This window comes from Mustela putorius, unplaced genomic scaffold (assembly GCF_011764305.1).
Source record: "Mustela putorius furo isolate JIRA1106 unplaced genomic scaffold, ASM1176430v1.1 tig00000129_pilon_pilon_pilon, whole genome shotgun sequence".
Taxonomy (NCBI): Eukaryota; Metazoa; Chordata; class Mammalia; order Carnivora; family Mustelidae; genus Mustela; species Mustela putorius.
This window is the reverse complement of record NW_025421290.1, coordinates 5,652,333-5,767,124: the sequence shown is the minus strand read 5'-3', so window position 1 is coordinate 5,767,124 and position 114,792 is coordinate 5,652,333. Positions and strand designations below refer to the sequence as shown.

The following is a 114,792-nucleotide window of genomic DNA, read 5'->3' as shown; positions in this document are numbered from 1 at the left end:
GGGATTCAAAGGTGAATTCTACCAAATGAGAAGAGTTAATACCCATTCTTCTCAAACTACTCCAAAAAATGAAAGAGGAAGGAAAGCATCCATATTCATTCTATAAATGAATTATGCTGATTTTAAAACCAGATGAAGTCACACACAAAAAAGAAAACTAAAGGCCAGCATATCTGATGAACATAGATGCAAAAATTCTAAACAAAATATCAGCAAGGCGGGACGCCTGGGTGGCTCAGTTTGTTAAGCTGCTGCCTTCCACTCAGGTCATGATCCCAGAGTCCTGGGATTGAGTCCCACATTGGGCTCCTTGCTCGGCAGGGAGCTTGCTTCTCTCTCTGCCTCTGCCTGCCACTCTGCCTGCTTGTGCGTGCTCTCTCTCTCTGACAAATAAACAAATCAGATCTTAAAAAAAAAAAAATTAGCAAGCCAAATCCAGTAATACAATTAAAAAATCATTTATCATGATCAAATGGGTTTCTTTCTGGGATTCAATGTTTATTCAATATTCATAAATCAAATCAGCATAGCACATCACACCAACAAGAGAAAGGATAAAAACCATATGATCATTTCAAAAGATGCAGAAAAAGCACTTTACATAGTACAATATCCATTCATGGTTAAAAAAAAAAACCCTCAACAAAGTACACTTAGAGGGAGTATACCTCAACATAATAAAAGCTATATATGAAAAATCTCAGCTAACATCATACTCAATGGCGAAAAACTGGGAGATTTTCCCTTAAAATTAGGAACAAGATAAGGATGTCCTCTCATTTTTTTTTATTTTATTTTTTTTAAAGATTTTATTTATTTATTTGTAAGAGAGAGAGAGTGAGAGTGAGCACAGGCAGACAGAGTGGAAGGCAGAGTCAGAGGGAGAAGCAGGCTCCCTGCGGAGCAAGGAGCCCGATGCGGGACTCGATCCCAGGACGCTGGGATCATGACCTGAGCCGAAGGCAGCTGCTTAACCAACTGAGCCACCCAGGCGTCCCTCATTTTTATTCAACATATTTCAACATAGTACTGGAAGTCCTAGCCACACCAATCAGACTAGAAAGAAGAAATAAAAGTCATCCAGAATTTGGTGAGGAAGAAGTCAAACTTTCACTATTTGTAGATGACATGATACTATACATAGAAAATTCTAAAGATTCCACCAAAAAACTACTAGCACTGACAAATGGATTCAGTAAATTCACAGGATATAAAAATCAATATACCAAAAAACTTTGTATTTCTTTACACCAATAATTAAGCAGCAGAAAGAGAAATTAAGAAAATAGACCCATTTATAATTGAACCAAAATAATACCTAATAAACTTAACCAAGGAGTTGAAAGACCCGTACTCTGAGGACTACAAAACACTGATGAAAGAAATTGAAGATGACAACAAATGGGAAGATATTTCATACTCATACATTGGAAGAACAAGTATTGTTAAAATGTTCACAGTACCCAAAGCAACCTACAGATTTAATACCATCCCCATCAAAATACCAACAACATTTTTCACAGAACTGACAAATAATCCTAATACTTGTCTGTAACCACAGTAGACCCCAAATAGCAAAAGCAATCTTGAAAATGAAGAACAAAACTGGAGGTATCATAATCTCAGATTTCAAGCTATACTACATAGCTGTAGTTATCAAAACTATGGTACTGGCACCAAAAAAAGACTCATAGATCTATGGAACAGAGAGCCCAGAAATAAGTCCACAATTACATGGGTAATTAATCTACCACAAAGGAGGCAAAATATGCAATTAGAAAAAGTTAGTCTCTTCAACAAATAGTGGTGGGAAACCTGGACAGCCACATGCAAAAGAATGAAACAGGACCGCTTTCTTACACCATAAACAAAAATAAACTCAAAATGGATCAAGGACCTAAATGTGAGACCTGAAACCATAAGAATCCTAAAAAAGAACACAGGCAGTAATTTCTCTGGCTGGATCAGGATCCTTTTAGATAGATCTCCTGAGGCAAGTTGAACAAAAGCAAAAGTAAACTATTTAGACTACATCAAAATAAGAAGCTTCCACGAAGCAAAAGAAACAATCAACAAAACAAAAAACCTACTGAATGAGAGAAGATATTTGCAAATGCAATATCCATAAGGAGTTAGCATTCAAAATATATGAAGAAGTTCTACAATTCAACACCAAAAATTAATTCAATTCAAAAATGGGCAGAAGACACGAATAGACATTTCTCCAAAGACGACATACATATGGCCAACACACACATGGAAAGATGCTCAGCATTACTCATTGTTGGGGGAATACAGATCAAAAGTACAACAAGCTATTACCTCACACCTGTCAGAATGACTAAAATAAAAAATGTAAGAAACAAATGTTGGCGAGGATACGGAGAAAAAGGAACCCTCTTGCACTGTTGGTGAGAATGCAAACTGGTATAGCCACTGTGGAAAATAGTATGTATGGAGATTCCTCAAAAAAATTAAAAATAGAATTACCATATGATCCAGTAATTTCACTACTGAGTATTTATTTACCCAAAGGATTAAAAAAACACTAATTTGAGAAGATACACATGTGTTTTTAAAAATTTACATGCATGCATATGTTTAAAAAAATTTTTTTTAATTTATTTGACAGAGAGAGACACAGCAAGAGAGGGAACACAAGCAGGGAGGTGGGAGAGGGAGAAGCAGGCTTCCCACTGAGTAGGGAGCCCAAAGTGGGGCTCAATCCCAGGACCCTGGGATCATGACCTGAGCTGAAGGCAGATGCTTAACGACTGAGCCACCCAGGTGCCCCTGAGCGTATATGTTTACTGTAGTTTATTTATAATAGCCAAAATATGGAAGCAACCCAAGTGCCCATCAATAGATGAGTAGATAAAGATGTCCCATATACATATATAAATATAATGGAATGTTACTCAGCCATAATAAAGAATGAAATCTTGCCATTTGCAACAACAGGGATGGATCTAGAGGGTGTAATACTTGGTCAAATAAGTCAAAGACAAATCCCATAGGACCTCATTCATACATGGAATTTCAAGAAAACAGATTTAAAAAGAGACAAACAAAAAAACCCCAAAAAACAAAAAACAAAACCCATACTCTTAAATATAGAGTACAAACTAGTGGTTACCAGAAGGGAGATGGGTGGGAGGATGGGCAAAATAGGTGAAGGTTAAGAATATACTTATGATGAGCATTGAGTAATGTATAGAATTGCTGAATCATGATTTTGTACATATGAAACTTCTATAATACTATATGTTAAAATTATACTGTAATTAAAAATACTTTTTAAAATTTTTTTCAGTGTTCCAAGATTCATTGTGTATGAAGACATTAAAAAATTAAAACTAGAACTATTATACCTGGCAATTCCACTTATAGGTATTTATCTGAAGAAAATGAAAACACTGGGTCAAAAAGATATCTGCACCCCCATGTTCCCGGGAGCACTATTTAATAATTGCTAAGACATGAATCAACTTCTAAAGTGTCCATCAAGGATGAATGCTTAAGGAAAATGTGGTGTGTGTATGTATCACGGAATATTATTTAGCCAGAACAAAAAAGTAGAAGATAATCTTGCCATTTGTGACAACATGTATAGATAGATGCTGAGGACATTACACTAAGTGAAGTAAGTCAAGACAAATACCATATGGTCTCATTTTATGTGGAATCTAAAAAACAACAACAGAAAAAAACTAAACTCATAGAAAGAGTAGATTGGTGGTTACCAGGGGTGTGTAGTGCAGGTGGAGGAATGGGTGAATGTCGTCAAAGCTTACTCATTTCAGTTATAAGAGGAGCATATTCTGGGGATGCAACACACAGCATGGTGACTATAGTTAATACTGTGTTATATATTTGAAAATCACTAAGTGAAAAAACCTTAAGAGTCCTCACCTCCCCCCACACACACACATACTGTAACTACATAAGGTGATAGATGTGTTAACTAAAATTATGTTGCTCATTTCAAAATATATTCATATATCAAATAATCAAGTTGTACATCTTAAACTTAACAAAGTTACATGTCAATTATCCCTCAATAAAGTGGGTGGGGGAGATAGGCAGACAAACTATAGTTATTCAGACTATGGTATCTGGACAGTTCCTTGAAAATGAAGGAAGTGAGCCTACAATTTTAAACAATAACAATAACAAATAAACTATATATGTTGTCAGTGGCCAAATTTAAGCTTTCAAGAGAAAGAATTCTGAAAAAACTTATACCTGCCATGGTGATTTTGATAGCCTCCCAATATGTAAAGATTTCTTGGGTTAAATTAGTGGTGATATTTATTAACATGATTTCAAGATATTATATCATGATATGTATCAGAAAAAGAAGACATGTACAACTTGTAACCAATATTTGATCAATGCATGAAGTTAAAAAATTTTGTCAAGAGGCACCTGGTTATGCATTTGACTCTTGATTTTGGCTCATGTCATGATCTCAGGGCAGTGACACTGAGCCCTGTGTTGCGCTCCACACTGGGAGTGGAACCCACTTAAGATTCTCTCGCTCTCTCTCCTTCTGCCCCTGCACTACCCCACCCAGCTCGTGTATTTCACACAAACACACACACACACACACACATATTTTGCTAAGATAAAAGATCCGAAGTCCAGGACAGACAGTAGATACTAATGTAAGAGAGCTCCCAGAAGTTCATTGGTTTCTGATTCCACATTACAACTTACTATTTGAGAAACTACTATTTGTTGAATATGCTTTAGTATCAGTGATTAATATCCACAGTTATCTGAAAAAGATACTAAAGTATTCCCTTGCTTTCCTACTACTTTGTATGTGAGGCCAGGTATTCTTCATATAACTTCAACCACAACAATGCATACATACAACAGATTGAATCCAGAAATAGAGGAGAAAATTCAGCTCTTGTGTATTAACCCAGACTCTAAAGAGATTTCTTTCTTTATTTATTTTTTTAAGTAGGCTCCATGCCCAATGTGGGGCTTGAACTCATGACCCCGAGATAAAGAGCTACATGTTCTACTGACTGAGCCAGCCAGGAACCCCTGAAGAGATTTCTTTATAGCTCTTTTCACCAAATATTTTTGTTTTGAAAATATGGTCATTTTCCACAAAAATATGTTATTTGTGTTAACATATAATGGCCTTATTATAAAATACTTTAAAATTTTTCTCAATTTCAATTCTAACATGGTCATTAATGTCGACTGATAGATATAATCCATATAAGCAAAATCTCTTTGAGGTCTTCAATAATTATTAAGAGTTGGACTCCTGAGACCAAAAAGTTTGAGAACCATTACTATATATTATTTACAGTTAGCCTACAGACAAATGTAATTTTGTCAACCTTGGTGTTATTTGATCCCTTTCTCACCAAAAGAATACATATTTCTGGTATCCTAAACCATTGGTTTTAAATCCATATCCCATTCATTTTTCCAGAACTAGAGAAAAAGATCTATTACATAAAGAGGAACAGAAGTAAAGATGACAACAATTTTTTGTTTTCACCAGAAGTGAAGAACACAAGCAATGTATTGGAATAACATCTGTGAAGTACTAAAAGAAATAAAGGGGTGCCTGGGTGGCTCAGTCAGTTAAGCGTCTGCCTTCAGCTCAGGTCATGATCCCAGGGTCCTGGGATCCAGCCCTGAGTCAGGCTCCCTGCTCAGTGGAGTGCCTGCTTCCCCCTCTTCTTCTGGCTTGGTATCTCTGTCTCTCTCTCAAATAAAATACATCTAAAAAAAATAAAGTAAAGAAGATGAAGAATCTAGCCTCAAATTCCTTACCCAGTGAAAAAATAAAAACAAAAATTTGTTTAAAAATATCAAAGGTCCTTGGGACGCCTGGGTGGCTCAGATGGTTGGGCATCTGCCTTCAGCTCAGCTTGTGATCTCCAGGTCCTGAGCCCATGTCAAGTTCCTGGCTGAACAGGAAGTCTGTTTCTCCTTCTCTCTCCCTCTGCCTTTCACCCACTCATGCTCTATCTCTCCATCTCAAATGAATAAATAAAATCTTAGAAAAAGAAAAGTCAAAGGACATTTTCAGACATAAACAAGCTGTAATGTTGTATCAATGGTAGACCTACATTACTAGAAATATTAAAGGAAAAATTTATATAGGTAAAGTTAATTATACCCATTGAAAATCTGGATCTAAACAACAGCAACAAAAAAATGAAGAATACTAGAAATTCTAGCTACACTGGCCAATGTATTATTTTTCTCTTAAGCTGTAACAAATTACCACAAATCTAAGGGCTTAAACAATTTAGTTCTGTGAGTCAGAAGTGTAACACAGGTCCTACTGAGCGAACATTAAGATACTGTCAGCACCGTACTCCTTTCTGCATTCTCTGGGAAAAACCATTTCTTTCCCTTCTCTAACTTCTAGAGATCACCTACATTTTTTTGGCTCATGACCCTTGTCATCTTCAAAACAAGTGATGCTGGATTTCTCTGACCCTTTTTCCATAGTTGCAGATCCCTCTGAATACGGCTGGGAAAAGTCCCTCTGCCCTTTATAAAGGGCCCATATGATTAAATTGGACCCACCTGAACAATCCAAGATACTCTCCCCATCTCAATATCCTTAACCTTATCATGCCTGTGGAGTCCCTTTTGCCATGTAAAGGGACATACTCACAAATTCTGGGGATTAGGATATAGACATCTCTGGGGTTCTATTTGCCTACTGCAGATGCAGAGGACTTAAGCATTATCAGCAAACCTGAACTGACATTCACAGGACATTCTACCTAACAGCAGCAGAATACACATATTTTTCAAGTGCACATGAAACATTTACCAAAGAGACAATGTTTTGGTCTGTAAAACAAGCCTCAATACATTTAAACAGATTTAAGTCATATGAAGTAAATTCTCTTTTAAAGGACTTTTACTAAGTATGATATGCTCTCAAACTCAACAATATAAATCAACCCAATGAAAATTGACATATTTGAACAGGCACCAAATAAGATGGTAAAGAGGCACATGAAAAAATGTCATCATCATTAGTTTATTAGAGAAAGACAAAGATCACTAGCAGATAGCACTACATACCTATTAGAAGGGTTAAGGAAAAATGAACAGAACAAGGGGGCATGACAATGTGGAGCAGCTAGAACTTTCATGAACACTGATGGTGAGACTGTAAAATGGTACAACTACTTTGGGAAACAGTTTGATAGTTTCTTACAAAGTTAAAAATATATCCATCATATCACCCAGACATTGGGTTAAATCGCTAGGTATTTAAGAGAAATGAAAACACATGTTCACATAAAGGCATGTACGTGAATGTTCACAGCAGCTTTACCTATAATGGCCCCAAACTGAAAACAATGTTCATCAATAGATAAAGGACTGAACAAATTGTGGTTATGTTCAAACCATAAACTACTAGCCCAGTGAAAAGGATTAAGTTATTGTACACATGAAGACATGGGTGAATCTCAAAATATGTGTTTTGAGTAAAAGAAACCAGAGTACAAGGAGAACATACTGTATAACTTCATTTATACAAACTTCAAGTACCTGAAATCTCATCTACAGTAACAAAGCAGATTAGGTGGAAAGTTGTGGGAAGGAGCCGAAAGGTGGAGTACAAAAGGGGACAAGGAAGCTTTGGGGGGTGGGCGGATAGCTTCATTATTTTTATTATAGTGATGGTTTCTTAGGTTTTAGGTGTCAAAACTTACCAAATGATATACTTTAAACACATACATTTTACTGTATGTCAATTTACCTCAAAGCCATACAGAAAAAAACAAAGGGGTAACAACAGAAACATGTGTTAGAACACAGGTGGAAAGAGAACAAGGAAGAATGTGTTAATCATGATCTACATCCAGGTGTCTCCATATTAATCGGCATAGTAAGATATTTCTATTTCTTTAATTTTTTTCCCATTGCTTCTCTCATTTTGGTAACAGAATAGTATAACAGGTCTGCTAAGTTAGTCCTTTTAGCATGAGATATAAGGGATTCCTGATATATTTATTCCTACTACTTGCTTTCCTTTTTTTCTTAACTCCCAAACACATGAGAGGATACACCCAACTTCAGAGGTCTCAATTAAAACTTATGCAGTTCTTTGGAAAAAATTCAAGTCCAATTTTTCCTCGGTACCCTCTTACTCTACTGAAATCCATCATATTGTTAATATACACTTTTGTGGACCTATCAGGGTCCGGAGACTTCATGAGATGAAGAGAGGCAGAGGACATATTTTGTAGCCTACGAAGGTTTCCAGGCTACTTATATGAAAAAAGACATGAACATAAGCAAATGGAGATTAAAGAGACACAGTCTCACACAATGCTGACAGGAAATTCAGTGATCAGAACCTTGAACTGTGCAAACTGTGTGCATTAGTTTCCTATTGACAGATCACCACAAATTTAGTGCCAGGAAACAAAATAAATTTATTACTCACAGTTAGAAGTGCATCAACAATGCAATACATCAGAGAAATACAGTATTTGAATGTAACTACTGCATGTTCTCAACAGAAGTTAATGGGATTCCAAGGCCTTGTTGTAATACATTAATTATAAAGAAGCAATCTGGTATTTTTATGCCCTTTATTCTATCCTTTTCTACTGATTTCTGAGACATTCCCTTTACCCCTCTTCCATATCTCATAGTTTATTTTTGCCAGATTCCATGTCTTCTGACATGCTGCCTTTGCATTCCTTAACTTTTTCAATTCCATCCCTTCCACTCTACTCCAACTACTGGCTAATGTTTCACAACTGGTAACATCATTCAAAACTTACAAAATTCCCCTCTGACTACAACCACCTGTTCATCCCTCCTATTTCTTCACTCCACTGAATCTGCTCTTTGTCTACCTTGTTATTTCTAATTCCTCAATCCTGATGAGTATGAGGTAAATAGCATCACCAGCCAAAGGCAAAGGATCCTGATTCTTAATATCCTGTTTAGACCTGTCCTGACTAAATGCATCTGGATTAAGTTTTGAAAGATACTAAACTCTTTAAGTAAACAATTTTAAAGGTGTATTAATATGAGAAAATGCAAGACAAATTCTGATTTCTTTAAATTTCTTAATTCCCACAATTGTTTAGGCTTTTCTGTATTAAAATGTGTTTAATGCTAACCACCTGTTCATTTTCAACTACTTCAATCCCCATTTTCAATTTTAAAAAAAATTTATTTATTTTAGAGAGAGTAGGCAAACACGAGCAGCAGTGGCAGATAGAGACTCTCTGCACTCAGCATGGAGCACAGAGCCCAACATGGGGCTCAATCCCATGGCCCCAAAATCATGATCCTAGCTGAAACCAAGAGTCACATGCCTAACTGACTGTGCCACCCAGGCAACCCCCCCACAACTTAAAATTTTTGACAAATCTCTTGCTTTGTTGGATCTCACATTCATGTAGGTCCTTTTCAGAAGGGTCATGCTGCTATATACCCACAAGTTTTTCATGTTTCTTTGCCCTTTTTTTCTGAAACTTCAGCTTTTATCATCTTAATTTGTTCCAAATTGTACATGTTTCTTAAATTCCACCTTTTCCTAGGAACTTCCTCCTAGAGTTCTCTTAATTCTAATTCCAATCTGGATTGAATTCCAGTTGTCCAATTGTGATACATAGACTTAAATTCATTACTCTCTTGGGTTAGAGTCATTACTTCTTTAAACCTTACTTTTCTCTTTTTGTTTTGCTTGTTTGGTGTGTGAGAGTTATTCTCTCATTTTGTTAGAACATACCTGCTGGTAACTTACTAGGATAGGATATATGGGAAGTATGCTTTCTGAGTTCCTTCATGCCCCAAAATATCTTAACTCTTCTTTTACTTTCGAGTGACACTTTGGGTGGATATGGTATAAACTAAAACTGATATTCCTCCATTTATTTGAAGGTATTGTTCCATTGTTTTATAGTAGTCTTTGTTGATGATGAAAAATCTGATGCTAGTCTGATTCTCATTCCTCTATAATTAATTAATTAAGTTCCCATAAAACATAAAATGAAATAAAGCATTTGAGGCAGAAAAACCCTGAACAGGGAGAGTAGGCCCCAGGCTGGAGTAAGAGATGGTAGTATTAAAGACTAGTGAAATCCCCAATAGCTACTGAAGACAGATGAATATTTTGTCTCAATTTCCTTTTGGGACTTCCGGACATCATCTTTATAGGAGGACTCTAGCTCAGAATGGTGTAGCTACAGCAAAAGAGAAATAGTGGTGTGGCTTATTTAGGCAAATGGAGTAGAAATGGGGTTTCTAAGTATCCCTTGGCTCCTATGAAGTGAGGAAAGGATGCAGGTGTTTCCACATTAGGTACATGTCAATAGTCACCACCTTCCCAGTAATGATAGCCCTGGGCAAACTTTCAATGAGTTCTCAAAAAACAAACAAACAAACAAACAAACAACTTACTGTAGGCCAGGAAAAAGTTGTTAATTATAAAAAAAAAACAGTTAAAAATAAAACTAAAAGTGGATGAATATAAGACCCAATTTTGGAAGAAGAAAGCTGCTAGGGCTAGAGAGGCAAAGATACAGAAAGGGCTGCAAAAACATACAACTGAAGTCAAAGGCTATCGTTGCCAAGCTACAAGACTCATTTTGGCTATCTGTCAATGTTTCAGAGGACCTCTAAATCTGGGCAATAACAGTATACAGGAACAAGAGCTAACCTTAGGGACAGACCTTAACTATTTTTTATCAGACTTATACTAAACCTTGACATTACTGGGGTGGCTGGAGGGGAACTCATCAGACACTAAGAGTTTGGGAACTCAACTCGTTGCCAATATTAAGCATTTATATGTTCAGAACTGTATAAATATCACACATCCTTATCCTTCATAGGGAACAATTAAAGCTTCTGCTTCAAAGGTAAGAACAAAACTTTGGAGGCTTAGAGAGCCCTAGACCCTCACATAGTTATTAGTTCCTCCTATTCAGATTTAGCTTATCTTGTTATATGACCAAGAAGAATGGGTTAGAGAGTAGAAGCTCCTCTTCTCCACCCCTTTATTTTTGAAGCTCCATATATAGTGCTTACTTCCATTTGGTCCTTTCTTAAACAATCCCTTATCACATAGTTTACTCTTTCAAATTATACACTTCTAACAAGACAAAGTAAAAATAGCATAAGAAATTTGGCTCTTGGGGCGCCTGGGTGGCTCAGTGGGTTAAGCCGCTGCCTTCGGCTCAGGTCATGATCTCAGGGTCCTGGGATCGAGTCCCGCATCGGGCTCTCTGCTGAGCAGGGAGCCTGCTTCCTCCTCTCTCTCTCTCTGCCTGCCTCTCTGCCTACTTGTGATCTCTCTCTGTCAAATAAATAAATAAAATCTTTAAAAAAAAAAAAAGAAATTTGGCTCTTTTTGAAAGTAGTGATTAGGCTGAAATTTTATTTTTATGCTAATGATGATTATATATAATGCCAATATTGTAACTTTTTCTTTGTTTTTTAGTGAAAACAATAAATACAAATATTTTTAAAGAAGATGCCCATTGTCCTACTAGGGCAACTCTTAATTTTTGTATATGTCCTTCTGCCTATGTGGCACAAAACTATAGGACTGAAAGACACTTTGAAAATCAGCTAGTCCAATTCTTACATTTTCATTTCTTAAAAGATTTTATTTATTTATTTGAGAGAGAGAGAGAACAAGCAGGGGGCAGGGGCAGAGGGAAGGGAGAAGCAGACTCTCCACTGAGCAGGGTGCCTAATGTGGGGCTCCATCCCAGCATGCCGGGATCATGACCTGAGCCAACGGCAGACACCCAACCGACTGGGCCACCCAGGTGGCCACCCAATTCCTCCATTTTCAGATGAGAAACCTAAGACCCACAGAGCCATGAAATTAGCCAAGAATCACACCTTATCACTTTCTATAAAAGAAATTTTAATCCTAAATTAATAAAAAATAGTTGTTAAGACATAAGTAACTCCCTAATTGATTTTCTTCACTGAGAAAGCAACTGCAAGGGGAAATATCTCTATTAAGTAATATAGTATCAGTCTTATCAAAAGCAATGTCTGGATAACTATAGCTGCAAAGTCTGGATTCTTTTTTTTTTAATATTTTATTTATTTGTTTGACAGAGATCACAAGTAGGCAGAGAGGCAGGCAGAGAGAGAGGGGGAAGCAGGCTCCCTGCTGAGCAGAAAGCCCGATGCAGGGCTCACTCCCAGGACCCTGAGATGAGATCCTGACCTGAGCCGAAAGCAGAGGCTCTAACCCACTGAGCCACCCAGGCACTCCATGTCTGGATTCTTTAATAAAAGCTCCAGAAGTCCAGGAACTCCTAGAAAACATGTGAATTCAAAGTCTCTGGATTTAGGGATTTGTATTCAAAACTTACATACTGCTATGCATTGTTACTGCTGAGACTGTCCGCAGATTGTGGATTCTGGAATGCACCCTTCTTGATATGATGGCAAATTATAACTCTTAAAAAGAGCACCTAATTGAGGCTTTCTCTGTGCTGTAATTCAAAGAATTGAAATAGCACTGAAAAGGGGAGTACTTAGTAGGGGACGTGGACAGCTTTCAGAACAACTGCATTAGAAAAGGGCTGGATTCACATTAGTGGGATTCTTACAGTGCCACAGCAGAAAAAGGAGCAACATGGGAACAGAAAACTCCAGTTCTGTCACTAGTCTGCCACTAACCGGGAGTATAATTTGAGGCAAAACACTTAATTTTTCCAGTTTTGTTCCCATATCAATAAAATGAGGTTAGCCTAGCTGATCTCAGAATTCTTTTCCAGCTATACGATTCTGATTCTTTCTCCCATGGATGTAAGCTAGCCTATATTTCAGTCTTTGGGAAAATCCCAGTGTTGAAGAGCTGGCTTTATTAACAAAGTCCTAATACCCTTTCATTTTCTTATCCTTCTGAAGTAAGTCCTGGACAGAAACCTGAGACTTTGAGTGCCCCCCTTCCCTGCTTCATCTCCCGCCTCTGTACCCTATCTATAACAAAACCCCATTGTCTCCTCCACTCCTTCTCCATCCACAAAACCAATACCGCAGTACTGGGCCTTCTTATGTGAGCCACAGGAACAAGTCACTGCTTCTCTCATGTTCTTCTCGATGTATAATTTGCTTTCAACTGGGTGTTCTGTTCTATCATTAAAGATTTATATACCTACAGGAGCGATCCTTGATTTCTCTCTTTCTCTCACACTTCATATTCAATCTGCTGGTAAATCCTGTTGGCTCTGTCTCTAAGATACGCCCAAAATATGAGCACTTCTCATTCTCTCTTCTGCTATTATCTTGGTCCAAGCCAGCAATAGTTTGACTGATCTTCCTACTTTCACTCTCTCTTCCAATCTATTATCAAGACAGCATCCAAAGTGATATTATAACATTGTTAGATCATGCCACTCCTCTGCTCAAAGTGAAATTCTTTGCAATAACCCACAAGGCTCTCGATGCTCTAGCCATTGTTACCTAACATATTTCCCACTACCCTGCTCTTCTACTCCAGCCACATAGACTTTCTTCCCAGTCCTTCAGTTTACCAAGTAACTCCATTACCTTCTTCTCATGAGCCTTCTCTAGTCATTCTGTCACACTGCCTAAAATCACCGCCTTCTGTTTCTTATTTTAGCCACAGAATGTATTACTTATTTTCCTTCTTTGTTTCTCTTCCCCATGAGAGTAGGCATTCTTGTCCGTTTTGTTTATTGCTATGATCAAAGCATCTAGAAGAGTGCCTAGCATAGTGGATGCTCAATAGTATTTGTTGGATATTGAATTAATTGTGAGAAACTCTATACCAAGGGAACATCATACAAAGATGGAGACAGACACTAAGCATCTCATTTGTTCACAGCAAAACAAATCTTACGTAGTTAAAAAAAAAAAATCCTTGCTTAATTGTTTTACATCTGTTTTAACACGTTTTCGATCTCAGGGAAAGCATTCTCCATTATCAAAGCCTTAATCTGTTTACTAGGGAATGGAGCCCCTTATTTTCCGAATGTTATTGGGAACATTTGGCAGCTCCTCTAAGTTATACAGAAGAAACTAAGTTCTGTTTTAAATTAAAAAATTTCATGTCTTTACCTTTAGTGCTCAAAAGCCTAAAAAACTCTGACTATAATATTAAATTCCAAGAGGTAACACATGGCTATTCAATGTAACAATGAGAGGGATGACGAGATACTATGGTAACTTCGAATTTATCAAAGGAAGAGGTAGTAGAAACTCCATATTGCTTTCCCCCTCTGTTTTACCTTTATCAGAGAGACGCACCCTGGCACACAGGAGATGATCGATTTATACGTATTTAATTTGTACCGGACAGATTAATGTTTTCAAGAAAAAGAAGCATCTTGAGTTATTTGTCTCCGCACTAGCCTGCGGGTTGTGGTCCTTCACTCTGCTCGCATTCAGCGTTATCAGGGACCTGAGTTTACCAGTCCAAGAAACTCCGGGAGGGACGTCCTCACTCAAGGAATGACGACGGGAACGCCTCTCCGGGGGGGCGTCGTCCGCTCCCTCAAGGTCCCGGGGAAACATATGTGGGTAGAAGGGGCTCCACTTCCAGAGCGCGCGACGGCCTCCCGCACTTAGTCGGGCCGACTTGGCCCATCGTCCTCCCCCGACCACCAAGACGCGCTTCTCCTCCGAGGAGACAGAGCGGCCGGCCCGTTAGCTGACAGCGCCGCCCGGCGACCCGCAGCCCTAGCCGCGCCCGGGAGCTGGAGTGGGGGAGGGGCGGCGGCGGCGCTCGCGCAGCGTCGAGTTTCCCAGAATTCCCAGCGGTCGCGGGGAAAGTTTACGGGACGTAGGCGGCGGCGGCGGCGGCGGCAGCGGCGGTAGCGGTTACTAGGCGGCCCTCGGCGGACCATGGCCCTGGCCGGGCATTTCTGGCCTCAGCTCACGGAGTTCTCCGGCAGCATCGCGGAGCGAGTATCTTTCCGGGAAGGAACTGACAAGCGACTGAGCTGTGGCCGGCGCGCTTAGCGCCCCGAACATGCAGCAGTCCCTGCGGGCGACCCCGGGCTGCGGAGAGGAGGAGGCGGCGGCGGCGGCGGCGGCTCGGGAGGGAAGGAGGCGGCGGCGCCGGCGGAGGTGGCGGCGGGACCGGCCGGCGCCCTTTGCGGAGCCCTAAAGAGGCTGCTTAACGCGGCCTGGGGCCTCGTCGACAAGGATGCTGTCCCGAAAGAAAACCAAAAACGAAGTGTCCAAGCCCGCCGAGGTGCAGGGCAAGTACGTGAAGAAAGAGACGTCGCCTCTGCTCCGGAGTGAGTGTCGGGCGGGGCGTACCCACACCTGGCCCGAGCGGCTGCGGGGAGCCTGGCGGGCGCGCGACGCGGCTCCCCGCGGCTTTTCTTTCCTGTTGGTCTCTGTGAAGAGTGTATTGTGCCCGAAGTGGTGGTCATTGTTTGAAAGCCGACGAAGCGTAAGAAACTTAAGAGTAGTCCTTCCCCCGTGGGCCTCCCTGAAAATAACAAACTTTCCCGTTCTCCTCGCCCCGGGGCGGAGTGTTGTTTCATTTTGAGTACTAGAAGAGGTTCTTTCGGAAACTCTTCAATTGCTGATTCCCTGATGCTACAAGAGGTGGAAGTGATCTGACTGGGGCCCACTTCTTCCTCTTCTAGATACTTAGAGATACGCCTTGTGTTTGCAAACATTTCGGGTGTCACCCGTCCGTGCAGGAAGTTGTGCGAACTCGGGTAGAATTCCTTAGCCCTTTCGCTGATGATTGTAGACGTGAGGAGGTGGTGACAGTTGACCGTCCCTTTTGTGGCCGCTCTCCAAAGCCTCATCAACAGTCTCAGGTCTTAGAAAAGCGAAAATCATGTGTGTTTGGGCGTTTAAGTGAGAATTGCTTCAAATACCACCTTCCTTCCCGGACTCCGCCCCCCCCCCCCCAAAAAAAAGGCGAAGTACGCAAAAATTTCTATCGTACTTCAGGAGAAATTGCCAAAAAAGTTTTTTTTTTTTTTTAACTTTAATAGTTTCTCGCTGCCTCCCCGCCACACTTTTCAGTTTAAGCATTTGACTCTGCTTGTGTTTTTAGAACATTTGTGAGGTAAGGAACTAATATTTAGATGTTCATACTGCATAGCGGGCACTTTGTGTAAGTGCCCTTCTTGGAAGCTCCTACAAACCTTTTGACTTAAGCATTACTTCATTCTGTAATTGGGAAAGCTGTTCATAGAGGTTCCTAGTATTTACCCAGGATCACACAGAAAGGTGTTAAGAGCATGTTTTTTAAATAATAACTGCATCATCAGCCTTAGAGATTTATCCTTGTATTTTCAGTGCTTTCTTATAGAACAACAAGATAGATCAGTGGGTACATCAGTAATTAGCATATTAATTTTTATTTTTTAAGTTTATTTACGTCATCTCTACACCCAGTGTGGGACTTGAACTCACGACCCTGAGATCAGTAGCCCCTCATTCTTCCCACTGAACCAGCCAGGCACCCCCTGAAAGTTGATTTCTTTTTTAAAAAGATTTATTTATTTATTTGGGAGAGAGAGAGTGAGCCTGAGCAAGGGGAGGGGTGGCGGGAGAGGGAGAGCAACAGACTCTGCTGAGTGCTGAACAGAGACTTGATCTCAGTACTCTGAGATCAGGACTGAACTCAGGAGTCAGAGGCTTAACTGACTGAGCCACACAGGTGCCCCCTGAGAATTGATTTTTTTTATACCTTTTTTTATAAGCTTATTTTTCACATATGCTCTTGGGTTTTCAGCTAAATTTATGATAGCTTGCAGTTTGCTGCAAATAAACTTTATTAAACATTACTTAAAATCATGAAATATGTTAGCTATATATTATTATTTTTTTAAAGATTTATTTATTTATTTATTTGAGACAGGGAGAGAGTGAGTGCCAGTGAGCTCATGTTGGGGCAGAGGCAGAGGGAAGGGGGAGAGAGAATCTCAAGCCGACTCCCTGGTGAGCACAGAGCCCATGGTGGGGCTTGATCTCACAGCCTGTGAGATCATGACCTGAGCCAAAATCAAGAGTCCCATGCTTAACTGACTGAGCCACCCAGGCACCCCATGTAAGTCATACTTCACAGCGAATTTATTTCTTATTAACTTATTCTTATTAATAAATTTATTCTTATTAATTCCTGTCTCATTAGCTTTTGAACCTTATTAATATCAGTGCTATCTAATATTGTGTACTTAATAAATGAATAAAAGTTTCCAAATCTAATTTTTTTCAGGTTACGAAGTTATTTGCTTTGTAACCTGGCATGTCTAAGCCACTTAAGTTCTGTATTCAGAAGTACTATATCCTGAAGGCCATTGTTCCACTGTTATCTTCTGTTTTGAATTATAATTACTTGTTCTTAAGGGAGTGGTAGTTTCAGGTTTGGCATATTTTGAACTGATTGAACATTTGTGTACCTCTTTGAAATGAGATTTTTTTATTTTTTAATTTTCATACCTAAGCTTTTTTACTTTCCAGCATTTGATTATGTACTGGTATTACATAATTCTGAGGGGAAATCAGATTATTTTAAAGTCTTTTTAAAGGAATCCACTTTTACATGTTTGGGAATAGCATTATGTTCTATTTTATATTTGAAATTGTGTTTGCTTGTAAAAGGATTTTTGGGAATTTTGAAAATGAAGTGAAATCAGCAAAAAAAAATCTTAATTTTGTTAGGTTGTTTCTTATTTTTACACATTTATTCATGAGTATTTCATTAACCATAATTAAGCTTACTGACATTTCATCATGTTATATATAGTGTTATGCAGAATACATTTGATTCTGACTGAGTTTACACATACCACATTCGTGCAAATTATAAAATCATTTGCACGGGAAGGTATTAATTAGCCTTAATTCTAAAATACCCAGGTACTATCATAAATTAGAATTTTAAATTGTGTTTGCTCAAGTCCATTGAAATTTTGCATTGGGGGGTAATAGATATAAATGAACAACTTTTGAAAAAGGTAATTATTACCTACCGACGTGGTTATTTTACTCTTTGTTTTTTATTTTATTGTAGATCTCATGCCTTCATTTATTCGGCATGGTCCAACAATTCCAAGACGAACTGATATCTGTCTGCCAGATTCAAGTCCTAATGCCTTTTCAGCTTCTGGAGATGGAATAGTTTCAAGAAATCAGAGTTTTCTTAGAACTCCAATTCAAAGAACACCTCATGAAATAATGAGAAGAGAAAGCAACAGATTGTCTGCACCTTCTTATCTTGCCCGGAGTCTAGCAGATGTCCCTAGGGAGTATGGCTCTTCTCAGTCATTTTTAACAGAAGTTAATTTTGCTGTTGAAAATGGAGACTCTGGTTCCCGATATTATTATTCAGATAATTATTTTGATGGTCAGAGAAGGCGCCCACTTGGAGATCGTGCACATGAAGACTATAGATATTATGAATACAACCATGATCTCTTCCAAAGAATGCCACAGAATCAGGGGAGACATGCTTCAGGTAACTTAAAATTACAAATCCTACATTAGTTTAGATTTATTAACAATTAAAAAGGTGCTTTTTTTCTGGATTTTCTTGGGAACCACGCACACACTCCCAGAAAAATACTTTTCCATTTTGCCGGTTTTGCTAAGCAAGCTTACAAATAATTAGTAATCTATGCTGAGTGAAAGAATTTTGTGTCCATTTATTTTATTAACTCATTTTATAAAAATTTAGTATTCACCCAAAGATTATCTAGACTGTTAACCTTGAAAACCCAGAGAATTTAATGTCTACAGTTGGATTGAATCTAGGTTTAGTTTTGGTAAGATGGGAAGGTTAGGGTTTCAAAGAACCTGGACTTATACCAGAGAAAGGAAAGGTGGATAGGAAGAATTGGGCGTGGCAAAAAATACCATGGGGCAACTGCTTCATTCCTCAGCTACAGCCTACACTGTTTCTCTTAACAAAACTGTTTGCCTAGGTCAATAATTATTTCCCAGGTTTGTCAAAAAGACTCAAATGGAAGTCTGTCCTTTTGTTCTTTTAGTAATAAAAATATTAGCCATATAATTTTATTATTTATATTTTATTTTTTCTTAAAGATTTTATTTATTTATTTGACACAGATCACAAGTAGGCAGAGAGGCAGGCAGAGAGAGAGGAGGAAGCAGACTCCCCACTGAGCAGAGAGCCCGATGCGGGGCTCCATCCTAGGACCCTAGGATCAGGACCCTGGGATCAGACCCGAGCCGAAGGCAGAGGCCTCAACCCACTGAGCCACCCAGGCGCCCCTGGCCATATGATTTTTTAAAATCTGTTTGCCATATTTGCTAACTTGGGAATACTTGTATAAGGAGCAGAAGAGACAGGAGAAATGGATAGTTCTACTTTAATCCCGGAGTATTGGATTACACTAGATAAACTGAAGCAAGCTGAAACTTAAACTTTTTTATCTAATTGTTTTTTTCCTGATTAAGTTGCAGGCTTTAAATCTTGGTAGGATAAGAATAAATATACTTTACTTTTTAACCCATGAAACTTAAAACAAGGTGCCTTAAAAACAGTTTGGAGGAGTGCCTGGGTTGCTCAAAGTGTTTTGGCTTGGGTCAGGATCTCAGGGTCAGGAGATGAAGCCCAGCATCAGGCTCCATGCTGGCTGTGGAGCCCGCTTAACTTTCTCTTTTTCTCCCTCCCTCCCCTCCCTCTCTCAAAACAACAACAAACAAACAAACAGTTTGGAGCAGGAGTGTAAAAAACATTCATTTAGTATTTTGGGTGAGTAGGGGGCAGAAGAAGAGGGAGAGAGAATCTTAAGTAGGCTCCATGTCCATCGTGTCCTGACCTAGGGCTTAACTGACTGAGCCACCCATTTTCTCTGACATTTTTGGCATCTGCTTTCTGGTATCTTGTTTGGGGAACAAAACCAATAGATGCACAGTAATCACAGAACACTGTTATTGACAGTAAGTGCAATAGGGAGTCAGAGGAGAGATCAGGGTAGGCTAGAATATTTAAGAATGATTCGTGAAAGAGGTAGGACTTGCTTTGAGCTTGGACTTTAGATTAATGGGGCAGAGAAAAGGCATTTAAATAAGGAATTTGGAATAGGCCAATGAAAACAGAGTGAACGTGTAAATCGAAGGAACTATGTAGTTCTACTAATATGAAGAAAGAAGATATGAGGTAGAATGGAGATTTGTGGTCCAGCTACAATCTGAAGGATTTAAACAGTTTGGAGTCAAACAGAAGCCATTGCAGATTTCAAAGACAAGTCATTTTATGAAGGCAGTATTTGAAGATTATTGGTTGTACTCAGGATAGATTGCTAGAGAAAAGATGACTTTTCGGGTACCAGTGGTATTGGAGAGGAAAGGAGAAAATGAAAATTATGGAGAAGTAAATCAGAAGTTTGGAAAATTGAGGAATAATGAAGAATAGTTGGTAAAAGCATCTTATTTTATGAAAGCTGACATTGGAATCTCTTTGGGTCATAAAAGAGGAAAGGTTTTCTAGGCATAGAGAAATGAGCATGGATGAGTGTCCTTTTTTTTTTTTTTTAAACTTTTTTTTTCCCTTAAGTAATCTTTACGGAGTGGGGCTCGAACTCATAATGCTGAGATCAAGAGTCACATGCTCCACGGACTGAGCCAGCCAGGCACCCCAGAGCCTTTTTGTTTTTAAAGAGTGTCTAGGTTAAGGGATTAAACAGTTGCATACTGGCTATTTATAGTGTTTATTTTGGCTATTTATAATATTAAATAGTTTTAAACCTCAGAAATGATTTGTTAGCCAACCAAAATAGTAAGTTTTTAAAAATCATTTTTTAGAGTAATAACTGCTTGCTGTAGAAAATTTGCAAAAAACAGAAAAGTTAAGGGAAAGTGCCCATCAGGCCAGAGATTCATCGTATATGTTATTTCCTTCATCTTTTTAATGGCATACTCTGTACAGTTTTATATCCCTGCTTTTTACTTGAATGAGTTTTTTAATGTTATATGCTACTTATGAGTTCCATTGACTTAATAATCTTCCATTTGGTGTATTGGTGGTTATTATTTTAAATGCTTATGAGGACCCAACTCAGGCTGCAAACATTTAGAAAGAGAAGTGGGACACATCTGTATTGATGGGACTTGGCCTCAAATGGGAAATGAGAGATAAGGAAGAGAGAAGATTCAGATAGACATTTGCCTGTGTAAATGGTTGACTAAGCGAATGAATCCAGAGATTTCAAGTCTGGAGTCTTCAGACAGTTTTGGTGGCTGACAAGTAGCAGGAATAAAAGATTAACACAGCTTACCATAAATACAGATTGTTCTTCACACTTACTTTTATCATGTATATTTATATTTCAGGTATCACTGATAACTCATAACACTTTTTTGCCTAAATGAAAGTATGAGGAATTGATAATGCCAAGTTAAAATATTGTTTTAAAAATTCTGGTTCACAAAGTATCATTGAGGAAATACTGCTAGAACTGAATTCCTACCGATCCTCTCTTAGAGGCAGTCTGACACTTTTTATAAGTTTAGTGATAGACTTCAAAACTTTCCAATCATGAGTTAGGGATAAATAAAATACAAGTTAATTGGATACTTTTTCAAATTAAGTCATTTTAAAGAAAGATTTGCATTTATTAGAGTGGTAATATGCTTGAGAAATTTCACTTAATAGAATTACATCAGAGCATAAGATTTAATGTTTTACCTTTTAGAAAAAAACAGTTCTTTGAAGGAATCCGTTAAATGTCAGGGAATGATTAATAACCAATAACTAACCAAGCAGAAAAGCCTATCAGCTGTCTTTTCCAGAAGGAAAAAAATCTGCATATGAAACAATAGCTGGAAGTTTCTTGAATTCATCTTGAAAAAATTTGAAACTTACCATATTTTCAAGATTAATGCTGAAGAGAATTCAAGGAATTACAGGGAATGAGAAGGAGAAAGTAAATTTGTGGGAGGGTAAAGATGTGCCATAGATTTATTTTCACAACTTTTAAATTTTGATTATTGTTACTAAGGTAGTAAACATTAAGAATATATGAAAGAAAATAGTTTGGTAATGATTTAATGCAAGTGGTATATCCTGCCAGTTACATAGACTTAAGTAACTGGCAGGATATACCACTTGCATTAAATCATAACCAAACCGTTTATATGATATTTCAGGGGGTTTCAGGGCCTACCCAGTTTTAGGTTTAGCTGTGAAATCTGACCTTTAACATTTTGGCCAGTGTAATGGGCAGGCACCTACTCTATGAGCCAAAGGAAGGAATTTGGCTGTTAACAGGAAGTCTTCAGTTGCAATACTAAAGGCAGAATGAATTTCTTTGTTTTGCATTTGAGTAATTTAGTTCTATACAGTTTTAAGTAATGGACTTTTAAAACTTTTATTTTTAAAGATGACTAAAGAAATCAAGTTACCAAAATCAAGCTGAAAAGTGTCAGCCTTTACAAAAACATGGAAGTAATGTTTACTCCAGGAAATGCATAATTATTTAAGGAACTCAGAATCATTTTTGAGAAGGGGTTAATAATCTTTAGGGACACAACTTTATTTGTAATATTTTTTTGCAGAGGAGGAGAAAAGGTAGATCTCTTTATCAAGCGGGGCTCTGTAGCTCGGGTTAGAGCACTGGTCTCGTAGATCTCTTTATCAACATCTTAATTGTAACATGGGCTATAGTGTTTAGCATTTATTACCCTGAAGCTTGTGGACCTTCATTAGAGTTCCAGATTCCATTTTATTCTCTGTAACCACTACAGAATTAGTCAGCCAGAATTTTTGAGCTTTATAGGCATAGGTTTCACAGATATCTTCTGCCTGATTGTATGAGATTAAATTCTTCAGAGATATTTCTTGGTAGAAAGACAAAATAATACTTCATCGTTGTGTTTGGGAAATAATGTATTTAGTTATGAATGCCTTACTTTATATAAATGGAAGGTGTTTGTGCAGTTAATTCCTACAAATGGAAGTTATTTTGAACATTATGAATTCCACTCATTCTTTTCTGGAACTAATTGAAAAAATGAAAAACTAATTTTTTCCCTTGTATCTCAGAAACAGGTTCCTAAATTTTTCCACTGATTGAATTCAAAATTGGTGGCTTGTTTTTTTTTTTTTTTAAATTAGTGACAGTCATACTTTTCTTTGAAGAATTACAGTTGATCTTTGTTTGTTGATTACTTTGTTAGTAATAATTTTGTCACTTGTATACCAGTTCTATCATTCTGGAAATAATTTACTTGAATCTTTGTTTCCTCATTTATAAATTGATAGTGATAGTATCACCTATAGGGCTCTTTTGAATATGAAATAATACATTTGGAAAAGGGGCAGGTCAGAGGAGACACTCGTAACTGTTAGTGTTCATGCCTTTTATAAGAGCATTATGTGTTCTCTGCTTTTTCCAGATTTGACATGTTTGGCTATTGAAATTTCAACTTTCTGGCTGAACTTAGAGCAGAGGTCTCATGTGTTAGAGCTTGATTGAACTTTATTTTTCCTGTCTTCTAGACCTATTTTATTACTAGGTATGTTTTGTTTTAAATCTCACTTTTAGTTTTTTTGTATTGCACATCCTCCTCTCAATAGGTTTTATAAAATTATCCCAAATAGTCTAAAAAAATAAGTGTACGTGGCACTTTCGGAAAGTGAAGGTGGAGTGTATCATGGAAAGGTTAGGAATCATGATTTTACATGGCATTGGTAAAGCTGATGAACCTATTAAGAACTTTGAGGATATCTTTGTACCCGTATCAAATTGTTGAGGTTTAATTCTGAAAAATAAGAGTTTCTACAGAGAGGTCTTTGTATTTCCTCTATATGAATTTCACATTTTGTCTTAGTTTAAATTTGGTGTTTGGTACCTAATACTGTTTAAATGGAGAGGTGTATGTGTTTCTAGATTTAGGCAAGTTCAGTATATGGAAGTTTGGACTTTCTAAGCAGATTAATAAAACTCACAACTTTAATAATATTTAATAATTAATAATAATTTAATAATCTTTAATAAAGTTTGTACCTTTTTATTTATTTTTTACTATAAGAGGTTTTTTTTTAAAGATTTTATTTATTTATTTGACAGAGATCACAGGTAGGCATAGAGACAGGCAGAGAGGGGGTGGGGAAGCAGGCTTCCCACTGAGCAGAGAGCCCAATGCAGGCCTTGATTCCAGGACCCTGAGATCATGACCTGAGCTGAAGGCAGAGGCCTAACTCACTGAGCCACCCAGGCACCCAAGAGTTTTTATTTTTAAAAATGTTGTATTTAGAAATCTGTTTGTATATTTTTAGGGGGACCTCTGTTGGGCAAAAATTTATGGTTCTTATGAATAAGTCAGTACGAGTACAATGAATTGACTTTAACTTTTTAAAAAATTTCTATGTTATGGCCAGTAGTACATTTCTAATGATGGAAGTATGAGAAAATATAAAGCCATTGCATGCTTTAAAATGTGATTTTAAAGTTATTTGCTATGTACATATCTTTAGTACATTGGCTTATTTCTTTTTTGTTTAAACATTTTTTTTTTAAGTACAGAAATTGCTTAAGCTACACTTATTAAATAAGCCTTCAGTTGCAGTTTGACAGAAGCCAAGGTCAGTTTCACCAAAAGGCTTGTTAGCTTTATTTTTCTATAGTTCCCATATGTTTTAGAAGTATATGCCTTTCTTTTCAAACAATACTGTGATTGTGTTTATTTTCTTTCTTGCATTTTTCTTTTTGCTAAAATAGTTCATAGAGGCTGTTGTATACATTCTGCTGCATCAGTTCCAGAGACACATAATGACTAATTTCTCTTTTTGATCCTAAAATTGATGATGGGATCAGATATCAGCACAGTTCATTCATCATGAAGTTCTCCATTGGCCTTTTTACCTGTTGATTTGATAACCATAATGATCATTGGCTAGATCCAGTATTTTATTAGGTGTTACAGAGGGTGATACTCTAATTTCTGTCATCTCTTCTCTATTAGTTGGACTTCTATAATGAAGAACTATCTCTCATCAATTATGTGGTTGCTATTCATATAAGAAAGGATAAATACTAAATCTTTCTCTTTATTACTAGTTTTTAAGATGATGAATTGGCACCCTAGCTACCTCCAAAGCTAAACAGTGGGTTTTTATTTTTAGTGTCTCTGAAGTCAAGAACGTTTTATTAACTCCAAGGTTTATTTGGATTTCACCAGTTTTTTCATTAATGTCAGTTTTCTGTTCCAGGATCCAACTGCATTGCATGCAGTTGTCATTTCTCCTTAGTGTCCTTTGTCTATGACAGTTGCTTAGTCTTTTTTTTTTTTTTTTTTAAGATTTTATTTATTCATCTGACAGTGCGATCACAAGCAAGCAGAGCAGCAGGCAGAGAGAGGGAAGCAGGCTCCCTGCTGAGCAGACAGCCCAATGCGGAGCTCTATCTCAGGACCCTGAAATCACGACCTGAGCTGAAGGCAGAGGCTTAACCCACTAACCTATGGATATAAACTAAATGAATCTTTGAATTTTGGTGTGATTAGTTATATACAATTACTATTCTTATGTGAGAATAAAACAATGCAGCCAGGTTATTCTCCCTCCCGCCCTCCCCCAAATAGCATACAGTAAACTTAAGGTTTTTTTTTTAAGGTACAGGGTTCTATGAATTTTGATATATATCTCTATCTATCTATATTGATGTAATGCCTAGACAGTTTATAGGACATTTCATTCACTCCTAAAAATTATGTCATTGCTGTCCCTTTGTGTAGTAAGTGTTCTTTGGTTTATGACAGTTGCTTAGTCTTTTCACCCTGCCCCAAATTCCTGGCAACCATAATTTTCTGTCCTAGTTGTTTTGCCTTTGCAGTAATTTCATATGAACAGAATCATACAGTTTACAGCCATTTGAGGCTGGCTCCTTTCACTCAGTGTAATGCCTCTGAGGTTATACATGTTGTTGCATATATCGATATTTAGTTCTTTTTACAGTAGATTCCACTGTATGGTTGTATTAGTTTACTCATTTTCTTGAAGGACATGTGGGGTTTTTTCCTTTTTCAACACTATAAACCTCCCCATACAGGTTTTTGTGTGAAGAAGCATTTTCATTTGTCTAGGTTAAATATTTGGGAATAGAATTGCTGCATCATATGGAAAACATATTTAACTTGGTAAGACCTTGCTGAAGTGTTTTCCAGAGTAGCTGAAGTATTTTGCATTTCCACCAGCAGTGTATGAGAGTTTCAGTTGCTCCATATCCTCCTCATCACAACTTGTGTTGTTAGATTTTTTTTTTTTCTTTTTTGGCCATTCTCATAGATGTGTATTATCCTCTCATTGTGGTTTTAATTTGTAGGGATTTTTTAATTAGCAGTGGCCCTGATGGTTAATATGATTTGAGCATTTTTTTTCTACTCATTTACCATCTAAATATCTTCTTTGAAGTGCCTGTTCACATCTTTTGCCCATTTAAAATACTTTCCTAGTGTTTTGAGAGTTCTTTATGAATTCTAGATTAAACTCCTTTGTCTAATATGTGATTTGGAAATTTTCTCCCAGTCTGTAGCTTGATTTTCTTTCTCTTAATAATGTCTTTCATAGGGATGCCTGGGTGGCTCAGAGGGTTAAGCCGCTGCCTTCAGCTGAGGTCATGCTCTCAGAGTCCTAAGATCAAGCCCTGCATCGGGCTCTCTGCTTGGCAGGGAGCCTGCTTCCCCTCTCTCTCTCTGCCTGCCTCCCTGCCTACTTGTGATCTTTCTGTCAAATAAATAAATAAAAATTTTTTAAAAAACAGTAATGCCTTTCACAGAGCAAACATTTTTAATTATGACAAAGTCCAATTCAATATTTGTTTCATGGATTGTACTTCCAGCATCATGGTTAAGAGCTCTGCCTAATGAAAGGTCACGAAAACTTACCCTCCTTTTTCTTTTAAAAGGTTTATAGTTTTTATGTTTTACATTTAGGTATATGATCCATCTTAAGTTTATTTTTATAGAAGGAGGAAGGTATAGATTGTGATTAATTTTTTTTTTTTGCGTATGGATGTCCAGTTGTTCCAGCATCATTTGTTAGAAAACTACCCTTTCTCTATAGAATTGCCTTTTTACCTTTGTTAAAAATCTATTGATTGTGTATGTGTAGGTCTATTTTAGGATTCTTTGTTCAATTGATCTGTCTGTCCTTTTGTCAATACCATATTGTCTTGATTACTTCTATCTTTATAGTAAGTCTTAAAAATCATGTAGTATGAGGGGCACCTGACTGGCTCAGTTGGTAGACCACGTGACTCTTGATCTTGGAATCATGAGTTTGTGCCCCACGTTGTGCATAAAAGTTACTTTAAAAAATCAGGTAGCGGGACACCTGGGTGGCTCAGTTGGTTAAGCAGCTGCCTTTGGCTCGGGTTGTGATCCCAGCATCCTTGGCAGGGATCGAGTCCCTGCCAAGCAAGGAGCCCGCTTCTCCCTCTGCCTCTGCCTGCCATTCTGTCTGCCTCTGCTCACTCTCTCCCCCTCTCTCTCTCTGATAAATAAATAAAATCTTAAAAAAAAAAAATCAGGTAGCATGAATCCTCCAACTTTATTCTTATTTTTAAAAATATTTTGGCTTCTCTAGTTCTGCCTTTCCATATACATTTTAGAGCCCAACTGTTTCTGTCTATACCATAAACTCCTGCTAGAATTTTGATTGGAATTACCCTAAAAGTCATTTCAGGAAGAATTGGCATCTTAACTATGTTGAGTCTTCTAATCCATTAATATGGTAGGTTCTTTTAATTCTTTCATCACTGTTTTATAGTTTTCAGCATACAGATTCTGTACATAATTTGTTTTCCATATTTTGTTTTATTTATATGTAAGTATTTGATTTTTTGGAGCTATAATAAGTGGTATAATTTGTTTCCAGTTGTTGTTAGTATGCAAATACTTAATTGATTTTTGTATGTTAAAAATCTTATATGTTGCATCTCTGATAAAGGTACTTAATGGTTCTCGGGGACAGCTAGATTATATTTAAATTATAAACTGGACAGTTTTACAAGTTGGTTTTTATTTTTTGTTTTTTGTTTTTTTTTTAGTTTTAGGTGAAATGTCAAATCTTAAATCTTGAATGTGGTGAAATTTTATTTTCTTCACTTTTCTTTAAGCAGTATACATATTTAGTAGCTTTGCTAATAGCTAAATGTTTGTGTAGCCTGGTGATAGCGGCATCAACCAAAACTAATTTCAGAGAGGGAGTCTTGTTCCTCCTTTGCTTTGTAATTAAATTTTAGTAATACTGGCTAGTTTATGAAAATTCTTACTTACAATTATAAAATCTTGAATTTTAACAGAAGAGTATAATTACGATAGTTAATTTTGTGACTATTTCACAGATACCATAATTTTTAGCTTTGAATAATTGTTCTATTTCTTCTTTTTCTATCTTTCTCTTCAGGTATTGGGAGAGTTGCTGCTACATCTTTAGGAAATTTAACTAACCATGGTTCTGAAGATTTACCTCTTCCTCCTGGCTGGTCTGTGGACTGGACAATGAGAGGGAGAAAATATTATATAGATCACAACACAAATACAACTCATTGGAGCCATCCCCTTGAGCGAGAAGGACTTCCTCCAGGATGGGAGCGAGTTGAATCATCAGAATTCGGAACCTATTATGTAGATCACACAAATAAGAAGGCTCAATATAGGCATCCCTGTGCTCCTAGGTGTAGTATCAATTTTATTTTCAACTTTTTGTTTTGAGATTGTCTAATGTTAGATTTTGAGCTCATATTTTCATCAAAGAGAAAGGCATCCTAAAGTTTGATATTTGAAGGCTTATGACATTTTTCTTTGAATTTGTATTTAGTAATGATTTGTAAATACATTTTAGTAATAATTAAAAAAAACTTTTTAAAACAACCTCAAAAACACAATCAGTATTCGTATGATCAGATTCTGTTTTAATATACCAGAATGTTTTTTATTGTAGATACCCAGAAATTGAAATAATTAAAAACCTCTGTCTCTTTCCATTTAAATTTCTATAAATAATACAGACCTACCTCCTAATTTGTCAAAATATACTTCTGAATTATAGCATCTGCTTTATTCAATTTCTGACTTTTTATGTTCTGTTTCTTACTGCTGCCAGGCAAGAAAGTGAAAACTGGCACTGTACAAAATATCCCAGATGTGTTCAATAAATGTAACCAGTGATCCTTTGGGCTTATCAGTAGGTCTCAGTATGTCCAGATTTTTAGCCCTGTGAATATTGTAGCCAGTTGTCATGTGTAGTTATTGAGCACCTGAAAGGTGGTTAATCCAAACTGCGGTATGCCGTATATGTAAACGTAAAATACACAGGATTTCAAAGTACATAAAAAAACTAGTACCAGTTTAGTCATGAAATTACAAATAAATTCCTGTTAACTACCTCTGAGCCATAAGATTTAAAATAGGTAGAACATCATCAGTGTGTTGATAGGTGTTCTTAGTATCATTTAGCATAATATGATCTTCAGTTATAGCAGACTTCTGCATTTTTTAAAACCATTAAACTTGTTATGAAAATACACTTTAATATTACCACCTAGAAAACTAAGCTTTATCATTATTGTGTCATTTTATTTATTTATTTTTAAAGATTTTACTTATTATTTATTTGACAGAGATCACAAGTAGGCAGAGAGGCAGGCAGAGAGAGAGGAAGGGAAGAGAGCACCCCATGCGGGGCTCGATCCCAAGACCCTGGGATCATGACCTGAGTTGAAGGCAGAGGCTTTAACCCACTGAGTCACCCAGGTGCCCCTATTGTGTCATTTTACATATTTGGATTTATTCATTCAACTTGGAAAAGTTTCTTTTCCCAGTGATTCCATTTAGTGGTATTCAGTCAGTGTTAATTGAACAGCTGAACTTGTCACCGTTTCTAAAGAGCCAGACCAACTTCTCTGCCTGTATTGGGCTCTGGTCTCTTTGCCTACTCTCTAAACCATTTCAGGCAAGCTGCTGGCCTCCATTTTCAGGCCTGTGACCTGGGAGTAATTTAGAGTCCTCCTCTGACCTGATCACAGTTCCCCATCAAGGGCAGGGATGAATTTCACTTATCCCTGCTGTGTCCCAGCATCCAGCACACGGGCAGATACATAGTGGGAGTGCAGCCAGGTGTTTGCTGACAAAGAATGATGGAAAATGCAAAAAGAAAAGAAAAAAAGAACTAAACATGATTACAGATTGCTTTCACCAGGTGGCAGAAAACTTTGTGGTCCAGACAACCAGATTTGAGAGTATATCGAGCTGACTGTTTATCATTAGTAACCTTACATTATTATAGAATTGTTATAGTTTACAAGGTGTTTTCACAATTTGCTACTCTTACCAGCTCTGTAGACATTAAACTGGAGAGAACAAACATCTTTCTTAAACTCACATAGATAACACTAATAACTATTTTTGATTGTCTCTGTTATGCTAATCTTTGTACAGAACACTTGACATACTAGCTCATTTATTGTTGAGAAGAATCATCTTTGGTATGAATTTATTCTAGTTTTACAAATAAGAAGTCTGAAGCTTAGAGAAGTGAAGCAGTTTTGCCCACATTCATATAACTTGTGAAGTAGCCAAACTGAGGTTAAAAACCTCAGGCCTGTCTTCAAAGCCTCAGTTCTTTCCCACCCGAGTTGTGCTGTCAAAGGATATTTCACTTTGTACCTACTTAGTACTTACTTAGGAAAGAAGAGATAAGTGTAAAATTGCAGTGCCATCTGGATATTGATCTTTAAAGTATTAATCACGGGACGCCTGGGTGGCTCAGTTGGTTAAGCAGCTGCCTTCGGCTCAGGTCATGATCCCAGCGTCCTGGGATCGAGTCCCACATCGGGCTCCTTGCTCGGCAGGGAGCCTGCTTCTCCCTCTGCCTCTGCCTGCCATTCTGTCTGCCTGTGCTCGCTCTCTTTCCCTCTCTCTGACAAATAAATAAAATCTTTAAAAAAAAAAAAATAAAAAAAAAATAAAAAAATAAAATAAAGTATTAATCACAGCCTAACAATTATTTTAATCCTAGTTTAGTATTGCAGTGACCTTTTCTGATATACACATAAATGTTGATGTTTGGAGCAGGCTCTTCCGGTTTTGTGTCCTGTTCTGGAATAGATCATTTGGCCTTCCAAATTTTAGTCTTTAGGCTTCAAGTGGTTCAGTGCTTTTTTCCTTAGCATTTTTCCCATATAACTCCTTCCTCCTATTGCTATTCTCTCTGTGCTACCGGTTAGGATATTAGAACTAATTAAAAGCATGGTCTGTTTCTTTCTTTCTTTCTTTCTTTTTTTTTTTTTTTTTTTTTGCTTTAAGTCTCTGTGATTTAAAATAGGTTCTTGTCAACTCTAACTCAACTCTCACTTATGCTCTCATAAGTTGGTAAAAGCAGAAAATAATTAATGTGGATAATTTAATCACAGTTCTCATTCCCAGTGTACTACATATTCCAAATCCCCTTTTCAGCCTACAGGAGGAAGAAAGCATCCATTCTCATTTTGAGAGAAACTGTCAACCTTTCCAGTATAAATTTACAGCTAATTACTAGTTATTACTGAAAATTATTATTTAAGTTTTAAGCCTCAGTATAAAGGTAATAATTAGCTCCAAATTTTTTATAGCTTCCTTTTAAGTTCCTTGAAAAGAATAAATACCACACAGAAGAAATCTCTTAAAAATATGTAAAGATTTTGGGCACCTGTGTGGCTCAGTTGCTTAAGTGTCTGACTTTGGCTCAAGTCATGATTTCTGGGTTCTGGGATTGAGCCCCACTTTGGGCTCCCTTCTTAGGGGCAAGTCTGCTTATCCCTCTCCCTCTTCCCCTCCTCCCAGTTGTCTTCTCTCTCTCTCAGTCTCTCAAATAAAATCTTAAAAATTTTTTTATAAATATTTAGTTTGGGTTTATATTCATCACTAGTGACCTACTAGTTTCCAGAAGAAGGTGTATTTTACTTCACCTTATGGTGTGGTTAAAAAAAAAGTCAGACTTCTGTGTTTTTTTAAGGTGGTAGAAGGAGTTCAGTTTGGGCAAGAGGCACATTGAAAAACATTTAAATATTATTTGTTCTTTACAATTTCTTGTTTAGATTTAGAGTCTTTATCCTGATGAATGTTGATTCCTTTTTTTTAGTGTACCTCGGTATGACCAACCCCCTCCTGTCACATATCAGCCACAGCAAACCGAAAGAAATCAGTCCCTTCTGGTACCTGCAAATCCATATCACACTGCAGAAATTCCTGACTGGCTTCAGGTTTATGCTCGAGCCCCTGTGAAGTAAGTGAATTTATGACATAGTTTTGTTGAGGGGTAAGTGGAACCAAAGTCCCTGGACTGCTTAACCCACATAGCACTGTGTTTTTTCTCTTAATATTGGGCTTCTAAAAATTCTTTTACTTGAAAAAATTATCACAGCTTATAGAAAATCATTAACTAGAAAAATCATTGACTAGAAATGTAAGTTCTGCAAACATTTACTAATTCTTCACTTTCTTTGTATGGAGACCTGTGTTATATTAGGGATATAGTAAGAAGCTTATGTCCTTGTAGGGGAGATTAACTTGTAAATAAGTGATATATACCGTGTGATAAAAGGACAGACCCAAGGAAATCCAAGATACAAGGATGAAGCAGCAGGACACAGGGGTGTTGAAATAATACAGGTAGTGGCTGCAAGTTCTGGGATGAAATGATTTGAGTTCACGGATACTTTTTAGCTGTGTATCTCCTTGCAGAGTGCTTAACTTGGTTTTGTCTTCTGTAAATTGGGGGTAGGAATAGTGCCTACTCTTAAGGTTATTGGAAATTCAATAAAATAGAGCATCTAAAGTATTTTTATGATAATACCTTGCACATTAAGAGAGCTAAGTAAAGATGATGATGATGATTCTTGGGGGTAGAGGTATAGAATAGCGGTCAAGATCACTCAGGAAGGAAATGGAGTCTGATTTCTGGCTTCATCACCTGCATACTGAATGACCTTGAGCAAGTCACTGAACTTAGATCCAAGTTTTTTTCCTCTCTACTGAGCTATGGGGGTTAAGTGATCATGCATTTTCAAGCACATGGCATGGTGACTGCTTTGCATAAGCACTTACTAGGGCTTCTTATGATATGACTAGAGCAAGGAAAGCTCCATTGAAGAAGAAAATACGTGGGCTAGTTTTTAAAGATGACTGTGAATTTGCCAGGCTCATTGAGGATATTTACTGGGTGACATAGTAGGCACTATTCTTGAAATACAATCATGAATAAATGAAAGCTGCCTTTTCTGTTCTGGGAAAACAGAAGTAAATACTCAGATCAATAACCCAACATGATAAAGATTAATAACACTGGTATATACAAAGTGCCATGGTTTCGGAAAAGAGTTTTTGAAAGCAAATAGTTACTGATTATCCAGTGCTTCCTGTTTGTATCTTATGATGCTAAACTTTTACATATGTTATCTCATATAATCTTTCTAAAAGCCATTTTACAGGTTAAAAAAAATGGAAGCTCTATCTTTGCTAAGAAAATACAACTATTAAGTGGTAGATTTTGAACCTTTATCTCCAGTTTCAAGGATCATACTCTTAATTTTTGTCATTAATAACTTATTTAATAAATATATACTGAGCGGCTATTAAATTCTTTTTAAACTTTGCTAGGCATTTCATATATGAGTGCATATACTTTTAACAACTTTGTAAGGTAATATTTAGTTTCTGGGTTTTGTAGCCTTACTCTTTCTTTTTAACCAAAATTAATAGCATAAAATAGCCCAAAGAAGAGTTTTAAATAGTTTAAGATGATTGGACAGTGAATTGGGGAAAAAAATTAAATCTTTGATATTTAAAAAAAAGGAATGTAAAACCTTTCATATATACTTTTTTGAAATAGTAACTCTTTTTCCATAATTTTAAAGGATGATCATTGAAACAAAATATGCAAGAGGTTAAACCAACTCTGATCTAAATTTTTTTTACCGTATTATGTATTTACCAACTGTGTGTTTAAGTGGCAGGGAAAAGGCTTATGTGTATGCCTTTAGTCTAGTGATTTTAGAAGTTATCTTTCTTGCTTAGAGCCATTTGTTTTTATTAGCTTATTTTCAGGCTTTTAATTTGAATGGTTAGTTACCTCAAGGATATGTGTCATAATTATTTGATTATGATTCACTTATTTAGGCCAGATTAACATTCTTATAAAGCTAATGGTCATTTACTATAATTATTTATTAATTTTTGGCCAATGTAAACATTCTTCTCGGTCTGTAAATTCACAGTTGTTAATCTTTGGTCTGATGTGGAGACAAAACCATCTACCAGGGTTCTAGTCCCAAAACATTGGTTCTTCTTTTCCAAGTCAAATTTAAGCCCTGACACTGTAATTTTTAAAAACATTTTAATTATAGATATTACTTTGCAAGATATAAACCATGCTTTTCAAAAGTTTCATTTTAGTTTATTTGAAATTAGGTACACATTTATCCATAGATGTTTACCTTGGTTTGGTGTCTGGGATAACCCACGGCAGCCTCTTTATTTGATCCTATCCATACAGTATGGGAATGGAGTAAGGAATGATAGCAGGTGGACTTTTCAAACCCGTTTTCCATCTCTTCCTTCACTTTTGATGCCACTTGACCTACCAGTATTTGTAGTCTTTGTTCATATGCTGATTTTATGCCATATATAATATGTATGTTTACATTTTCCTTAAATCTGGAAAAATATATGCCCAACTGTTAAATTTTCTTATTTCTGGGAGTTGGTAAGATTGAGGAAGGTTATTCTTTCTACTTTATAATCATCATTAGAAATAACATATAAGCTTTCCTTTTTGGGGAAAAAGATCATACTTAAATGGAATTCCTTGCTGCTTATGAAAAGAACAGACTCCCAAAGATTATAGCCCTTTCCACTCTGGTTCTGTGAGCTAGCTTTAAAACTTTTTAGAAATGAGCAACTTAGTTTTTTTTCCAAATAGGTCAGGACTCTCAAAATAAGCCAGACTGAAACAAGAACAGGTACTTCTTTACTGCTTAAAAACTTAAAACGAGAGGTTTAGGTACGTGTTGCTTTTTAGTTGGTCCAAACTTTTTGTCTCTAAAGAAGGTGGAAATGGTTAATATTGTTATCAACAAAGGATGAGCTGTTATTTATGAAGTAGATTATGAAGAATCATTTACTTAACAAAAGGAAAAGTTTTAGTCAAAAAACTAGCATGTTTTTTCCTTTTGCTAAAAATTGCCAATCTTCTAAGTTCCTGAAATTTTAAAATTTTTAAATTGTCTCTTTTTGCATATACTTCCAAACTTGACTTAGATTATATTCTAAATTTTTATTTATGAATTTAATAAAGCTTAAATTTTAATGTTCCTGAAGCTGCTCACAAAAGTCTGTAATGCATCATAAAACTGTGGTCAAGCTGAACTACAGAATAAATGATAAGGTTAGTATACAACGGGAAAAAGACCATCAAGAACGTATTTATTTCATTACACACACACCCCAACAGTGCTGTGGGATGGATTGTATTTTACTCCTATGGCTTGGCAGTCTTGCAGCATCACCATTACCCCAGCTCTGGGTGAAGGCAGAAAGGAAGAGTGGGCACGCTGTTACAGGAGGCAGGCATGGGGAAGGGACTTAGGCTGCATCGTGATCGCTGGAGCTGGAAACAGCAGCACTTTTGGCTCCTTAAAGACTGCATCCATTGAAGGGTGAACACATTATTTGTAGGATTATAGCAGTTGATGTTTGCATATATGGGCTATTTATAAGTAGAATACTGCCCTGGGAAAAACAGCTTAAGTGCTACAATAAGCATAGGCTACTGAAATAGTTTATAGCCTATTTTCTGAATGATTTACCTGTGCGTGTATATGTGTATTTTAAAGATTTTATGTATTAGAGTGTGCACATGAGCACATGAGTGGTGGGGAGGGAAGCAGACTCCCTGCTGAGCAGGGAGCCCTAGGCAGTACTCAGTCCCAGCACCCTGAGATCATGAAGGCAGATGCTTAACCAGCTGAACCACCCAGGTACCCCACCTGTATATATATATATATTTCAAAGATTTATTTGAGAGAGTGAGCACATGGTGGGATGAGCAGAGGGAGAGGGAGACAAGCAGACTCCCCACTGAGCAGGTAGCCCAACACCAGGTCTCAGTCCCAGGACCCTGAGATCATGACCTGGGCCCAAATCAAGAGTCTGATGACACTTAACCATCTGAGCCATCCAGGCGCCCCTACCTGTATATTTAAACGATAAGTGACTAAAAATTAAACCTGGGGAATCAGATGATTTGTCTAGTTAAGAGGAAAAGAATGGGAATTTTACATTTCTCCTAAAAAAGAAAACAAAACAAGCATATCAGGAAGTATTACATGAGAAGGGAAGTAATTCCGTAAAAATGGCAGGGGCAAGATTTTGGAAGGCACATGGTACCTTTCATACTTTTCTCATCTGTGCCCTTCTAGAGCGTATTTTCTTCGTCCCAAAGGATTTTCTGTAATTTTCTGATTTTTTTGCTTCTACCCTTAATCCTATTTTTGATGCTAAATGCTGTGCTTGGGAAGTGAGAAAATTGCCTGAAGCTTTTTTTTTTCCCTTTTTATAAAACTTGAATGTTTATACAGAATGATGTTCATACCTTAAAACAAGTATGATATTTACCAATTAATCTTCTCTCTTTTTCATTGCTAGAAAGCACAGATGATAAATAAGCTTTACTTTTCTTATAGTTCAACTGGCATAAATTAAGCATTTTGAATCAGTTGACATTGCTGAAATGCCCATTAGCTATGGAATTCTGACTCGAGGATTAAGATTTTTTGCTAGGAATAAGGAACTTGTTTCAAACAAGATCTTAAGCTGCATGAATAGCAGAGGTTCCAGGAAACAAAGCTGTTACTTCATAAAGGCTCATTGAGTACTTCTTATGGCATCTCTAATTTATGTTGGAGTTTCTCACTAAAGAGAATATAAAGCTTTCTACCAAATATACCTATTAATAGGTTGTGGCACTTGAGTTATTAAGGGGGTAAATTTGGTATCCAACAAGATACATTTATCTTGTGGTCCTGCATATTGTGCTCCTGGTATTCTGGTTACATGTATCCAAGTTGTACAGAAATAGAAGTCAATGTGCCAGGCACAATCTGGCTGTTCATTGTTTGTTTACTCTTTCCCTTTTTAAAAAACATTTTATAAAATAATAGAGGATCCTTTTGGAATAAGATGTTAAATGAATTACCAAACAAAGGATCATGGGTAGGAAATACTATAATGACTCTTAAAAATAAATTTACTAGAATGGGATTTGGGACCTTAAAGCTCCTGATTATATCTGTAATGTTTCAGAAGGGCAGTTTCAATATCATACAGGTATATGACCTGCTGTCATTCAAGTTCTTTATCTAATCTCAGCATTCAAAACTATTACGCTGAAGTAATTTGGTCCATAACTCTGCCTTTTCATTTTTTGGTCACTGAACAGTTTTGCAAAAAATATATGGCCTCTTTAGATTTAGTTTTGTGATCTGTAAGATGGAAAAATTAGATCAGAGTTATGTCTTCAGGCCTTTCAGATCAGAGTGTAAATTACTCCTTTTTGTTGCATACTTCCCTGTCAGTATAGGATCATTTTACCATTGAAGGAAGACTAAAAAGCCTTCTGAGATGTATGTAAATACAAGTGAGCGTGCGTCCTTCTCCACATACTTCTACAGTCTACTGACTCTCATTTTGAAAAGAACTTATTCTTCCCTTTCTGCTTGATTTTGTTGTAATACTGTATATTCAACCTCAGGAAAAGAGCCCATGAATGATGATTCCTGTTCATTCCTCTTTTATTTAGTTCCTTGTCTGCAGTAGTGAACAGCATTCCTCAGAAAGTTTTGTCAATGATAATAACACAAGTGACTTTGCCCATTTTTGTGTATTGTGTTTGGGGATAATAAGGTCTAAAGTATTCTTAACTTTCTGACAGTTAAACTTTAGGTGAACTTATGAATAAGCATAGAATATGTATTCTTTTAAAATTATAAAACCACAGTGGTTTGAAATCTGTGTTCATTGTTGTCTAATGTTAATAGTACAATAATTGATATAGAAATTATTTTTTCAATTGAATGAAGTAGTATCAGCAGTTCTCTCCCTAAAAAAGTAGTATATTTAAGTAAGTTAACAACTCAGTTATTTTTAATTAAAGCTTTATGGTTTGTTTAGATATAATAAAATTGATCTTTATAAAAATAGATCAGTTTGTTGCTGTAAATACATATTTATGTATGTGTTGTGAACATATGCATGATTATGTTTTAAAACAGATATGACCACATTCTGAAGTGGGAACTCTTCCAGCTGGCTGACCTGGATACATACCAGGGAATGCTAAAGTTGCTTTTCATGAAAGAACTGGAACAGATTGTTAAAATGTATGAAGCCTACAGACAGGCTCTTCTCACAGAATTGGAAAACCGCAAGCAGAGACAGCAGTGGTATGCCCAACAACATGGCAAGAATTTTTAAGTTAATTTTTTAAAAATAAAATTTAAGTTTTGTAAGGGCTTTAAAATATTTTCTCAGATAAAAAACTGCAAACAAATACTTTGGTTAATAAAGGCAGCTTTTTGGAAATTATAAAATTCTAATTTTACATGTATTTTGTTATTAAAAATATTTTATTGAGCAAAAAAATTATCATTTTGAGAGCCAACACACCAAACACTTCTAAATGCTATATATTAGAAACTGCTTTGAATATTCTCAGTGGAGAAAAATGCAGCAAGAAATGTCTCATTATAACCAGCTATTAAATAGGAAATCATCACTTGGTAAACTTGTACAGTAGCAGTATCTTTAAAAAATGGAGAACCTATGCAGTATTTAAAAAAAAAAAAAAAAGATGTGTATTGCTTTCATGTGGAATAGTACCTGGAATCAGGTGGTTTAAATGTTATCATTGTGCAGTTCAAAATACAAAATGGGACTTGGGACCTTAATTGTGATCAATGTAAGTATATAACGTATAGGGTTCTCTTCCAAAACAAAGAACCCCTTTAAAACGAGAACACATTTTTTGGTATGAAAGGATTAAAGGCCCTTAATTTTTTAGGAACAAATATAGGCACTAAAGTCTTAGCTTGTATGGGAAAGCTGTGTACAGCACTCAAAAGTTGCTGTCATTTCCTTACTTTTGACCGGGGCTCTTACAGCATTTAGTAGCATGGCTCTAATGAGACAGTGGAGGGTTCCCAACAGCGTACGGCACACTGCCATCCCAGCAGATGGGGTTGAGCTGCCAAAAATGACAATCAGGGATTCATTAAGAAATCTTGGTCATTAAATTGATTTTACGTATTTTTTATCTTCTAAGGATTTGTCACAGAACTTTAAAACCTACCATTTCCCTCCCACTTTTTTTTCTTTTAATAGTTAAGACATTGTTCATAATTAGTGCAGTACAATTGATGACAGAAAAATTTATGGCACTTTTAGCCTGTAGAATTCTGTGAATTTCAACATTATTTGAAGTAGCTCTTCAGTTACATTTACATGTATTGTAAATATGTAAATATATTTTTAGTTTAGGTAATCTTTGAAAGTACAGAGCACTCCCAGTTAGTTATCAGTGAGTTTGAATTCATAAAATGTTGAAAATGTTAAATGTTTGATTTTATATAACAAGCTTATTAAATATATTTTTGTGGAAACTAAATGCGTCATGTTTGAATCCATGTTTTTTACATAGTGTTCTAAATATCTGGTTTTTCCATTCAGAAGGTCCAAAAGCAAAGGATGCAGTGTATAATGAAAGGATATTGAAAAATGAAAATAAGCTGGTAAAATTTTATCAGTTGGAAAAGTTATTTTTCAGAGCATGTAATCAAACTTTCTAGGATGTAAGCTTATATGTCTTTTGAACTCTCACATACTCTTCTATCTTAATCATTCTTTCCTGTTACTTATTACCTTTGTATTACTGTTTAATTTAAACCTGGCTAAGCTATTCCTAAGGAAGTTAGAAATTACTATTTTAGAGCTCCCAGATTATAGAATGGCTGGTTTAAAAGAACTGAAAGGTACCAAAAAAGGGATTAGCGTATGCTAAGTTTCTTGAAGTGGAAACAGATTTGTAATGGTGTCAACACTGAAGAAAATGCATTTTTAATTTTAAAAAGAGAGATAAACCTTTATCATTCCATATCAGTACCTCCCAAACACTTCCAAATTCAGTAAGCATTTGTTTTTAATATTAGGAACCAGAGTAAACTTTAATAATAGTTCACATGTTAAAAGAATAAACCTATGAAGAATACATTTCTTTGTGTACCAAATGAAAAAATATACAATGCAGTGAAACTCAAGTACATATACAAAGTGATTTTTTTGTGTATTTTTGATCAAGAAGTTTATATTCTATATTAAACCATAATATAAAAGAAGCAGTATTTAGTTTTTGATAAAGCAACTGAAAAGCTCCCAAACGTCTTTAAAAATAAAAGCTTGTGGTATATATAAGATGATAGAGATTGAATCAAGCCTGTTGAGTCATTACGCTGTGCTTAAATGGATGACTATGTGAAATAATTTAAAAATTCTCCTGTAGAAATTAAATGAGCATACCCAAACATGGAGTAATATTACTACATGGTTTAATTATAACCCAGTAGTAGAATTTAGTAAATTCAAGCAGCAGAACACATATACTGTCATCATAGACAAACACTTTAAATTATAACAGCATATTTGAAGACAAAATTAAGAAACCATACATGTTAACAAAAATGATACAACCATGCATACATACATCTGCTTATTAAACACTGAAGTAAAAGAACTAAACGATTTTGAAGTTTTCAGAGGAGCTTGGTATTTTACTCTGTCCTGATAGAAGCACTTTGAATGTTTGCATGGAGACATAAAACTGAATATTTAACTGACAATTGGTCATGCACCTGTACTTCTAAAAATTTGGATTACATTTTCTTCTTTTCTGATTGCTCAGTAGATTCTGACTTCGGCGCAGGAAAAGCTTGATGATACAGATGTCTATGGGTTGCTGCTGCACTGTAAAGCTTGTATAAAGCCTAGAGATACAAGAATCAAGATTATAAACACAAGACGTAAAATTTTTCCTTTGAATGTAAATAGTTTATGGCACTGTATAATTAGCATGCTAAACGTGGAATTTTTATATCATTAGCCTATTTAAGATATAAATTAATAGCTAAGAATCTTAGAACTCAAAACTATTTTCGCTTCCTCAATGTGTGTATGGATTGATCTTTGTGGCAAATAGTTTATTCTCAGACTACATTTCCTTTGACTTTGCACACCTTTTGGAGCAGGGCTTCCCAAACACTGTGCCCTAGGGATGCGTGAGAACTCATATCTTGAATATTACCAGTTTTGGAGGAATTTAACTTCTGACTGCCAATAGCTACCTTATTACACAGACCATTTGCTATCTGGGCTTCCTTACAAGTTTTTCAGAATGGGACCCTTTTTTCCCCCCATTATTTCCTGATGCCAGTAAGTACATACGTTGCCCCTCCTCTTGCCACACTGGGATCATTCATTTAAACATTCTCTTCCCTTGTTTCCATTACTTGATTCGTATCTTACAAAACGTTTTTTAGAAGTATTATCTCAGAAAGCCTTTTCTCATAAAGCTGTGATTGTTCTTTGTGTTGACAGTGTTTGAGTCATAGGAATTTTTATATATTACTTTACAAAAGTGTCCATAAATATTTTGGTCCTTTTCCCCCTCACGATTCTCTCTTCTGGCTTTCATATATTGAACACTCAGTTAAAACCAGCTTTTCTGAGGTAATTCTGGAGTCTGTAAAGAGTCTGAATATTTTTAAAAGGTTGATATCCTTTAAATAGTAACCAATGCCCAGGAAATTCCATTGATTTTTATCTTTTTGAAGTCTTGATAGCTGTTTTCTTAAGTCTGAATAATACATACCATCATCAGTTCTGTGAATACACATTGGTGTAACATGGTATTGCCCTAGCTCTAGCATACTCCTAACATTCAACTTAGATTATTTTTACTTCTTTAATGAATTTGTTTTACTGAATTTTACATAAAATATTTCTCTATTGACTTGTATTAAATGTATCACTAGTATGGATTAGAGGACATACTCCAGTTGTATGTAACAGCAGAAACTGAGGAAAGAAGGGTGTGCTATCTCAGTAGCTGTTCGAGATCAGTTTTGCTTCCTGAAGATGACCAGAGTAACTCTACAGAGGTCAGTTTTCTTATGTAACAAAGGATTCTTTCCTCGTTTTGCCCATGTCCAGTAGGAGAAATGAACACCAATTTACAGGTCGTTCTGAGGAATGCTCAGAAAGTCACACTTCATACTGGCCTGAATCTGCTTAACGTTGGTAAATGTAACTGTCACTCAAAAGCCTGAGTTAAAAACACCTAAAGGTTTGTAGCTCCACTTTGAGACTCTCTACGAATTAGGTTTTCTCAAGATTCATAACGCTATTTTTATCTCACTATTCAGTAGAGCAAAATGCACAATGTTGGAGCTTAAGAATTTTGGAATTTTCTACACATTCAAGAAATAAAACTTTTATAAAACAGGATATTCTTGATAATCAACTCTTCTGTTTCATTTGCAGATTATATCACATAAGATGTTGGGAATAAATAAAATATTTTAAAACCATATTAAAAATTCACAGCTAAAATTGTGAATCTTAGAAGAACAAAGGAGCAGCTGTGCCCAAAGTTGTTTTTTTTTTTAATTTAAGTTCAGTTAATTAACATAATAGTGTATTACTAGTTTCAGAGGTAGAGGTCAGTGATTCATCAGTTGTATATAACACCCGGTACTCATTACATCACCAAAGATTTTCTAATCCATTAATGGCTAGTTGGTTTATAAAATAATAATGTTTCTAGCTCTCAATTAAAAAAAACTCACCTCATTCGTACTTCCCTGTGGCAAAGGCAGTTTAAAAGGGAAAAAAGAAAAGTATATATCCTGTGTCATTAATAACATTATGATAATTCAACTTTGTTTACAGTATTTCTGAGTATTTAAGAACAAATACTCCTACACATTTTTTCAGTTCAGATTACATATTGTATCTGAATCTTTCAAAGAACCCAATTCTATATTCCTCAGAGGGTTCAGCATCATATTCTAGGAAGGCTTTGGGATTTACCTCAAATAGCCCTTCTTTAGTCTTCTTCTAAGGTTGAGGAGCTATTTGAGACAGTGGCTCAGAGGATCCAGTTTTTAATTCATGCTTTACCCACAGTGCTACCATTAGTTTATCTTAACTAGATTCTTCAAAGACATATGGTAAATTCATTAGTTAAAATTCCATTCTAAAGAGTATACATAGGTATAAATGCTTGGGGAATTGTAGCTATTACTTGCCACCTGCACAATATAAGTTGAAAAGTCTTACCTCCAAAAGTTTATGAAGAATCTCAATTTTAGCTTCACTAAAATGCCCCTAAATTTTCATGATGTAACTGAAGACACTTCCAGAATGACAGTGAGTTCATTATCGTTCTAGGTGTGTTTATAATTGTCTTCCCTATCCATCAATTATTTGAACAACGGACCGCAGTAACCCTGACTGTAGGCTGTGGTTAACCGGAACACAAAAGACAACTAGCCCATGAGCAGCTGATGAGAGGTTGACCTGGACTCGTGCTATGGCCGGTACAAACGCCTACTTCAAATACAGACAATCTGAAATAATCAGATCTTGCTTTTTAGGAGTTTATACTAAAAGAGCTAGTGATACAACCACTTAATGCTAGTGGTTCACATACATCCCCTTCCAAAACCAACATGAATCAAATGATAGGTTTTAAGTACAAAGTAATTTAACACATAAACAAGTCGCAGTCCGCTCAGTAAAAACTCAGCTGTGCTTTCTCACACTTCTCTTTAACAGCTTTAACTTTTAGGATAAATAAAAGTAGAAAGGAAAACTGTCTAATCCACATATATTTGAAAACACTGAAATGTTAACTGGAAATCGGTTATGTAGGACTTCACATATCGTATTATAGTTAGTCGTTTGTATCTGGCCATCTTGACAGCTTCTAAAGCTCTTGAAGACTGGGGCCCAAGTCAGGTTCACCTGTTCAGTTCTAACATCTAACATTGTGTTTAGTACACAGTATGCTGCAATCAGTTGAAGAGGATAAAAGTATTCTTACCTGGTCCCACAAGGCTGCAGCCACCTGGTCTATTACAGCCCCCAGCTCTCGGTATTCTCCAGAGTAGCGGATGTATGCCCAGGTGCACAAGGTGATCAGAGTCAGTCCCATTATCATATTGCATAGGCTAGCTATTATGTCCAAACCAATGAATCCAGTCACACCAGCAATCACGTACGTGATAAAGATGACAACAAACAGTGTGGCTGGGGTACGAGCTGCATGGAAGATATTTTTGCTATCATTGTGCTTGATATACTGGATGTAAAGTTCATCTATTTCACTCTCCAACTGTTGAAGGTAACGCCGGCTAAATTCCTCCCCACCCATCTTCTTCACCCCTCGAAATAGCTTCACAGATTCTTCCTTAAGCTCCAAATGTTTGGCCTGTAGGTCATTAGGTGCCAGAAATGGTTTGTCACCACCACAGATCTGTATCAGATAGAGAGAAGTGCCGTTAATGCCATGCAGAATAAAATTAGCAACTGTACCACAATCTCCCACTTAGCTAGTTGAATTTGTTCAAACACAATAATCAGAAGGAGTTTACATATATGTTTTGTCAGCCCACATCTTTGCGCAGTCCATATCAGGCATGACCATATGTGGAACCAGTATTTTATAGATGACTTATATAAAGCCATTCTTAATTTTTATTTTCTTTTTGACCTGGGAAAGAATATCCAAGACTTAATCCAAGTTCCTCAAGATGAAAAGGCATGATTCAAAGTGAACTGCAAACTGAGTGCATTCACAGAATGAGCCCCAAATCAAATTACTTATATACAAGATCCTCTGGGAAATTTATTGTAACTATACTAAAGTATTTTTGGCCAATGAGGTTTAACTTAATAGCAATGCTATAAAACTCCAAAAAAATAAAATTAGGAAAAACATGATCGTTGGCAGTTTCACTGATTGTGTTTGAATGGAGCCCTTTCACAATATATTCTTCAAGAGACTAAATAAAAGCATATTCAATGTTCTTGGACTAGGTTTTCAGTTTTTTCCAAAGTTACAAGGGAAATGTCAGATACCCATACCTTTCACTTTGGTTATTTGAGATTTAACTTATATAAAGCATACTCTCATTCTAGTTATCCTTTACTTATGTTGTGAACACCATTCCATAAACTGTATTACCCTTGACTCTTAAGACCACCAGTTCTGGATGTAATTTATAATATATAACATTTTCAGGAGAAAACCCTATCATATTAGTAGATATGTACAATAATTATTAGATGCATCCTAATTCAGAACGTTAAAAAGAGGAAAAGCAGTATGTAGAAGTATTAGCCCTTGAAGTCTAATTTCTTTTTTTCCTAATGGGTTTCTTGGTTTTGTTTTCTGTTTTTGAGAGAGAGTGTGTTCTGCGGGGGTTGGGGAGCTGGGGGACGTGGGGAGAGGGCCAGAGGGAAGAGGAGGAGAGAGAATCTTAAGCAGGCTCCATGCCCAGCACAGAGCCCAACTTGGGGCTCCATCTCACAACCCTGAGATCATGACCTGAGTCAAAACCAAGAGTCGGATGCTTAAGCAACTGTGCCACCCAGGCAACCTAATGGGTTTTCAGAGTTAAGATAGAAATACTGAAATTGTTGCATGAAGGGAGGTGTAGCAAGAGGGTAGCACATGTTATTTTAGTCACTAGAGCTTATAAATAGTGGGAAGATGTGGCCAAAAAAAAAAAATAATAATATAGAGGGAACACACTTAAAATGTTCTAAATTGTGCATACATAGTGTTCCTTTCCTAAAAAATACTTTATGCAATAAATAGAAATGTGATATACATAAGCTGAGAAAGAGTAAGTCAAAGCCACTTCTTTGCATTTGCAGTGTAATTTGGAAGGAAAAAAAAAAAGAATGAGCTCATGGAAGAAATACCGATTTTACTTAAAACACAATTTAAAATATTATTTAATTCTTACCTCTTCCATCTTTTTGTTGTATGTATCCTTGGCAGTTGCCACGGCGGCTAAATTGTTAGCTTCTGCTGTGGCCTTTGAACAAAGTACAAAGTATAATGTAAAATGGAATTCATATTTATTAAACCTTCACAGGCAATTCTCATTTCTGAGTATCATGTGTAAGAAATGTACAAGAACACAAGGTCATGAAATAATTTGAAGTACTGAAGTATTTCCACTACATTTTAAAAAATTTATAAAATTAAAATTTTGAAATACATAAAACGGTAGTCCATAGTTATAAAAATGAATTTTCATTTGGAAGATTTTTTTCCTCTTAAATATTTTTAAGCCTCTCACCAAATTGGGGGGGCCTATAAACCTAAACACATGGGAAATAATTCACAGTACATTTGTGTGTACTAATATATAGACATGTCTTAAGTTTAAGGACTGATACTGATAGTACAATGTATCACTGATAAAAAAAATGAACTATTAAGAAATTTTTTAATAAGTAAGGAAAAAGCTAGATTCTCCTTTCTTAAATGTTTATTTGTAGAGACCACTGGTTTTAAAACCTGGACCTGCTTTTCTACTCGGTACATGTATGAACCTAAGCCACAGTGTGAGTCTGTTTTTTAAACCAGTTTTGTACAAAGAAAATGAAAGCTGTGTTAAAAAGTGTCAGCACAAGTGAAGCTCCTCTATGTATATACAGAAGTGTTTAGCTGAACACACAAACAGTAGTTAACAGAAAAAATAATCTCCCAATAAATATTCCAATATTTTTATTTGCTAATTTTTGATGGCCAGATTGGAGCGTATCTCTAGTCTAGCAGAGCATAAAGCTAAAGAATGCTTAGCTTTAGTGACAAGTATATTTTAAAATGTTATGCCTCCTGATTAGTAAGTACCTGTAACATGGATTTGGGATGTGGCAATTCTTCACCTTGATAGATCTTTATATAGGCCTTAAAAAAAAGGGGGGGGAAAGAAAAGAGACTCATGTTCAAGGAATTCCATTCAATATTTCTCCAATTCTGCTTAATTGTTTTCTAAGGTCTAAGGTCTTGCCAGTTTGGGGAACTATTATCTTTCTCATTTTAAATCCACCCCCCCCTTTCTTAGTTGTTCCTTTTTCCTGAAGTGCCCTTTCCACACAACAATTCTTGCCAACCTTACCTTTCTTTAAAGGCTTAATTCATTGCCACCTCCTCTAAAACTTTCTCACATCCCTCTGCTAGGAGTAACCTTTCTTTTGCAGTCACTCACAGCCATTTGTACCTGCTGAAGTCTTAAGATTTATGGAAGAGATTTCTGTAAGAGTCCTTAATCTCCCACTAAATTCTAAGCTCCTCCATAATGTTAGGCACAGTAAGAATTCAAACTTTAGTAGATAAATAACATGTCATTTATTGTGAAGAGTGAAGAAGATAAATAATCACACAGGAGGTATGTGACAGTATTTTAAATTACAAAAATGTGAATTTTAAAAGTTGGTATTTTGGTCCTTGGGGCATCAATCTACAAATTAGTTTGGTAGCTGAAATTCCCCCACTATATGTGGCTGGTTTTAAAAAGCCAGTTTAAAAAAAAAAAACAGTATTCAGTGCTACCTAAAATAAACAAGTAAATGCAAATTTAAAATAATTCCACTTCAAATCAGTCCTTAATGCAGAGAGAGAAATTGTGGAAGAATTTTCTCCAATAGGAAGGCAAAGTATAGCCCCTTGGAGAACATCTTCAGAATGAAAGTAAAATTCTATATAGCTCATAACTGAAGACTACTATATGTTATGGATCTTGAGCAACACCTTCTCCCCCCAGCAACAAAAATAGACTTTTCCAATGCCTAGATATATTCATACTCCAAAATATATTTCTCTCAAGATAAAGTTTTCTTTAAAATTTTAATTTCAGAAACTAAGCTCCTCTTGGGAGTCTAATGATACTTTTATTATATATTCCTCATAACTTTGCCCCCATATTACAGAGTCTAAAATTTGTTTCAAGTAGGAACTGCATTCTAAAACAATGCTCTAGAAATGAGAGTGATACCTTGAAGTACTCCACCAGACCTCGGCAGGTGATTTTGTTCCCATTGATCTCTTTAATATCTAGGCTCTCAGGACTAAGTAGCCAAGGAATGAGTATTTTCAAGTTTTTGATGAATTCATCATCTATTTCTACAAGTAAAAGCACATTCATCATTATTTTAAAAATCCAATCCGGTCCTCCATGCCATACAACAAAACATCCTTTGATTTCCTCCATTTCTTCCCCAGTGATAAAGCCTTCACTCACTCTCCCATCATCTAAATAAACAACTCCTGCAGCCCACTGTTCTTGGGTCAGTGATCCTCCTTGCCTAAACTTCTACTGCTAGTCTTCAGTTCAATTACATATTTGCTTATCCTCCACCCATAAAATAGCTTTCTTGATGTTAAATGTTAAGCAAATATCTTAAACCCTATTCACGTAACCAGTATTCTGTACTTAAGTTTGTTGGTGGTTTTATAAACGGGGAAAAGGCCAGATACTTACTTATTCCCTCCAGAAAATGTATACCAAAATTGCTTTTTTTAGTGTACCCACCTTACGAAAAGTGTATAGAACTGGGTAAGGTGTAACTAGAACTCAAGTTCAGAAGGATAGTGATGGTGATGCCACCTCTGGTGGTGAAACTCACCAGTAGAAATTAACATGGCAAGAGTAGGCCATGGAGACAAATCGGAGGATGTCCGAGTTCTTCCCCTAACATGTTTAGGTCAACTGATTACACATTCCCATAGTATAGCATTAGGTTTAAGCTTCGCTTTACATATGTAGTAAAGTAACAGAAAATGCATCTTCAGAGGAGTCAGTGATAATTTCTGAAATCATTATTTCAAAATATGCAGAAAAATACACCTACATAAAAAGCAAGGTATGTCCTAAAAGTAGTAAAGGCCTATAATGTTTAAAAATCTCAGTTTCAGCAGAGTCACTGAGTTTTCAGGCTTTGGAATTGGTGGTTTCTGACGTTTTAAGGATAAAGATTCAAACCATATGATTGTGTGTGTTTGCATTTTCCTTGCTTGCTATTACAACCTGACTATACACTGAAATACCAGTCTACATAAGAATTCTTGTTTCTCTTCTTTCCTTGCTGCTTTTATGAGATGTACAAGCATAATGCTGGAAAACCTTCAAGACTTATTTTACTTCACATTTTGTACACCTTTGAAATTTTAGTGCTCATCTTTTATGAGTACTTGTATAGTTTACTCAAATGTATTTTGCTGTTTGCATTGTACGAATTTTTTTTAAGATTTATTTATTAATTAATTTATTTATTTGACAGACAGATCACAGGTAGGCAGAGAGGCAGGCAGAGAGAAGAAGGGAAGCAGGCTCCCCGCTGAGCAGAGAGCCTGATGGGGGCTCTATCCCAGGACCCTGGGATCACGACCTGAGCCGAAGGCAGAGGCTTTAACCCACTGAGCCACCCAGGCGCCCCCGCATTGTACCAATTTTTACTGATAATTTTGCTTTGTATTATATTTCCATTTATTTAGATTTATTGTTGTGGGGTTTGCTCTCTAGTTAGCAACATTCGCTAATAGTACCGGTGTTTGTATGATGTTACCACCGTCTGTGTTGTGTTTTGCTGCCTGCTGCGTATCTGTGTACACTGCTACCATTAGGTTTCTTTTTTGCAATATGACTTTATGGGTTTTTTGTAGACTATTACTACATATCTAGAACATCTCAAATCTTCCTGAATTTCTGTATAAAACAAAAACCTTTCTCATTATAAAACAACCTCAAGTAACATGATGCCCCCAGTTTTATTTTTGTTCTTCAACATTTCCTCAGTGATTCAGGGTCTTTTCTGATTCCATACAAATTTTAGGATTATTTGCTCCAGCTCTTTGAAAAATACCGGTGGAGTTTTGATCGGAATGGCATTAAAAGTATATATCGCTCTAGGCAGTATAGACATTTTAACAATGTTTATTCTTCCGATTCAAGAGCATGGAATGGTCTTCCATCTTTTTGTGTCTTCTTCAATTTCTTTCATGAGTGTTCTGTAGTTCCTCGAGTACAGACCCTTTACCTCTTTGGTTAGGTTTATTCCCAGGTATCTTATGGTTCTTGGTGCTATAGTAAGTAGAATTGATTCTCTAATATCCCTTTCTGTATTTTCATTGTTAGTGAATAAGAAAGCCACTGATTTCTGTACATTGACTTTGTATCCTGCCACATTACTGAATTGCTGTATGAGTTCTAGTAGTTTGGGGGGTGGAGTCTTTTGGGTTTTCCATATAAAGAATCATGTCATCTGCGAAGAGAGAGAGTTTGACTTCTTCATTGCCAATTTGGATACCTTTTATTTCTCTTTGTTTTCTGATTGCTGTTGCTAGAACTTCTAATACTATGTTGAACAAGAGTGGTGAGAGTGGGCATGTGATCACCAAGACAGCATGGTACTGGCATAAAAACAGACACATAGACCAGTGGAACAAAGTAGAGAGCCCAGATATGGACCCTCAACTCTATGGTCAAATAATCTTCGACAAAACAGGAAAAAATATACAGTGGAAAAAAGACAGTCTCTTCAATAAATGGTGCTGGGAAAACTGGACAGCTAAATGTAGAAGAATGACACTCGACCATCCTCTTACACCATACACAAAGATAAACTCAAAATGGATAAAAGACCTCAACGTGAGACAGGAATCCATCAGAATCCTAGAGGAGAACATAGGCAGTAACCTCTTCGATATCAGCCACAGCAACTTCTTTCAAGATATGTCTCCAAAGGCAAAGGAAACAAAAGCAAAAATGAACTTTAGGGACTTCATCAAGATCAAAAGCTTCTGCACAGTAAAGGAAACAGTCAACAAAACGAAGAGGCAACCTATGGAATAGGAGAAGATATTTGCAAATGACAGTAAGACAAAAGGTTGATATCCAGGACCTATAATGAACTCCTCAAACTCAACACACACACAACAGACAATCATATAAAAAAAATGGGCAGAAGATATGAACAGACACTTCTCCAATGAAGACATACAAATGGCTATCAGACACATGAAAAAATGTTCATCATCACTAGCCATCAGGGAAATTCGAATTAAAACCACATTGAGATACCACCTTACACCATTTAGAATGGCCAAAATTAGCAAGACAGGAAACAACATGTGTTGGAGAGGATGTGGAGAAAGGGGAACCCTCTTACACTGTTGGTTGGAATGCAAGTTGGTACAGTCACTTTGGAGAACAATGTGGAGATTCGTCAAGAAATTAAAAATAGAGCTTCCCTATGACCCTGCAATTGCACTACTGGGTATTTACCCCAAAGATACAGATGTAGTGAAAAGAAGGGTCATCTGTACCCTAATGTTCATAGCAGCAATGGCCACAGTCGCCAAACTGTGGAAAGAACCAAGATGCCCTTCAACGGATGAATGGATAAGGAAGATATGGTCCATATACACTATGGAGTATTATGCCTCCATCAGAAAGGATGAATACCTAACTTTTGTAGCAACATGGATGGGACTGGAAGAGATTATGCTGAAATAAGTCAAGCAGAGAGAGTCACTTATCATATGGTTTCACTTATTTGTGGAGCATAACAAATAACATGGAGGACAAGGGGAGATGGAGAGGAGAAGGGAGTTGAGGGAAATTGGAAGGGGAGGTAAACCATGAGAGACTATGGACTCTGAAAAACAATCTGAGGGTTTTGAAGGGGCGGGGGGGTGAGAGGTTGGGGGAACCAGGTGGTGGGTATTAGGGAGGGCACCGATTGCATGGAGCACTGGGTGTGGTGAAAAAATAATGAATACTGTTACGCTGAAAAGAAAAAAATTTAAATAAATAAATAAATAAAATCCTCAAAATCACTTCCATGTATTACATGTATTTCAATTCCACCCCCATTCCCTTATAAAATTGGAATGGAATAAGATACACCTGGGTGTCTAATGCAACAGCAAATGTGGTAATGATCATTAAAGTAACAAGCATATAATCACATATTTGGATTAAAAATGTGTCCTGAACAGAATGGGAGAAGATATTTGCAAACGACATATCAGATTATCAGATAAAGGACTACTGTCCAGAATCTATAAAGAACTTAGCAAACTCAACACCCAAAGAACAAATAATCCAATCAAGAAATGGGCAGAGGACATAAACAGACATTTCTGCAAAGAAGACATCCAGATGGCCAACAGACACATGAAAAAGTGCTCCATATCACTCGGCATCAGGGAAATACAAATTAAAACCACAATGAGATATCACCTCACACCAATCAGAATGGCTAAAATCAACAAGTCAGGAAATGGCAGATGCTGGTGAGGATGCAGAGAAAGGGGAACCCTCCTACACTGTTGGTGGGAATGCAAGCTGGTGCAGCCACTCTGGAAAACAGCATGGAGGTTCCTCAAAATGTTGAAAATAGAACTACCCTATGACCCAGCAATTGGACTATTGGGTATTTACCCTAAAGATACAAACGTAGTGATCCAAAGGGGCACATGTACCCGAATGTTTATAGCAGCAATGTCCACAATAGCCAAACTATGGAAAGAACCTAGATGTCCATCAACAGATGAATGGATCAAGAAGATGTGGTATATATACACAATGGAATACTATGCAGCCATCAAAAGAAATGAAATCTTGCCATTTGCGACAACATGGATGGAACTAGAGCGTATCATGCTTAGTGAAATAAGTCAAGCAGAGAAAGACAACTATCATATGATCTCCCTGATATGAGGAAGTGGTGATGCAACATGGGGGCTTAAGTGGGTAGGAGAAGAATAAATGAAACAAGATGGGATTGGAAGGGAGACAAACCATAAGTGACTCTTAATCTCACAAAACAAACAGGGTTGCTGGGGGGAGGGGGTTTGGGAGAAGGGGGTGGGATTATGGACATTGGGGAGGGTATATGCTTTGGTGAGTGCTGTGAAGTGTGTAAACCTGGTGATTCACAGACCTGTCCCCGTGGGGATAAAAATATATGTTTATAAAAATAAAAAATTTAAAAAAAAATGTGTCCTGAAGATGGCATGAGCCACGGTCTTGGTTCTCACTGAGACTATTCCAATTTTGGATTCAGAAAGCACAAACCAGAGATTCCTAGCATACACAGGTGGTGAGCTCTTGCTAATGGTATTAGTCAACACCGTAAACACATGACCCAGAACACCTGCAGACCATTTCAGTTTACAGAGGCACACTAACTAGCTCTGGGCCTCTGCAAGAATGCAAATAAATATGTGTGGGCAGATGATTATTCGGGGTGATGTTCTGTTTCCATCATTTCTTCAATCATTTTTGCCACAAGAGTCCGACTTTGCCAGGAATCCAGGGGCTGGGCCAAAGTGGTTATCTGTCACAATCACTGGGGACGTGATAACGTACTTTGTAAGAACTCTGCCCGCAGATGCACTGGTGCAGGACTGCCGTGTAATCACCCAGGGAAGATGCTTTCTCGGGATTACCTTCATTAGAAACACCTTTTTAAAAATAATTACCTTGCAGTGGTGTTTGGATCTGCTTCCTGAAGTCTAACTGAAGCTGCTAAGGATGTATCGCCACAATTTATGGTGTGGTCACTTGCCATTCTACATGGGGGACTAAACACAGAGCAACCTCAAAAAGGAAGGTAACTCCTTGTTAATTAGAAGATTTACTAAGCTAAGAGAGGCATTCAGTGAGCACTTAGAAAGAGCTGGTTGAATGGAGTATGAACAAATCTGATCCTCGCGATTTCCCATGTGGGATGTTGTTAAATTAATAGCAGTTAATTGGAATCATGGTATTATATGTTTCATATAATATGGGAAATGGCATGATAATTTCAATGATGTGAAGGACCATGAACAATATAGTAATTATAACAATTACAAATATAGGTAGTGAGCTAGAAAGTTATTCCTATAAGTTTATGAAAGAATATGTGAGAATTACCAATGAAAAGTTTTTGCACAATTGTTTATTCAGAGACATTTCTTCCCTAGAGGGTTCAGATGTCAACCCTCTGGAATACAGCATAGCCAGTGGACAAGACATCCTGGACAGAGACCACATCAACTTACAAGTTTCAGACTGGGCTTGAAAAACAACATGGATAGGTGACTCTCAGAACTGCCCTAGGAGAAACTGAGGCTGAGATGAACACTTTAACACACATAGATTCAGCAGGAGTCCTATAAAGCCTCATCAAAATGCATCTTTGATGGGCACCTGAAGCTGCTTTTCATTTCTTTTTCTCTCAGGCTAGCCACTTTGGTAAACTGATAATTTTGGGATGCCTATAGAGCAACTGTGTGGGTTAATATATGTGTAGACATGTGAGTAAAATTTGATGGGAAACAAATCTATTAAAAGATGAAGTTCTTTATCTCTGTGATTTGTCTTAAACTCTCTCCCTCAGCTCTTTCCCTCCACCATGTATCAGTTAATTTAAGAACTGTCACTGAATACCACAAGAATGGAACAAGCCAGAGTACTCTTCTGTCCCAATAAAGGGCTCTTGTTGAAAGCCTGCTCCTCCCCTGCCTGTTTATGACTCCCCAACTCCAGAGAAGAAAGAGGGGCCTTGTGGGAGCCCTCTCTTTACATCATTTATTCAAATGAAGGCATTAGGTAACGATACAGTTTCAAGAAGTCTGTGCTCTTCGGAGGGCTGAATTTCATAAGTGATAATGAAATGACAGAACCCTGCAGTTCTTGCATTAATGTGTACTTACTGCTACCTGTTCTGTTATATAAAGATAATTTAAAACATGTACAGAAATAATGCTAATGACTGAGAAATGTGGGATTCTATTTATGATACTGTCATAGTTAAATGGAAGGTATCTTGAGTATAAATGCCATGGACACGGGGTAGTGGGGTGGGGGGAATAGGTTTGCTTTTCAAACCCGCCAGTTCCATTAAGGTGGACACATATTATGTTGTCCTTTCTTAAGAGGAATTTTAAAGTCCTTTGAGAAGAGTTATGCTGAAAAGCTTGCTGCGTCACTCTCTCACCAACCCTGGCACAGGGCAGAAAGGCCACAGTAAATAAATGTCTAAGCTCAGTGGCATGTATATTCAATGCCAGGCTTATAAGTATAAAAATCAGAAATGTCTTTTACTACTTTGTATTAATCACAAAGCAAATATCTAAAGACCCAGTGATTATTTATTAGGAAATACTTGTATTTCCTCAGACCTCTACGTCCACCCCACCCCATCCCACCCCTTCTTCTAAAAAGTTGAGTTGCTTTGGAATCTTAAAATGTTAGTAATGCCTCTGTTAGGCAAGCAACTACTATTATCATACACTGTCTCAAGAACATTCTAGGGCTTTTGGGTTTTTCAGAAACGGGTCCTCATTCAGAAGAGGATTTCATTTTTAGTGAAGCTTTTAATAATTTATAATTAAATTCTTCAGTAACATTTTTAAAGAGCTTGAATTCAGAACTATGCAATGTTTCTTTTGATCTCTAATTATATAACTTATAACAATAATTATATAATTTAAAGCATTCAGATAATATAGACATCTACTTTTCTCCTCTAATGTAAATAAGGAAAATTTAACAGGAAGACTTTAAGGAGCATTTCTCAATGCACAGAAGTGAGCAGGACCTCTGTGAAGAGGGGAGAGTCACTGCCTCCCAGGTGAACACAGGATCTTGCCCGTTTTCTCCGTGTGTATATTAAGTACCCATAGATCCCATAGTTCACCAAGGAGGTGTTCTAGTACCAGCCCAGGATTCCCAGTTCTCTCGACAATTTTCAGCCATCAGCCTCACATATGTGGATAATCCAAATGAGCAGCTATAAGCCCAATAGATAAAATGACAATTTTATAAGCAGGATAAGTAATGTAAACATACTCATTAAAAGACAAACCTTTCAGTTTTCCATCAAAGTTTGGATTGGTAGCTACTTTTAAGCCAGGATGAGGTAGCAGAAAACAGGAAATTTTGGTGAAACAGGAATGGATGTGTTTTCGAACATTCTGTAGTTCTTCGTGCTGGTTCCCTGAGACCTGCAGTAAATCATTCTAAAGTTTAAACTACTTTCATCATAATTGAATTCCAAGAGAATTCTGTGACATCTATTTGCTACAGTTGTCTGGTCCCACAGTGATAAAAATGACATGACAGGGCTGATACTAAAGAAAAAATAAAGTCTTGGGTAAACGGCCATATCTAAATATAGCATACCTATGGCATTATTATTAGAATTAACAAATGTTTACCCTTATGCTAACTCAGATGGGCCTTCCCACTTTTTAGTACAAATTAGTGGGGTTTTATTCTAGCTAGTTCTTAAAATTCCAATTTTAATTTGAAGTACTCATAAGAAACATGAATAGATCATAAGATATTCCTACCTTCTTTTCAGGAGATACTCAAGACAGCCTCTTGTCACCTGGTAGGTATACATTTAGATTCTAGAAAGGCATCTGAATAGTTGGGTATTTATAAGCTAAACTGTCCCTGTTTTTTCAAATGTATTTGACAGTTAATAGTACAACTACTTAAAAATAATTATAAACCTAAAAAGACAAGAGATCCTGACTATCATGAAACCTTATTTAATCTTGATTAAAATTTTTTTCTTCATAGTTACTTGTTGTGGTATCTGTCCAATGTAAACAATTCATTCAATATTGAACTATCCTGATACTGAAAATGGAGAATCCACTAATTTCACTTTCTGTGAACCATTAGCAAAATGTTCTAAGACTGACTTTGGGAATTTCAAAATGAGATATTTTCTGTTAAATCGACTTTTAAACCTCTACTAAAACATGAATCCAGATATTTGTACTGTCAGTCTTGAATGGATTTAATTATTCTAATTAAAAGATTTATCTTGGAATAAGTCAGTGTTTTGTAGATTATCTACACAAGAATTACCTGTATCATAATTATTGATAATATTTAAAGCTATAACTCTGAAAGTATGTATTAAATATCAATCTTTGTAGAGACAATAGAAGGGTCAAATAAGATTGTATCTAATAAGTATCCATTCTGCAAATCATTCAACAAAAGTAATTCTAGATTACTACTGGTGAAATTTCATGCACCTTAATATCTAACCAACCTTGAGGCGTTTTTCCAAGAATTTGGAGCCACCTTCAGCTCCATATGAAAATTCGTATGGAAAGCTCCAGTCCCGAACAAGAAATATCAGACTCTAAGAAACAATAAGAAGAAAGGATTGATGAGGGGACTTTTAATGGCCTCCCTGAGCTTTATACTGAAACCAATTAAATGTATTATTATCATTTGAATAGTGTTCTACACCACACTGTGGAATTGTGAAAGCAAACATAAAACCTTTGAAAGTTTCTGAGCAATCTATTCCCTAGGAATCAATCTTCCTGTTCCCACTAAGTAAAAACAGAAAGCTGCCCCAAAACTGACTGTATTCACACACACAGCCATTCAGCCAGTTTGAGGGCACCTCTGTCTCTCATCTCTTGGTGGCATGCATTCATCTTGGCAATTTGGGGACAGCTTTTTATGAAGACTCGAGTTTTATTTGAGGAGAGTTTTATCATCCCTTTAAGTATTTTTCCTCTATTACAGTTGTCCCATTCTCTTCCTCAGGGGCTCTCAGTATATATACATGGTATGGATGGGTAAGAATCCAGGTTTAGTGGGGCCCAAAGCTTATACAATCCGTTGGGGGGAGGGCTCAATAGGAAAATAAATACATAATTGGGCTTCAGATGGAATATTTATTTAGAATGAGAGAAATAACCAATTACAAATTTTTTTAAAAGCTGACAAATAGAGCGCCTGGGTGGCTCAGTGGGTTAAGCCGCTGCCTTCAGCTCAGGTCATGATCTCAGGGTCCTGGGATCGAGTCCCGCATCGGGCTCTCTGCTTGGCAGGGAGCCTGCTTCCTCCTCTCTCTCCCTGCCTGCCTCTGTGCCTCTCTGCCTACTTGTGATCTCTGTCAAATAAATAAATAAAATCTTTAAAAAAAAAAAAAGCTGACAAATACACAAACACACTAACACAAATCCAGAAAAAAAAAACAACTAACATACCTTTGTAATAGCTTTTTTTCCCTACTGTTTTTGGCTGCAAATGATTTGATCACTTCATTGCATGATGATTTTGAAATAATCTGTTAGAAAGTTATTTCTGTCTGTCCTCTAACAAGGCCACATTCTTTATCATAAACAATTATTATTGATAGTTCAGAAATGTTTCTGTTTCACAACTTATTTGTAATGCCATGTACATTTTTAGTTTCCTCATCCATTAAGTATGATGCTAATAGAACCCACCTCACAGGACTACCGAGACATGCATAAGGCCTCTCTGGAAGGTGCCTGCACAGAGTTAGTGCTGTGTTGGCTCTGGGAGTTTTATTTTAATGGTCACATATTTTAGCTAATGGATAGACCATAGTTTATTTTGCCATTACTAGACGTTTTTCAGTTTTTCTATTATTCTAAGAAATGCACTGATAAACATCCTTGAAGCTGAATATTTGTTCACATCCAGACTGGATTTTATCAAGGACTGTGTTTCCAAAATTAGAATAATCATCAGAATCGTTTGGAAGACTTTTAAAAGTATAGAATTCTTGGGCCTCACCCCCGACCTTTTGAAACCAAAGAAACAGCCGCTTTCCTTGAACAGCTTATTATATACCAACCACAATGCCAGGAATTACACACATGATATTTCACGCATTCCTGCAACAGCCAAGAGATAGGTTATAATTTATGATTCTTTTCAGAAGAGATAATCTAAAAAGCCCCACCACCTGACATTAAGTGACTTGGCCAAAGGCACAGAGAGATGGCACAGCTAGCATTTAAACCCGGGCGACCTCAAAACCCCTGCGGCACGGCTCAACAGGAACATCACACATGTGTTGTAGTTTACAACCTGGGCTCTGATAAAAGCATGCTTTTTATTTTTTTAAACATTTATTTACTTTAGAGAGAGTGAAAGAGTGAGAGAGAGAGAGAGAGAGCATGAGTGGGAGGGGCAGAGGAAGAGGAGAGAGATTCCCAAGTAGGCTCTGTGCTGAGCATGGAGCCAGACGTGGGGCTTAATCTCAGGACCCTGAGATCACCACCTGAGCTGAAACCAAGAGTTGAGCACTTAACTGACTGCACCACCCTGGCGCCCCTAAAGGCATGCTTTGATATGCTTAAGACAGACTGCAAATTTTAGTTTCGGAAGAAAAGTAGGACTTGGAGGGAAAAAATCAGTAGTTTTTATGAAATTAGCGATCTTTAAATGATCTTTCTAAAAGTTTTATACCTTCTGAGCTTCTAACAATATTTTATTCTTGCTTATTAAAATGTGTTGATTTTTTAAAAGATTTTGTTTATTTATTTGAGAGTGAGAGCACAAGGGGGGAAAGAAGCAGACTGAGCACTGAGCAGGGAGCCCAATGTGGGGCTCAAACCCAGGACCCTGAAATCTTGACCCAAGTCAAAGTCAGACACCCAACTGACGGAACCACCCAGGCCCTTTTGCTGATATGTCTCTTAATTCTCTTTTTTTCTCTCTTAATTCTCTCTCTCTCTCTCTCTTTTTAAGATTTTATTTATTTATTTAACAGAGATCACAAGTAAGCAGAGAGGCAGGCAGAGAGAGAGAGAAGGAAGCAGGCTCCCCGCTGAGCAGAGAGCCTGATGCAGGGCTCGATCCCAGGACTCTGAGATCATGACCTGAGCTGAAGGCAGAGGCTTTAACCCACTGAGCCACCCAGGCGCCCCACTCTTAATTCTCTTTTAATCTCTGGGTTCTTCCTCCATTTCTTCTTTCCCCTTACAGTTTATCTACTAAAGAACCTAGGACTTTGACCTGTAAAAATTCCCATAACCTGGACCTTGCTGACTGCATATTCACAAGCAGTTCAGCATGCTCTCTGTCCTCTAGATTTCCTATAAATTGGCAGCTGGGTACAGAGCCTTGATCTCAGGTCATAATTTTTTGCGGAGTGCTCTTCTATCAGGAGGCACAGAGTTTCTGATTATCAGTCCTTTGGTGAAATTATAACATCTTTGCTTATCTGAAGTTCATTCATCAGTAGCTTTCTCATTAAGGGCTCATAAAAACAATATTCTTTGCATTCTTATGTGTTGATAAGTTTGTGACCTATTGTAGCAGTTGTGACTTTCTATTTGAAAGTCAGTTTTGCTGAAAATAAAATCCTTGGCTCACAGTTTCTCTCCCAAAGCCAGGCGGCACTTCTTGGTTTGCATCATGGATTTTTAAATTTTTTTATTTTATTTTACTTTTGTTTACTGTGTGTGTATGTGGTGCGTATTTGTGCATTTTTGTGGGGAAAGGAGTGATTCTTATGGAGAGGAGAGTTTCAAAATACCACTAGGGCACCTGGCTGGCTAGTTGGAACAGCATGTGACTCCTAAAATTGGGGGGCTGTGAGTTTGAGCCCCACTTCGGGTATAGACATTACTTAAAAATAAAGTCTTAAAAAAAAATAAAATGCCTTTATCCACTATATTAAACAGTCCACTGTCTTTAACAGAGGCCCATTTATGTCAAAATGAAACATAATAATTTGTATTCAGAACATTTCTACCTAAATGTTTCAAAATAACATATTTTTGAAAACAGAGCTTAGCTAAGAAGTAATTTTTGCAAAATAGAGGTTCACGAACCAAGATAAATGAAACCAAGTATGTGGATTTGGCTGTATTTTGCATTTTTTGGGGGGAATTTGGTTGGTCTTTTTCACTGGGCATCTTTCTAAGTTGATATAATAAGGACCATATTAGATGGAGAGGAGAAGGGAGTTGAGGGAAAATTGGAAGGGGAGGTGAACCATAAGAGACTATGGACTCTGAAAAACAATCTGAGGGTTTTGAAGGGGCAGGGGGTGGGAGGTTGGGGGAACCAGGTGGTGGGTATTAGAGAGGACACAGATTGCATGGAGCACAGGGTGTGGTGCAAAAACAATGAATACTGTTACGCTGAAAAGAAATAAAAAAATAATAAAATAAATAAAATAAAATAAACTGAAAAAAAATGTCCTTAGCCTTTCACATAGTTTCCTGTGGTTAAAATCTTAATAAAGCTGTTTTCAAAATTAAAAAAAAAATAAGGACCATATGTAGCATAGGATCGAATATCAAGTCTTATTTTCTAAAATCATTAATCTATATTCTATCTATCCATCTATCTACAGTATCAAATTCCCAAGTTCCTTGCCTAACGGTCCCATCCAGAGATGTGCTGGTAAACTGGCTCTCCCAGAAGAACAAAATGCCTTGATTTTGTAGCATTTGACCATTTCTGTGGTATAAATATGCCCACCATCGCTGATCCAAGCTACTAGCAATTTAATAGTTGGCTTATATAATTCCCAAACATTTACTAATTAGTTCTCATGAACTGGTATAAACCAGCTATGGCACACCTACTGTCCCCATCCCCTCCCAAGATAATTTGTCTACTTTATATTAAAAATGCATGGAATTCTATGAATCTCAGTCCATATGTCAAAGTCATCAGTTTTTCCACAATGCTGAATCTTGATTTGTTCATACATATGGGTAGAGATAAAAATCAAAAATATAAATTACCCTAATTTGCTCAGATGAAAATATTTCAAGTCACAAATACTTCTTTAACGAATTAATCCCAGTCTGCAAATGGGGCAAATGATGGGATCCATGCTGTCCATATCCCACCAGTGATCACATATAGTTTTTTAATCATCAGAAAATTATAACCCTTGTTAACTTCCCTTTCAGGGCTATATCCTTCAGGAAGTTATTCAAAAGGAGTGTTATAGCACTACTATGAGTGAGAGTGAAAAACAGAAAAAATCCAAATGCTCAACAACAGGAAAATGGCTACTCAAATTACGGCATATTAATATAACATATTAATGGCTATTAATATTACAAATACACAGAATATATAAATACATGTGTTAATTGTGCCAGAATAAAAACTTATATGAAATAATGCAACATAACATTATGTTATTAGCAACATAATGCTAAATGTATGACCACATCCATTACAAATATGTGAAAAAAAAACTCCCAAGCTCTCAGTAACAGACTAACTGTTCTACAGCCTTGTAGCAAGTAAATGACTGAACTGGTTTTTAACCACTTAATCAATTTCAGTTCTAATTTCAGTTTCAGAAAACAACTGCACACAGTTTAGAACTTGTTTTAAACCCATCTAAGTACAACTCACTTCAATCAATAGCCCATTGAATGTCTACCCATGTGTGACAGATTCATACTTTAAAAGTCAGCTAAGTAGTGAAAGACTCACTCCAGAAGATTCACTAAGGCTGATGTCAATCCATTTCTCCTCTCCGTAGTCAACAAAAAACAAACGTTGTTGTTGTATTCCATAGCAACAAAAATTTTAAAACTGACATCAGGGGCGCCTGGGTGGCTCAGAGGGTTAAGCCTCTGCCTTCGGCTCAGGTCATGATCCCAGGGTGCTGGCCCTCTGCTCAGCAGGGAGCCTACTTCCTCCTCTCTCTCTCTGCCTGCCTCTCTGCGTACTTGTGATCTCTCTCTCTGTCCAATAAATTAAAAAAACTTAAAAAAAAAACCTGACATCAACCTATTCTTGCCTCTGTAAACCATGTAACTTCAAAACAAATTCCTAAACCCTACATATAATTGTTAGTTTGCTCTGCTTAGCAAGGCTAAGACTCACCAACATATATCTTATACTTAATAAAGCAATAAATTCAGCTTTGGTTTTTGTATCAGATTTTGAGTGGCGGTCTCATCCTTTGACAGTTCTGGATGCCCCTCAAAGGCAGCAGTCCTTTGACCCTCAGACTAACAGGTGAATTCTTCTTGTCCCTTGTTCCAAAATTCCATTTGTCCTTCAAATTTACCTCCAGGTGAATGTCTCAACAATTATCTGATTTAAGTTCTGATTTGTTTCATTGAGCTCTTGTCACTGATTCATTTATCCTAGGGTTTTTGTTATAAAGACCCAATAGGTCTTCATATAAGGTCATTGGTTTTAAGTCTTTGTATAGGGCAATTCAACCTTTAGTTTTGAAAGAGTACTCATTTGATAAGTAATTAGACCCAATTTTTGTATAAGGTTATTAGAACTTCGGGTTTGGAGGTATACCATTCAGTAAATACTTTTGCTATTATCTCTTTATGCTTTTGCTCCCTGCTTTGCTTTCATTTGCTTGGTAATTCATATAAAGTCTTGCCTCGTGTATTTTTCCTTTGTCTTGAATTGCTTCATGTCACTGAATGTATGGGGAAGTGGTCCAGAAAGAACAGATAGATGCATAAACTTAGTAAATCTCCAGACCAATCAAGATGCCCCAAAGACTAATGATTGGAGGTCTGTTAAACTGGCAGCAAATTTACACAAAACTCATTAGTCAAACTTAGCCTTGGGAGCCCTACAAAACTTTTAAGGGGACACTCAGTCTTGTCAATCTGTGAGTCACTGTGTTTAGTCCAGAACACAGGATCAATGACTATTAGATTATTGATTATACAGCACTATCCTGACCTCTGCTGGCCTAAGGAACCAAGTTGCTTTTCAAAGCACACACTTTTGACCAAATTTTGCAGGCTTGTATATATCAAAGCTGGACCCTCCTCCCAGAAAAATGCTTGGTTTCTATTTGTATGGCACTATAATCCTAGCTATTGCACTTAGAAGAATAAATGACCTTTTTCAAAAAAATTCAGAGTGACAGTGGTCATTATGGTGATCTTTGTACAATGTCAAAATAAATAACTAATACAGTTAAGGGGAGCTCTATAAAAATTAAGAGATAAAAATAAAATATCAAACACTCATTAGTTAGCCTCTTTAATTAGTAAACTGAGACCTCAAAACAAAAGTTGACTCCAATTTGATTCTCTTACCTCCTTGTACCTCTTTCAGTTTTCTCTTCACTTTATCCCTTCAATCTCTCCTGCTCCTTCCCCTGACCTCCTGAATGATTTCCGCAGGACTTTTTGCAGAAAGGGACTGGCCACGTTCTCCCAAACAACATCAAACTGCTAGACCAGAAGGCACTATAGAAGCTGAATTTAAACTCTGATCTAGAGTTGAGTTTCAAGAAATTTCTCTAACCCAAGAAGACAGAAATTTGTTGCATAATTCAGGATTTGTTAACTATTTACTGACTTGAACTATTAGTCCTTTCCAACTAGTTTACTTAATTGTTATCCCTCAGATAGAGAAAAAAAATTATTAAAATCAATAGGGTAAAAAAAGACCAAGAGAACATTCAAACAACCCAGCTCTTCAAAATAATAATAATAATAATAATAATAACAACAACCACCATGATAAATTAAAACATTTAATAGCCTTTAGAGGGCAAGAAAAATAGACAAACCATCATATGAGGCCATTTCAGAAGACTTTCTCTTAGAGAATAATTGGTCAAAGATTCAAAATTGTAAACAAAATAAAGATCAATCATAGGAAACATTACAAATAGACTTCAGGAAATTTTCAAACAATCCTCTGGGTATCTAAATAGCTAAAGTAAAAACCTTGTCTTCTCTTTTCTAATGGGCTCAAGCATAAAATACAGGAATCAGAAAAAAAAAGCTTGAATGAGAAATCGTCAATTTAAAAATCTCCAATATATAGCTGACTTTTCAGAGGGCCTTGAATAGTTAAAAAAGTAGAAATCAAAACAAATTTATGGTCCTCCAGATAAAAAGAAGAACAAAATATCCTCTATTCTCTAAGAATCAGGACCCTATCCATAGGGACACCTATAAATACAGCAAGAAAAAATCCACTTGAAAAACCAACGTCCTTTATTGGCTAAAAATACCTACAGTGCGTATGACTCAAAAAGAGACTGCCTTCATCTCGGGTCATGATCCCAGGGTGCTAGAATTGAGTCCTACTCGGGCTCCTTGCTCAGTGGGAAGGTCTGCTTCTCCTTCTGCCTGCCACTCCCCTACTTGTGCGTTCTTCTCTGACAAATAAAATCTTTAAAAAGAGAGAGAGAGACTGAAGAATCCCTTTGAACAAAAATCACAAAGGACATAAGCAGAAAAGTTGGAGAAGAATCTATGAGAGTCCAGATTAGTACCTTCCAAATTACATAAATCTTTCTTTTTTACATATATAAAAAAAATGAGGCCAAAGCAGGTACTAAATTACAACATGCACACATCAGTGACTCATTGCCTTTTATGGCCAATCCCCTGAGCCAGTTAGCCAAGGCTTATCCTCTTGCCTCAGAGCAGTTGCATCCTTGTCTAACTACTCAAAGCATCTTCAGACTGTGTACTAGGATCATATTTAAATCTGAAGGTACCATATACAATCACTATGGCTACCTGAAAACATCTAACATTTTTCTGTTAGTCTTAACTAATGATATGTTAGTTTTGTATTACCACCCCACACTTTTTTTTTTTTTTTAATTAAGTAGGCTCCACATTCAGTGGGGAGCCCAATGCAGGGCTTGAACTCATGACCCTAAGATCAAGACCTGAGCTGAGATCAAGAGTCAGATGCTTAACCAAATGAACCACCTCAGGAGCTCCTAACAACTCATACTTTCAATTCAGAAACTCTCTACCCTTACCCACTGAAAGAGAATTTCATGGTTGTGTTTCTGCAGTTCAAGAAGGGGTCATGCCCAGTACAAATATTTTGGACCCTCTCACAACAATTTGTGACTTAATACTGTTTATGGATTTTATCTTAAAAATGTAAAGGGGTAATACTAGAATGAATATGTAATAGCTCTACCAGACCTTGAATCCAGGTCTTTCAATTTGAGTCCAATGGATTTACCTATATGTGAACTATATACAATTCCAAATAGGTATATGACAGCATCATTAGTAAACAGTAATTGAACATCTGCTGTATGAACTTTGGTGTACTCCACTAAAAAATGTAAACTACAAAATTCCTGTTCTTAAGGTATTTATAATTTAGTGAGATGAGATGTGCACATTCAAATCTAAGACTACAAGACACAGCTGAGGAAGCCTAGGATTAGGGGGAGAAAGAGAGGCACTGAAGGGTGGTGGAGTGCTGGGGTATTGAACCTGTGGCCTACCTATCAACATAGGTTGAAGAGCAGCTCTGTGACTAGGGACAAGTTCCTCAACTACGCTGTGCCTCAGTGTTTCCTTATCAGTTAAAAAAGAGAAAGAGTAAAAAAGGAACATTATTTATTTTTATATACCTACAGTGAGTATCATTTGAATAACATAAGAAAAATACTTAGCACATTGCCTGGCACAAATAAATGCTCAATAAATTGCTCTTGTTATACAGGCCTTCTAGACGTTTCAGATACCTAAATATGGACATTGGGAAAATCCTGCTGTATACCACTGACCTGCTTCTACATGCCGGATCAATATTTATTCTTATTCTTACAGCTTTCAGATCAGCTAAATTACTCTCTCAGCAGAACATAGGATAAGGTAGCTTTCTCAGACAGCTGTCCTTTTTCTCAGCCCTACCATCCTATCTTCTCCTTTAATTTACAGCCTGACCAGGCAAACAACAGCCTTTCATTTTTCTCAGTGAAGTCCCATATTTCATGGTAGGGCTAGGTGGTTACAGTCATCATAGATATTTGACCAAGATCATTTTGCTTTAAAGTGGCTGAAATCACTATGAAAGAACTATTTTATAGATGAACATTTTTAAATCATAGGAATAAAGGGGGCTTAAGTGTAAGTAACTAAACGATAGTAAAATAATTCCCAATTTTCCACATGTAGGCCCAATCTGAATGAGAAATTGTGAGAAACAGGAGGTTTGTCCTAATACAACAATACATTATTATATGCCTCCTCTATGTTATTTTCCACCAATTTCAGTTTAACCATAACGCTGGCATGGACTAAGCTGCTCACTAATAATTACATCTCTACCAAAAGAAACATGAAAAGTTGAGTTTCATTTTATCTCACAAAGAGGATTCTAATCTGTTTCCCCTCTAGCTTTACTGAAATGTAGTTGACATACAACACTGTGTATGTTTAAGGTCTATAACATGATAATGTGACATAGATATATATTGTGAAATGATTACCACAATAGGTTAGCTAACATATCCGTCACCTCACATACTTATCATTTGTGGGTGTGGGTGTGGGTGTGGTGAGTCAAATATATTTCTAAGACCTAGGGTGCTGGAGGGCCTTTAAGCATATGAAAATGGTTCATAAAAATGCTATGGGAGAAAATTGGGATGAATTAACTAATCCAGAAGGTGAAGTACTTATCACTAAGGAGGTGGAAGAGCAGAGAATAAAGGTAAGTAGACCTAAAACATGTGCTGAGGACAAAATAAAGCTTCTAAGAGAAGAGAATTAAAGTTTGTGTGCAGGAATGTTTTTTAGGGTTTAATCCTTATCTTCCTATTGCAGGTAAACCTTAAGTCACTAAGCCCTTGTACATACAAATGTACATAGAAATGGCATCCCATTTCTCTGCTCCCAGAAGCTCCCCTCCCATAGATGCCCTCTGCCAGGGTGTGCCCACTGGCCAATTCAGTCCTCAAGTGTTAGGTCTTGTGATGATGGGTTCTACTTCCTGCATGTGCTAAATACTGGAGAGCTGGTTCTTATGGGCTCACAAGGAGCAGTTGCTAACGTCGGAGGAATTTCACGAGTCAGTTGACATCTCATGGGCAGTTTGATATCAGTCATGGTAAAAGTATTTGTACCTCAGAAATCAGTAAACGTTTTGAATCAGAACCCTCCTCCCTCCTTGCCAGCCAGTTGTAAACATTTATCAGCACACCACTGGCTAAACTTTACACTTCAATACTGCTTTAAAACTGAATTCACTTCTCAACGGTTCAAAAAAAATTTTACCAGAAGGCGAGAAAAAAAAAAAATGAAAAAGAAAAAAATTAAATTAACTGCTCTTTTAGTTCTCTTCTTAGAAACAATTTTATTATTATATTTATTTTTATTGTGTTATGTTAGTCACCATATAGTAGTACATCACTGGTTTTTGATGTAGCGTTCCATGATTCATTGTTTGCATATAACACCCAGTGCTCCATGCAATCTGTGCCCTCCATAAAAACAATTTAAAAATACAACAGATATTTTGTTTGTTTGATATAAATTGGCTTTGATTGATGAGTCAAATTAATCTGTTAATTAGCGATTCACTTCATTTGCTAATTGCCTTTACCTTTTTTTGCCTGTGGTAGATCTTGTTCATTATTTACAATTTCACTGTTTCAGAGGTAAGAATTCTTCTATTTTAAACTTGTTAAATTTAGTTTTGAGTACAAATTATTATTTTTTAAATTTCATTACCTCCCATCTTAGTGTCTCAGGCAATGTTTAAAATTTATCCACACTTTTATCCAAATAAATCAAGCTGCTCCCTTCTGAGACAGAGGAAAAGGTTGGAAGTGGTGACCTCTAAAAATAGCTTGATGAATTAATTGAACTTCGTTTTATTTATTTTTTAATTTTATTTTTTTTAAGATTTTATTTATTTATTTGACAGAGAGAAATCACAAGTAGATGGAGAGGCAGGCAGAGAGAGAGAGAGGGAAGCAGGCTCTCTGCTCAGCAGAGAGCCCCATGCGGGACTCGATCCCAGGACTCTGAGATCATGACCTGAGCCGAAGGCAGTGGCTTAACCCACTGAGCCACTCAGGCGCCCCAATTGAACTTCGTTTTAAAAGCTATATTTGAACTTTTTCTCTTGAGATTTTTTCTAATTTAAATGTGAATTATTTTGCAGGTAGTAAATTCTTTAACATTGGTCTTAATGATGTTTTAAAAAACGTGGGGGTGCCTGGGTGGCTCACTCGTTAAGCGTCTGCCTTTGGTTCAGGTCACGATCCCAGGGTCCTGGGATGGAGCCCTGCATTGAGCCCTGCATGGGGTTCCCTGCTCAGCAGGGAGCCTGCTTCTCCCTCTCTCACTCCCCCTGCTTGTGTTCCCTCTCTCCACTCTCTCTCTCTGTCAAATAAATAAATAAAGTCTTTAAAAAATTCAATAAATAAAACATGTGGATTATTTGGTGATATCTTAAACATTCTGAGATCTGAATACATTAGCATATTATCTTTTAATTTCATGATGTGTAGTATTTTTTGTTCTTTTGATTTGGTTGCTTGCATTTTAAATATTACTAAATATCTTTGGAAGCCACTTTTGCTGCTTAATGACATTCACATTTCAATTTCAGATACTTTGATTTACAAGTGTCAACTTGTTTAGGAGTCATTCTTGACTCCTCATTCAATCAAAATTTTTTTCATTGACATTTCAAAATGCCACCAGTTTGCCAACAAATGATAATCTTCTAAAGTTTTTTTTCCTATTGTTTGTTCTCAATTCTTTTTTTTTTTTACCAAAAGCGGTACCTCTCCCTGTGTCTGTCTCCCCCACTCTCTCTTTCTCTCTCTCTCTAATCAAAGCATAGGTTACTCGCTTTTCATTTTAATGTATCTGGGAAAGTGTAAGAGGCAGTAACTTTTGCTGGTAAGATTTAAAAATTCTTTCTAGAATTTACAACAGAGTTCCCAGTCAATCCCAATGGATCTGGAGAGTAACAGGTTCAGAGAAGAGAAAAATCAAAGCTAATAGCCCAATTACTATATAATACTTCAACTTTCAACCTGACTATTATCTTTTAAAGGTAACAATCTTGGGGTCCCTGTGTGGCTCTGTTGGTTAAGTGGCTTGCCTTGGACCCAGGTCATGATCTGAGGGGGTGGGACCAAGCCCCCGAATAGGGCTCCCTGTTCAGCAGAGAGCCTGCTTTCTCTCTCTCCCTCTGCTGCTCGCCCTGCTTGTGCTCTCCTCTCTCTGTCAAATAAATAAATAAAACCTTTAGAAAAAATAAAGGTAACAGAGTCTAATAGGTATTGTAAGCCTACAAGAAGATTGTAAGCAGGGACTGGTTTTATTCTACTTGGACTCTTCTTTCCACCGCCTTCCCTAGACCTCAGGGAAAGACCAACATTCCTTCACTGAAAGCACACCATCATCTCTCCATGCAAAGGCCCCTTTCTTGCTTTATCCTATGTTTCCAGATCCCCACTTCCATTCAACTGTCTGCTCTCAAACAAACTTACTCTAGTATGTGTTATTTTTGTGTATGTAGAGCATTCTAAGTAATCATAAGTGATACTGTGTTACAAATCTCAAACTTCTTTCTTACTTAATTTGTATGATTTTAACACTCTATTCATGCTTACTCCATAACAATGGGTTCACTGCCTTTGGATGTTGCAAAATATTCCAGAATGTTCTTTTCACCTATGCTGCTATCCACTCCCTGCTACTACTACTCTATCAGTGCTGCACTGGTTGTCCTTATACATTTCCCCGGCTTCACAGAATAGCTTCTCCAATCTGCACCTTCACCAACAGGGCCCAAGTGCTCCTCTTTACACAAATCCTAGTTATCATTTGGTATTATCCCCATGTTCAACTTTTTGCCTATGAGTGTAAAATGGTATCTTATTGTTTTAATTTTTTTTTAATTTAAATTTAATCAAATTTATTTATTTATTTATTTATTTGACAGAGATCACAAGTAGGCAGAGAGGCAGGCAGAGAGAGAGAGGAGGAAGCAGGCTCTCCACAGAGCAGAGAGCCCAATGCGGGGCTCAATCCCAGGACCCTGGGATCATGACCTGAGCCGAAGGCAGAGGCTTTAACCCACTAAGCCACCCAGGCACCCCTACTGCTTTAATTTTTATCTGATTATCAATGAGACTTGACATCCTTTCAAAAAGTATTAGCCATTCAGGTTTCCATCTGTGAATTGTCTTTATGTCCTTTTCCTATTTTCTCTTAATGCAGTTTAACATTTTTGAATGGTTTTGTTTTAAGACTTTATTTTCCTAGGGGAGTTTTAGGTTTACAATAAAACTGAAATGATGGTACAGAGATCTGCCATATACCACCTGCCCCTATACATGCTTAGCCTCCTCCATTCTCAATGTCACTTACCAGAACAGTTATAAGACACAGCAAAAGCAAATGAGTACCAGACACAGGATACTGGGTGGGGGCAAGCTTTTCAGAGGTGCTTTTCTCCTTCCATCCCTTCCTTCCTCCCTTCCATGTTTTATTTAGTCTAAGACTTAGCTTGAGCCCCTCTGATAAGCCTATGCTGAAGCCATCGTGCTTCAGGTGAGCAGTCATTGGTGTTTAAATCTGTACCTCCTCCAGATTTTTAAGGCTCTTTGACTTCATTATAATCTCCTGGTTCTTGATCTATAAAGAAGGCTGGGGCAAAGGGGGCATTAGTCGCAAAATAACCTGCTTATACCACTCACTACAAGCTCAGATATTGCCCTGACATTATCCTGCTGTTCCAAGCAGAGGCTGAGCTTGTTGCTATTCTGACACCCAGTACACTGAAGCAAGTGATGTTCACACAGATCAATGTATAAGAAAGAAAAAAGTGGGGTGCCTAGCTGGCTCAGTCGGAGGAGCACGGGATTCTGTTGGGGTCACAAGTTTGAGCCCCACATGGGGTGCAGAGATTACTTAAATAAATAAAACAGAAAGAAAGAGAGAGAGAGAAAGGAAGAAAAAAAGGAAGAAGGAAAGAGAGAGAGAGAGAAAGAAGGAAAAGGAAGGAAGAAAGAAAAAAACACCTTCAAAAACTCGCCCCCACCCAGTATCCTGTCGCTGGTACTCATTTAGCTTTTGCTGCGTCTTGTAACCCCTTCTATTTTCCCAGGAATCTTGTTTGTTTTTAACTTTAATGCTTGATAAATTCATCAATTTTTAAAATTTTTTGTTTTTGTGACATCTCTAGGGTTGGATTTAGGGGAGAACAGATGATACTCTTATAGAAACCAAAATATCTAGTTCATCTTTTCATCTTCCCATTTTAAAAAAAAGTTTGTTAATTTTTTATTTCCTTATTTTAATCTCCTACTTGGCATCAAATAGCATTAACAAAGTTATCAAAGTACTTCTTGAATGAAATAAAAAAGGAAGAAATGTGACCCTCCCAATTAATTAATATACCTTTATGCTCTTCAGAAAATTTAATAAGAATTTACCATCATTTTACACTCCACTCACCTGAAATGGTTTCAGGAATATTTCCTCCATTGCCAGTCTGCCATACTCAGTGAAAAGCTAGACGGAAAATCATACACACACACACAAACACCACAGAGAAAAACTTCAGTATCAGCAAAGTTCTACTTCTGTGCTTTCTTCCACTCTTTTTTTTTCCCTCACTGAGACATAATACTCTATTATTAAGGTTACAATAGTCATTTTAAGGAACTAAGTATTAGGTAAAGCAGAACTACAGAAATTTAGAAATTTTTAAATTTAAATTCAATTAATTAACATATAATGTATTATTAGTTTCAGAGGTAGAGGTCAGTGATTCATCAGTCTTATATAACACCCAGTACTCATTATATCACGTGCCCTCCTCAATGGCCATTACCCAGTCACCCCATCCCCCCAACCCTAACAGAACTACGGTAATTTTTAAATAAAAAAATTAAGGACATAAAGTACATGTTAAAAATAAAGTTTCCACTTCAGGCTAATACCTTTATATCAAGATGTAGGACAGTTTTTTATAGGAGGATGGGGCAGAAAGTAACAGGGTAAATAACCTTTCAAAGTAGAACTTGCACAGATCAGACCAGAGAGCCATAAACTATGTTGGACAGATTTACAGAAGTTGTTGCCTGAGGAAATTTAATGGCATTACTACAAAGGCATAAAGGCACGTGGCTTAAAAATATAATCAGATATACCACATTCTCTCCTTTCCAATTGCTCCCAGTTGAGAGGAACCATATCAGTTTTTGTGTTGCCAGAAATGTAAGGTTTTAGAGAACAAAGACCTGAGGGGGTGACTGTGATTAGACCTCTGATGACCATTTCATCCAGCCCAGCCCAGTGGGTTTCCCCAGCTGGTTAGTCTTCATTCACAAGAATAACAAGCCACGGCAGTTTCTCAGAGCTGGGGCGGAACTGATACAGAGGACTCCCACCCCTTGCCCATTTAGGATAGCTCCCACAGCACCACCCTGCCTCTCTTGCAGAAGGATCTAGGAAGCCAAGGGTAATTACTAACTATCTGATTAGAGTGATTCAATGAAAGTCTGGAATATCATAGCTAAAAGGCAGCTGGTCCAGCGATTAGACACTCACATTAGAATCATCTACTAATGTAACTGGAATTCACAATCTTTTCTGAGGAGGCTGAGGTGTTGTCATTTACAGGAAAAATTTTAAATGCTCTCAGAAAAAGATGACTTACTCAATATCAAAATCCAAAATCAGCCTTCTTAAGAAATCCCTAAGCTGGTATTGAACACTGTCATACCATTAGCTTGGAAAATAATTAGCTAGGTTATGACACAGGCCTAAAGCATAAATCATACTTATCGTAAGAAACAATTATTCAGCATATGGCCTATTTGTCATAAATGTAATGTGATATACTAGAAATGTATTTGGGAATAGTGCTGGATATGAACTCCCAAATGTGATTTTCAACATCACAGGTTACCCTGCTTTATTATCCTTTGTTGTCTATTAAATTTGTACATGGCTCTTAATCTCACAAAACAAACTGAGGGTTGCTGGGGGGAGGGGGTTAGGGAGAAGGGGGTGGGATTATGGACATTGGGGAGGGTATGTGCTTTGGTGAGTGCTGTGAAGTGTGTAAACCTGGTGATTCACAGACCTGTACCCCTGGGGATAAAAATATATGTGTATAAAAAATAAAAAATTTAAAAAAAATCAAAAAAAAATTTGTACATGGCTCTTATTGCCAAGACAGAATATATATTTAAAGCAAAATTTTCTATAAAATATGCAGAGGGAAACTGTCAGAGAAACAATAGGTTTTGCTCTGTAACCATATAACATGCATTGAAAGACAGCAGAGAGCTGTGAACTACCTTAAGGAAATATCTCATCTTTTACTGATTTGAGATTTAAATGCTGCTCGAGAGTGGAAGGAGCACTGAGCCCATGAGATACCCAGATCTCTAGTCCCACTCTATCACTAATTAGCCACATGAGTTTAGGCAAGTCATTTACTATTTTCAGCCAAATTTACCTCATCTGTAAAATATGGGGGATAAATGTACTTTTTACCTCCATGAGTTATTTATTTTATAACTGGGTCATCTACACATTTTGGGTCATTTTTAAATCAAGGAGTCTTTTCTCTAATCTGCCATATATAGTCACATATATAGGGCCAACAGCAAGTAGCTTTAGAGTAACAAAGAAATTTGAAAGAACATAACCATACGGGGCTGAAACAAGAAACCTGGAATAGGACAACTTCTATTTGCTTATGTTTCTAAATATTTCTGAATTCAGTTCTCCAAGTAGAAGAAGGCCCAACAAAATCTATATATCCTCAAAAGATGACCAGATATGTTAAAAAAAAAAAAAAAAGAGTATACATATTGTTACCTGGAGGTGCTGAAGATCATCCTCCTGGACATTCTGGGATAAGTTATATACCTTAAAAAATAAAGTTAAAATGAGAAAATAATTAGCATCCTCCAAAGGACTTACTTTGTCATTTTTTATTTTTATAAATATCAATGTTCACAAAATCAAACTCTCTGAAGTGTATTCTTATATAATGGTATTTATAAGACCTTGAGAAAGTAATAAAGCTTGAAAGACAATAGACAAAGTACAATGATCATAAAATTGTTCTAGAAATATCAAAGCTACCTCTCTGGAGACTAAGCAGTGAATAAAATAATCATTCTTACAAGCATACTAAATAAAAGCAATCTATATCTGAATAACCCATACATAAAATTTTGCCTTAAAAATTATGTTGACCTTTTCACAATTAATTAATTTTGTTAAGCCTAATGGATAGTTCTCTCATACTGAAGTTAGGTTTCAAATATAAGGCTCATATCTTCATACATATGCATTACTGCTTCATGAATTCATGAACAGATCACAGCACTAAGATGACATTCTTTTTTTTTTTTTTGAGGGCTAACTTCAAAAAAAGCTAAGGATGCTTATATGTTTATGTATTAACAAAAAGAACATACTTTGTGTACTTATTTAAATAACAGATTATTTCTAATTAATAAAAAGTTATTACTAGGGACTTAGATTTTTCAGTGAAAACATTCAATGTCTTCAGGTAAAATATAAATAATAAATATTAAAAAGGCAAAGTCAATCCTGTTTTAATAGGCTTGCTTATACTGCTGATTATGAAGAAATCTTTCTCTGCTCACTTATAATTCCAGCCTTGACTTATTTATCCCAACCACTTTGCCTTCCCTACCTTTTAAACTATCTCACCTCTCTTTAACCATCTGTTTCTTGGCCACTGTTTCTTCCTACTCTTTCTAATGAATAGAAAATATCTAAAAACTCTCTTAAAATCTTTCATGTTCTAAGTTCTATGACTATAGTAAAACTCTCCAAGGACTTGCAGGACAATCTGTAAAGCCTACAATAACCTCAAAAGCAATACTTTAAAAAGACAAAGAAAGAAAAAAGGAAGGGAAGATAAAAAAAAATTTTTTTTTAAGATTTTATGTATTTATTTATTTGGCACGGGAGCAGAGGGACAGGCAGAGGAAGAGGGAGAGAAAGAATCCCAAGCAGACCCTGCACTAAGCATAGAGCCCAACACAGGGCTTGATGTCAGGACCCTGAGATCATAACCTGAGCCAAAATCAAGACTGGGAGGCTCAACTGACTGAGTCACCCAGTACCACAAAGATAAAAATTTTTGTAAGATATTTACTTATCTAAATGTATAATAAGTGTTTTAAAAAGTTGGGCTAGCATCTAAAAACAAAAACAAAAACAAAAAACCCCACCTGGGTAGCTTAGTTGGTTAAGCATCTGACCCTTGATTTTGCCTCAGGTCATGAGCTCAGAGTCCTGAGACTGAGCATCGCATCAGGCTCCACACTGGTGGACACTACTTGGGATTCTTTCTTTCCCTCTTCCCCTGCCTTCCCCTCCTAAGCAACCCCCGCTCCCACATCACATGCATGCACTCTCTCTCTCTCTAGAAAAGAAAAAAAACTGGGAAAGCATATGTTTTTATACTTAGAAATGTTTATACTGGCTATGTAAAAAAAATGCCTTTAAAATTCTTCTTTCAGTAAATGTAACTTACGATAGGTAGTTTCAATGTATCTATCTGCATACATTATAAAACTTAATATTATTGAGTTTATTATAGGCTTTAAACAGGAAAAAATTATCAATAAGATAATACAAACTTTTCTGACCATAGACTGTTTGGAAATTGAACAGAAATTAGGTAACAGTAACCAAAACAATTCTACTCTTATAGAAATCCCAAGAACTTGTAAGCTAATTGAGGCAAATAACATATTACCATTTCTGTTGTTTGTCTTACCACATGTATGTAGGAACACATATATTCATAAATTTTGGTTAAAGAAACAGCCATCATAATGGATTTATTTTATTCCATACCTGTATCGAGCTGATCATTGTGCTAAGTGCAAATACTGTGGCTGAATCTCTCAGAGTTGACTGACTATCAAAAGTTCCCTGAGTATCCATCAATAGCACTGCGACCTACAGGCAAGTAGAGAACATCACTGATATTTTATAGAACAGGGGCAGTATTAGGGTTACTACAAATTTAACACCATAAGAACTAAAGCAAACTGTTATCAATGAATACTTCAAAGGTAATTTTCTATATATGCCATGAAACTAATAATATTAACTAGCTGAATACTATAATGATTAGTTTTTACTGATAATCCGACATAACAGAAACAGTACTGAAACAAAGTACAGACGTTAGTTTGCTGATCTGCATAGTATTCCATTGTGTACTATGCAGATCAGCAAACTAACGTGGGATTGGGAGGGAGACAAACCATAAGTGACTCTTAATCTCACAAAACAAACTGAGGGTTGCTGGGGGGAGGGGGTTTGGGAGAAGAGGGTGGGATTATGGACATTTGGTGGGTATGTGCTTTGGTGAGTGCTGTGAAGTGTGTAAACCTGGTGATTCACAGACCTGTACCCCTGGGGATAAAAATATATGTTTATAAAAAATAAAAAATTAAAAAAATTAAAAGTTTGCTGATCTGCTGTTCTATTGTCCCTGTGATTTTGCCACCTTGATCAATAGAAAGGAAAAGACGAATGTGCAATAGAATGTTACCCACTTCCCTTTAAATTTTCATGTCAAATAGCCAAAATTGGTTCTCAAAAGATCATTTTTGAGGATCCTGGAAAGTGATAACTCTTGCAAGTGAAACTCAATTTTCTTTACGAAGTTTGCATCATACCTTCTTGCCATCAGGTTTATTGATAAGGAAGATTTCACTCCATATTTGGATTCCTGTGGTCTCCCGTTCAGACCCACCTCTCCATGAAAAACCAGTTAGTGGTTCATTGTAATCTCCAACCCAGTCGACTGATTCCTATAAATTTAAAAAGTCTGTGATATGGAACTGGATATGTGGTATCATTTTTTTGACACATCAATTCTGGTTCGTATCTCTCTCCAACTATAGTCAAAAGGAAACCATATATTCACATCTACTGTACGATTCAATTACTTTATCTAAGGTATTTTTACTTAGAAAAATATCTTAGAAAAATTCTTAGATAGAAGCACTATCTGCTACATTTTATTTTAGGTTCTGGGAATACAAAGATATCATTCCAGACCAGAGAAAGCTCACAACCTTAAAAAAAAAGAAAGAAAGAAAGAAAGGACAGACAGACATGCTAACAAACCAGTATGTTGCCATGTATATTAGGCATTAGGCATAAATAAAAGCATAGGAAAAGAAATAACTAACTCTTGGTTTGTGCTAAAGGTGGTGTTTGTGCTAAAATTTGAAGGATGCTTGGGAATTTCCCAGGAGAGCAAACCTGGGAAGGGCGTTCTAGAAACAAAGATATAAAGATAGGTGAGAGGATATTATGTCAGGATATACACAGTCATAATACATACAAATGCTTTGGTATTGGGGAAAGAGGGAGTGAACAGCAAGAGGAGAGGAACCTAGTAGTGTTGCAGAAAAACAAAAACATAAGAAATCTGTTACACTTTAATCTGGCAAGTGCTCTTTAACACAAGCAACATGACGAGTGTTATTGAGCATTTAATTTTAATGCTTATTCACAGTTAAAACTATGAATATGCCTAAAACTGTATAATCCCAAAGAATGGAGACTAATTTTGTTCACTTAATTTTCCCAACCGTGTTAAGTAGCATACTAACGTTGATATGCTAGAAACAGAGAATGCCAAGAGTTCTGTTTGGTTTCAAAGCCTAAAATATTTTGGCAGTTCTAGTCTTGATTTGTTTGAACTGAAGCTAGAGATAGAAAATATTGAAGTTAACTTTACAAAACTATTCAAAAATACTCTAACTTGAAAGAGTAATCCCAAATAAATAATTATGGTATAAATACATAACACAGTTTCTTTGGGTAGTGTGTCCATTCTGCCTCCACATCCATATTCGCAACTGAATTGCTATGGGTAAAAGGGTAGAAAATATATTGGGATGCTCTCCATTCCCAACCTTCTGTTCCTTGACTCTGTTATCTTCCTGCTTTTGGTTCATCCTAGGTCCCTTAAAGACTCAGTTCTGTGCCACATTGTTGTCTCAAATGTTAGGACACTGTTGGTTGCCTTTGGGGGTGGGGTATGATGAGAATCAAGTGGGAAAAGATAGGAAAGAATTTTCTGGGGTAACAGCAAGATATACTTGCTAGAAGTTGGGCCCATGTAGGCATATAAAATTTCAAAAAATAATAAGCAAATGTACACCTAAGATTTGTGCGTGTAACTGTAATGTAAATTTTACAACAAAAGAAACCAACTAAGCATGGAAATATATGATAATGATACAGATTGAAATATTTGTGAGGAAGTGTGCCAAAGTCAGCAATTTGCTTTGAAATGAATTTAAAAAATCAGATGCAGTGATGGGTGTAAAGAGAGAACAGCAGCTGGAGACACAGGTGATAAAGCAAGAATATGAATGATAATGGTAAAACCTAGGCAGCAGATACCTAGGTCTTCACTGTAAAATTCTTTTAACTTTGCTGCATGCTTGAAATTTGTCATAATAAATGTTGGGGAGAAAATGATTATAATAAAAAAGTTAGGATAAAAGTTATTTGATACATTTTAAACACTCTAACATGTAAAGTTTATAATCCTATCACTATGATGCATCTCATTCTAAAAGAATAAAAAAAATAAGTTCTATTCCAAGGGAAATGTGGGAAAGTGGTCCATGGAGTTTAGTGTCCAGAGCACTGAAGCTGGAACGGCTCTAGCACAGTGTATGTGAAAACGGAAGTGGGAATCCTGAGACTACTAAATAAAAACACTAAGTGACACAAACACAGAAACAAGAAAACTGTAAAGCATTTTTATGTACCTGGTTGTACATGTATCTCAACATGAAGTCCATCAGGAATGATTTTCCTTTTCTAAATGCTCCAGCAACAGATACAGCAACAACCTCCTTGTCCCTGACAGCCTCCGAGAGAAGGATCCGATTTAGTGCAGTTTCATCTAACTCAAAGGAATGGTCATCTTTGACGATAAGGACTTGCACTGGTCCTGCCTTCTTCACCGGCTCCTCCTCCTCTGAGCTCCATTCATATGTCTTTTCTGAAAACCCGCCTGTTGAATAAAATAGCAATTTATTCAGCTAATCATCTCAAAATACCAAGAAATGTACTGATACCTCTCAATTTTCAAATATCTGAAACAGGGGCACACTGGAATGAAAAATGCTCATTTTAATGACATATATGAATGTCATTAAATGTCTCAGAAAGATTTATGTCTCAGAAAGACTTATAGCTCATCTTTCTGATTATGTGACCAAATCAAAGAGAATTTTATTCTTAAGAATACTCCAAGGCAAAGATCTGTTTGCAGAGTGAGAAAGGAAATCAAAGAAAGGATTCTACTTATGGAGCACAGGAATAAAATGACTTATCCCCTAGATATAAGTTAAATTATTCACATAAAGGATCCTTGCAACATTTTAAAAAACTGAACATACATAGGAGGAAATACATAGAGGGACTCATCACATATTTTTGAAATTGGAATAAGTTTCTAAGCACCCAGTTTTCAGCTCCCTTCATTACATGCATCCTATCTACAAAATCCTAGGTTCTTAACTGTCTAAGACTATAACTCCTAGCAATGGAATTTACAGATACTTAAATTGGATAGGGCCAGATTACAGACATCCTTCAAATTCATAGCAAAGGGGTCTAGACATAATTCGATTTAAAGAAAAATTTATTTGGTGTGAAGATCTGAAACAAAAGCTGTGTGACCCTGGGAAATTACTAAATCTCCCAATTCTTCATCTATAAAATGTAAACTACTAGTAGTACCTATTAATCGGATTGTTGTAAAGATTAAGGGAGCTACGACATGTAAAGTGCTGAGATCAGTGCTTGGCACATAGTAAACTCATAAAGGTTAATCACCACCATCATCATCACTACTTTGGGATTATAGATTGAACTAAGTATTCCTAGAAGAACTTTCTGCCTATTTTCAGAAATGTGGGTATGTGCGTGCATATGTATGTAAAGAATTATCATATATATGATAAAGGGTTAACATCCAAAATATATAAAGAATTGACACAACTAAATACAAAAAAACCCTTAAACAATCCAATTTAAAAATGGGCAGAGGATCTGAATAGAACTTTTTCTACAGAAGACATGCAAATGTCCAACAGACACATAACAAGATGCTCAACATCATTAAGCATCAAAAAATGTAAATCAAAACCAAATACATATCACCTCATACCTGTTAGAATGGCCATTATCAAAAAGAGAAGGAACAAGTACTGGCTAGGACATAGAGAAAAAGGAATCCTTTTGCATTCCTCTGTAAATTGGTGAGAATATAAATTGGTAAGACCACTGTGGAAAACAGTATGGAAAAAATTAAAAATAAAATTACTACATGATGTAGCAATTCCACTTCTGGGTATTGATATGAAGAAAATGAAAGGACTAGCTCAAAAAGATGTGTGCACCCTTATGTTCATTATAGCATTACATATAATACCTAAGATACAGAAACAGTCTAAGAACCACTAAAGTGTCCACTGATGAATGAAGGGATAAAGAAATTATTGTGTGTGTGTATGTACATTTATGTGTGCACACACATACACATATACACAATGGACTATTACTCCGCCATAAAAAATAATGAAATCTTGCTCTTTGCAACAACATAGATGGACCTCAAGCACATTGTGCCAAACAGAGAAAGACAAATATGTATGGTTTCTTATATGGGGAATTAAAAACAAACAAACAAACAAACAAACAAACAAACTTATAGGTACAGAGAACAGCCGCTGGTTGCCAAAATTGGGGTGCTGTGGGTAGAGAAATAGGTGAAGAGGGACAAAAGGTAAAAACAAAAATAGAGACAAAGAAATTTTGTTCTCTTGTTAAGTCATTTTGAAACTGATGTTTAGTTTCTTCATATGTAAGAGGAAAAAAAGTTTTCCATTTAGTTGTCAGTTTTGACAGAGATCAACTTTTAGAATTAATCCTTAATATTTAAGAATTTTAGAACCCTAGACCCTGGCATTTGTGGTATATTACAAAATAACTTAAGTGTGTCAAGTGACACATTCTTCTATCTACTGCCTTTGTAATGTAACTTCGTAATGCCCTTCCACTTTGACTCTGGAGTCAGCCATGTGATTTGCTTTAGCAGACATGACACAGCAGAGAATTCTTAGACAAGGGCTTCTGTTTTCCATTTTGCTCTTTCACTTCTGTCATTCACCTTGTGAATATTCCCAAACTAGTCTGCTGCAGGATGAGAGACACTAGGAACAAAGGCAAACAGCCCAGTTCCCACCAAGCCCCATGGCAAACCAACCCCAAGCTATATGAGGGAGCTCAGCCAAGACCAACAGTTGCCTAACAACTATTTTAACACGTCTGATCAATAAACGCCTATTGTTCTATGCCCTTGAGGTTTTGTGGTTATTATGCAGCAAAACAGACAATAAACTACTGGTATAGCCTACAATCCCTTACTTTAGAAGGACAGTACAGTCTAGGAATTAAAACACAGGCTGAGTATAGACATGAACAGACATTTCTGCAAAGAAGATACCCAGATGGCCAACAGACACATGAAAAAGTGCTCCATATCACTCAGCATCAGGGAAATACAAATCAAAACCACAATGAGATATCACCTCACACCAGTCAGAATGGCTAAAATTAACAAGTCAGGAAATGACAGATGCTGGTGAGGATGCAGAGAAAAGGGAACCCTCCTACACTGTTGGTGGGAATGCAAGCAGGTGCAGCCACTCTGGAAAACAGCATGGAGGTTCCTCAAAATGTTGAAAATAGAACTACCCTATGACCCAGCAATTGCACTACTGGGAATTTACCCTAAAGATACAAACGCAGTGATCTGAAGGGGCACGTGCACCCAAATGTTTATAGCAGCAATGTCCACAATAGCCAAACTATGGAAAGAACCTAGATGTCCATCAACAGATGAATGGATCAAGAAGATGTGGTATATATACACAATGGAATACTATGCAGCCATCAAAAGAAATGAAATCTTGCCATTTGTGATGACGTGGATGGAACTAGAGGGTATCATGCTTAGCGATATAAGTCAGTCAAAGAAAGACAACTATCATATGATCTCCCTGATATGAGAAAGTGGAGATGTAACACGGAGGGTTAAGGGGGTAGGAGAAGAATAAATGAAACAAGATGGGATTGGGAGGGAGACAAACCATAAGTGACTCTTAATCTCACAAAACAAACTGAGGGTTGCTGGAGGGAGGAGGGTTTGGGAGAAGGGGGGTGGGGTTATGGACATTGGGGAGGGTATGTGCTATGGTGAATGCTGTGAAGTGTGTAAACCTGGAGATTCACAGACGTATACCCCGGGGGATAAAAATATATTATATGTTTATAAAAAATGAAAACAAAACAAAACAAAACAAAAACAGGCTCTGAAACCAGACTGCTGAGATTTGAATAAAGGCTTTCCCATTTCTTAGCTGAGTAACCTTCAGCAAGTTGTTTAACCTCTTTGTGTCTACCTCATAAGGTTGCTGTGAATTAATATATTCAGGTAACACTTAGAACAGTGGCTGGTACATCGTAAATGCTGTTAGTATTACTATGGATTTAGGAAATGAAAGCCAAAGATGTAACTGACCTTACCAAGAAAAGGATATGGAATTTCTGTAGCAGGAAATCTATCATGGATGCTTTCTTGTGTTACTATTTATTTATTCCTTTTAATATTCCAGCAAGGTATTCATTATTATCTGTATTTTTGACACATGAGGAAATTAAGAATTGGGCGATGTAAATTTTCCAAAAGCATGCCTACTAGTAAGAGATAGATACGAGTTCACATAGTTAATAACTGTCGACCTGAGGTTAGATCCCAGGTATGTAAACTTTCATCCCAGGCCTTTCTACTATAATATTCTGTCTCTTTAGGGAAATAAAATAACTCTTAGACACCACATAAATGGGCTCATTTGCTTTGTATCAAAAGAACAGAAGGTCGAAACATACACCAATTAATTCTTCAGATCAGATATATGACCTAGCCTCAAATCAACTCTTTAGAGTATTAGTTTTGAATAAACTGGGCTCTTTTTAAAAAAAAATTATTTATTTATTTGACAGATCACAAGTAGGCAGAGAGGCAGGCAGAGAGAGAGAAGGAAGCAGGCTCTCCGCAGAGCAGAGAGCCAGATGCCGGGCTCGATCCCAGGACCCTGGGATCGTGACCTGACCTGAAGGCAGAGGCTTAACCCACTGAGCCACCCAGGTGCCCCAAACTGGGTTCTTAAATAACCTTTCATTTAAATCTTTTAAAACATATTTAAATAGACATCCTCTCTTATGTTTGAAGGCATACCTTGGAAATATTGCAGATTCAGTTCCAGACCACCACCATAAAGCAAGTCATGAATTTTTGGTTTCCCAGTGCCTATACAAGTTACATTTATACAACATTATAGTCTATTAAGTGTGCAATAGCATTATGTCTAAAAGAAACAAAATATATACCTTAATTTAAAACTACTTTATTGCTAAAAAATGCTAATCATCATCTGAGTTTTCTTTTGTTGGAAGATCTTGCCTCAATGTTGATGGCTACTGACTGAGCAGGGTGATGGGTGCTGAAGTCTGGGATGACTGTGACAATTCCCTGAAATAAGACAACAATGATGTTTGCTGAATTGACCAACTCTTCCTTTTGTGAATGGTTTCTCTATAGCATAGCTGTTGTTTGACAGCATTTTACCCACATAGAACTTATTTCAAATTGAAATCAATTCTCTCAAACCCTCCGCAGCTTTACCAACTAAGTTTATGTCAGATTCTAAATCCTCTGTTGTCATTTCCAGTCTTCACAGCATCTTCACCAGGATTGATTCCACCTCAAGAAACCACTTTCTTTGCTCATCTGTAAGAAGCAACTCCTCACTCAACCAAGTTTTATCCTAAGGTTGCAGCAACTCAGTTCCATCTTCATGCTCCACTTCTATATCTTGCACTGTTTCCAACACATCTTCAGTTACTTCCCCCACTGAAGTCTTTCTGAACCCCTCACAGTCATCAAACTCAGAAGTCTGAAATATTGCAACAATTACTAAAATATGACACAGGCACAAAATGAGCAAATGCTGTTGGAAAAACAGCACACACACACGCATACACAATGACTTTGTTTCTAATCTCTTGGTTCTGATCTATTAAATAATTTGTCTACATCAACACCAATAGTATAATATCTTAATCAAAACAGTTTTTTTTTCAGTAAGATTTTATTTATTTATTTGAGAGAGAGAGAGAGCACAGAGCAGGGAGGGGCAGCAGGAGAGGGAGAAAGCATCTCAAGCAGCATCTGTGCAGAGCTTGATCTCACAACCCTGAGATCACCACCTGAGATCACAGCCCGAGCCAAAAACCAAGAATTGGACGCCTTACCAACTGTGCCACCCAGGTGCCCCTGAAATAGCTTTATAAAACATCATTATGATCATATTCCTCTAATTATCACGCCTTGGCAATTTTGACCCTTCCCATATAAATATTGGAATTAACAAGTTAGTTGAATTTGTGAAACTACATTAAATTTACGGATTGATTTGGAAAGAATCAATTTTGTTACACTGTCTTCCAACCCACAAACATGAGCTATCTCTCTTCAATAAAGTTTTTATAATTTGGGGTGCTGAGGAAAGTAGGTTTTTTGGATTTATTGCTAGGTACATTAGATTTTATTCCTAATTATACCTTGTTTCATTGTTGTGTTTTTAATTATGTTTTATAGCCATTGCTTGGATAAAGAAATACAACTGACTTTAATAGATCAGTCTCATATTGAAACTGCTATTCCCTATAAATTTAATTTTTTAAAAATAATGAAGTGCTGTTTCTACCTTTTCAATATTTATGTATTTCCTTTCTCTTTCTTGTATTATTGGATATTCTATACAATGTTGAATACAGAGGGAATCCTGGACACAACTTCTGATTTTAGTGAGCATAACTTCCTGATTTTAATGGGACTGCTTCCAATATTTGAGTTCATATTTCTTATAGTTTGGTGTGCTTTGGAAGATAACTTTATCTTATTAAAAAACTTCTCTACTGGTTTACTATGAGTTTTCAAAAATCATAAATGAAAATGAATTTTATCAAATATCTTTTCTGTATCTGTTGAGATGATCACCAGGTTTTCCACCACCACTCTGTTAATGTAGTGAGTAATACAGCTTTACATTTCTTATTAAACCTAGTATTTTCAGGGTACAATATTTATATACTATTGATACAGTTTGGTAAAATTTTGTTTAGGAAATGTGCATCTATATTCACCAATGAATTGAGTCTATCATTTTCCTTTCTCATTTTTGTCTTTGGCTAGTTTAATACTCTGTAATATTAGCTTTATAAAAGGACTTAGCAATGTTTCCCTTTCTATCTTCAAAACGAGTTTGTAACAAAAAATTAGGGTGAACTGTTCTTTGAAATTTTGATAGATCTTGCTTTAAAACCATCTGAACCTGCTCTTTTCTTTGTGAGATGATTTTTAACTGTTATCTCAATTTTATTAATACTAAAGATACAATAGTGACATTAGTACTAATAAAGTTTTTTATTTCTTCAGAAATTTTTTGGTGCATTTTATCTTTCTAAGAATTTTTCTCCATTGTCTAAAATTTCAGACAAAATATAGGCAAAGACGTAAAACATTTAAACAGTATATAATTAGCCAGCCTGACCAAACTGACATCTAATAATTACAAAATCATATAGTCTTTTAAAGTTCATATGGGATATTCACCAAATAGATCAGGTACTGGTTCATATACCAATCTAAGCACATTTCAAATTTCTAAAATACTGCAAAAGTATGTTCTCTGACAATAGAGAAATTAAACTAGAAATAAGTATAAATTTAGAAAATTCCTAAATATTTTGAAATTAAACAGTAAATTTCTAAATAACCTATAGATAAAAGAAAATATCATAATGGAAATCATAATATGTTGTAAACTAAATAATCTAATGAATCTGGTCCATTCATCAGCAACAATATACACTATCTTAATCAAACAGATTTATGAAAAGCCATTACATGTAGTACAGCAAGCCTGTCTCCTATCTTCTAATTATTATCAGTTGGGGCAATTTTGACTCTTTCTATATAAATGTTAGAATCAGTAGGTTGGAGTGTGGTAGCTTATTTATACAGAAATAGTGAAAATATGATATAACAGAAACTTGCTTAGAAGAAATTTACATCTTGAAATTTACAGTAGAAAAGATGTTTGAAAAAGCACAATATAAATTCATCTTAAGTGAGAAAAAGAATAACACTAAATTCAAAGAAAAGAAAAAGTAGGAATAAAGATGTCAGAAACCAATGAACCGGGAATACAGATCAACAAGAATGATTTAATAATCTAAGACTAATAAAAGAAAATAAGAAGAAAAATTCACAAATCAACAATTTCATATATGAAAAAGGGAAATCACTACAGATCCTACAGATATTTAAAAGATAATATGTGGAGAATGACATCAGCATCATGGTGACATGAATCCTTTCTTTTTTCTCTCCTCTCTGATTTACAAGTAATTGGACATCTGTAACCAAAAGAAGAAGAATAAGGAGGAGGAGGAGAAAGAAAGAATGAAAGAATGAACAGGCCTTTCCACAGCTTACTAGGACACCCAAGAGATCCATCCATCTATGCACCGAAAAGTGGGTGGACTGGACTGCAGAGGAGGTTGCAGGGAGAGAGAAAAAGCCATGGAGCCTAGGGCTATAGAGCCTCCAGCATCAAGTGCAGTAGCTGGGACCAAGTACAAGCCTTTAAAGAGGTGGAGGATAAAGGCAGGGAGTGGGGGTCTGCAGGCTGGTTCTGCATTCCACAGCTGGGGGGGCCTTTGCTCTCTCTGAGGTAAGACTGCAGTGAATGGGGGGAGGGAAAGGAAAGAGAAGTAGGAACTGAAAGAAAATGTCTCCTGTTGTTTGTCTTAGGCAAAAGAACCACCTAGGACCTCTGGGACCCCCACCTCCTCCATTTAAGGAGTCCCTATTGGGCTGGCCTCCAGCTATGGGCACACCCAAAATCCCAAGTGTTGAGTACCTCCCCCAACTCTAAAGCTGCCGCCCTTTTTTTATTCCCCCCCGCCAGCTTTACATATATATGTACATACACATATATACATATACATAGATACACACAGAGACATAGACGTTGCTGTAATGGAAACCAAAAACTTGAACTATAGTGCCACCTTCTGGAAGACAAAGAAAGACTCCTAATTTACCAAACCTGTTGAACTGTTGAAATCAAAGCAAACAAAACCTTGCCTAAATGAGAAAGGTATTTGTAACTTCAAATGTGATAGCAGAGGCAGTTTTCATCAAACAGCACAAAAAACTCATGGTCATATGGTATTATAGTAAGAAAATGACAATTTTCCAGCAACCAAACCCAAAGACATGGAATACTGTGATCTGATAAAGAATTCAAAATTGCTGTTACAGAGGTGCCTGGGAGGGTCAGTCAGTTAAGCGTCCAGCTCTTGGTTTCAGCTTACGTCATTATCTCATGGGTGGGATCAAGCCCTGAATCAAGCCCCACATCACGACCCACGCTCAGCGGGGAGTCCGCTTGAAGATTCTCTCCCTCAAGATTCTCTCCCTCAGCCTCTCCCCCCACTCGTGCTTGCTTGCTCTCTCACTCTCTCTCAAATAAAATAAATCTCTAAGAAAAATTGCTTTTGTGGAGATACTCAATGAGCACAAGAAAACTCAGAAAGGCAATATAATGATCTCAGAAATAAAATTAAGGAATAGGGGCACATGGGTGGCTCAGTCAGTTAAGCATCTGCCTTCTGTTCAGGTCATGATCTCAGGGTCCTAGGATTGAACTCCACATCAGGCTCTCTGCTCAGTAGGGAGTCTACTTCTCCCTCTCACTCTCCCTCCATGTTCTCTCTCTCTCCAAATAGGTAAATAAAGTCTTTGAAAAAAAAAAAAAAAAAAAGAAAAACAATGAAAAGAAGGAGTGCTTTATTTACCAAAGAGACTGAAATTCTGAAGCTGGTGGACTCAGTAAATGAAATGAAGAATGAGTTAGAATGCACTGGAAAGAGAGATCAGATGGAAGAGAGAATTAGCAAGCTAGAAGATAGGAATCTAGAAGCGATTCAGGTTGGGCACCTGGCTTGCTCAGTTGGTAGAGCATGAGGCTCTTTACTCTGGGGTCATGAGTTCAAGTGCCACATTGGGTGTAGAGCTTGGTAATGAAATCATAGCATAAAAATTTTTTTTACATCGGGGCGCCTGGGTGGCTCAGTGGGTTAAAGCCTCTGCTTTCGGCTCAGGTCATGATCCCAGGGTCCTGGGATCGAGCCCCGCATCGGGCTCCCTGCTCCACAGAGGAGCCTGCTTTCCTTCCTCTCTCTCTGCCTGCCTCTCTGCCTACTTGTGATCTTTGTCTGTCAAATAAATTAAAAAAAAAAAAATTTTTTTTACATCAAAAATAAGAGGAAGGATAAAAGGATGGAACTTCTAGAGGTGAATGAAGATAAATTGCTTCAGAATTTCAGTCTCTTTGGTAAATAAAGCACTCCTTCTTTTCATTGTTTTTCTTTTTTTTTTTTTTTCAAAGACTTTATTTACCTATTTGGAGAGAGAGAGAACATGGAGGGAGAGTGAGAGGGAGAAGTAGACTCCCTACTGAGCAGAGAGCCTGATGTGGAGTTCAATCCTAGGACCCTGAGAAAAGACTTTTTTAAATCTATGAAATGTTTTATGTAAACCTCATGGTAAGCACATAACAAAATCTAAAGCAGTGATATAAAAACATAAAAAAACAACAGGAGACTGAGGAGAGCACCATGGAAAACTACCAACTTATAAAGGTAGACAGAAATAGAAGAAAGGAGAAGCAGTGGAGAGAAAAATAACCAGAAGGCAAAAGATAAAATAGCCATAGTGAATCCTTGCATATCTATAATATAAATGAATTGAACTCACCAAATAAAAGGCACAGAGGGGTTAGATGGAGTAAAAAACACAACAAAATAAGACCCAACTATATGCTGCCTACAGGAAATGCCTTTCAGCTCTAAAGATACACCAGGCTCAAAGCGAAAGAATAGAAGATACTATTCCAAGCAAATGGAAAAAAAAAAAGGTGGGAATAGTCATGTTTACATCCAGCAAAAAGACTTCAAGTCAAAAAAAGGTTAATAAGAGACAAAGAAGGCCAAAACATAAAGATAAAAAGGACAGTATATCAAATCATAAATATTTATGTTCCCAAGAACCAAGCACCAAAATTTAAGCAAATAGTTACAGATCTTAAGGAGAAATAGATAACAATAAGATCATTGTAGGGGACTTCAATATTCCACTATCAGCAATGGATAGATCATCCGGATAGAAAAACAAGAGCAGACATTGAAATAGAACACACTTTAGAACAAAAGGACTCAATAAACACACGAAATATTTTATACAACAATAGCAGAATACACACTCTTTTCAAATGTACACAGTACAATCTCCAAGACAGCTCCTATTATAGGTCACAAAACAAACTTTAGCAAGTTTAAGAACACTGAAATCATGCCAACTATTTTCTCTGACCACAATGGTATGAAACTAGAAAACAACAACAGGAAAGTGAGAAGGCTGACAAATATGTGGATACTAAACAACACACTTCTAAACAAAGCATTGGGTCAAAAAAGAAAACAAAAGGGAAATAAAGGAGAATGTGTTTGGCACGCTTGAGGAACAGGAAGGAGTGTGGTATGGGTGGAGCAGGTTGGGAAGGTGCTAAGGGGCCAGACCAACAGACTTAGACAAGCACAGATCTGAAATGATCTGCAACAGAGTAAATACTGGGGGTGAGAGAAAGAAAAAAAGACTTCAATAGATGTTTGTATACGATTATCCTTTTCTACTCTACCTTTGTGTACTAGGTATGAATGAAACAGACAGCTCCAAACTTTTAGTTTATATCCTTCAGACTTTGGAGAGCTACATATAGACTTAATGAAGAAAAGGGAAATTATAGGGGCACCTGGGTGGCTCAGTTGGTTAAGTGTCCGCCTTTGGCTCAGGTCACGGTCCCAAAGTCCTGGGATCAATTGAGCCCTGTACTGGGCTCCCTGCTCAGCGAGAAGTCTGCTTCTCCCTCTCCCTCTGCTGCTCCCCCTCTCTCACTCTCTCTCTGTCAAATAAATAAAATCTTTTTAAAAAAAGAAAAGAAAAAGGAGATTATATAATTAATGTGATGTAAGTATGCTGTAAAATAAAACAAATATCTGAACCATGACTATAAAATAATGAAATGGTTTACAGGATGAAATCTCATTACAATGTAGGCAAAGAGGAATATCAAGTATTCCTTTTTGATAAAAAAATCATTTAAAATGTAGAAATAATTTTTTATTAAGTAACAGAATGAATAAAAAATAGAATGAATCTGTTAAATGTTTATAAATATATAGACATTAGTTTGTATCTCATCTAAAGTTAAGAAAGGCTTCCTATCTGAAGCCAATCATAACCATCAATCTATATATATATTTATGCTAATAAATACTGACATATAAAAATATGCATTTAGATAAGCTACAACCCAGATACCTACCAACTGATAAATTGATAAACAAAATATGATATACCCATACAATGAAATATTATTTAACAACAAAAAGAAATTCAGGATCAATGTATGCTACAAGAAGGATGAATGTTGAAAACACAATGTTAAATAAAAGATGTCAGTCAGAAAAGATCACATGCTGTAGGATTCCATTTATACGAAACTCCCAAAACAGGCAAATCCATAGAAACAGAAAGTAGATAAGTGGTTTCCTAGGACTGGAGGGTTGGAGGGGTTTGGGAGGTGGTGTCTAAGAGGTGCACATTTTCTTTTTGAGGCTAATGAAATGTTCTAAAACTGGGGGATGAGTGCACAACTCTAAATACCCTAAAAGTCTCTGAACTGTACATTTTAAATGGGTCAACTGTATAGTATATAATTATATCTCAATAAAACTGTTAAACTATTTAGAAAAAGTTCAGTTTCTACAAAAAAAAAGGTCAAATTGAAAACACAGACTAAAAATATCTAGAGAACAGAGACTGTCTTACTCATATTTATAATTCTTGAAGACACTTATAAGAATCACACACAGTAGGTACCCAATATTTACACTAATTTAATATAAAATAACTGAAAAAGTTTTGAGATGCATAGTATTATTAAGAACAAATCTTATGCGCTTGACTCATTGTTCGTAACTATATTTCAACTAAGCAATTAGCATTATCTTTGTTATAAAAGAATCCAAAAATCCTTAAAGGCATGCCAGGTTTAGCATGCATTAGAATGCTGAGATTAGCACCAGATTTCTACCTTCTTATGTATGTTTTGCTAAACTAAACTTATTTTCAACTCCCCGAACACTACGCACGTTTTTAAAAGGGGAAGAAGCAGAAAACAGGTTAGATGCAAACCAGATAGGAATTAGCATTTCACTATGGATGCTACAAATGTATGGCTCACAAGGAGAGAACCAAAAAATAATATTGTTTCACCTTTTTATACACTGGATCTTATATTCAGTAAAGGGGCTTCAGGAACTTATCCATTCTATCTAGTATTCTACATCACTGGAAGCTGGTCACCCAGCTATGAATTTATATATATTGAAAGCCAATCTTCAAAAATTTTAAATATGGAGAAGACTCATTTTAATATACTAGAAATGCAATGGATATGTATTTCTAATTTTCTTAATTGTAAACTTTGAAAAAATTCATACTTCCTCTTTCTAACAAAAATTAAGCCTCACGAGATGATGAACTATGAGTACATTTGAGCCATTATAGAGAAAAGTCATGGCACCTAGGAAACTGTTTCCTGGCAACTGAAATTAAAATGATACACTATATTTTCTTAAACTATTATTTTTAAACAAACAAACTTGAAGGATGACTGAAAACATTTGTCTGAATAACTGAGAATGACTTCCAACATCACAACAAAAGGATTTATACAGAAAGAGATAAAATGAGTTAAGGAAACAAACCAAATATTAACTCATAAAAAAACTACCTTCAGAGTGTTTGAGCAAGAACAGAGATCTGAGCTACAATGAGATGAAGACACAGATCAGACTTCATAACACTACTATGCAGACTCTGATTGTTCTGCTGTTAGCAATACATTGAGGAAGAGGATTACAAGAATAATGCAGGTCCTATAACTTCAGAGTCTTGGAAGGAGTAAGTGAGTCATTTAACAGGCTGTTTATTTATATTAAATACAAAAGCACTGCATAAACTATTCAATGGGTGCCTCTAGAAGAACAATGCCATCATGACTAGGGCACTGTGTGTATATACATATATGTACATAGCAAAAATTAAATCTCATGTGTGTGTATACACACATACACATATATATATTTCATATATGTTCATATATACGTGAAAAGGCCTAAACAGAGAGATATATAACTAATAAAAAGAAGAAATACTAATGGTTAATAGACACAGAGGGAAATGTTCAGTCTTTCTAGTAACTGGAGAAATGCTAATTAAAGGAGATAAACTTTTTAGCTATCAAAACTTGCAAAGGTTAAAAAATATATACATTTGGCCCTTGAACAACATGGGGGATTAGGGGTGCCAAAAATCCACATAAAGCTTTTGACTCTCCAAAAAATTAACTACTATAGCCTACCATTGGCCAATAATAACAGCAGTTGATTAACATATTTTCTATGCCTTAAGTATTATATACTGTATTCCTACAATAAAGTTAGATAGAGAAAAGATAACATAATTAAGAAAATCAGAAGGAAGAGGAAATACAATTACAGTACTATTACTAAAAACAAAAACAAAAATTTGGGGGCACCTGGGGGACTCAGTCAGTTAAGCATCTGACTCTTGAGTTTGGCTCAAATCATGATCTCAGGATTGTGGGACTGAGCCCTGCTAGAGTCTACTTAAGATTCTCTCCCTCTCTCCTTCCCCCTCCCCCAACGTGTACACACACACTAATAGATGAATCTTTAAAAAGAAAAAAAATCTGCATATATGTGTTACTAACACATTTCAAACTTATGTTGTTCAAAGACAAATTGTATACTTAGAGTTGGAAACATTCAAAAACATTTAAAAATAAATATACCCTTTAATAAAACAATTCCATTTCCAGGAATTTATCCTAAGGAAATTACTGGGACTGTGCATATGGATTTATATGCAAACAGGTTCATTATAATATTATTTATAGGGTGACAAACTGCAAACAATCTAAATGCCTAGCTGTATGATACTGTAAATAAATTATGTCACAGCTACATCATGCAAAATATGGAGCCATATGAAATCACGTTATAGAAAAAAATCTAATCATAAGAATGTAAGAAAACATGTTGACATATTTTAAGAAAAAAGCAGATGGGAAGTATCATTCCCATTAAGGAAAACAAACAAATACAAATGCATTTATAGTCACTGAAAAAAGTCAATTTTAGAAGTATTTGGTTTCTAAGCAAATCCTTTAATCATCTTTGAGTCAGCTATTTGGAAACTGCTGGTTCCCCTTTCTGCTGAACATTGCCATGCTCAGGTCTATCTCTACTATTCTAATCTCTTTTCCATATTGCACAGACTGGAAGTGTGAGAACTACAGAACTACAATTCTTATAATCCCTTCTTAGCAGAGTTCTGATTTAGATTTTGTCCACAAAAGGCACTCATGAGCTCTGGAAGAGACAGGAAATAAACTTCTATTGTCTTCTAATAGAACAGATAGATATGAGGGCAGATAGCACCCATGAGGCTTGCAGCACAGGCCAGAAGTACTGAATTTTACAAATTTATGGACAATGGCTAACATATTGTCTAGCAGGTCATGGACTTTAAAGAAGTATGAGTCTAGACCTCTGGAATGGGCATAGAGTATAAGTATATTCAGTTTGAATATTCACCAGAGGGCATTCACTGCACAGGAAGCACTAAAACATCAGATGGATAAGATGACTCATTTTGTGGATATCAGTTAGCCTCCTGCTCCAGCCCCTTTTGCTCAGTAGGCCCACAAACTAAATCAGCCAAAGAAATATGAAGCATTTAGGGGCGCCTGGGTGGCTTAGTCAGTTAAACATCTGCCTTCAATTCAGGTCATGATCCTCAGGTCCTGGAATTGAGCCCGTGTTAGGCACCCTGCTGAGCAGGGAGCCTGCTTCTCCCTCTCCCTTTGACCCTTCCCCTTGCCTATACTCTCACACACACAGTCTCTCTCAAATGAATAAACAAGGAATCTTAAAAAAAAAGAAATATGAAGTATCTATATTAGTATCAAACAAAATAGACTTTGGGACAAAAAATGTTACTCCAGATACAGAGGCTCACTACATAGAAATAAAATGCTCAATTCATCAGGAAAATATAACAAGTTCACATTTGTGTGTATCTAATAATATGGCTCAGAAGTTAATATGAGCTTGATAGAAGATCATGGTTAAATTGACAAATCCACTATCATCTTTTAAAATCTCTTCTGAATTTTAAAGTATATATCAGATATCAGTATCTTGTAGACAAAACAGTACAGAAATAAGAGTATGAAAGACATGAACAGTGCATTTAGTAAGCTTGAACTATAGAGAATTGCTGAATCACTACTTTGTACACCTGAAACTAATATAACACTATGTCAACAATAGTGGAATTAAAATTTAAAAAGCGACTTGACAGCAAGTGTAATCTTTAAGTACTTTATATTAATTTATTCATCTTTAAAATAAACCCATTCATTATTCATTCTTTTTCTAAACAAAATAGCTTGAGCTAGCAAATGTATATAGCATAGTGTATCAAAAAGTAGAAAGTATACAATGCTTTTCAGGCTTTTGTGGAATATTTATATTAACATGTACTAACTAAATAATAATAATAATAAACTATATATATATATATATATATATATGTAAGCTTCAACAAAGTGCACAGCATGGGTGCACAACATGGGTATTCTATAAACATGAACCACCCAAACCACCCAATATTGTAGCAACTAACTGCATGTGGCTGTCTAAATTAAATTAATTAAAATTAAATAAAAGTAAGTATTTAGTCCTCATCCTCATTAGCCATACTTCAGTTGCTCAGAAACATATACAGCTAGTGGCTACCATATTGGATAGTATAGATAGGGACCATTTTTATGACCATAGAATGTGATCTGCTATACAATATTCACTAGAGAAAGATTAAGTATGAAACCAGTAGCAAAAATTTAGAAAAATTGATACTTTTAAAAAAATATTTTAATTTTAAGTAATCTCTACACCCAGTGTGGGGCTTGAACTCATGACCCTGAAATCAAGAGATGCATGGTCCACTGACTGAGCCAGCCAGACACTCTGAAAAATCTGTACTTTCTATATATTCATGAATAAAGGAACAAACCACTGTATACATTTAAAATATTTGAAACTAAATGAGAAATAATCTACTACATATCAACATATATAAGATACAGCAATATTGGTATTTAGAGAAAACCTACCCTAACTAAATACATATATCAGAAAAAGAACACAAGCTGAAAATTAATCAGCTCAGTACCCAACTTTTTAAGTTAAAAAGAGAACATAGAATGAAACCAAAGAGGACGCCTGGGTGGCTCACTGGGTTAAAGCCTCTGCCTTCAGCTCAGGTCATGGTCCAGGGTCCTGGGATGGAGTCCTGCATCCGGCTCTCTGCTCAGCAGGGAGCCTGCTTCCTACCCCCCTCTGCCTGCCTCTCTGTCTACTTGTGATTTCTGTCTGCCAAATATAAATAAAACCTTACAAAAAAAAAAAAGAATGAAACCAAAAAGTATACAAAAAGGAAATAATATTGATTAAATAAAATATAAAAGAAAGAAAAAAGAGGGATTAAACAATAAAATATAACAAGGGAAACACAAAATTAAGTAGAAAATAACAAAAAATTAAGAACAACCTCATGCCAAGTTGATGAAATGGACAGATTCCAAGAAAAATAGAAATTACTAAAACTGACTCAAGAGGAAATAGAAAGATTTAATTGTTCCAAAACCAATATTGAAGTTGAATCAATAGTTCAAAATCTTATTATAAAGCAAAAAGCAGTTTCAGATAGTTTAAAAGACTCCTTTTCCCAAACTGGATCAGTCTAATCTTACATATTCCTTCCTGGACTTATCCCAGGAAAGCAAGATTACTTCAACATAGAAGGTATTTTATTTTACTTAAAAGATCTTATTTATTTATTTGAGAGAAAGAGAACAAGCAAAGGGGAAAGGGAGATGCAGACTCCCCACTGAGTAGGGAGCCTCACACTGGGCTCGATCCCAGGACCCTGGGATCATGACCTGAGGTGAAGGCAGACACTCAACCGACTGAGCCATGTAGGCATCTCAACAAAGAAGATATTTTAATGTAATTAAACATATGAACAAATTTAAAAAGAACCAAATGAATGATTATTTCAATAAATACAGAAAAAGTATTCATTATAATTCCATATCCAGTGATGACTTTTTTTAAATTTAACATATAGTGTATTATTTGCCCCAGGGGTACAGGCCTGTGAATCATCAGGCTTACATATTTCACAGCACTTACCGCAGTCCAGTGATGACTTTTAAAAAGACTTTTATTTAGGAATAAAAGAGAACATTTTTAATCTAAGGTAAGAAAAAGACTTAAAAGATAAAGATTAAAAAGGAATGAATAAAGCTGTCATTATTGCAGGTGATATGCTTCCTTGTGTAGAAAATTCTATAGATTCAAAAGGCAGTTTATTAGAATTAATAAGAGAGTTTATAGGGTTGCTAGTTATAAGGTAAATATTAAAATTCAACTGGATTTTTCGGTGCTATTAATAGCCAGTAAAAAAAAATATAACATGGAAAAAAAACATAGCAACAAAATATAAGGAACATAAGAATAAATCTAACAAAGGACAGTACTTCAAGGAAGATATTCATCTACTCATTTTTATTTACTTATTTATTTTTTTAATTTTTTAAGATTTTGTTTATTTATTTGAGTGAGAGAGAGAAAGTGAAAGAGATCACAAGCAGAGGGGAAGGGTTGAGGGAGAAGCAGAATCCCCGCTGAGCTGGGAGCCCATTTTCAGACTCAATCCCAGGACCCTGGGATTATGACCTGAGCCAAAGGCAGACACTTAACCAACTGAGCCACCCAGGCACCCCAAGGAATGTTTTTAAACTACTGAAAGACATCATGAAGCAAATTCTAAATAAATGAAGAATATACCAGGTACATGAATAGGAATATCAGCAAATTAAAAATATTGTTTCTAATCAAATTAATCAACAAACTAAATATATTTTTTAAGATTTTATTTATTTGAGAGAGGGAGAGAGAATCCTAAGCAGACTCCCAGCTGATTGTGGAGCCCGACACAGGGCCTGATCCCAAGACCCTGAGATCACAACCTGAGTCAAAGTCAGGCACTTAAGAGAATAAGCCACCCAGGTGCCCCTTAACTGAATACAATTTTAATAAAAAAAAAAAAAATCTCAACGGGGCTTTCCAAAGAACTTGAAAACCTAATTCTAAAATTGTACACAGAAGCAAAAAGCCAAGAATAAAGAATAGTTCAAAGCATCCTTAAATAAGATCACAATGAAACAATCTGTTGTACCATATATAAAGACACTATGAAACTACAGTAACTAAAATCGCGTGCTATTGACACAGAGATAGACAAATCGCACTGCAGCATAATAAGAAGCACAGAAGCTGACCCACTCATATCCAGGAATAATATCTGACAATGCAGTTTGGAGATCAACAGGGGGAGAGGGTGGATTATCAATTGGATTATTCCATAATGGGCCTGGGACCTTTGGTTATCCATAAGGAAAAAAAATCAAAGAGTCTCTACACCACACTATCCATAAAAATAAAATTCAAATGGTTCCAGAGCTTAAAATGAAGTTGGGAAGACTGCAGAGTAGGAAGCACCAGGAAAATATTTACACTGGAAGATTCTATCTGATATAACTACCGGAACTCTGGAATTTATTGAAGTCTTACAACTTCCAGGGGAAGGTTTGAATGATAAAAAATGCATTTAATTTAAGTTAATTCCAACTCTGAAGTCAGCAGCAGGTACTGATCCTCCCTCCCCAGCTGTGTGGCAGTCAGGCACGTGTTCCCACAGCGGCTTACCCACAACTGGCAGAAGTCAGGGTATGCAATGAGGACCCTGTCCTCCAAAAATTGGGGAATCTGTGTTCCTATCGCTGATTATAGCCTCTTATCACAAAGGTGCAGACATAGAGGTGGACAGTTGTATTTTTCCCCCATTGTTAACTGCTCCTTCCTTCTAGTGAAGTGACTTCTGGGAAATTTAAAGGGCCAGTACTTTCCCCCCTTCTTCAGTTTTCACTTTTTCCTCTTTTGGGAGTCAGACATTAAAGACGGAAGCAACTACATAAACAGGGAAAATCAGAAACTCACCACACATGCCCAGGAAAAGGCCCAGGCCAAAAAAAGACCTCAGAAGATTTTAAGTTTACACCTCAGGCTGATCCTCAGTATAAAGCATCCTATAAATATTAAAACAAACAAACAAAAACCCAAAAAAAATCCAAACCCAGAAAACCCCAGGGAAGGGAGAATCTGACTTTCTTATTTCTTATTTCATTATTAACTTCAAATATCCAGTTTTCAATAACACAAATCACAAGGCATACAAAGAAATAGGAAACTGTCCCAAAGAAAGACCTGATGGTAAGCCTACTAGACAAACACCTTACTAAAGTGACTGTCTTAAAAATGCTCAAAGAACTAAAGGAAAATGCAGAGAAAGACAAGAAAACAATGACTGAACAAAATGGAAATATTGATAAAGAAATATGAGACCTAAAAGAAAGCAAAAAGAAATTCTAGAGCTAAAAAGTACAGTAACTAAATTGAAAAGCTCACAAGAGACATTCATAGCAATATTTGAGAAGACAGAGGAAAACAATCAGCAGCTGGTGATAGGGCGATCAAAATTATCAGAGCTGCAGAAAAGAAAGAAGTCTGAAGAAAAGTGAACAGAGTCTAAGGGAACTGTGGGACACCATCTAGCAGAGCAACATACGAAATTGTAAGAGTACCAGAAGGAGAAGAGAGAGAAAGGGGTAAAGAGATTTTTCGAAGAAACAATGCCCTAAATTTCCCAAACTTGATAAAAGACATGAGTGCAAACATCTAAGGTTCAACTAACTCCAAGCAGGATAACCTTAGAGACCCACATTGAGACACATTTATAACCAAACTGTTGAAAGGTAAAGACAAAGATAGAAGTTTGAAAGCAACTGACATCACGTGCAAAGAATGTTCAAGGATATCAGCAGATTTCTCATGAGAAACTTTAGAGTCTAGAATACAGTGAGTGGGCTGATATATTCAAACTGCTTTTAAAAAAAAATGTCAACAAAGAATCTTCTGCTTGGCAAAATTGTCTTTCAAAAGTGAGAGAGATATTAAGGCATTCTCAAATAAACAAAAGCTGAGAAAGTTTGTTACTGCTACACTTGCCCTGCAAGAAATGTTAAAGGGAGTCCTATAGGTTGAAATGAAAGCCCACTGGACAGTAACTCGAAACCATCTGAAGAAATAAAAATCTCAGTAAACACATGGGCAATTATGGAAGCTAGTATTATTTGAACATTTCATAACTCCTTTATTTTCTACATCATTTAAGAGAAAAATATATTATAAAAAACCCCAATTATTAGTCTAAAAACTAGTGTTACAACTTTTGTTTGTAGTTTCACATTTTGTTTTCTTAAAACTTAAGGAACTAATACTTTTTTTATTGAAGGATAATTGATACAGAATGTTACATTAGTTTCAGGTATACAATATAATGATTCCACAAGTGTATACATTAGGCTATGTTTACCACGAGTGTACCTACTATCCGTCACTATACAACGCTATTAGAATACCATCGATTATACTCCCTATGCTGTACCTTTTTTATTCCTATGACTTATTCGTTCCATAACTATATGGAACAGTTCCATAACTATATGGAAGACTGTATCACTCCCACCCCTTTACCCATTTTGCTCATCTTCCCCACCCTCTTTCCCTCTGGTAACCATCAGCTTGTTCTCTATATTTATAGAACTGGTTCAGCTTTTTGTTTATTTTGCTTGTTTTGTTTTGGATTCCACATATAGTGAAATCATATGGCATTTGTCTTTCTGTTTGACTTATTTCATTTAGCATAATACCTTCTAGGTCCATTTATGTTGTTCAAATGGTAAGATCCCATCTTTTTATGGCTAAATAATATTCCAGTGTGTGGGATATTATTACATAACACACCATACATATGGAGTTAGTTTTTTCATTTTCTTTGGGTAAATATCCAGTAGTGGAATTACTGGATCATACTGTATTTCTATGTTTAATTTTTTGAGGAACCTCCATACTGTTTTCGATAGTGGCTGCACCAATTTATAGTCCTACCAATTATGTGTGAGGGTTCTTTTCTCACTACATTTTTGCCAGCACTTGTTATTTCTTATCTTTTTTATTCTACTATTCTGACTAGTGTAAGGTGGTATGTCGTTGTCATTTTGATATGCATTTCGAATGACTAGAGATGCTGAGCATCTCTTCATGTGTCTGTGGCCATCTGTAGGTCTTCTTTGGGGACTAATGCATTTTTTTTTCCTTTTCCCAAACTTTATTTTATAAAATGTATAGAGTAGGTTACAGCGGTAACATCCTTCTTAATTAAAATCAGTTAGGACATCCCTGCGCACAGGGCCCTGAGGCACAAGAGCCCTGGGGGTGGCACGGCGGGAAGGCTCAGGCGGGCGGCTAGCTCGCGGAGGCCACTTCCTCCTCATCACTGCCAGGGACTAATGCATTTTTTAAAAAAACTACTAGTTTTTGTTTTTGTACACATAATGTATACAGATGTAACTGTGTGACATCAGTAAGTAAAAGGGGTGCAAATGGAGCTATAAAGGACCAGAATTTATGTATGTTATTGACGTTAAACTGATATAATTTCAAATTAGAGAGCTATAGCTTTAGGATATTAAATATAATCCTTATGGTAACCACAAAGAAAATAGTTCCAGAATGCCTTAGTTCAGGCTGCTATAACAAAACACCACTGGGTAGTTTATAAGTGTTGTTGTTTTAATATTTTACTCATTTGAGAAAGAGTGAGAGCATGAGCAGGGGGAGGAGCAGAGGGAGAGGGAAAAGCAGACGCTGCACTGAGCTCCATCCCCAGATCATTACCTAAGGTAAGGCAGTAGCTTAACTGACGGAGCCACCCAGGCGCCCCTGGACTGGGTAGTTTAGAAACAATGAAATTCAGTTCTCGGTTCTGGAGACTAGAGGGCCAAGATCAGGGTGCCAGCACAGTCAGGTGAGGGCCTTCCTCCAAGTCGTAGACTCCTCACTGTACCTTGTCATGGTAGAAAGAGTTAGGGAACTCTGGGGCCTCTTCTAAGAGAATGTGGTTAATCCCATTGATCTTATTCAGAGGGTTCCATTCTCATGACCTAAGCCATCCTCCAATGACCCCACTTCCTAATACTATCACACAGGATATTAGGATTTCAACATATGAATTTTGGAGGGTACCAATATTCAGACCATAGCACATACTATAAATAAGCAATAATTGATAAGGGAATTAAAATATTACAGGACAGAAAAGTCAACTAAACACATAAGGACAGTAACCAGGAAATGAGGGACAAAAAAATAAAAGGTACATAGAAAAAAACACAATGAGATACCATTTTCACATCCATTATAATAGATATGATAAAATGTATATTTTTATATATACATATATATTTATATATATACATTATATATATATGTACATTTCTCATTCCTGATCATTTTTTTAAAAGATTTTATTTATTTATTTGACAGAGAGAGAGAAAGAGAGATCACAAGTAGGCAGAGACGCAGGCAGAGAGAGGGGGAAGCAGGCTCACCGCTGAGCAGAGAGCCCCATGCAGGGCTCGATCCCAGGACCCTGAGATCATGACCTGAGCCAAAGGCAGTGGCTTAAGCCATTGAGCCACCCAGGCGCCCCATTCCTGATCAATTTAAATGTATACAAAAATGATCAGGAAATGAGAAACACCAAATTTGTGAAAGTGTTTATCTTTGGGAGGGGAGTAAGGAGAAGATGCCATTAAGGAAGGACACATAGGCAGTGTCAAATACTGATAAAGTTTTATTTCTTCACTTGGGAGGGGGAATGCAGATTCTCATTACCATTCTCCTCAAAAGTGAACATCTATGTTAAATATGTTCATTTGTACAAAGATATTTTTCACAAAACTTTATATAGAAAAATAGGAAGAGCCTCTAAATTCAAAAACACCCCAACTATTTTTTAATGACTAAATTTATCTCACAGTAGATCATTTTCCTGATGAGCACAGGTTCTATTTAGAGTCTAGTTACCGGTTCTACAGATAATAAAGGCAGCAGAGCTTGAAACAGAGCAAAGATATAACCCAGGAGTCATCAAGACAAGGTATAAGAAGATAAAAGTATAAAAAATATTTATGTATAGTAAGAATATATTTGAAAAAAGATGTAAGGAAGGTAAATTAAATTAGTGAAATCGGAGGGGAGAGTCTGTAGGGAAAGTACATGTATGACTCAGTAAAAATTTTATTTTGTTTTAGGAGGAATAGATACATACAGAATGAGGCAAGTAAAAAGGGACAAATGGTCTCCTTTCAAAACAAATAGAATATAGACAACTGGAAAAGAAAGAGCAGGAAGTAATTATTCTATATTCAAGATCACTTTTAATCTTACAGAAATCTAAAAATTAAACAAAAACAGAAATCTAAAAATTAGTATTTTGACAAATGCCTTTTCAACAAATTGACACTCTACGCTTACTTAAGCTAAGATAGTTGGGTTTTTTTGTTTTGTTTTGTTTTGATTTAAATAAGGGCATTAGAAGCTGACATACAGGGGCGCCTGGGTGGCTCAGTGGGTTAAGCCGCTGCTTTCGGCTCGGGTCGTGATCAGGGTCTCTGCTCAGCAGGGAGCCTGCTTCGTTCTCTCTCTCTCTCTCTGCCTGCCTCTCAGTATACTTGTAATTTCTCTCTGTCAAATAAATAAATAAAATCTTTAAAAAAAAAAAAAAAGAAGCTGACATACAGATTTTATTTTTCAAAAGCAACATTGCACTGAGAGTTTCTGTTTACATTGTAGAAAACCCAAATTCCCATGAGTGGACTCCCAAGTTTTAAGCAGTTGTAATTAACAAAAAGAAATTAAAAAGGATACATTTCTGTTCCCTTTCTAGAGTTTGTACTTGAACTCTAAGCCCAACAATGAAAGACTGCTTTCTGGGCTACTGCCTCTGATAGTCATCCGAATCCTTTATTTTTCACACTAGTACATTCTTTGCCTTCTTTTCTAGTCCAAAGTGATCAAGTTTATGGAGCATTGATTTCTTATACCAGCTTAAGCGTAAATAGGCTTTCCACGAGACCTTTCTGGCACATTATTTTAGTTCCTTGTCTTCATCATATGGACTAGGGAAGCAAACAACCCTAAATTTAAATCTTGGATCTTATAATTTATATAAATTATGTGGCCTCTGGCACATATCCTCATGCTCTGAGCCTTGAACTCCTTTACATATTAAAATGTGAATAATAACGTCTACCTCTGAAGAATGGACTTCCAAATGCTTAAATTTATTTATTTATTTTTTAAAGATTTTATTTATTTATTTGACAGAGATCACAAGTAGGCAGAGAGGCAGACAGAGAGAGAGGAGGAAGCAGGCTCCCTGCTGAGCAGAGAGCCCGATGCAGGGCTGGATCCCAGGACCCTGAGATCACGATCTGAGCCGAAAGCAACAGCTTAACCCTCTAAGCCACCCAGGCACCCCTACTTAAATTTATTTAAACTTCTGGTTCAGGGGTGCCTGAGTGGCTCAGCTGCCTTTGGCTCAGGTCATGGCTTAGGTCATGATTGCAGGGTCCTGGGATCAGAATCCTGCATTGGGCTCCCTGCTGTGGGGAGCCTGCTTTTCTCTCCCTCTGCTGCTACCCCCACTCATGCTCTCCTTCGCTCAATTTTTTGCTCTCAAATAAATAAATAAATAAAGTCTTAAAAATATATTAAAAAAATAAACTTCTGATTCAGTGCAGACTTAGGTACAGGTGTTGGGATTCTCAATTCTACTCACAGACCAGCTTCTCAGTTGTATTCTCTGGATAGGATCCTCAACCACCACCCCCAATTCTGGGTGTTAGTAGAGATGATTTTCTGGTCTGTAGTTTCCATGGCCCTATTAGAACCTAACAGGTCTCTGACTACCCAAATAAAAACACTAGCTGTGATATGGTTCTCAGAATTCTTATCTGAATTTTATGTTTCCTGCACAGATTTTGTAAATCTCTCTCACCCTTTTCTTGGAAATCATCATATTTTCCAATTCTGAATAGTCTACCTTTGACCTCCACCCACTGCACTCTAACTTGTCTAAAAAGTTTTTAGCTGGATGACAAGGTTAGTTCACTGTTTTTTTTGTTTCTTTGTTTGTTTTTTATTTTTTTTATTTTTTATAAGCTATCACCTGAAATTAGAGGTCTCATCATAGACCTCTGGCTTCTACAGGAGCCTGTTTTTCTCTTACCCTCACACCATGGCCCATTATCTTACAAAACGTTCCACAGTACTGAGGCACCCAGGTGCCTCAGTCTGTTAAGTGTCTGTCTTCAGCTCAGATCCTGATATCAGGGTCCTAGGATTGAGCCTCAGGGTTCTAGAATAGAGCCCCACTTCAGGCTCCCTGCTCAGCAGGGAAGTCTGCTTTTCCCTCTGCCCTTCCCACTGCTTGTGCACACTCTTTCTCTCAAATAAATAAAATCTTTTTTTTTTAATTCCACAGTATTACGTTATAGGAAATAAATCAGAAGATAACTCTACATTCTAATTTCAGTCCTCTAACTTACTAAATATATGATTTTTGCTCAGTTATTTCACCTGAGATTCAGTTTGTTTGTTTTTAATTTGCAAAAGCCTATGTCTAGCCACCTGAAGAAGCTGCAGATCAAATACAATAATGCAGGTAACTGTGCCTTGAAAACTGCAGTTGTATACAGTGAAGAAGGTATTAACATTCAGTAAAGAGGCAGTATAGCATAGTGGTGAAGACACAAGAGTCTGAAGTCAAACTGTCAGAGTTGGAATCCTGGCTCTACCATTTTGCTTTGATATATAAACTGAGGATTATAATACCTACTTCATATAATATTAGCTCAATGACATTAGCTATTATTGTTATTATTAAATGCCCACTATGTGGTAGACATTGCACTAGGTGCTAGTAGTGAAAGGGAATCAGGACAGACACGGCTAACATCTTCATCAGAAACCTCTATTTTCTATTCTATATGCTACATTTTTCTAAGTCATTTATGTATTTATGTCTCATACTTTAGAGCAAAGAAAAATCTGAGTAGTAAAGCATTTTCATAGAGCATCAAGACTCCACAATTTCAATATTTCTTTTCTGTGAAAATGTCCATTGAACACATAGTGACTTTAGTATTTCTTTTCCTAATTTACCACTTAAGTTGAAACTCTTGATGACTTCTGGGTAAACTGTCTGGGACATGTTCCCATTAAATAGAAATAATCCAGTGCTTATCAATCACCTAAAATGCTAATTAAAAGACAGAGTCCTAGACCCTATTTCAGACCTAATGATTGAAAAGCTCTGATTGACTTGCGGCGACATGGATGGATCTTGAGTGTATTACGCTAGGCAAAATAAACCAGAGAAAGACAAAGACCATATGATTTCATTCATATGTGGAATTTAAGAAACAAAACAAATGAACAAAGGGAAAAAAGAGAAACTAAGAAACAGACTCTTAACTATAGAGAACAAATTGATGGTTCTGGGGGTGGGGGGGTGGTTGAACAGGTGATGGGAACTAAGGAGCGCACTTCTCATGATGAGCACCCCAGTATTGTATGGAAGTGTTGAATCACTACATTGTACACCTGAAACTAACATTACACTAACTGGAATTAAAATAAAAACTTTTAAAACTTAAAAATAAATAAAATTTAAATAAGAAAGAAAGGGGGAAAAAACCCTAGCTGGAAGATGTGGGAATATGCATTTCTAAAAAGTCCCCAATGTGATTTTTATGCAAATCCCATTTGAGAACCATATCCCCGAGATAGAAAAAACCTCCACTACATAAGAAATCTGTACCCAAAGAAATACTGAAGAATAATGACCCAAAGCTTCACTAAGGAGAAAAATTTTAATCCTTAGAATAAATTTACACATGCGTGTCTTTTAACAGGTCTGAGTCAACAATGCACAGAGATCAAGACCAAAACTGACTTGAACATACACACCTTAACTGTGAGTGTTCAAGAAATTCCTACTCTGGAGGCCAAGGAAAAGGATGGTGGTAGGAGGACACTGAGAAAGCTTACTCATAATTTCATAAGAAGCAAAGAAAACAGTGTTACTGCAATAGTCACACTTAGTAAAACTGGGGTTTAGTAATCTCAGAAAATGGAACCGCCTTCCCTTAAATTCAGACAGCTAAAGATAGACCTCCTTGGCCAACTCCCCCCCCACATCCCCCCAACACCCCCACCCCCACCTACCACAAATCTTGGATAATCTCTCAGATGTAAACCTTGTCTAATGGGAGTAAAGTTGGTCCTGTGACGAATCAGAAAGGCAACGAGAGACAGGGTCTTTTGATAAAAGTCAGGCAAAACCAACCAATTAAAATTTAAATTTATACCTGTTGGTCTGAAGGACAGTTATAGAAGAGATCTCACTGAGACACAGAAGACAATCAAGGAGCTCCAAACTCCTAGTGGATGTAAACTTTCCAAAATAGCAAAATACCCACCAAGGAACAGTGACCTAAGATCTGCTCTGGTTCAGATAATAAAATGCCCTGAAAGGCTTTTGTTCCTAAGATGGTAGTGGGGCTAGTACTGTGACTGGAAGAAAACGGGAGCTTAAGGCAGAAAAAGACGCCCAATCTGCCCACACGATCCGTCCTGAACCAAGTCTGGAGCAGCAGAGCGGGTGGGGCCGTGATTTCTCCCGCATCACTGCGTTCTCTCTTCTCCGCCTGTGTGAGCGCCGCCCACCCACTCGCGGCGTGAACCCACTGGGCCCAGCCTCTCCTCCCCCCTCCCCTCGGCCTGGTGCTGAATCATGAGTCCAATATCTCCAAAAGGTAAAACCAAAGAACAATGCCACCCTTAGGGCTGGCCTGAATGGGGTACCAGGTGGGGTGGAGCCGCGGCTGGAAACCACAACTTTGCTTCTCTTCCTCCCACATTCCCCACCCAAACCCCAGATTAAAACAAGTACTGCAGCGCTGGGGTACTCCCAAGCGGGCATCCCTTCTCCTGGGTTGCTCAGGTCCACAACGCTCCCACCCGGCCCGGCGCGCTCTGCCTCATTGTTCCAGCACGCCGCCCGCTCGAGAGCCCGCGCCCTGCCAGGCGGAAGGGCTCGCAGCTCCCGAGGAAGCGGGTGGAGGTTAGGGATCCTCAACCCCCCTCGCCCCTCAACCCTCTCGGCCGGGTAACAACAGCCCTTGCCTACTCTCATCGCCTTCCTGCCAACGGATCGCTAAAGCGGAACCAACGAGTCCCCGGGAGGCTGCAGGCGGGTGCTGTCCAAATGCTGTGAGGAGGCGGACTGGGGGAGGAAAGTGCGGGAGAAGCCGGGGCTCCGGCCTGCGAGAAGCCGCAGCCCTCCCCAACAGCGCGATTCCGACTACCCCAGTATCACTCGGCCATGCTTTCTCCCGCCCTACAGGGAGCAGCCCGGTTGTGGCCCGTCTCCCAGCCCTGGCTCTGGCGCCGATCAGCCCTTGGCCCGCTTGTCCCCAGAAGCAGAAAGCAGAGGGCCAGTCCCCATGCAGGCTGCAGAAGTCACCATATGCTACTCACCCCAACTGTTTCTGTCCCTACGGTTCTTGGCCATGGTGGTCTGGGGACTGGTGGCGGCGAGGCGCTGTCAAGCGCTGGCTCTTCTCCCCGGCCGCAGGTTGCTGGCGGTGGGAGGTTCTGTGCCCGCGCTGGGCGCAGTTCGCTCAGATTCTGAGGATGTTGCTGTGGCGCTGGTGGGAAGGAGTGAGGAGAAGGGAGGAGAAAGCAGATGAACCAAGCTCAGCATCACAAGCCCGAGTTCACACAAATATCAGCGTCACACCCTCCCTACCTCAGCCCACCCCCAGAGCAGGAAGACAGGGACGGACGATGTACTGCAACATTTTCAATGGAAAACACACGTACAAATAAATAGCACCTCCTCACACACACTCTCAAAGAATTTAGCAGCATTCGGCAGTCACAGAAATACAAAAACCAATATACTGCATTAATCTAAATGTTCAAATACCTGTTTCCTAGAATAGTTACACATTAGTACAAATAGGCAACATTTATATAACCACAGAAATTAAAATTATCTCCATTTATCTACCAGGCATCATTTCCCCCCATTTTAAAAGCAAGGTCAGGTTGGTAAAGAGGATATCAATGCATTTTTGTACCTGTAGAGTTAACAAGCCTGCTTTTTAAAATTAGGACAGCAAAATTTAGATCAAGATCAAGATAAATGAAAGCTAAAGATTCATCATTAATATGTAACTAACGCAATATCTAGTGGGCAAAACTTCCCACTAGATTTGCAGAGAAAAACTCTGGATTTATATTGCGAAATATTTTAAATAAAATCATACTACATAGTTTAGGTGAGCCTTAGCAGCCACAAAGGTTGCAGACAATTTTGAATAGAAAGCAAAAGGCAATAAACACTTACAAGAATGTTCTCAATTTCTCCCTTTCTGCTAATTTCTTCCTTCCTGCCTGCAAATTCAGTTTTCAGTATTCTAGAAACAGTCTTTTCATGCTACTTGACTCTCAGGGTACCATTATCCCATTCCTTACACAGTTTTCTCCTGCATTTTGTTGTTGCCCACACTCTGCATATCAGTTTTGCCTATAAGATTACTGCTAGACTCTTAGTAACCAAATCTTCGGTCTCTGCTGATTCTTTATCATAAGCAACTCTTCACTCTATGTTCACTCAATGTAATTTGAGTTCATGGCTTCAGACAAGACTTCCATCCTGGTAATTCCCAAATCTATGCTTCTAGCCTTAAGATCTCTTAAAGAGAGAAAATCACCATACTAGAACCAAGTTTATAACTGCCTGGGGTCATCTTCACTTTGCTTTTCTACTGACACTTCAAAATCAACATGTCAAAAACCAAACTACCTCACCCACTACTGTCTAGTCTTATGCATTCTCTATTTCAGTTAATGGTTCTAGTGACCCCAAAGTTGTGAGCACTGTAAACCAAGTTTACATTACAGTTTCAATAGAGTTGCGTTCCCCAAACACTAATGAAACATAGGAAGACAGGAATTATCTCAACCCTATACCTACAAACCAAATTCATAGGCTAAAAAGAAGTGTGTTCTGCTTTTCTTGTATATCTTAACTATAGTTCTCAACACACACTCTAGCCTGATAATCCCTTTCAGTGAATCACATTAAAAAGAACAGATTCCACAGATAGAGACACATGCACGTTGTATAATTCAATATATTCTTTTTTTTCCTCTATGTGGGTCTTTATAATATACATTCTTAACCGAAAAACACATTTTAAAAAACCCTTTTCTTTGTAAGTAATAGGTAATCTGTGGGATAATACTTGAAATTGTGACTATCTTGGCCAAGAACTTCACCCAATGGTTTTAGTATCCACTGATACCTTCGCCTGAATCAAGTTTATATTAGTGATTTTTAAATGGTCATTTTTAAGTAATTAAATTATTATAATTCTTTTACATTTCAGTTAGTAGCTGACATTCCCTCTCCTGTCTTCATTGAGAACCACTATAGATTGATGAAATCTAAAGCAAAAAAAAAAAAAAAAAAAAATATATATATATATATATATATATATATATATATAGTGTTATTTACCATCATTATTATTTCTAATCCTCAAATTGCCCTAAATTTGGCCAATGGGAATCCTTTCCAGTTAACACCTATGTGTCTTTGATCAGTTCCTTATTTTCTAGCATAAGAAAATCTTTCAAGGATGCCTGGGTGGCTCAGTGGGTTAAGCCTCTGCCTTTGGCTCAGGTCATGATCCCAGGGTCCTGGGATCGAGTCCCGCATTGGGTTCTTTGCTCAACAGGGAGCCTGCTTCCCCTCCCCACCCCCAATTCTCCCTGCCTCTCTACCTTCTTGTGATCTCTCTGTGTCAAATAAATAAAGAAAAGAAAAAAAGAGAGAAAATCTTTCAAGTTTCCCTTGTATTTTCCCTGTCTCAGAAGTAGAATTACCCAATTTCTCCAAGAAGTTCTGGCTCCTTTCAGTGAAAAAAGAAATTTAGAAACCAAGATCTGTGTGCTAGTTGTGTGCTCATTGCTAGGAAAAGTTTCACTATTTCTAGACTCTGACAGTAGACATTGTTAGAATATATTTATTTGGGGGGCCACCTGGGTGGCTCAGTTGCTTAATCAGCTGCCTCTTGTTTTAAACTCAGGTCATGATCTCAAGGTCATGTGGTCAAGCCCCGTGTTGGGCTCCATGATAGGTTTGGAGCCTGCTTAAGACTCTCTCTCACTGGGATGCCTGGGTGGCTCAGTTGGTTGGACAACTGCTTTCGGCTCAGGTCATGATCCCGGAGTCCTGGGATTGAGCCCCGCATCAGGCTCCCAGCTCCACGGGGAGTCTGCTTCTCCCTCTGACCTTCTCCTCGCTCATGCTCTTTCTCACTGTCTCTCTCTCAAATAAATAAATAAAATCTTTAAAAAAAAAAAAAGACTCTCTCTCTCTCTGATGGATGAGGTGGCTGGGTTATGGACATTGGGAGGGTATGTGCTATGGTGAGTGCTGTGATTTGTGTAAGACTGATGATTTACAGACTTGTACCCCTGAAGCAAATAATACATTATATGTTAATTTTTTAAAAAGAGTCTCTCTCTGCCTCTTCCCCCTATTCTAAAAAATATAATTTTTTAAAACCTTAAGTTTAATCTATTTCAAATAAATACCTCCAACCATATGAAAATACATATATACAGGGTTACTTATTATAGCATCTTATGTAATTGCAAAATACTATGAACAATATGTAGGAAAGTGGTTGAGTATATTAATTATGTCTATACAATGAAATACTATGCTGCTATAATAAAGAATAAAGAAGATCTCTATGAATGGATACAGACTAATTTCCAGAATACACTATTAAATGGAAGGAGGAAAAGTGAAAATGCTTTACCCATTCTGTAAGAAAGAAAAGGATATGAAATAACAAAGGTATCTGTTCATCTATGCAAAAGAAAAACAAGAAAAATAAACCAGAAGCTAATGAGATCAATTACCTACAGGAGATGGATGGGAATAGGGCGGAAGTAATGGGAGAATGGGAGTAATGGGTAGTAGCAGTGAGGAAGATTGATCTTCCTTAAGTATAACCTTTTTATATAGCTGTTTCTTAGAGCCATGATAATGTTTCACATACTTCAAAATAAATAATTGAAATCAATAAGGTTATAATAAGGAAAGGGGGGAGGATAGAATGAACCCTGTGGTGTTGAGTCACAATCTGAAGTATAAGTATGATAGAGTAAAAATACAAATAATTCAACTTTTAACAATGGGCAGAGGAGCTATTAAATACACATTTCTTCACAGAAGACATACAAATGGCCAATAAACACATGAAAAGATGATTAATATATTTAGTCACTAAGGGAAATGCAAATCAAAACCACAAGGACTATGCCACATGAGTGGCATAGTCCATTAAGCATCCAACTCTTTTGATATCAGCTCAGGTCTTGATCTCAGGGTCATGAGTTCAAGCCTCACACTGGGGTCCATGGTGGTAGTGGAGAATACTTAAAACAAACAAACAACAACAACAAAAAACAACCCACAGGGAAATACTACGTCTTACCTACTAGGATGAAAAAGACAATAACAAGTGTTGGTGAGGATGTGGAGAAATTGCTACACCATACATTGCTGGTGAGAATATAAAATGGTACAGCCACTTTGGAAAGCAGTATGGCAGCTTCTTGAAAAGTTAACCATAGAGTTATTCTATGGCCCAACAATTCCACTCATATATGCCCAAAAGAAATGAAAACAATGTGTATGTCATGTGAAAACTTGTGTACAGGAATGTTCATAATAGCATTTTGCATAGGAGACAAAAGGTGGAAATAACCTAAACGCCAAATAATTGATAAATGGTTAAACAAAACACTGTATATCTATACAATGGAATATTATTTGGCCATTAAAAGGAATGAAATACTGCTATATGCTATACCATGAATCTTGAAAATTTTATGCTAACTGAAAGAAGCTAATCACAAAGACCATGTATTGCATGATTCCATTTATATGAAAGGTACAATATTGGTAAATCTATAAAAACAGAAAGTAGATCAATGGTTACCCAGGGCTGGGGAGGGTGGAAGAGAGGTTGAGGAGAAAGTGGAGAGTGATTGCTATTGAGTACAGGTTTCTTTTGGGGGTGATTAAAATTTTTTAAATGTTTAAAATCAGTTCTGTACAACTCCATGGATACACTAGAAATAACTGAATTATACAATTTAAATTGGTTAATTATATAGCATGGTAATTATATAGCAATAGGCTGCTTTTAAAAAGTTAAGGTCAAGTTTATTTTAAATCAGAAAAAAAAAAAAAAGAGAGAGAGAGCGAGAGAGAGGCACCTGGGTGGCTCAGTGGGTTAAGCCTCTGCCTTCGGCTCAGATCATGATCTCAGGATCCTGGGACCAAGCCCCACATTGGGCTCTCTGCTCAGCAGAGAGCCTTCTTCCCTCTCTGTCTCTGTCTGCCTCTCTGCCTACTTGTGATCTCTCTCTTTGTCAAATAATAAAACCTTTAAAAAAAGAAAAAGAAAGAAAGAAAGAAAGAAAGAAAGAAAGAAAGAAAGAAAAGGTATTTGTACTTTAGTACTCTAGACTCCTCTCATCCTGACCTCACTGGAATGTCACTTCATAAATTGTTCCCTCCCTCCTATATTCTCAATGCTCCCCCCAAATTGGTTCCTTCACCATGCTCATTTCCCCCTCCTAAAAAGGCTCTCTCGATCTTGTCATTTGCAACAACGTGGATGGACTTATAGGGCATAATGCTAAGTGAAGTAAGTCTAATAGAGAAATACAAATACCATGTGATTTCACTCATATGTGGAATTTAAGAAAAAACAAATGAACAAACAAAAAAGACAAAAACCAGAGTCAAATACAGAGAAAAACTGGTGGTTTCCAGAGGGGAGGTTGGGAGGAGTTAGGTGAAATAAGGGGAAGAAAAGCACACTTCACTTGTTGAGCATTGAGAAATGCACAGAACTGTTGAAGAACATAGAACTGTTGTACACCTGAAACTAATATAACAGTATGTGCTATAATGCTTCAATTAAAAAAAGAAAATAATAATAAAATAAAATGTAACCTTCTTAAGAAAGAAAATGGCTCTCTCAATCACAAGTTTCTCTATAGTTGATGCTACAACTTGTTCCTTCCCTGTATAACTAGCAGTCTGGGAAAAGTATTTAGATCAGTTGGAATGCTTTTGGCCTGTAACTCAAAATAGCTTAACCCAGAAGGACATTTACTGTCACATAATTTTTTTGGAGATGGGTTGGTTCTGTGGTGATTAATTCAGCAGCTCAATATCATCACTGACCATATTAGGACATAGACTTGGCTGCTGTAAAAAAAAAAAATTACAGCGGCTTAAGACAGATATTCATTTCTCTCTCATGATATAATCTGAACACAAATCTTCCAGGGCTCATACGGTGGGTTTGAAATATCAAGAAACCTAAGCTTGGACTTCCATGGTATAATCCATGATGGCTGCTAGGGCATTTGTATCCTTGTTCCAGTCAAATAGAAGGAAAGAAAAGTATATATTCATTCTAAGGGTACAACTCAGAAGTGCCCCATATCACCTCTAC

At 36.8% G+C, this 114,792-nt stretch overlaps 2 protein-coding genes across 3 annotated transcripts; one reads left to right on the top strand and one right to left on the bottom strand.

Moving 5' to 3' along the window:
- Positions 1–15,130: 15,130 nt before the first annotated feature.
- SAV1 (salvador family WW domain containing protein 1) lies at positions 15,131–38,585 on the top strand. Its single transcript, XM_004738751.2, has 5 exons — positions 15,131–15,263; positions 18,008–18,451; positions 28,367–28,637; positions 32,081–32,224; positions 38,268–38,585. The coding sequence occupies exons 1-5, from the start codon at positions 15,170–15,172 to the stop codon at positions 38,467–38,469; spliced, it is 1,155 nt and encodes a 384-aa protein (XP_004738808.1). The 5' UTR covers positions 15,131–15,169; the 3' UTR covers positions 38,470–38,585.
- Positions 38,586–38,798: 213 nt separating this feature from the next.
- Positions 38,799–108,870, bottom strand: ATL1 (atlastin GTPase 1). 2 transcript variants are annotated; one of them, XM_004738749.2, is made up of 14 exons: positions 108,710–108,870; positions 79,486–79,733; positions 77,368–77,502; positions 76,535–76,639; positions 74,510–74,560; positions 72,131–72,187; positions 57,190–57,282; positions 55,984–56,122; positions 48,120–48,247; positions 46,976–47,032; positions 46,080–46,151; positions 44,150–44,581; positions 42,891–42,905; positions 38,799–41,030 (listed from the first exon to the last, which is right to left on the bottom strand). In XM_004738749.2, the coding sequence occupies exons 1-14, from the start codon at positions 108,741–108,743 to the stop codon at positions 40,920–40,922; spliced, it is 1,677 nt and encodes a 558-aa protein (XP_004738806.1). In that variant the 5' UTR covers positions 108,744–108,870; the 3' UTR covers positions 38,799–40,919. The 2 variants fall into 2 exon arrangements, with proteins under 2 accessions (XP_004738806.1, XP_004738807.1); XM_004738750.2 differs by lacking the exon at positions 42,891–42,905.
- Between the last annotated feature and the right edge of the window lie 5,922 nt (positions 108,871–114,792).

Bases quoted from the DNA above. Each gene is read 5' to 3' on its own strand.
- SAV1 (XM_004738751.2), top strand. From the start codon at position 15,170: ATGCTGTCCCGAAAGAAAACCAAAAACGAAGTGTCCAAGCCCGCCGAG. The intron at 15,264-18,007 runs GTGAGTGTCGGG...ATTTTATTGTAG, and splicing joins GACGTCGCCTCTGCTCCGGA to ATCTCATGCCTTCATTTATT. The intron at 28,638-32,080 runs GTGTAGTATCAA...CCTTTTTTTTAG, and splicing joins AGGCATCCCTGTGCTCCTAG to TGTACCTCGGTATGACCAAC.
- ATL1 (XM_004738749.2), bottom strand. From the start codon at position 108,743: ATGGCCAAGAACCGTAGGGACAGAAACAGTTGGG. The intron at 76,640-77,367 runs GTATGATGCAAA...ACTTGCCTGTAG, and splicing joins ATAAACCTGATGGCAAGAAG to GTCGCAGTGCTATTGATGGA. The intron at 46,152-46,975 runs GTACTTACTAAT...CTTTGTTCAAAG, and splicing joins ATCCCAAATCCATGTTACAG to GCCACAGCAGAAGCTAACAA.